Source organism: Psittacula echo, assembly GCF_963264785.1.
Source record: "Psittacula echo genome assembly, chromosome: 7".
NCBI classification, from domain to species: Eukaryota; Metazoa; Chordata; class Aves; order Psittaciformes; family Psittacidae; genus Psittacula; species Psittacula echo.
In genome coordinates this window covers 23731160-23850639 of record NC_137740.1, presented here as the reverse complement: position 1 = coordinate 23850639, position 119480 = coordinate 23731160, and the positions used below count along the sequence as shown (strand labels likewise).

At 49.0% G+C, this 119480-nt stretch overlaps 1 protein-coding gene across 1 annotated transcript; it reads left to right on the top strand.

Moving 5' to 3' along the window:
* Positions 1-25403: 25403 nt before the first annotated feature.
* On the top strand, positions 25404-111735 carry PAPPA2 (pappalysin 2; the record flags this gene model as incomplete). The annotated part of the gene is made up of 22 exons (XM_080623043.1): positions 25404-25896; positions 30909-31971; positions 50305-50450; positions 56391-56684; positions 57433-57625; positions 59127-59248; positions 60460-60952; positions 61477-61605; positions 62299-62390; positions 62662-62855; positions 64054-64191; positions 67550-67685; positions 67916-68135; positions 78582-78753; positions 81131-81308; positions 83406-83619; positions 90283-90451; positions 91163-91295; positions 92441-92550; positions 95249-95320; positions 109561-109659; positions 111661-111735. The coding sequence occupies 22 exons, from the start codon at positions 25404-25406 to the stop codon at positions 111733-111735; spliced, it is 4935 nt and encodes a 1644-aa protein (XP_080479169.1).
* Between the last annotated feature and the right edge of the window lie 7745 nt (positions 111736-119480).

The following is a 119480-nucleotide window of genomic DNA, read 5'->3' as shown; positions in this document are numbered from 1 at the left end:
TGAGACTTCTGGGTTTCCAAGGGAAGAACAAAGCTGTGTTCACGGTAGCCTGTTTGCATGCTTCACACATACTGGCTGATCCTTGGAAAGTTTTGCTATTCCTTGATGGCATTACTGACTGTGTGCCAGAGAGGAAAGAATGACACAAGTAAAAGTCGTTAAAGATCAGATACATCCCCACTTATCCCTACGTGTAACTGGCCTTCACAACAACACCTATACCCACAGGTCTGGCGGTGAGTGTGGCATCCAGCACCTTCAGCACCAAAGGACCAACTCCCTAATACCTGAGATTTAGGAAATCATTATGAGGTTTTGGAGGTCCTCTAAATGAAGACCTTCTCTTCAGTGCCCTGATGCATACTGAACAGCTTCTGGATTATGAAGGTATTTCTTTCCTGGGGATACCTTGTGTTATTAATTCCAAGATCAGTGTATGCAGCCTAAGGGAAGATTAGAGGCTACTTCCTGCAGATACCTATGCATTACACTGGCATAAAAGGCATGGATAAAGTCTTCCAGTTTTAAAGTTCACCGCAGCTGAAGCAGTGGTAAGTCAGTTACCTTCCAGTCCCTGTTAGCACGAAATGAGCTCTAAGAATTAATTTGCTACAGTCCAAGTATTGACACTGCTTTTATTAGACTCAATGGCAGGGGTACAAGAATGAAACATGATAGATCAGCTGTAAGAGGTTTTGCTCTGTCTCCTCCAGCCAGCAGTGTGCCAGATGCTTGCACTGCCTTGGGGCTGGAATCCTGCATTGAAGCACAACTCATGATGGGTTTGGGCCAGAGGGGAGAGTCCTGGTGTGGGAACACCTGCATCCTCATGTAGCACGCTATTCCTAGGGTCCTGTTCAGGTTTAAACCTGCCCCCAGAGGATTGCTTGTGTTTCCTCGCTTTATCTGGGTATTACCTTTGTATCCTCTCTTAAAGGAGGTATTATGTTTGTCTGCCTTCAAAGATGTATGGAGTACAGCAAGGCAAGCACCTCCTGACCAGCCAATAAACATGACCTGTTCCTGACTGACATGAAACTTAGGCTGAAGACAAATCAGTTACTCTGTGATAAGCTATCTCCAACTATAGCCATTTATGATTGTGTTATACAAAGAAACTGATATTTCTGAGGGACATTTTGGAAGACTGGTTGTAGCAGTCTGTTGTCATTCTTCTCTATTTTCCAGCCTTCGAAGCCAGTTGCTAACTATATCCCAAGCACTGAAGTACCAGGTCTGATCCTGTGCAAAGAAGGACGATGCACTACCCTTGTCGTTAAAGGAAGGAGTAGCAAGTACTGTCTACAGATGAATGAACCTTAATAGCAGTATACATTCTGCTCTTCTGGGTACATAAATTCTACTTAATTATAAGTCCTGAGTTTGTGACTTTTATGAGTGCAGCTCCTTTTCCTGTGCAGCAGGCAGTTGCAGCTGTGATGCCCAGTTGTAGCACAAACGCAGAAATCATTAATGATGCTCTGCATGGATCACCATGCAAGGAGACTGAGACTTCTTCCACACAGAGTGACACCAGATGTTTGAGGGAAGTGACAGTCACCTCCCAGGCTCAGTTCCTGACTGATGATGACTCATTAGGAAAATTACTTCTGCTTCCATTTCTGAGCTCGTTGCTGCCACCTAATTTCCACTGGGTCCGTTAGTCTGTTCGAGAGCATAGCACTCCTACTAGGAACTGCTACCCTGGCCTGGGAATTGCTGCTCCAGAGGTCATTAGAGAGCTTTATTAATAATCATTGCATTAACCTCCCAGCTAGCTGGTGGCAGAAATGCCATTTCTCCCATTTTATAGCTGAGAAAAATTAAGCATAGACAGATTCATCACTTGGTTACAAAGTCAATGGGACCTCTTAACGCTCCATAAATCTCAAAATCAGGCTGTCAGCAACTTCTCCTAAAGGTTACCTGCAGGAGAGTTATCCAGGAGACCCAGTTCCTACCCATCAGGTACACTCTCTGCCCAGTTAACTGTGAGAAACCTGCCCACATCTCTCTGAATTTCCGTTCCAGCAGTCAGACACAGAGATGTGGGGATTTGGAGGGCACTCAGGCAGGAGAAGATTGCACAGCACTTCTTGCCCTCAGCAGACATTGTCTCTGGAGGGCAGTGGCACCTGTCTGGTGCCTGCACAGGGGAGAGCCCTTGAGGAAGGGGCACGATGCATTTAATGACTGTATTTTGGCAGAAGAGTAAAAAATAATTTCTCTTATAGGAACTCAGGTACATGTCTGGTCATCACCTGAAACTTGACTGTGAAAGAATATTTGGTTTTTACAATACACAGTTTAGGTTAGCTCAGGCTGTTTGAGATATGAGTATAGCAGGAACTTCAGGGGACTGGTTGGTTAGTTGTTTTTTCAATGTATTTTCTAGTTCAATATCATAGAAGCAAGTAGTGTTAGGAGGGGGATGCTTAGCAACATATAGTAAAGATTATATAGAGTTATTTAGTAGAAAAAGGTTTTTTTTCAATGCTTTATAACACCTTTGTCTCTTGCAAAGTTGCCTTAGGCTAACTCCAAGTTGGTGTAGAAATTTTGAGCAAAAATGGTTTAACCATTTTCAGAAATGAAGAATCAACAAAATAAAATGTTAACATTTACTGCTGTGTTTGAAAAGCTCTGATACTTTAAAGAAAAAATAAAAGGGGTATCTGGCAGAAGTGTAATTTTTACACCGCAAATTGCACCATTCAGGTGTTCTGAAGAGGCATCTGACTTAATTGAACTAAAATGAGGTTAAAATCATTTGATGATTCATCTGTAATACTGAAATACTGTCTTCAAAGTTCCCAGGCACTACGGAGACCGTAAGAGAAATGTGCATGCAACTGCCATTTCAATGTGCTGAAGCAAACCTACAGAACAGCCTGACTTCATTTCTCGCCTACAGAAGCAGGAATACCTGATTCACTGCTCAGAATTATGAAATCCCCTTGCAGAGGGAAAGAAAAGATGCCATCTTGTTATTAAACGCCACACTGTAATGCACATGCCTAGGGGTAGAGCGAAGGTTCCCTTATGGCATGTGCTTTCGCTCTGAGTCTTTGGCGTTGTATTCAAAGAGTGGGCTTTCTAGGCAAATATTAACTAAACCCTCCACTTGGTGCAAGCAGGGCTAGTGATGGTTTCTCTCTCACACAGGCTTGGCCCAGCCTGTTTGTGCAGCTCCAGGTCCATCTCAGGATGCTGCAGCTTTGCCAAAGCTCACCAGTCCTCATGCAGTACAGTGGTGAGTCTCAGTGTTCCTTACCCAGCATCCCTGCTCCCACTAACACCTCCAAATCTGGCCAAACCCTGCTATTGCTCCCACTCTCAGGTAATATATCTTCCCTAAACACAACCATGATCAAATTCATTCCTTGTATAACTGTCCTAATACTTTTTAATGAGGATGAATTTGGCATCTCTGTCTGAAGTGATTTCTTTCCCACAAAATGATTGATACTGATTTAGTTTATGTTCCCTTATACTATGGGACAGGACTATTTAGTGGCTTGCAATTGTTTTTTTGAGCATTAGCATGTTCTGCTGTCCCCCATGAACTCCCTCCACTATGTTATGGATGGCAAAAGTCATCTGTGTTTAGTGTTGCCACCTGTTAAGATTTCTGCATGGCTTGCAAGAGCTGATGTTTTCCTGTAGCCGCAGCTGCCTAGATCTGGTGTTTGTATGAGCCATGTTGCTCTGCAGCATTTTTAGGGAAGGGTATGCCTGGCCCTTGTGGTTATAGGGGCAGACCGGAAGAAGTGAGCTGTAACATTTCAAAAAGTCAGGAAGTGAAACACATACGGAGAAATCTATTTCAAATCTCAGTATTTCCAAGCCCATCAAATGACCATATTAGGGTTGACCAGCCTGAATATTCACCAGTCCACTTTAATTCATTGGGGTGATTCTTCTGATGCAGATCAATGGGGTTTGAAAAATTTACCCTTCTATGGAAGGCAGCTACCAATGAGGGCATTTCAGGGTATGATCCACTGAACTATTGATGGGTTCCAGCCCAGGAAATTTCACACTGCCCTGTTGCCTCTGGCAGACACAAATTCTGCTTGCATGAGGTGAGCACATCTAGCCAATGTGCTGTTCTTCATTGCCCAAATCAAACCTATGCTGGGCACAAGGAAATGTCTGGTGCATCTCTAGCTTCAAGTGCAACAGAAAATGACATCTCTGCTGGTTATCTGATGAGAAAAATTATCCTAAGGCTTTCTGGAGTTGTGAAATCGAAGTTGTTCTCTGACCCAACCCAAAGATATATATTTACTTTATATTATTTTATAATATATATTTATATTATATATATTTACCTGCATTTGAGCTATGGGCACGCACCACTCTCACCCTTTGCTCTTTGCTTTGCCCAGCTGGAGCAGTCTCTGCTCTCCTATGCCCTCTCTGTTACCTGCAGCCTAGGATGATCCACAGTGATACTGTCTTGTCGCTCACAGGCCAGACAGCTATCATACAGATTTGTCATGGTTAAAAAAGACAGAGTTGTGCCTATTCTCATCTCTCTCTTCACACATGGACAGAGAAATATAATGTCCAGGATGAATTTCTAGGGACTATGCACAAAACCCAGCACTCAAAAAAATGTCAGCTGCTGGATTTGGGTAAGCTAGTAGATGGCTATGGCTGGCAGAAGTTGCTTGTTTATGTTCCCTGGCTCCTTTTCCAAACTAGGACCCTAAAAAAGGTGGTCTGTGGTGTTGTTGCCCCCTTTGGGCTGCTGCATCAGCATCCCTGCACTACCTTGCTTGCCTTCTGCCGGTCCCTGTTTTCCTAGCCCTGCCTGAGGTAGGGCAGGACTTGGGCCAACATGGCCAAGGGACTGCATGGAGAAGCTGCCCTCACTGGGACAATCTTCAGCCCAAGGCGCTGAGTATGCCTTCGTAGCAACAGCACTCTGAAATGCTTTATTAGCATCAGTGGGATCAGCCGGGTAGTGAGGAACGCCCCCGGGGAGTTTTGGGAAGAGACCTGCTTCTTCTCACTACCAGAGCTTACCATCAGAGGGCAAGCTCAGACCGGGCGAAGATGCTCCATACCTAGTTATTGCAGCCTGCTGCTTCTCAGACTCATCTCTGCCAGGGCTGCTGCAGCCAGGTAATGACAAAGGAAAGGGAGGCCGTTTACAACCCCTCTCGCAGGGAACAGATCCAGCTTCCCATCTCTGCCTGCTGCCAGGAGTGGCTCTGCTCCCTGGTTCCCGACAGCAAGTCTCACTTTGCAAGACCATCCCAACCTGCAGCAAGTGGCAAGGATGATGCTGTGAGCCGTAAGTCAGATCAGTTTAATAGAGAAGATTCCCAGAAAGCAGCAGGTTTGTGCTTTAGCATCCCAAATACAATATAACCTTCCCCACCCTCTCCTCCTCCAGCAGAAGCTGTATTTATGGCTAAGAACAGACACACATGGAAAAATTGCACTGACTGGTGCTTGCTTTCTATCCAGCATTTATCCAGCTGCTCTTCAGAGCCACCACTGAGTGTGGCTGCACACCCCCAGCAAAGCCAGCGGCATTAAGGTAACCTCTGTGAGAGTGGTGCCTCTCAAATGCTTCACATGCATCCTAGAGGAGCAGAGAAAACTGCTTTATACTGCAGAGCTCTGACCTCTCTCAGGAGCCCCATGTGCTGGCATGTGGTCCCTGCTGCCAGCCCAAGACCCTCTGTGCTTCCCAGGGCATTTGGTGAGGATTTACATCTTGCCAGCCTCCCTCTTTGCCTCTTCCAATGAATCTCAGCCTTAATCCACACCCCCCTCATTGCCCAGAATCTTCCTTTAAAAAGCCTGAGGCTGGAGAGCTTTTCAGAAGGGAATAATGAACCAGACGCTTTCCCGGTGTCTCTCTTTGTTTTACATCCGTGGGTCTCCCCTGAGGACAGAGAGCCCTTTGTACTACATGGGGTCCCCTTACAAAAGGGGGCTTGTGAACAGAGCATCCTCCCATTGGGTACCACATCAAACTGATTTTTTTGCTTCCACCTGCCCTCCTAGGCGTAGCTAGTATAAAAGCGCTTTCTGCATGCAGGGGACTGAGCCAATAGCTTTAACCTTGAAGATGCATGATGCATGTATGTAAGATTGCTCAGTGCCATCCTGATGCCCACTCTCTGCCTAGCTGAAGAGTAAACAAAGGGTTAACCTGGTTGTCATCTTCTCTCCTACCCAGTTGATATTTGGAGTGAAGCCACATTTCATTCTCTAGATGGCCAATAATTGAATAAACTCTGCATCTCGAGTGAATTTAAAACCAGGACAGGAGCTCTCCCCACCAGAAGTCAATACGTTTTCTTTAGCAGAGACTTTTGTCTGGAGTTAATGCTGCCTCTGCCCCTTCCAGAGGATGAAGGCATGCTTGTGAGCTGTTGACTTTACTTGATATGGGGCTTTGAATTTAGATCTCTATGTGCGTAAAAAAGATTCCTATTTCTGTTCTCTGCAAAGGGTGAAATCTGGCACTATATCCTCAAATGGCCTTAGAACTGATAAGTCTTAAGTAAGCTGCTGTGGTTTAGTGGTTTAGTGTTGTCCAGGATCCTTGCCCAGGTAACACAGCAAAAGAAAGGCAGATGTCTGCACACACTGCTCAGGTGCCTGGCCCTACTTGGATCATGGCATGGATGAGAGAAAGCTATGTGCTTTAGCTAACTGACATCATGCTGATTAAATATTGAGTACTTCTCATGTACCCTTGCAATAAATCACTCAGTTTCAGGTGGAAAATTCTCTCACTGTCACTTAATATATGGTACGCCATGAAAGCTGTCTCCTGTAAAGTTGAGACTGGTGATCTATTGAGCTGTTTAAAATGTATAAAATGTATTTGCTTTGGTCCTTCTTTGTATTCACTTTTCACAGATATTCAAACAAATGCCTTTGAGTCTGGGAACCAGCAGCTTTTTGGCACGTGTTCATTTTGCGAACAGGGGCATTCACACCAGAAATGCAGTTCTAGGATTTCATAGCCACGTGATGGGTAGACAGAGATGCGCCATGCAATCTGTGCCTCATCAGAAATACCTGGCACAGCTCATGTTTCAAACTTCACTCAGCAAAATAATTGCATGGAGCTGTTTACTGTCAGTCTGCTGACTGGGTGTTATTAATAGGAGAGACGGAGCGAATAATTAGGACTAATGATTAAATTAGAGAAAGTTGTCATCTATTCATGAATAGTTTGGAGAGAGAGGCGGTGTTTAACAATTAAACTGATAGTGAGAAATGATTCATTCCTCTTTGCAAACATGCTCTACATTATGCCAATACATAAACATTCACACCTGGCCCATTGTTGAGACTTCAGCCCCATTTTTGCACTCAAGCTGGCATGATGCGATTGCTAGAGGTGCTGGAGATCCCCTCCTCACTCAGCTTTCCTACCAGGCTTTGGAGCTGAGCATCTTTGGGAAAGCAGGGGCATTTATCTAAAATCTAAGTTGTGGTCTGAAGATCATTGAATGATTTGGGTTGGAAGGGACTGTTAACGATCCCCTAGTCCAACCCCGCTGCCATGGGCAGGGACATCTTTCATGGTTGCTTGAAGCACCATCCAACCTGACCTTGACCACTTCCAGGTATGGGGCATTCACGGCTTCTCTGGGCAACCTGTTCCACTGTCTCACCACCCCCTTTGTAAGAAATTTCTTCCTTATATTTACCCTATTTCAGTTTAAAGCTGTTACTCCTTGTCCTATCACTACAGACCCTGGTAAAATATCTGATTTTTTCTTACAAGTTCCCTCAAGATCTTCAAAGGCCTCAATAAGGTCTCCCTGGAGCATCCTCTTTTCCAGGCTGGACAACCTGAACTCTCTCAGCCTTTCTTCAGAGGAGAGATGTTCCAGCCCTTGGGTTGTTTTGGTGACTCTCTAATAGGTCTATGTCTGTTTTGCACTGGGGATCCCAGAGCTGGACTCAGGTGGGGTCTCAGGATAGCAGAGTAGAGGGGAGCATCACCTCCCTGGACCTGCTGGACATAGTGCTCGTGGTGCCCCCAGGACATCATTGGCTTTCTGGTCTCTGAGCACACATTGCTGGCTCATGTGGAAGTTGTCACGCACCAGTATCCCCAAGTCCTTCTCTGAAGAGCTGCTGTCAACCAATGCATCTGAATTTGGGCTCCTGTTTTGGATTCTGACAAGAAGAATGGTGGAAGAAAATGTTTTCAGCTGCCTCAGAAATGCTGAAAACTTACTGTGTGAGTACGGAGAAACTACTCAGCATGGGGAGACCAGGGGGCTGAGACAGTTTCACCAAGACCAGAGAAGACTGAGAAGAGACTACAGAAATGGGTCGAAATACATTAAAAACTGCCAGAGATGGCATAAACTGTGCCTTGAGAAAAAAGCAAGGAGTGATTGGTTTAAACTGCAGCAAAAAGAGGAAGAACTGAAGGAACCTCCTTCTGTCAGGAAAAAAGTAGTGAAGCAGTAGAAGATGTTGTGGGGAGTCCCTGTTGCTGGCAGGAGGATCCAAACCTTGGAAGCAGCTATGAGGGAAATACCAGATAACGTTTGCTCCCTCAGTTGAGAAGTCCTGCTGGTTCCTTTCCCACTGCTGTCTCAAGGTGCTTTGTCCTCCTTCATGCAGCAACTTTGGAGGGCACCGTTTGGAAGTAGATCCTGGATACTGGGGTGTTTGAACTGTGGGGGAGACTTACAAAGGTACAGGTAGGCACTGAGCAGTAGGATTCACTGTAGCTAGCATTAGCCATCCAAAAGCTGTTGTCCAAGATCCCTGGATGACCAAAGAACTGAAGAATAACTGACTGAGAGTGATTCGTCCTATTTAAGCCAGTTGCCTCAAAGACCTGGCATAAATCAACATGTGGACTGAACTCTTGCTTGCAGAGAGGGAGCCTAGATAATTTGCTTGCTTTGGACAAACCAAGCAAACCAAACAACCTTAAAGATATCTGATGTGAGGTGAACTCAACCTTAGCATTACAAGTGTTTTCCATGGAATCACCCAGGTGAGGTCAGGTACCCAGGGATCTGCTGAACCTGTAAGAATTCTCTCTAGACTGCACCAGACTGGCTGATGTCAATACACCAACCCGCATGCACACTTCCTTCTCCTCAACCACCCTCTGTCCACAAACACATTTTGTGTTGAGCCTGGTTCTCCCAAGGGCTGGGGAACTGCTGAAAAAGGTCATCCCCAAAAAGTTCATTTCAAACATTTAAATCCGTCTGTTTCCAGGCAGGAACCATGCTCAAGGTGCTTGCTGTCCCAAGAACTGTTGAGCCAACTAATTTTCTGGTGGGAAAGCCTGCCAGCGTGTTGAATGCTGAGGGAATTCTGTGGAACATTTTCAGAAAGCAAATGATTGATTCATCATTGTCAGTGGTGTAGAGCTGATTCCAGGAATTATGTGTGTTCCAAGTTGGAGCCTATTGAAGCCAGGGAAGAGGCATCCTTGAATTCGGGTCACCAGTCAGCGTAGGGAAACACACGGAGGCCCTGGTACAGGAAAGCTTGATTTCCAGTGCATGCTCAAGACTAACTGACCTCCACTAACGTCAATGGAGATAAAATTAAACATGAGGTCAAGATTTTGGATAAGAATGGTTTATAGCCTGAAGGCTTATGTGGATGAGAAGGTCAGGCCAATGAGCTGGGGCATTCAATATTGAGGAATCTAATCAAGGAGCTCCTGCGTAAGCCACCGCGTGAATCAGGGAATAATTTGGGATAACAGACACATCTGAGTAATTTGTGACCTACTGGCAGATGATTCATGCAGACAGGCAACATCCATCAGCGATGTTATTTCTCGCAGAGATGTTCTTGGGATGGTTATGGGTCTGTGGGTGACTCTACCTGGGGAGCAGGGGTTCATTGAGGGAGAAGCTGGGAACAGCTGTGATCAAGGGGACATTCTGGCATGCATTGCTGCATGGGTGCAGAGGTCCTTCAGCCACCAGTGGTCCAAAAGCCATGGTGCAATGGGTGCTTTGAGAAAAGGGGGACCTTCAGTTTTTCAAGCTGTCCTTGAGAAGAAAAGGATCAAGGCAAGGTGTGGGGAGCATTGTTGTAGGCTCTGTATCCCATCCCTGCTGTGCCACACATCCTCTATGTAACCTTGTTTTGACCTGGTTTAGAACCTATTTTCCTGCCTGAAACATCAGTGCACGTCTCTGCTTTCAGCTCTCAACATGGTCTCTGAGATCCATCAACTATATTCTGGTGTTCACCAAGAGTTATCATGAAATAGTCAACACCACAAATACACAGAAAGCGTAGCTTGAAGCTCTAAAACTTGGAGTCAACACGCAAGACTCAGAATCTGGAGAAAACCAAGCTTCATAATCTCTGCCCATCACAAAACAACTAGTTTTCCAATAGCTAAATACCTACCTCCAGTGCCGTGTTGCTATGGGATAAAATGCCTACCTCACCTCTCTTGTCTGGACATATACTGATGCTACGGCTCTATAGCTGTATCTATAGTAGGTTTGTGGCTTGGCATGCTGTATCTGAGATATTACATCAGACAGGGGAAAGTCTGAGCCTGACACCATGAAGTTCCTGCTTGACAGTGAATTTGCAGTGCCTTTTGGGAACTTCTTCTGTGTGCACTGTACCTCCACTCATCTTGACGGGTGGGGTGACACCAGGCAGTGCCTGGGGCCCCAGGAGCATGAGGTCTCTGTGCCCCTTGGGAGAGTGGTCCAGCTTGTCCACCTGTCTTGAAGACACAAACAGGAGAGGGAGGCCCCAGGCAATTGGCAGATGGGGTAGGGAGTGAGTGTTAGGGGATGACACGGCTGAGATGCACCTGGAGCACCAGCAGAGAGGTGAAGGACAAGGAGTGCTGCCTGAGATCTCATCAGGAGATCTGCACTGGCTCCAAATGCACAGGAAAATCTGCTCCAAAACAGTCATCTGTGGGACTGGTGATTTGCCAGAAAGTCTTAAAAAAAATCAAAAACAAAACAAAAAATTCCAAGTACAGCTGGAACCAGAATCCGTAAAGGTTCAACAGGGAGAAAGAGTATCTTGAATGCGTTTGCATGGTCAGGCCTGGAGATGCTAGAATAAGGCAAAAACAAAGAAATCGCCCTTTTTTTGCCATGGAAAGTGCAGAAAAGGGAAGCAGTATGTCAGGTCCCTGCTGGAATTTGACTGGGACCTCACTAACACAAGGCCCTTACAGGTATGAATGGACTAGCAGGCATCCTGCTTGCCCCCTGCTTCTTCAGGATGCACCAGCTCAGTCCCCAGGCTAGGGTGCTGGCACCTGATGAGCACCCAGCCGCCCTTCCTGAAATGGGATGGAGCATCTTGCTTCTCCCCGGAGGGCTCCCACCTAGCCTTGAAAATGGGGAGCAGCTCAGAGCAGTATGGAGCTCCCCATCCTCACCACAACACATGAACGCGGACCCAATTTTTGTGCATCGTTTGTACCATCGTTGGTGCTTTGGATGCTGCTGTGTGGGGACTGTGCTCTGCCCCTGCTAGCTGGCATCTGCCCACACAACCCAGCATGGCAGATAGCCATCAAGCAGCTTCCATTTAGCTTTAAGAGTGCCTATAAAAAGAGCTTGACAAGATCAAATGCTAATAGAGAGGTTTTCTGAAGGTTGAAACTGATCAGCTCGAGGGCATTCGTGACAGGGAGATGCCAGAAGAAACCAAATAATCAGTGCATTGTGTAGTAAATCATTTGATTTTAAATACTCTCCTGGAAAGTATGCTATGAGGAGCTAAAAAAGCCCTGCTAAGTGCTTGGGAAGCTGTTGCTCTTCTAAACCCACACTTTGATGCAACACATCTAAGAGCATTGCCATTCAAAGCTACAGATGACTAGTGGGTCACTGTGGGGTACTTTCTTCCCTAAATTTGTCTGAACCATATGAAACTTCAGCACCCATGGCATCCTGCCCACAGCATCCATGGATGGTGTGGGAAGCCACCTTGTGCTGCTCATGTCTTTTGTCGATCTCCATTCTGTGTTCAGAGCCACAGCAAGCAGCCCCCTGACTCCTCAATGACTGGAGGAGCTTTGATAACATCCTGTAATATTGGCCCTCTGCACAATGGGCAGCAAGGTCTTACCAGCAGAGCTACCACCCAGCTGCAACACAAAGCAGTGCCCATGTCTTGGCATGGGGTAGTTGTGTCAGTGTTGGCTTTTGTGGGTAAGCTCAAGTGCAGTTCCACACAAAATATGACCTGTGGGAACTGGTTCACGGGTTGGTCCTTGGTTTCTCTGAAACAGGAAGGAGAATGACAGTATTGCTGTTCCAGGACAGGGATTGAGAGTTGTAGCAACAGCAGGGCAAGCTGAGAGCACTGAAATGGCTCATTAGGGCCTCTTGGCATCTGTGTCCTTACTCTGGACGAGGATGAATGTCCACATGAAAAGCACCCATATCATTGGAGCCACAGGGCTTTACCCTTCATGAGCATCTGGGCTCAACTCTTCCAATTTCCAGTCCATGCTGATGGACAAAGGCTCCATTTCCACCATTTTGTTTTTTGTTTATAGGATTGATGCCAAGCCAAAAATGGCCTGAGTCCTGCTAGCATTGCACTATGGCAGAGCTAGGCAGCCTGTTACTCAGCATGTCTATGAGTGGGAGAGCAGGATCACACAACAACAGTTACGCGAGTCTTCGATCAGAATTGACTCCTAACCAGCCATGTCTGAGATGGGTATGGGTCTGGTCCCAAAAAAAGCCCTGCAGACATACTTTAGGAAGATCTGATTCTGATCATCCACCCAAGCTTCACCAGGCAGCTTAGGGGTCAGAAATGCTCAGCTGTCCCGTGTATAGGCTCCATCCTTGTGCTCCCACTCCTCTCCCCGTTTTTCTTCTCCTCTACTCTCTCCCCACTAATGCATCCAGCACATAAAAGTGAGGTTTCTGAAAAGATCTCTGAACCCAAAGAGACAATACGGAGATGGAAGGAGAGGGAAAGAGAAAGAAAAAGGCTTTTTGAATATTGAATTAAGGCTGTCTCCGGTATTATCGGATTCCCATAAGAAGGCAGCCAGTGAGCCCACTGTTTTAGTGTCCTATGAATATTTCATTGTTTGCCTTAAGCTCAGTCAAAATAGTTTCACTGCACAAAAGCACCTCTTTGGCTTGTGGTCTTCTCTACAAGCACATGGTGATTGCCTCGTGCTCACAGTGGCGATGAAGTCACGCTGGCTTGTGGACAGAGTCATCTGATGCTACAGCAAACTGAATTTATCAAACCTGGGTGATCTTTTGACACAATCTAGCCAGGAATTTCCAGCAGACAACTGGTCACAGCTCAAAGTGTGTTGGTGGTTTGCTGAGTCGGACTGCATGTGCAGGGCAGTGGTATTGGCAGCAGTGATGCTCAGAACCAGTGTCTCTGTCCAACCAGGTCAAAAGTGGAGGTGTGTGGTTGAGGAGGTCATCTCTCCTCACTCGACCTACCAGGTTGGCCACAGAACTGGGATACAAATGGAGCATCCTGGTACCCAGTTGAGCACTGGTTTTGAGGTCTGGGCCTGCTTGATTCCCCAAATTTTTTATTCTTACCTGGAACATCTCCAGATAATCCAAACCATGGATTGCTCAGGCTGGAAATCTTTCAAAAACAGTCTCTTTCAAGAAAATGTTGTGACTTGTGCTTTCAGATAGTCTGTAAACCCCATTCACCAATGGTGTGGAGAGCATTGCTTGCCCACTCTGCACAGATGAGTTCAGAGGTCTCCTAACCACAGCACTTAACACCTCTCCTTGCTCTACCAGATGCCATTGCACAGATCTGGAGTGACTCAAGTCCAGAGGGGATTTGCTATTTCCATTGTTTTCTTCTCCTCTTTTTTTGTCTTTCTCTTTTTTAATTTCTTTATTTTTTTTTTTTTTTTTTTTTCCCGGTCTGGCAATCCTCTTCAAAAGCAAAGAGGGTAAATTAATGTGAATTAATTATAGGATAGATGGCACTGCTTGTTACTGAGGTTACCCAATACTTCCCATTACAGGGCTGTGTTTCCCATTGTTTGGAACAATACCAAAATGTGGACATTTAGGCAGAAATTGACTCCCAGGGATTTAACATTAACTTCTCTGGAATATTTCAGCCAGCAGCACCATGGTGATGCACACGGTGGGCAGATCCAATGCCATCCTCCCGAAATCTTCGCCATGTTTCTTGCATGACAGAGCCTTGGTAGTCTCCCATTCATGGCAGTGGGAGTGAGCAGTCCCTGTATAGCCCAGGATGCAGGCAAAGAGTGGGGCAAGGAGCAAGGACTTGTTTCTCCTTGCTGGGCATCTGCCTGCTGCAGACAAGGAGCTTGTAGGCACCTTCAGCCTGGCACAACTGCTTGTCCCTGATGAAAGATTAGAAGAGAGGTGGCAAAATACTTTATGAGCTAATTTCTCATGGTCATAGATCATAGAATGGTTTGGGTTGGAAGGGACCTTAAAAGATCACCTAGTCCCAAGCCCCTGCCATGGGGAGTGATATCATCCACTAGATCAGGATACTCAAGCCCCCACCCAACCTGCCCTTGAGCACTTCCATGGTGCTTCACTTGTTTTCTAGAAGGTGAGGAACCTCTCTCCCCCAGGAGACAGGAGGGTTGCAGCCTGCTATCGCCTGCAACACCCCTGAGATCTGATTGCAGAAGGTGCTGCCCCTCTGCCACGTCCCAGGCAGACACCTGGAGACCCTGGGTGCAGCCGCCACTCTTCATGCTCATGCAACACAGGAGCAGCAAGGTCTTTTCATCACAAATGAGGAGATGCTGCCCCAAGACCACAATCCTTGTCTCCTTTTGCAGTTTAACAAGGAGAAACAAGAAGGTGTCTGAGTTAAACAGGCTCTTTGTGTGCGGATGGCGCAGAGTCCACATGTTGCACAGTGAGCTGGCGGCAGATCCAGTCCCAATTACAACTGTGGATCTCTTCGGTGCCTGCCTCAGGCCTGCTCATCCTAGGCTTCAATTTTCTCAGAGGTGGTGGCAGGCGGCTCCGGTTGACGTCAATGCAATTGCGTTAGTCCTACTGAAACCAGGGCCATGCTGTCTGCCCCGGCAGAGCCCACTCAGAGCACGGCGGCTCGTGGAGTTGTTTGGCATACATTAGGTTGGGTGAGATGGATTGCTCGGCTCCTAACTAGGACAGATAGATAAGGATAATGGATGGATGGTCAAAGAGCAACCGTGCTTTAGGCAGATGAATAAAACACTTTGTTCATACACAAACAGGAGATGCCAGCAGGACTCAGCTTTCAAAGCAGGGTGCATCTGATTCAAGCCCTACGATTGTGTTTAGGGATCTAAAAGCCATCTGAAATGGACTTAGTTAATTGAGGAAATCCCACTATTAGTGCTCTTGCGACAGAGCCAGTGTCGCCCAGCACGTGGGCCTTGGCTGAGAGTCACAGTTCCTCTGATCCCTTGGGAATCTCCATCCTGAGATTCCGGGTCCCCATGCCACCTTTCCTTTGGAAGAAGAGATGCCCAGGAAAAGGAGAGTGGCAGCATCCTCCTGCTGAGAGGGGCTGGCTGAAGACCTGCCTTCCCATTTTCTACTTGTCTGCACTGACCACAGACTATCAGTTAAAAATGGTTGCATCCTAGGAGAAGGGAGGGTTTCAAAAAAAAGCCTTCAAGAGGCTTTGCAGTGCATGTAGTGCCCTTAGTTTCAAAGGATGCTCAGCTCTGGCATCTCCAGCATCTGGAGATGGAGTGATGAGGCCACCATTGGGGATGCGTCTCTAGCCTGGCCTTCTCATGCTGCAGAGCACTGCATTTATTCACAGCAGCCTGTGTGCTCAGCAGGATGGCATCCACCAGGTTCTCAGCCTGTGACATGGAGACATCTTTCTCACCCAGAGAGGTGGACAGTGTGTGTCTGGTTTCAGTGATTTTGGCACAGGAGTTGTGGTGGTTCCCATGGGTGTCTCATCCTGTCAGGATCCATGGAAATGCCACAGCAGCTGCGGATCATAGAGAACAAGACCTCAAATCTGTGCAGGGACAGGGCAAGCTCTCAGTGCCCACCCAGGGCAAGGGGCAGCCCATGATGTATTTCAACAGGAGCACCTGATGTGTTGTCTCTGCAAAGGCTGTGCTCACCCAAAGCAGCTGGCCACGGTGTCTCTGCAAACGTCCTCTCATGCCCCACACTGGGCTTGGGCAAATTCTTGGTGCCCATAAACACCTCATACATCCATGCCCTCTCTGCATATGCCCAGGTGAATATGGCTTCATCAGAAACTCCTTCTGAGCCGTCACCCCCAAATAACCACACTGGTGGGTCTGTTTCATGGTGCTGGGCTACCATGGCTGCTCCCCCGTGACAAACCACAAGAGCCAGCAATTAGGTGCTATCTCAATTAGGCCTCACTCACACCACCAGCTACCAGCTTGTCCTTGGCAGCCCAGCTCCAGAGATGCTTCTTGCCTTCCTTCAAGGGCTCAAGTAAACCCTGAAAGACACTGGGAGCCAGCCAATGGTATCTGTTTCCTCATCCATCCTTTAATTTCCCTCCAGCAATGGAGAAAGCCAGGGCAATGGTTTGGCCATCCCCTCCCAGAGCAGCCAGGGTCCTGGATGTAATTCTGCTCCCTTACCAAAAGCTGATCCAACCCCTTTGCACCAACCACCCCCCTCCTTCACTGCCTTAATAACCCTCTGATAAATCTCAGAAGGAACCAGAAATGTGGGAATGGCAGATGGGGAACAGAGCATGAATATTAATTAGCAACGAGTTCCAAACAGAGGACTTTAATTACATTAAGAGCAGAGGCTCAGAGGCAGTGACTTACTTCCTGCTGTAAATCTGTTGACAGGTCATTTGCCACAGTGGTGTCAGTCTCCTTAATGAATGAATATATACATTTGCAGTGCTGGTGTATGGGGGGAAATAGGGTCTTGCTTCCGAAAATGCAAAGGCAAGCTGCTGTGCCAGCGAGAGGGCTTCACCCGTGGGGCGGATTCACGGAAATAATTATTAGTATAATTACCTGGTAATAACACTCCCGTTCTGGGAGCCAGGAGCTCTGCTCGTGGGGCTGGAAACCTCCCGAGCGTGAGCCAGACCTGCCGCTTTGTTATATGTGGTCTGGTCACTGGGGGGAGACAAGAACCGCAGCACCTTCGCCGGGGATCGGGTGGGTGCCAGGGTCGCCGCCACGGTGGCGCGGCTCGGTGTGTGCCATGTGCCTGCACCGCTGCCTGCCTTGGGCACAGGCACCTGAGGATTTCCCTCGCTGCGGGATTTCACCAGCCCCCACGGGGCTCATGGTGGCCTCATGGTGAGGTGGGACATACCTCAGCCTCCAGGTTGCTGGTGGTGCTTTGGCAACTGGGCAGGAGAAATCAGTGCTGCTAGGGCAGAGGGCTAGCAAAAATCCACCCCATCTAGCCACGAGCCTGTCTCAGCCCATGGGCAGCAGTTTCCCCAGCACAGTTCAACCACCTTCCCCGGGAACAAGGCAACTGACACGGGGCACTTTCTGTACCAGCAAATGGGTCTTTCTGTTTTAATCTCAAACTGGAATGGGACAGCAATGCTGCCAAATGGCCCCTTATGGGAACAACTCTATCTATACTATGGGATTTTGCTGGATGTGTTTGGCCTGAGGTTTTCTGCACTGCCAACCACCTTGAACTAAGAGGGTCACATGAGTGCCGATATGCTGATATCCTAGCAAGGTGAAGCTTTAACTTTGTCCTCCTTCATCCCATCCAGCACGTTCCTCCTCAGTCCCCTATAGTGCTGGAGAGCTGTGCTCTGGCTAGGGGCAGCATCCACCATAGATTCTTCTGGTGAGTGTGATGGGCAACAGGTGTTGCTCAAGGGACAGCTGCATTCTTGGAGCTCCTGAACATTGGCCCAGTGCTCCCAGTCCTGCGGTGGGGAGCAGTGTGGAACATGGTGAGTTTTCAGGATCTCCAGGACCTGGGTGAAGACAAGAAGGGAAAAGACCACTCTGGGTGATGCTGGCGGAGCTGTAGCGTTTGGCGCAGTGGTGTGGGCTGCAGGAAAGAGATAATGCTGGGTGCACACACTGAGCTGCAAGGGACTTGAGCAAGAGGTTTAGGAGCTGGAGGCTTGCATGGGGAGAGCATGCTAGCAAATATCCTCTCATCTGCATGTTCACCTGGAACAACCTCATCTGGAGGGTCTGTACCCATCCAAAGTGATGTTACTGATTCTGCTGCTTCACCCTGGACCAGGACTCCCACTCTTCTCTTGTGCTTCTCGCCAGCACAGTGAGGCTGGCAGAAGCTGGAAGTGCTGCTGGCCAGCTCTGACAGCAGCACAGGAATGAGCTCAGAGATGGCCCTGCTTAACTCTCGGCACAGCAGGGATCACTCGCCCATCTGCAGCTCCAAACAAAGCCACAGAAATAGCTAGGGAAAAACTTGACCTAGAGATGAAGCCTAGCATAGCTAATTAGGTTTGTCTGAGCCAAGATAAAGACTACAAGAGCAGGCTACAAATATGCAGTGGGTTTTAGCAGGAGGACACTGACTTGGAAGCGTGGTTCTTGCCATCAAGGGCTTGTCCTGTCAAATGCCTTCATGCCCATGCCTTTCCCTTCTCTGCTCAATAGCGATGGTGAGTGTGAGCACCCTGTATTGAGATTGTCTTGAAGTGTCACCAGGGTTGGAATCAGGTGGGAAATGCCACAAACATCTCAGAAGCGAAGCTGCCAAACCTCCTCAGAAGATGTGCCTGTCCTTTTGGATGGGCCAAGGAAGTGGGCCATTGCTAGAGACACTGAAGGCTAAAGGCTCAGGAGCATGAAGCCAAAGATTCTAGTCCTTACATAAGCTTCAGCTAACTGGCATAGAAAGTACAATGAGGCAGAATACACATCCCAGTGTCAGTCCTCCAGGAAATGGAGGTACCCATTCTGGTTGCAAAGGCTGGGGGAACCAACTCTCTTGGTGCCTCCAGCTCCCACTACTTCCGTAGGCTCACAGGTACCAGGATGCCACTAGTGTGGACACCCAGGGCTGCTGGCACCTCCAACAACAGGGGTGCAAACTCAAACTCATTACAGAGTCATATGGGCAGTGTTTAGCAACCAAACTAGAAAGCAACTGGAAACTTGGTGGATAATATATGGTGCCAGGGTTCATGTCTTGATCTCCTTCCTGGTCCAGTGATAACCAAAAAGAGTCTTTTCACCAGCCTGCGATAGCCACCTTTTCCTCTTGCTTGAGAAGAGCATGTGTGTGTGTGCGTACTTATCGTTTCTTTGAACTATTCACCAGGGTTCCAGCCTGCCCTGAGGTGGGACACGGACGAACTGGGTGGTGCAGGTCCATGGCACAGACTCAGGCTGGAGGCTGCAAGCTGCCTGTTGGCACGTGGCTTCCTCCACCTCACTGCCCTGCCTGTGGCTCTTCTGGCAAGTCTCTGCTAACAGTGAGTGGGGAGGGCAGAGGTGTTTCCTTGTTATGGTGAACTTATCCAACTCCCAAATACTTAAAGCCCTGCTAGCCATCTTCCAGGAGTGGAGTCTGGCTCTTTCATGCTTCTCTTTATTGCTCATTGCCAAGTTACAAAGCAGGTTCTTCCCACTGGCCCAGGAGCAGGATAGAAGGCGTCACCATGACGGTGTGTTTTGGACTAGCAAATTGCTTTACCTTAAAGACAGAGGCAGCAAAGTTAAAAGATGCATTCCCTTTGCCTCCACCCCAGCCAATGTGCTCATTCAATCTTGCTCCATTTCTTCTTGCAGCACCTGCTCCCTGGCTCAGGTCAGATGGAGAGATGTTAAAACATCTTCAGGCATTTGAGCTGCTGAGCTTTGCATCTGCAAGCTGCCATACCAGGGTGGCACGACCCCTTTCCCCCTCCCCTTGTCCTTCAGATACCAGTTCACTCTGTGTCTTATCAACTGGCTCTAGTAGATGGCTTTTTTGTCTGGGTGACACATGGGAAGTGTATATAAACGCAAGAGGCAGAGCGGAGGCTATCTGGAGATGGCGAGGCATGTTTGTACAAGTAATTGCTCTGACACTCCTGCAAGGAAAGTCATGCTCAGCTGGGTAAGAGATGCTATCATGTGAGCAGCACTTCCAAGGAGGGCTAGCAAACATGTTCACATGGACACGGAGACAGTGAATATGCAGCAAGGTCATGTAATTATTCCACCTGGATTTATTGCTGGAGCTGCCATGAGTATGGTGCTCTCCTGGAGCTCCTGCCAGCAGACCTTGGCTCTGCTGGGGTGGAATTTTGGAAGCCTGAGACAGTCCCTGCTGTGTTTGCACCAATATGCTCCTCCCATGGGTGCCTGTGGAGCTCACCTCCTCCTCCAGGATCCTGCCTCTGCTGCTGCCACAGGAGCCGTGCAGCATTGTGCCTCTCCCATCCTGTCTCTTTGGCACACTTCCCACACAGCAGAATATGGAGATGCACTTGAACAATCCAGATTTAATAGGGCTGAAACTCCCCAAAGACAGTGGTGGAGCGGAAGTGAGAGGCTGATTCCCTTTCTCACCCTGCTTTTTCATGTACGTTTTTCCTTGGTGGCTGCTGGAGGAGCTACATTACGTAAAAGCAGGCAAGTTCCTGCCTTTTGTGAGCGGTTGGAATAATTTTCAGTATCTGAGACATCCCATCTGGCAAAGGTCGTGCTCTGTTCTCTAGATGGTCTTAATTTGGCATCTGCAAGTTCTTGGTGAAGTGCAAAACTCCAGGATGCAGAAAGACCCCTGGAGGCTATTGTGAAGGGAACAATGTCTTCCCTATGTAGAGATGTAAGCGTGCTGCTGAGCATCTGCATCATCCTCACTTCCTAACTGGAAGTAAATAGGTTTTACTGGAGGCTTGCTACAGCTTGGGGTTTCAGTGTGACATCCAAGGCTGCTCCAAAATAGCTGCACCTGATGGTGATACACCAAACCAGCTTCAAAGTGCCTTCAAAGCCCAAGTAAGTACCTGGCTGACTGGCTTCCTCCATGGGCTTTTACCATCTCTGCAGCCATGGGAGTGCCACCCACTGTCTGCAGGCTGCATGGTTCAGAGCAAAGGTGAAGGAGACAGATGCGGGGTGTGAGGATGTGGAGCAGCCATATCCTTAGCTGGATGTTCTTTGCTATCATTTAAAGTTCATTCCTTGGCTCTGTTGCCAAAGGAGTTGTGGTTGTACACACGGCTTGTTGAATTCTTGAGGTGGGTATAGATGAATTCAGCAGAGGGGCTTGGAGAACCTGCTGTCACCAAACTCATGTGACTGAACAGCATGGGGAAACCGTACTAGGTGTGGGTTGTGGGGAGCCCAGCATTACTATCAGACCTTGGAGAATCCAGGTGAGAGAGGCTGTGGGAGGGCCCCTTGGTTGTCTTTTGTCCCTTACAAGATGTACCCAAATACAAGGCACAAACATGCAAGAGATGGAAAGCTTTGCTTCTGGATTTTCAGTGTTGGCTGAGGACTGCTGCCAGCACTGGTACCAGCAGTGGCCTCACACCACGGCTTATCTCCAGACCTACCAGAAGCAGGAAACTCAGCAAGTTCCCAAGCAAACCTCTGGCACGGGAGGCCAGCATCTCTGACCTCTGGGGGTCCTGAGCGTTTGAACAGACTCCTAATCTGCTTGGGAAAAGCAGGCAAACTCAGGAGGGAGAGGAGGGAGGGCTGGGGCTGTGCCCTGAGCAGGGTCGGCTTTGATTGCTGAGGCTTGCTGTCTCAGGCTCACAGGATTTGCTGCTGGGCCATGAACAAAAAAGCTGGATTCTTCTGGAGCCTTAATTCCCATGTCAAGATCACCAGAGGTTTCCTGAGGAGGAGTGGAGGGCGAGGAAGGCTTTTGCTGATGGCTTTTGACAGCCATGGGGAACAGCACAGCTCTGCCTCTGCTCCAGCTAAAATGCTGCTCTTCACCTTCTCCTGGCGTGGGCTGACCCTGCACTGGGAACCCCACCCCTGTTCTGGGGTCACCCCAATGCCCTGCCTCAGCATCTCACTTTGATGGGGTTTCCCCCCTTCCACCTGCCTCCTTCCAGAGACTCCTGACTAGGGGCTTGACATGGGCCCCCTGCCCAGCGCTGGCAGTCTGCCTGATTCAGTCCTTACCCCAGATAACTCAGACCGGAGACACCTGCAACTCAGAGGGTCCAAACAGTGGGGACATACCAGGAAGGACAATGCATGGGGAAGGAACAAGGAACATTCAGCCAAACCTACCTACCCTCTGCCACTACTTTGTCTTAGTTTTTCCTATCCAATGTCCTTTATCTTCCTCCTGAGCTTCAACAGATTTGAACTGCAGCTAGATCCTGCCTGGGATGATCCCTGGAAGATGCAGGGCCATTTCATTCCTCAGCCAAGGAAGCCTGGCTCTGAGCTGGGACCTCTTAACAGATGCTCATCTGCCTTCCCTGAGAGACAGAAAACATGTTGAGGGTGCATTGCCACCATGCTGACATCCTCAAGTCCATCACCTTATGTCCAGGGCCGGTCTTCACTTTACATGCAGCAAAATCATCAAATTGGTCAAGCTAATTGCCCCATTTTTTTATTATTTTTTTTTTTTTAAACAAAGAAGAACTATCCAGACCACAGGAATTTACTCTGTAGCCCGCAGTGGTGCTGGGATGACAGCAGCATCCTGGTGTCTCTGCTCTCCAGATGCTGACCCAGTCTGGTGAGGTTCCCCCATGCCCTGCTCTCCCCAGCCTCACTAACCTCCTCTGGGCCTCACCTTAGCAGCAGCTGCAAGGGGAACGTGCCTGCATGTGGATGGAGAGGATGCTGGAGCCAGTGCTGGGTAATGATTCATGCACTCAGCTGCCTGCTGTGGTGGTTCCTTAAATCCAACCAGGCTTGGGCACAGGGAGCCGGAGGCTTGAAGTGGCAGGGAGCCTTCTTCGGCTCTTGCCCATCTTCCCTCCAAAAAGGAGGTTCCTTGGTGGACTTCGCAGTTCATGCAGTGTACCAGCCCAAAAGACAGCAGAGCTATTTGTTTGTGGGTGTCATTTGTCAAGTGAGTGGCTTAGTCCAGGCCAGAGCCTATATATAGAGGCCTCACTTGGGTGCATTTTTGGAGGGTTTTATTGCTCCAATGATGGATTCATCCCAGCCAGGCTGTCCCAGAGGAGGCAGCACTACTGAGCCTCATTGATGGCAGCGCACACTGCTGAGGGTCTTGTGGTCTTGCTGCTTTGGAGTACCCAGTCTGATGACGGCGTAGGGCAAAGTGTTGTGTGGCAAGATTATTAATAACAGCTTAATGAGGTCACTACCATTCAAAATAAGCCTTCCCTTGGGATCCTCTCTTATCAGGCCCTAGTAGACAGGGCTATCAGGAGCTCAGTTCATTCCTGAATGAACACGCATAATGCTTGCTGGCGTTGGCCCCAAGATAATACTCTTGTTGGGCCACCTCACTGGTGCCAAGTGCCAAGCAGGGTTATCTCTATATCTCCGCTGCCAGCGGATGGGCACTAGTGTGTTCGGTGCAGGCAGGAGAGCCACAGACCTCATCTCACCAACCCACCATGAGGGATAGGTGTTCATGTTGTCCTTGGACATGGTTCATGCCCCAAAGGTCCTTGGGAGGGGCTTGAGCTCCTTTGCATGAGCCATTCCTACTCTGTCTGGCCTTGTTCACCCTCTGCATCTTCCTCTCTGCACACCTCCAGCCCAGCCTCACCATGCCCTTACCTCTCCAGATGCTTACACCTACCTTTCTCCTTCCAGTGGGGCTGGTGAAGCACTGTGCTCACCCCTCTTAACCCTCAAGTTTCTTCCAGCACTATCTTTCTCTATCTCCCCCAACTAAAGCACCAGCCCCCCCCCCCCCTTTCCATCACCCTCCCACCTCGAGAAGACAAAAAACCCCCAACCCCAATCCCATGCAGCCAGCTCCTGCTGTTTGTTCTTAAATCCCTTCCCTCCTGCCTCACTGGTTTGAAAGCCTGTACCCTGGAAGGGGCCTCCCAGCTTTCGCTGGCAACCCTGCTTCAGACTGACCGCCACAGATAGTGTTTGAGAGTGAAAAAAGAAGTATATATAAAATAATAATAATAATGAAAAGAAAAAAATCTCTTCTTGCTGAATGTCCTTGATGAAGTTTTTCCAGTTTCCCACGCCCCATGCTGGTGCAATGGCATCTTGGGAACCAAGAGGAAACTTTGGGGGCTTGTTTTCTCACCCATATGCTTGGAGCAGCCCTCCCGTGGCAGCACCGGTGCCATACCCTCTGGCAGGATGGTAGGTGAGGTGCATCTGACACCAATGCCTGCTCCCTTGTTGCATCAAGAGGGTTTTTTGGGGGGCTTTGAACGTGGCTCTTTCCATCTTCCCCAGACAAGGCACCTCCATCCCACCTTTCCACAAGTCTCAGGCAGACAGGACTGTTGTTTAGGAAAGGAAAAAAAATAAAGGAGTGAAAAAGCAGCAAGATCTTTGGCTGAGGTTGGTCCCTCCACACACACCGAGCCCAAGAACACTTCTCCCCTCGCTGAGGGAGGGCTGAGGAGGGGTATCCCCTCCTCTCACCTTCCTTTGCTCCTCCCTGGGTGATGGAGGTGGAGGATGGAGGTGAGGTGTTCAGGCAGGTATCACACCGCGAGCTACAATAGGAGAAAACACAGGCACGTTTCAATTTTAGAAAGACAAAAACCAAACCGAAACAAAAAACCAACCAAAGAACACAAAAACCAACAACAATTAAGAAAAAAAAAAAAAAAAAAAAAAAGAAGAAGAAGAAGGAAAGGAAAAGAAAATAAAAGAAACCAAGTGCTGGAGTGCCAAGCAGGGGAATGAGAGCGGCAGCGAGCGGGCTATGGGGAAGGCTGCTGGGGCAAGCCAAGAGCAGCACAAGCTGCAACCGCTGATAACGGCAGGGACCAGGCAGGTGCTACCGGTGCTACCCCGAAGTCCCGGAGGCGGGGAGGAGATGCGGAGGGGACCCAACGCATCTCCTCTCCGTCAGCATCCTGAGCAGCGCCCGGGAGGGCGGAGGGAAGGGAGGGCGATGCTCCGCTAGGGGTTTATTAGATTGGACATAATCATCTTTAAATAAGGCAGCCCCCCCCTCCACACCCCTCGGTGGGGTGGGGGGGGAGCAGAGCGCCTCGGGGCTTTCTAGATAAGGGCGTCTAACGCATCCCCCGCTCCCGCAGGCAGAGCCGGGCAGCGCAGAGAGCCGCTCAGGGGCCGCCGTGCCCCGGGAACCCCGGCTGCAGACAGAAGGGGGGTCCCCGCCGCGGTGCTCTCGCCTTCCTTCTCCTCCTCCTCTTCCTCCTCCTCCTCTCGCAGGAGCAGAGGGGAGGAGAGCGGTGCCGGGGAAAAGTTGGGGGCAGCGGCTCCGGGGGAGGATGCCCCGGCGCTGCCGCCCGCCACCCCCCTGAGCGCCCCCCTCCCCCGGGGCCGCCCCCCCACACACACTTTGTGCCCTAGGAAGATGCTGCGCTGCGGGGCCCCCCTGGCCGCGCTGCTGCTGGCGGCGCTCAGCCTGGCCCGCGGGTATCCCCGGCCCCCCGACCCCCCGCCGGCCTCCGGCTGCGGGATGGAGGCGCCGAGCCGCCGTGCCGCCCCCCCGCATCACCCTTACAGGCTGTACCCGCAGGGTCCCAGCGCGCACGGGGTGCTCGGCTCTGCCGCCCCGCCGGGATCCGGGCGACCGCGGGGCCGGAGACCGCGGGGAGCCGAGGCAGGCGGAGAGGAGCCGGGGGGCGAGACGGACGGCCAGGTCCGGAGGGAGAGGCAGTGGGGCCGGGGGCCGCAGGTGCCGAGCCCCCTCCGGGAGCGGCCGCTGCCCGCGCTGTACTTCTCCGGCGGCCGGGAGCAGCTGGCGGCGCGGCCAGAGGCGCTGCCCGACATCCCGCGGGAGGAGTTCACCCTGGAGGTGTGGGTGAAGGCGGAGGGCGGACAGAGCAACCCGGCCATTATCGCAGGTAAACCCCGTCCCGCAGGCGGGCAGGCAGGGAAGGATGGGGACCCGACACTCCCTTCTCCCAGCTTCCCCTTGGGGGGCTCGCCCGCGTTCTCCGCTTTGGCAGGTGACACCCCGCGCTCCCACCCATGTCCTCAGCACCCTAGGCGTGAAATATTCCTCTTTCCCTTGAGACCAAACCCTAAAACATCCCCTCCCCTAGCTTTCCCCCCCGCCCCGTCTTTCCAGCCCGGCCCCCCCTCGGCTCGTATCTAGTTTTTCCCACTCCTAGCGCCGGAAACTGGAAGGTCCCTTTGGGGGACACGTTCCGCTAGACCCTCCCCTGCACACCCCCCTTCCTTCCCGGGGGCCGCGCACACTCGGGGAGCTGTCCGGGGCTCCCCGCTCCCCGCCCGGCCCGGCCGGGCTCCCGGCTGGTCCCCGGGGCTGACGGCCGCACGGTGGCAGCCGCGCCGCACGCACGGCCCCGGTCCCGGCGTCCCCCGACCCCGAGGGCTCTGCGGGGCGGCTGCCGGGGCAGAGGACGGCCTCTGGTGCTTTCCTACCGGGAATTACCCGTTCACCCCGCCGAGCTAAGAAACAATCAAATGATGAACAGGTCTTACGAGGAGTCGCTGAGGGAGCTGGGGTTGTTTAGCCTGGAGAAAAGGAGACTCAAGGGGGGACCTTATTCACTCTCTACAACTACCTGAAAGGAGGCTGTAGCGAGGTGGGTGTCAGTCTGTCCTCCCAGACAACAATAGGACAAGAGGAAACGGCCTGAAGTTGTGCCAGGGGAGGTTTAGGTTGGATATTAGGAAAAATTTCTTCACCAAAAGGGTTGTCAAGAGTTGGAACGGGCTTCCCAGGGAAGTAGTTGAGTCACGATCCCTGGAGTTACTTAAAAGAGGTGTAGATGTAGTGCTTAGGGACACAGTTTAGGGTGGACTTGGCAGTGCTAGGGTTACAGTTGAACTTGATGAACTTAAAGGTCTTTTCCAACCTAAATGATTCTGTGAGGAGACAAAGAGGACTGGCACCTGGGCACGGAGTGGGACAGATATCATCTCCTGCATTGCTGCTTCATGTAGCCTTGGAGTATGGATGTTTGTGGCAGGGCAGCACAGCGATGTCAGGCAGGGCTGGGAATGGGTGGCAGCGCCAGGATGTACCACTCCCATGGGATGTCTGGGGTCTCCACAGTGGGGGCTGTCGGGTTTCTCTGCTGCCCCAGCCAAGCTGACTGGCTGGGGGAATCCTCTCTCTACCCTAACTCTCCCTCCACTGGCAATTGCTTCTCTGAACCTCCCTCTGCTTTGCTTGCTGCCCAGCCCATTTCATTAATTTATCTCCCTGGCTTGTAGGGGAGATAGCTGAGTCTTTGCTGTGGAGGAGGTAGGAGTGACAGGCTAGAGGATGGGTGGCAGAGGGGAAAAGCAGCTGTGTATAAGGAATCTATCCAGTGTTCACCTCTCTGTCTGCCTTCCCACCAGGGTCTTTGCTGCCTCCCCAATGGCAGGCAGTAGCTTTGAATGCAGAGAGCACACTTCCCAGCCATTGCATTGGCAGCACAGCTGTTTACATCTGGAGGTCTGGCCTGCAGGTGTTGGGCTTTACTTTTCCCAGCTAGCCAGTGGATTTTTGTCATTTGGGGTTTGTTTTTAATCTTCTTTTTTTTTTGATTTCCTTGCAGAGGGTGGGATGGTTGTTAGCGCTGATAGCACCTCCCGTGAGCACTGGCACTCGGGTAATATTGCCTGTCCTCTGTGCTCCAGGGTTTGAGTCAGGCCCAGGCACATCCTGCTGTCTGAGTCACTGTCCGCTTCCCACCAGCTCCCTGCAACCAGGACTGCAGGGCCCCAGGTGTGGGTAGCAAAGGGGAACAGACCATTGCTGATGGCATTTCACATGAGCAGGTGATGCAGACAGCTGTCAGCCCTTCAGCAGGTGCCGAGCCTGCCTCTGATCTGCTGCTCCTGCTCTGTCAGTAGAGGGGACTGAGCCATGGAGTGGTTCAAAGCTGTGGAGGAGCTGGAGATGCTCCAGGTGTTCATGTGTGAGAAAGGGTGGGAGGAAAGAAGGGCAAAGCTGAGCATCTTCCAGCATCACTGCCTGGGAAATAAGGCCAAGCTGAGCAGCTCTATTTGGGCAAAGTAAGCTGTCCTGTTGCCTCATGTGACTGCTGCCTGGATTGAAGGGTCAGGAGTTGAGGCTTTGTTCTTGTAGATGTCACATTTCACCTTAGGGCCACCCTGGATATGGCTGTTCATCCCTTTTAGCTCCTCTTGTGGGGGGGGATTTCTGCTGGGGAGCAACCCTAGTGCCCTGCCATGGCCAGTGCCCAATGGGAGATGTTGCTTTGAGTGTGGCCCTCACAAAGTTGCACACTTCATCTCTTTGGAGGTTTTTTCTCCACCAGGCACTTTTCCTGGTAGATACCTTTCTCTCAATTAGTTTTGTTTTTTTTTTTTTTTTTGCACTGTTGCCAGCTCTTGTTTTAAACCAAAATCTGTCACCCTAAGCACGGATGGACATCACAAACCAGGTTAGAGCTTCACTTTCCCACTTGACGGATCAGAGGCAGGGCTGCACTCACAGGTGCTGAGGAGATCACTTTGCACCTCCTCTGCAAACAGCTCTTTCCCTTGCTGGTGGGTTGCCCCAAGACAAAATACTAAGTTCTTTGGCAAACTGCAGGGCCTTTCAACTAGGGCCCTGGTGCTTTCTTGTGGAGGCCCTAGGAAGATGCCAGGACCTGGTGCTGGATAGCTCTGCTTATAGTTCTGCAGTGGCTCCTGGCTGTGGGATGTGCTGCTCTGCTTGCATGTTCCTTCACTGCTGCTGTGCCAGAGATGATATCCATGGCCATATCTAGGAAGCGCCAGCTGCTGGTGTAGTGGCTTTCCAGCCCCTCTTGTAAAGCTGACCTTGGTCTTACTTTCATCCCTTTGATGAAATCTCCAGATCTGGTTTTAGGCTCCTTTAAGGTTCTTTTGGCAGGTTTTTGAATTTGCCAGACATTTCCAGGCTTGGCTTGGCTCCAGCATGGGTTTGCGAGGATGCTAATTCGCACTCACCGCAGAGACTGTTACTACCCTTGACATTGTTTGCCCTATTTTTTTCCTTAGTGTTTAATAAAATTTGGCACACTCTGAATTATTTCAAGGTGAAATGTGTGAGTTCTAAGAGAGGAGGTATCAAGCCCTGTTTCTCAGTGAGGACCAATACTAGAAGATGGCTTTCAAGTATGCAGGTCTAAGCCCCTTTCAGCCAGCACCCAGCCCAAAAATACCCCCTAGTTCTGCCTTCTCACGCCTGCAAGGCTCCTCTGCCTGCCTCCTGCTTTTTGTCTCTCCCTGTCCCAGCTTCCCCTGGTCTTTCTGCTTCCCTTTCACAATCCACAAGAAAACAAGAGTTGGCCAAAGCCCATCCACCCACAGAGGCTTGTGCGTGGCTGCCTTTGTAGTGAGTGGTGGCAGGGATCTGTGCCCAGGGTGGTTACGGCTGTGGGATGTCTGAGAGGCCACCGCCCATCTTGCCCTGGGTGAAAGGGACAGATGGAGGGAGGGGTGCTTCTTCCTCGGTTGCAGCAGGACTGGACTGACCTTGGCCAGCCACGTTTGTCAGGGCTGGCAGGGGAATGTGGGGTCGTGGTAACCTGGCTTCAGTCACATCCCCTGGATGAAAGCCAGGAGATCCTGCTCTTTCTGGAGATCCTGCTGCTCTAACCCTCTGCCTTTCTCTGCTGTCCTCTTTGCAGTCACAGGGACAGGTACAGTTTCCCCAGTGTGTCATGCTGAGCACCCACAGGGACAGGCAGGGCAGTAGGACAGGGCAGGAGTGCCTCGTTTTGGCCTGTGATGCCCTGACTCCATGGAGATGGGCAGGCAGTGCATGCAATGGCAGTGGCACAGTAAGGGGCAGGAGAACCCACGCAGCACGGAAGAGTCAGCTGGAGCATCATTAATACAGCAGCAGGAATACAAAAAAGAAAGGGCTTCTGGGCACGGCAATAGGTTTCGGCAGCATCAGGCACAGTTGCAGCTGGACGTGATTTGTTGGGCTGGTGAAAGGGAGATCTGGAGGCTCTCAGAAGGTGCCACTGGTGGGGTGCAAAGTGTGTCTTCAAGCTCTTTTGCCCCAGCTGATGATCTGCATGAACATCCTTGTTGTGGTGATTTAGGAGCCCAGAAGCATTTATTTTGAGCGTGGGTGCATTTGCCCTTGCTAGTATTTAAGTGCCGTATGGCCACTGATTTCCAAGGGCATTCAGTGCCTGCAGGCCGCTGGTTCTTGACTGTGGGCACTCAGGAGCCTAAGTTTCAGGGAATGTCAGCAAAGCTCTAGTTCTTGCCCAGCCTAAAACACAGGTGTGCAACACACGTGGGCACACAGGGAGAGGCTGAGCCCAAAGCTGTTCCCCAGGATGGATTTATGCTTTGGAAGCCTTATGGGCTGAGGAGTGCACCCACCCAGCTGGAGGCAGTGCATCCCTCTCCTACCCTCACCTGTCTGCACTGGATGTGTGACTTGGAGGAAAACTGGAATGTAAAGCAGAGCCGTAAATCTCCCTGGAAGCTGTTGGGGAAGTATTCCTGAAGGAGGCTGTTTTGCTTTGGGTTGCTGTGCTCTAATTCTTAAAAGCTTTGGCCCGCAGATAAAAAGCTTAGTCTCTAATCCTGTTCCAGGAGTGCTCCTATGGAGAGCAGCGCAGAAACACCTGGCTCTTCGGCCTCTCCTTGCATTCACGCTCTTCTTCCCCTCTCCATCCCGCCTCTCCAGTTATGCTGTCTCTCCTGGCCTCTTCATCTTTTCATCCAATGATTCCGAGGGTGCCCTAGGTACAGCACCCATTGCCCTCCCTCTGGACACCTTCATTTACCTGTGGCAGTGGCAGCAGAAGGCTCCCTACAGCCCTGCCAAGAGCTATCTCACTGCCAAGGACCTGGCTTATGCTCTGGGGAGGAGCAGTGATGCTCTCCAGTGCTCACCAGCTCTCCTCTCTCTTCATCCCCATCCCTGTCCCCACTGCAGGTGTCTTCGACAACTGCTCACATACAGCCAGCGATAAGGGCTGGGCGCTGGGCATCCGCGCCCTGCAGCTCGGCGGCAAGAAGGACGCCCGCTTCTTCTTCTCCCTCCGCACGGACCGGGCAGCCACTGCCACCGAGGTGACTGCGTACCACCAATACCGCCCCGAGGCATGGACTCACCTGGCTGCCAGCTATGATGGATGGTGGATGACTCTCTATGTGGATGGGGCACGGGTGGGCCGTGCTGGCGGGCAGGGGGGACCCCTGCACAGCGCGTTCATGGCCTCCTGCCGCACACTGCTGCTGGGTGGGGATGCCTGGGGGACTGCACACGCTTTCCGGGGACACCTGGCTGGGCTAGCCTTGTGGCAGGGTGCCCTGTCCCAACCCCATCTCCAGCATCCCTTCCTAGAGGGGGCAGCCAGGGGGGCAGCAGGGCTGGCTCTGGCTGCTGGCTTCGCCACCCCAGAGGAGAGCTGGGCACCTTTTCGGGAGGGTGCCTTCCCCCAGCAATGGGTGCTGCCATCCCCACCATTGCCTGTCCTGCAGCCGCTTGGCCCCCCTGCCTGCGGGCAGACAGCCTGCGACAACGTGGAGCTGGTCTCCCACTACAACCGGCACTGGCCGCTGCGCAGCGGGAAGGTGGTGCGGTATCGGGTGGTGAACCTGGCAGAGGATGATGGTGGGCGGCCAACAGTCAGCCAGGAGCAGGTTTGGCGGCAACACCGGGCGCTGAGTGAAGCTTTCCGACCCTACAACATCTCCTGGCAGCTCAGCTTGCTGGAGGTACGCAACTCCTCCCTGCGCCGCCGCGCCGTCCTCCTGGGCTGCGAGCCCAGCAAGGTGGGCAACGAGCGCTGTGACCCTGAGTGCGAGCACCCCCTGACTGGCTATGATGGTGGGGACTGCCGCCGGCCCGGCCGCTGCTTCTCCTGGAAGCGCCGTGATGGCATCTGCCACATGGAGTGCAACAACATGTTGGATGACTTTGATGATGGCGACTGCTGCGACCCACAGGCCACCGATGTAGCCAGGACATGCTTCGACCCTGATTCACCCCAGCGGTAGGTGCGGGGTTTATGGGGAGGTGGCACATCAAGGGATGGGGTGCACCCTTTCCCTGACAACCACTCTGCACCTGGATGTTGCTTCCAACTGGTGATTTTCCAGTGTGGGAAGGCAGAAGGGTGTTTTCCTGTGAGACAGGTGTGCTTGCCATTGAAGGCCAGTAGGTCCTACGGCATGGCATGGCACCCCTCTGTGATGCCCTGCCATTAAGTGTTTTTCCCCCCTAAAATGAGTGGGTGTGATGGGATGCCCCCCTCCCCGGTGGTATTCCCAGTGCAGAGCTGCCAGTCTCCTGGGACACACCAGCAGGACTGAGGGTGGGCAGAGCAGCCCTGTGCAGAGTGCTGCTTTTCCTGACCTCGCTGCATGGGATGCAGCAGGGAGGGGCACCAATGCCCCTTGCTTTCCTTCCATGGATGTGTCCGACAGTCTGATTTCTTAATCTGTATCCCAAATGCCTTTGCAAGAGTGCTGGGGTAGGGAGAAAGAGGTGACATCACGAGGTGTGTGTGGCAGGGTTTGGTAAGGTAGTGGGGTGGTGTGAATGAGCCTCCCTGAATCTCGCTGTGGGAAATGATGCCTGTGGGTATATGGTCTTGGCTGGGCACTGGCAGGGGCTGATCAAACCCTGCATCTCAAAACCAAATGTGGTTGAGGAGCAAATCACCTTCTTCAGGCAAAGGCACAGGGTGGCTGCTTGGTGCCAGAGGAGGATATGTGCCTTTACTGTATGTCGCAGGTGCAAAATCCACATTGCTTCTTGGAACATCAATGCACAGCATTAAGGGACCCTTGCTCCCTTGGTGCACCCTTGGTGGAAGCAGCAGCTGGAGCAGGATGGAGAGGGGGGAATCCCCTGTGTGATGGGAGACCCTGGAGTGGTGGGGACAGTGTCCTTAGCACAGTTGGTGGCTTGCACACACCTGCCGTCCTCCCTGGAGCTTCTGAAGTGCCGGCAGCCCTGCTGATGCCTTCCAGTGCTCGGGGCTCTGCCAAATGTGCTTTCTGGCTGGGGACAGGGAAAAAAGTCATGGCTTCTGCGCTTTTTTTTATTATTATTTTTTTAAGCTGTTTCTGTCTCAGTGTCAGGGAAAGTTGTTGATTCCCTGCTGCTGGCTCCTGGCGACAGGCAGAGATGCCCACAGGAGCAGGAGCAGTGCAGTGCAGATGGCAGCATCTGGGGACAAAAGCTGCAGGGGAGGGGCTTAGGGACACGTTGCTTCTCTGATCTCCTTCTTTCCCCTTCATTGTTTTTTCCCTGGTCTGCATGAGAAGGTAGGCTGTAACCATAAATACTTTTTCCCAAGCCTGCTGCTTCTCTCTGCAGCTTCCCAGGTCAGACACAGCGGGAGGAGGGAGGCAGATGTCCCTGCTGAGGCAGAGGTGATGGGAGAAGAGCAGTACTTCCCTTCCTCCCTTCCTGAGCCTTTCTCACACATCTTTCAGTCATCTGAGAAAACAGGGGAGGAGAATGGGGAGCCTTTCTTCCAATGCATCACTATAGCCATGGAGCCTCAAACCGTGCCTCTGCCCAAGCACTCCCCAAGAAGATGTTCTTCCACCTCTGGAAGTCTCACCATTGCTGTCCTGTGCCTGCTTGTACCCTTGTTTCCCATCCCTGTGAGCGACTACCAGTGCTTTCCTGGGCACAGGGGAGATGAACAGCACTCCTGCCGGCACAACAGCTCTCCGCTCATCATGGCCATGAGCACTGAATGCCACTCGGCTTTTGTTTCAGCAGGGCAAAGGCTCAGTCCTTGCCCTCTGTGTGCAGTTAATGTTTTCATCCTCAGACAAGAAAGGCTCCACCTTAAATTAAAAAAGGCCAAATTTTTGCTGGTATGAATCAGGGCTTCCATTTGTCAGGATTTTCCCCTGAAAGTTGGGAAAGAAAACAAAACAAAAGAAAACAAAAACCTTGCTTTTGTGGGAAAGGGATGGGAAAATGGGAGCACTAGGGAAATAACAAATCTTTTGCAATTTTCTTTCTGCAGACCTCATTGGCCTGCGCAGAAGACAAAACTGATTGTAGGCTAAGCTCTGGAAAGCAAAACCTGGTGCACCCAGCATTTGGGAAATATGGGGGCATGAGCTGAATCCTCCTGCTGCTGAGCTCTTGTGAGCTGTCTTTGGCTGGCTTCTTCAGAGATATTGGTGGACACCCACCCTTCCTGGGCTCGTCCCTGCTGAGTGTACCCTGGCTCCTGGGGAAGAATATACCTGTCTGTGGGAAAACCACTAGAAATTGGTAGTGTGGGTTTGAGAAAAAAGGAGGTGAGCTTGATCTCACACGAAGACATGGCCAGGTCAATGTTATTCGCCCAAGGTTGGTAGATGAATCTCAAGATACACAAGAAGGTGACTTTAGCCCAAGGGGTTTTGTTTGGACAGAGCTCCAGCTGAGTGAGTTCCTCTGGATTTGCTCATAAGGTATTATACTTAAATGAGCATTTATGAGCAGTGGGGCAGCTGGGGAACTTACAGGAGGAGTTTTAGGGTGGAAGCCAAAATGGGAGAAATAATGTGAAATAAAATTTAACAGACTGTGGAAAGGCAGCACGATATGAGCCAGGTGCTTTGATGTGAACAGCCGCAGTCGGCCTGTAACTGCAGGAGAGCAAGCAAGCGAGCTGGATGCTGCTCCACTGAGATGCCCAGGCTTTTTCATACCTGCTGGAGAACCATATGCCAGAGCCCAGGAGGGAGCTGTGGCTGTGGGAGAGCTGGGGGATAGGGAAACCCTGCTCTCTAAATCTCCTCCCAGATCAAGGTGGCAAGACAAAAATCTTGGGATCTTTTTTTATGGAGTAAGTAAGTTCTGCTGTATTTCATTTCAGGGCTCTCACAAAAAGGGGCCTGGATGTGAATGTTTCTTAGTTAGCTAAAAATAATCCAAATGAGACAGTCAGACAGAGACACTGGACAATTTTTTACTAGCATTGTAGACAGATTTAGTCTATTTTGTTGAATGGTCTCAATACCTTGTCTTGACTGGCATGACCTTAAGCACTCACGAAAAGTTTTTACCATCTTAGCACATCCCTCATTTAAAATCTCCTTTCCTCAGACTGCAGCTTAGAGACAGAAAAATCAGAAGGAGAAGCCTTAGGAACAGTGGTAGCTCTAGGACTTCTTAGCAGGTGCACATCTCAGTACACTTCCAGGCCCACACTTCATGCTAGTAGCATATACCCTAGCAATGCTTAACAGGGGAGGAAAATGGGGTTTGGAAAGAAGGATTATAAAGCTCTGATGGGGTGGACCCTGCTGTAGCTGAGGTAGGAGCTGCTCCCAGCTCTAGGGTGGGGGATGATGCTGAAACGATGGCAGTGTTACTGTGCACACCACTAGATCATGAAGCCATCTTGCCAAGTCCTTCCTTCACCTGGTCTAGTACCTCATGGGACAGGATAAGTCCCACTGAGCTCTGAGCCAGCCTCTGTGTAAAAACCATCAGTGGGAGTATGTGCTTGTGGCTGGAGGAAGACTAGAGCTCAGGTGAAGAGCTGAGTGTAGACGTCCTTGCAGGGCAGTACAACAGGAGCTATAGGAAGAAAGTTAGAGACTCCTCATATGCCCTGACCCATCACATGAAGAAAAAGGAGACAGGCAGTGGCAGGAGAGCTGCCTGCTGTCATCCTTCACCCTGATTTAAAGCATTTTCCAGGAGTTGCTGGCAGTGCAATGCTAGGGTCTGGAGTAAAATTTGCCTTGATTTGCTGCAGACATGCATCTTCTTGCAGTGCCTTGAATGCAGTTGTTAATTGGTGCTCTTAGAGGGAAAGAAACAACAGCTCATTAACAGCAATTAACACTCAGTGAGGTTTCCCCTCGGGCAGTTAGTCACTGAGAGTCTGGTGTGTGACACAGTTAATGTGAAAAGAAATACTGGAGGGGAGTCTGGAGAGCAAAGTGGATAAGGGCAGAGCTGCTGGGCCTTTCATCTGACTGCCCAAAGCAACGGCAGAAATAACCAAAGTGACAAAAGGAGGTGAAAAATGATGAGGCATCTCCAGTCTCCTGGTGGCCTCCATTGAGATGACCACAGCTGTGATGTTAAAGTGTACCTGATTAACAGGACGCTTGATGGGCTTTAATGCAAGCTTAGCTGGCCTCCCTAAGGGAAGGGTGCTTAATTGGGTTGAGGATGCTTGGGAGCCTCCTGCTGTTTAAGTGCTGTCTTCAAAAGCTTGTCCAGATTAACCTTAACTGAGTGTCTGTCATGGCCATTCCTTTTTCCCAAAGGGATGAATGAATTACTCTGAACGAACTACTCTGGCACTTAAGCAGCCCACTGTCAGGAAATGTTGAGCTGGATGTGGCTGGACAGGTAGCATAAAAGATGTCAAATTGGAAGCAGGTAAGGTATGGATGGTATGTTGGGGCAACAAATGATGGGGCCAGACAATAATACTAGCGAGATGGTAAAACAACATTCAAATCAGCTGCTCAATTTCCCTCTACCTTTCCTTGCTAGAGGAGACCTTAGCAGATCTTTCTCACGGTGAAAGGGAGCAGGTATATGCAATATTATTTCAAAATTAGAAGCCTCTGTTGAATTTTGGAAGGTTCCTCTCTGCCCATCTCTCCAACCTGTCTAGATTTTTCTGAATGACACAGCACAGCACGCAGGGGCATCAACCACTTCTCTCAGTTTTGTATTATCAGCAAACTTGCTGAGGAGACACTCCATCCCTTCATCAAAGTCGTTGATGGATAAGTTCAATTATACTGGACCCTTGGGGTACACCACTAGTTACAGGTCTCCAACTACACTCTGTACCACTGACCACAACCCCCTGGGACCTGCTATTCAGCCAGTTCTTAATCCTCCTCACTGTCCACTTCTTCAGCCCATGCTTCCCGAGCTTGCCTATGAGGATATCATGGGAGACAGTGTTGAAAGCCTTGCTGAAGTCCAGGTAGACAACATCCACTGCTCTTCCCTTCCCTTCCCTTATCTATCCAGCTAGTTGTCTCATTGTAGAAGGTAATCGAGTAGATTGAGCATGACTTCCCCTGGGTAAATCCATGCTGACAACTCCTGATCACCTTCTCGACTTCCACATGCTTAGAGATGGCTTCCAGGATGAGCCATTCTATCACCTTTCCAGGGACTGAGGTGAGGCTGACCAGCCTATAATTTCCAGAGTCCTCCTTCTTGCCCTTTTTGAAGACTGGGTTGACATTTACTTTTTTCCAGTGCTCAGGCACCTCTCCTGACTGCTATGACCTTCCAACAACATTCCAGTCATGCGAGTTGTACCACCATGTCTCTGTAGCTGCAATGAGATCAAAGCACCGTGACTGCACATAGGCCTGGTGTTTCCAAAGGACAGTGCCTCAAGTGCTGGGCTCAGGTCTTGGGGATTGGAAGTGTGATGGTGAGGAGATGGATGCTTTGGGGTCATCAAAGGTGACAGTGATGGGTTCACTGCCTTCTGAGCTTATTGCTTCTCCTCTCTAGTAGACCTGCTGGGACTGGGGAGGTACAGTAATAAACAGGGCTTTTTGCTGGAGCTTGATGGTTTCTTGGTAGGTGCTTTAAAGTTTCATGAGTGTGGTTGGATTTGAGATCATAAAAAATGTATTCTTTCCTTGTAGGAAAACCCACTCCCTCTGAGTTTTCCCACTGATTACTGATTTCAAAACTTGGCAAGGATAGAAGGGATCGTCCTTGGTAGAGCCCATTATATCAGATGGGCAGGTTGCCTATCAAGCTGCTTACTCGTGATGGGACTTGGAGGCTATATCCATATGAATGTGCTTCTGGGTGACTCAGCTTGCAGGTGAAGATCCCAGATTTGCTTTTGACCTTCTCGAAGTACATTGGAGAGTATTTGGCATGTCACTACCCCTTAGGAAGTATTTGGTGCATTGTGCCAAACGTGAGCCCAGCAGTGGGATTTTTCTCCCAAGAAGGGGAACTCAGGGTGGTGAGATAATGCATGCAGTGTGGGATTGGTTGGTGTGACTTAGTGGGCTCTGCAGTGCGTTTACATTTGTGCTACTGGGGAACTCAGTAGTCAGTCTCTGGTTGCTGCCTCTGCTGTCCTGTCAAGATATCTTTTGTTTGCTTAGTCTTCCTATTTTAATTTATTGTTCCTTGTTTGCTGTGAAGGCTGCTCCTTTTCTTCCATGTGAAGCAGTTGTCTGCCCTTGTGTCTTTTGTATCTTCCGAACTTTATTATAAATGAGGCTATGAGTTGAGCATGCCAAAGACTTCTTTGGAGCTTTTGGTCTCACAAAGATGTCTGAGAGGGAGATTATAACTTCAGCAGCATGAGCTGGTAGATAAAAGGAAATATCCATATCACAGTGGATCCTAGTGGGACCAGACATCTGTTGTGTTATCCTGGGAAGCAGAGGAGCAGGGCTGGAAGAGGAACATGAAAGTGTAGAGGTGTCCAGGTCCGAGGGCTGGTTCCCAGCCCCTGACTTTGGTGCTAGACAAAGCAGCTTGCTCTGTATAGCAAGCTACAGCATACAGCTGATGCACTTAAATCTTCTGTATGTTTAGGGGTGCAGTAATGCACAACTTTGCTGCCCTAGGTAGAAGGTTTGAGGGCTAATTTCCAATAAGCCTCTGCTGGAGGATAAGTCTCACTCACTCCTGCAAGCCTTCCTGAGCTGGGAGCTGCCAAGCAGCATGTGCCTCGAGGAAGCTGCCAGGTCTCCCCAAGGATGACTCTGTGGGAGAGGGGGAACATGATCCTTATGTGAACGGGGGGAGAGCACTCCTGCCCAGCGGCTGTAGGCAGCCTGGGTGCTTTCGGGGAAAACAGCTGTCCCAGATGTGAGCTATTGTTCTAGCAAACACCACTGTCTCGGGGGCTCACTTGAAGGGGGCTGATTGTATCGGGATGGCAATTGTGAGGGAACAGCGTGTGTCCAATGGCTGGAGGGGTGGGGGGTGTCACTCTTTGTCCTGATGTTCAGCTCTCCCCAGGGCTCCTCCTCATTTGACTGTACCCTTGCCCACAAGTGGCGGACACCAGCTGAGACCCTGGCCATGCTAGAGAGACCTCAGGAACTGAAATGGCAGAGTGGCAGGGAGCTCAGCAGCCATCCTGTGGAACATCATCAGCTTGGCATTGATGGGGTCTCTGGGATGAATTAATCAGCATTTGGGTTGGCAGGCTGAGCTGTGGCCATTGCAGTCGTTAAGCGAACACCCTGCTTTTAGTTTTCCTTGGCCCAGCTGCCTCTGTTATTTAGGAAATCAAATTGCCCCTTTGCAGAGAGGCAAGAAGGAATGGCTCTGGCAGAGCCCAAACCCACCGAAATGGCATGAGGCAGAGGACTTTGCTGGGAGGCTTTGAGGAGGGCGAGGATGCTGAGCTTTTGTGACTGCAGCCTGCCAAGGGCTGTGCTGGGGACCAGAGGCAGCCTCTGATATTTTTTGTTGTTTGTGGTTAACATATGATTGTTACATTACAAAACTTCCCCAATAAATCATCTTGCGTCCTTTTTATATCCACAAGGAAGGCATTTTTAGAATGCTGGCTTGTGTGCGCCGCGCTCTGGCTGGGACACACAATCTCCTGGACCTAAAAATAAGTTGGAGGCTTGGTACTTGTTTTTTGGGTTTTTTTTTATGAAAATAATAATAATAAAAAGACAGGAGGAGATGTTTGGGTTGAAAAGATTTAGTTTCCTCTTTTTCTCTGTCTCAGTCCCTCTCTTGATCCGTATCGAGGCTAGTAGTTTTTGCTCTTTAGTGAGAAGTTTAGGGTGAATGTAGCAAAGCTTTGGATCTTTTAGCAAGATGACATTAGCATGATGGTAAAGAGTGTCTGAGAGGGATTTATTGACCACAGGGCTATGTGGTTCCCCTTGCAGAGGAACTGGGAGCTATTAGCTTAATGCCTCTGGGAGCGTCCTCCCTGCTCAGCAAATTCAGCCACTGTTGTCAGTCCTGTCAAAGGGTTGTCCTTCTGCCAGTGCCCAGGAGCTTTCAGCCTGACCAGATGAGACCAGCCAGAGACTGGAAAGGTGGCACCCTCATCTTCTGCCACCCTTTCACTGACTTCTGCTGCAAGGCAATTGCCCCTCTAAAGGATGGCCATGCACATTGCAGCCTGCTGTGGGCTCATCTGGGCATCATCAAAAATCTTTCCCTCGCCTTGCAGTGTTCATTTCCTTTTCTGCTGCCCTACTAGTCAGGCAGACTGGGTGAAGAAGGGACTGACTTTTGCTTGCCACCTAATGGTCACCAGAACAGTTTTTGGAGATGATCTCAAGCTAGGGGCTCTGCCTCCACCATCCATGCAGAAGCTAGCTTATGGCCTCCCCCTCTGCACTATCTGTGACTTCTTTCAGGAGGGAGTGAGCTGTTTCTTGATACATTTTATTCCATGCGTCCTTCCAGCCTCAACTAGTCCTAGCACAGAGCTCCACATATACTCTGTCTCCTGAGACCAGGCACAGAAGATGGTGTTGAGTCTGATGTGACTCATTTTGGCTGAGACAGGCTTTAGGCACATCCTTGCTGGCACTGTAGGATCATCTTCACCATGATCATTCAGTTCACAGCTCTCCCTCAGGACGAATCTGGTGAAAAGCCAGACACTTGCTTTCCATTCAAGAGCAATGGGATGTAGGTTTGCAAACACCTGCCTGTGCTGCGGACAGGGGTAATCTTCTGCCAGAGAAACTGAGGCACGGAAGTCTCAGACATCTTGCCATCCTTGAGTCATGCAGCAGTGAGGTACTGCTGCTGATGCTGGGGCTCTGGCCTCCTGCTTCCTAGCCCCTGGACGGGAAAGAGGCATTTAATGAAAAGAGGTGAAGCGGCTTGGTCCTGGCTAAACGCAAGACAAAAATCTATGCTCTTTTTTAAGCAGTTCCCCTTTGTCTGGCTTGCTTTACTGAGCCACCTGGTGCTGAGACTCTGCTCAGCCACATGAGGCCCATACAATGCTGAGGGAGAACAGGAGTGTTGTACCTACCTGTGTTTTACCCCTTCTGCCTTCCTCCAGCAGACTGTGAACTGTGGTACAAAAATTAGCAGTGGAATTCAGGACACCGACTTGGTTGCGGAGACCTTAAGACCTTCCTGAACCTGGAATGTTGCTTTGTATTTTTGATGCAGGCAAAATGTAAGAGAAAGCTGATTTACAGGTCTGGTCTTGTGGGTTAGGTGGGATAGGGCTTATCTGTGCAACCTTAGATAGGCAAAATGTGCTGTAAAACTTGGTCCTGGCCAGGAATGTTTTTTATTTTCCATTGAAGCAAACAATCCAGGCAGAAAGTAAACCATACCTGGCCTTGTTTAGCTTGGAGCCTACTCTAGAATAACTTGCCACCATTGAGTTCTGCCTCACAAAACCACAAGGGGCTGCAAACATTTCCCCTGGCGCTTCTCACTCAGCCTCTCTCACATATGTTCTGTGTAACACCAGTGTCTCGCCAGCCAGCATCAACATTGTCAAAGGAAGACGAGCACTTACCCTGCGTGGTGGATAGCGAGTCTCTCCAAAGTGTGTTGGTGTGCACTGGAGCTGGGATGTTGCTTGCACTGGGCTTTGGAGCCTGGCCACCCAGAGTGATGCGGAGCTCCTCTCCTTCCCCAAGCTGCTGCTTCACTGCCTTTCTCCCTGACAGGGCTCCTTTCCTTCCCCTAAATGGCTCAAAACTGGATCTTTAGCTCTGTTTCTTCTGAATTCTTCTGATGAACTCCCCCAGGCACCACTGTTTCCCTGTTTTCAGGGATGATGTCTCATGATGAAAGCTCCCATGTTCTCCTTACAGCCCCCGTAGAGGTGCAGTAGCTTCCTGACTTGCTAGGTACACTGTTAGCTCTCGCAGATGGCCAGGCACGTGCTCTAGGGGAATCATGATGTGTTTTCAGAGACTACCGTGGTGGTCTGAACATCCTTCATGCCTGCCATGAGGCAGGGGGTCAGTGCTGGGAGCACATGGAAAGCCAAACCCAGCAGGGTCCTATCACGCAGGCATGCACAAGCCCTGGGGTTTGCACCCAGAGTCTGCACTTGGCCAGCAGCGTTGCTTCTTCCTTGCATGCTCTTGGGGTTCAGGGGGTGGAGGTGAGTGTTGCTGCAAGCAGGTGGGATACTGTGTTATGGATGTACTTAGGATGGCAGTAGGAGACACCTTACTGGGATGGAAGCAGGCGGTGACCTGCAATATTTGTCTCCTTTGCTTATTCCACTGATGAGGAGAGGCAATGGGCCATGGCTCTGAACTCTCCAATTTCTTCTTTGTGCAGTTTTTGAAGGGGAAGGTAGAAGGGAGCAGGAGAACAAGATGTCCCTTTGAAATCTGGGAGTTTTCAGGTCCTTGTTTTTTTCTCTGTCTTATTCTATGGGGGTGATGTATACCCAGTCTAGCTGTCCTGCACATCCATGGCTGGGATCTCCTCTTTGCAATGGCTGAACCCACAGGCTGGTTTCAAACAGATTAAAATCTTGGGCAACTGTGTTCCTGCAGGCTCATGAAAAAGGCAGCCAGGAGAGGGGAGCTGCCCCCATGATGGGCAAAGATGGGGAACAACTGCAGCCTGTGCTGAGCCTTTGTAGACCTTGGAGAGCTGCTGGGGTTGCTAACCCTAAATGCGTGCTTTGGTTGGCTGCATGTGTGAGTCAGTGCTTGCAGGCACCATGAAATAAATATCAGGGTTTACTCTGTTCGTTGCTTCCAGAATGGCATTCATTTGTAGTTCATTCCTGTTGAAGATTTTGGCATGTGTTAACCCCAGATAAACCAAGATTCCTGCCTCAGAATTTCACTCTATGATTGTTAGCTGAGAGCCTGTGAGTTCAGTTTAAACCCAGGATACTGAGGCACAGCTCCCAAGAAGCACTCCCTGGGAGCACTGTGGCTGCATCACCAATGGAAGATGAGAGATGGTCCATGTCTCCTCTGCTCCTGGGAGCATTCTGAAAGCTGGACTCTGCACTGCCACGTAGTCTAATGAAGGACATCCCTGTACCTTGATGGGGTCTTAGATGGGTCGCATGTTTTAAGATGATCTCACCCGTGAGGAAATGATAAGCCTCTCTGAGGAAGAGATGGCCATGATTCACTCTGATAGAAATAAAAAGGACAAACAAGCAAATGGAAACTCCCTATTGACCAGGTCCGTGCAACTTAAAAGGGTTTTTACTACCTATTCCAGTATGCGTTTGAAAATCATATGCATTTACTCTTACATACTACAATCAGACAGTTTTTAAGCCATTAAGGCCATTGGGTCAATAACCAACATTTTCAAAGATCTATTAAATACCCATTTCCTTGGAAATAGAGCTTTTACAATTGATCATGGCTACTGACTCCCATTAAAATAACCCCCAAATGCTATCAACTCCCCCAAGATGTAGAGCACTAGAAAGCAGATAGCCAGGACAAATTTATCCCAGGGGAAAGTTGATGGCCCATTATGCTTAAGCAACACAAGAATTGTCACATAAGCCAGGAAGTTTATGGGACTTGCATGGATTTGTCTTCCCTGAGGGCATAAAAAGAAAGGTTCATGGGGTGAATCAGTAGTACTAGCACAAGCTCAAAGCTGGCTTCCTGTGGGAAGCATTTGGCTTATTTTGTATTAACTTTCAAGTGTGTACAGGCTTTGGCAGAACCAAGATGCTTTAGGGCTGAAGTGCTGTAAGAAATGCTGAATTTGTGAGCCTATTTTTGGTGGCACGAGGTTTTCCATGTTAACTTATACAGGCGCGTTACACCTCTAAGGTTGTATGGAGGAAGCTGCTGGGAAGATTAAGAGGTCCTTGTTTCCCTGCCCTGGGAAGGAAGCCCTTTTGGGCAGCTGGTGTTGTGTTGGACCCTAAAGCAGTCTGTGGAGGTGTGAATGTGGTGGGACTGTAGGCGATCTCTGCAGGTAGCCGCTGCGTGAGAATCAGCTCAAGAGATGGAACTCATAGGACTGTTGTCCTCTTTGGCATCTTGATACTCAGCCACTCATGCAAATTTTATACTGCCTCTTGAGTGGTGCTGCCAGTGATGGCTGCTTCCTAGGTGGTTCTTCTACTCAAGCCACCATTGCCTCAGGGGTGGGTTTTTCCAGGCATATCCAAGCCGTGTGTGATGCCCTCATCCCTTGTGTACCCAGATTCTCTTTGGCTGGAGCCCAACACACAGTGAAGCTGGTGAGGGACTCTTGAGGACTACAGAGGGTATTATTCTAGCAGTGTTTTACCTTCTGTGATCCCAGGGGAATGCCTGGCTGCTCCTCAGCCTTCCCTTCACTTCTTGCATGTGTTTTGTGTCTGGCTGTGTTACCATGCCTGTCCAGATGAGAGTCATTTGGATGTTGCTACCTTGTCAAGTTGTCAAGATGCTGGTAATGATGTTTGTTGCATACCAGCGTAGTGCTGTACTGGAGTCGGAGTTCCTAGACCGTGGTCATGGGGATGCAAGTAGTCTTAACAAGTGCAGAAAGACTTTAGCTTTTGTCTAAAATAACATCACCCCCCAACTGCATTAACACCAGAAATTTCAGGGAAGGTGAGAGTTCACAAATTCTAGCAAGGAAGATTCATGTATGCAAGCAGAAAGCCTGAGTCTGGAGGATTATCTCTTTAGACAACCCCCCTCTACAGAGTCACCGTGGAGGGGAGTCCTTTGGTAGGGTGAACTGGAAGGTGTCCACTTTGACTTACTGTCTGGAGAAGCATCTCTTCACTGATGATACAAAGAGTTTGGAGAGTTTGCTCTCCAAAAAATATCCATGCCACTTGATTCAGCATCTGTCTTCCTGGGCTTGTGTCTGCTGCCTCAGAAGCAAGGCTGCTGCATGTTGTGTTAACCCTTTGCAGCCTTGGGTGAATGTGTTGTCCACACACCAAAAACATTATTGGCAGGCTGGTGCTCGTTCCTGGGAAGTCTTAGGGATTCCTTGTTTGTCAAGAAGAGGTTTGGGTAAAAGGGGAGCCTTCCTGCATGGGGGGAGTAGAAAGATGAATTGTCGTGGTTAAAGGACATGAAAGCAGAACCAGGAATCCCTTGTGACTTCATTAGACTGTATGGTTAGCTGGAGCTGGCTTGGTCTCAAGTATTTTCCAGCTGTCCATGGAGGGCACTTGGACAGCTTCCACTCACCCCCACTCCCACTTCCCCTCTGAAATGTCTACAGGGAAAAGACTCCTATTTTTGAATTGCAATGGAATTCCTGTGGCATTACACACTGCATCCTTTGCAGTACCCAGAGAATTAATTTTGATTTATGGTACTGCATGGGGTACATGGTGGCCTTGCTTTTCATTTGCAAGTGCCATCTTTTGCATTTCAGTAGTAATGGCCACTTTCATGGCCCCAGGATGAATATGGCTGTCACTAAAATGTGCCACTCTTGCTCCTCTTCTCCCTCCTTAAACCACATCAGGCTTGTGTTACAGCTTGATTGTCCATTCTGCTGGCCCATAGATTAGCAGATCCTCTCTATCCCACCTGCCCACCAGCAGTGGTCCTGTTGTTGAGGCAGATATTGCTGACTGGAAAAGCAGCAACAGCTGTGTCTCTCCAGAGTATGTCAAGTCTTCTTTGGCCAAGGTAGCCCAGAGCCTGACCTGCAACCATGAGTAGAAAGATGCTCTCTCCCCCATGAGTTAAGACAAAATTGCAGAGGGAAAAGCATGAGAAAGGATTGTGAGGGTTTTCCAGGGAGGCCTGAAATCATGGATGTAGCATGATTTTTCAGCTGCTTGAAAAGGAGCTTTGGGTTTTTAGACCTTAGTGTGGTAAGGTCTACTGCAGTAATAGTTTTTCCATGCACAGCTTACAGTCATTTGGTGATTTTCCCCTTTGATTTGATGGGGTGACAGAGAGAAGATGGAGTAGGACTCCAAGATGGCAGAGGACAGGAAACAATAGACACAATTTGGAAAGTGAGAAATTTGGTTTAGACGATACAAATTTTCTATTTTTGACCATGAGTGTGGTTAAATACTAGAATAGGTTGTTAAGAGAGATTGGAAAACCTCTCTCCTTGTATCTGTTCAGGCTGGATATTGCCTTGAGCAATGTTATTTAGTTAGACCTATTTTGAACAGGGGGTCAGAGTAGATGACTTGTGGAAATCCTCCTTATCCACAGATATGAGTCATTGATTCCACTATTCTATGCTGACAGTCACTGAAGCTGCTGAACTTCATCTCCTTTCCTTTTTTCTACAGCATGAAATGTCACACAATGACAGCACATTATTTTGTCCGACACAGAGCCATGTGCTCCTGACCTAGCATGAGGACCACACAAGCGTCAGTGTGGCTCCACTGTGCTGCTTCTTCTACCTTGCCTTCTGCCAACCATGAGTCTCACACGTAAAACAATATGCAGTGTTGTGCCTAAGTCTGCCTCAGTCAGATTGTCAGCTAGTGTCATTCAGAAGAATTTTAAGTCAGCAGCATCCTGGGTGAGCAGCTGTCATGAGGGAGGCCATCATATCTGATCTCATTCCCTCAAATACCATCATTTCACATGGTGTACATGCCCATTTCTAATAATGGCAGTCCATAGCCCTACTGTCCCTAATCTCTCTCTACTGTTGAATATGCTGTTCTTGAAAGCTCCACTCTCCCAGGGATGCAAATATTTCCCAGGTCAAGGTGGTATTGCCATGCAGCTACCTGCTCACAATGAGTTTTGGATGCTATTGGAAGAACTTCCGCTTTGAATCTGGCAAACCTGATGACCTGATGGCCCTTCTTTGTCTCTCTTCTATCCTGTGCTCTATCCTTTGGGTTTGGTAGAGCTGATAGCTGTATCTTCATGTGTCCTGTCTCTCCTTGTGTTTCTGTGTCGGATTGCAGTGCCCACCCTGTTGTAAATACCATCTAGTTTGGAATACTCTGGTCTTGTAGGCATTGGAAAGCTATTTGGGGAGCAGAGGAGAGTGCTGCCATTTAAGCTGTTTGTGGAGTCCAAAGGCTGCTCTGCCTTCCCCCTGGGGAAAATAACAGAAGCTCTACAGAAGAGGGAGAGCATAACCTTGGCAGTAAGCAACAGGCGAAGACGCCAGTTGCGTGTTCCTTGTCTAAGCTAAGGATGCCAGTGGGAAATGTGGATTGAGGAGAATTGGAGTTTCCCATTCTAGAGCTGTTTTGGCCTTGCTTGTGACTTTGGGGACACCAGCAGGATATTTATGCTTTCCATGCCATAGCGGGTGAAACTGGGGTCCTTTCCTGTTCTTGTCCATCCAACTCATCTGAGCATGTCAGTTCTGGAACTGCTCCCTCTTCCCTTGACATAGCCTTGAACCTTCCAGATCTCTCAATGGAGGAAATTAGAGTTATTTATAATTAAGGGTTGACAAAAAATGTTGCTAGCGTCAAGGGAATGGCAGGCGACAGCCAGAAAAACATCATGTCTCCAGAAGAGGGGCGTCGGGAATATCCCTCTGAATAGGGCTGACGTTAGCTCTCGGAATTTGGATAGCCTAGAAGGACTCAGGGCTATTTTTCCAAGATATCATAGGTCAGGAATCAATGATATTTTTAAGTTTGTGTCCCCCAAGCAGCTCTGGTGCATGAAGGAGATTTCCCCCCACCCCCCCTTCTCCCTCCTTATGCTCTATTTCTATGAAATTTTTGCTTCTCTTCCTTCTGCGTCATGCCACAAATATGTTCTTCAGGTTTGTTTATTCTTCTCCCTATCTATTCCTCCCGGCCTGCTCCCGTCTTGGTTGGATTGAAGGGATGGCGTCAGCGTGGCGCGTGTCTGGGATGCTCAGGCGAGACATCACAGAGAAGAGATCATGTTCTCCTAATTTGTTGTTTCCGGTTGGGAGAGTTTTCTCTCCGCAAGCTGATGTGGCTGGGGAAAGTGTTCTGGGAATGCTGCTTTGTGGTGGGAGATCTCAGGGCTTGGTGAAGACAAGCTGGTCATCTCATCTTGCCATTAAATGCTGCCATATCATCCAGCCAAGATTTTCTAAAGTAACTGGGATTTCAGAGCTGCTTTGTTCACTGGGAAGGTGGGTGAGATGTCTCCAGCTCAGGATGGCCTATTGGGGCTGACCAGTAGAGCAGAGACAGTCAGCAGATCCTGATTATCTGAAATCTCCCAAGTCAGCAATGGCTTCTGAAAGTCTCGGCTGTTTCATATCTAGAGAAATGGCCTTGGGTTACTGAGCTCGGCTCCACATGCCATCCTCCTGTAGTCTACTTCTGGAGTTTTGTTCCTCTATTTTTAATCTTTTTCCTCCTTCTTTTCCATTTGCTGTAGCAACCTCTCTCTTTCTAAACACATCGGTTGGTATAATAACTTGACTACGTATCCTGCCATCTCAAACACTCTATTCGCACATCTCACTTCACATCTCAGATGAGAATATGCCATTTTTCCCCTTAGCCCATGCTCAGTTTTTTGTCTTTCCTTCTATAATTCAATGTGTTCAGGAATGCACTAATGGACATCACTTTTACAGAAGCTCCTTGTTCAAATGTAGCTGGTGTACCTTCACTGCAAATCCAGCGTAAAGAAATGATTGCATTGTGCAGCTTAAAGATGCCAATTGCTCCTGGAAGCATGGGAACAAATGAAATGCTTTCCACCACCTTAATGTTGCTGTTGGCCTTATGCTGCAGGTTTAGTCATTCTTATGACATATTTCCACAATGGTGCATTTCCATCATCATTCCACAGTGATGTATTTGAAGCCTTTCCATGAGTTTTTTTCCTTCTTAGAATCTCTTCAGTTAATGGCTTCACAAACCACAGGTCAGGGTCCTCAGATTCTGAAGACTTAAAGACAATGTCTTCTAAGGCTACCTGTCCTAATCATGTCTCAGTCCATGAAGTTAATGGCACTGATGGTGGAAATGCTAGTACTTGATTTAAAAGAGTATCTGTCATTTGCAGCACAACTCAAGGCTCTACTGCTATTATGATTGGAATTATTGTTCTCATTAAGTTAGATCCTGATTATTTTACACAGCTGAGGACATGAACTCCCTAAAGATCAACACTGGGATTGTTGATGTACGGTTGAATGCAATATAGACATCTGAACTGTGCAGAAAGAGCCATGCAAAGGGCAGAATGAAACTTAAATTTCCTTACTGCTGGGTTACATTTTTTCCTCCGAGTGCTGAGAGACATGCCACACTGTGAGGATCATTTTTTGGACACCCAGACACCCATGGGTGTTACTGCTCTGCTGCAACATCTGTTGCCTACATACCTCTCCCAGCCGTTACCTTCCTGTGCCCTTTAGAAATGGATGTCTTGGATATCCTCATTCCAGTATTTTTTTACTGCTCCTGCAACTCTTTATTTTCAGCTCTGAAGATGGGAGGAGAGACAGCCAGCAGTGTTGTCAGATGGCTTTCTCCACTAAACATGCCCTTTGATGGATCTGTCTTCAGTGATGTCCTCCTCTCCCCGTTAAGCTTATTTTGGGAGCTTCTGTACTTCCCTGCCCTGGCTCCTGCAGACATCCCAGACCTCCTCTCAGAAAGGATTCAGATGATGTGCAGAGAGACAGATACATGTGAAGAAGGCCCTGCTGTTGGCTCAGTGCTGGCTAGACCCAGGCAGCATTTTTGTCCAAGGTCTGTTTTGAACAGAGGTGGAAGAGAAATCTGTTTGAGCAAATTCTGAGATTCCTTTTGCTCATGCTCTTCCTTATGCAATATACAGGGATGGGGGTGAGGTAGCTCTGCAGGGTCCCCTTGTTCTTACCATGCACTGCCACCTCCAGCATACTCATCCTGGGGAAGAGGATAGAGTAGAGGGAATCAGGCTAGAGAAGCTGGAGAAGAGACTTCTTGGCACTAGATGGCAAACACTTTATTTTTCCAAGAATAAGGTTTGCCTATTCCTGCCCTGACCTGTATCAGGGACAATCCCTGAAAACCCTTGTTGGAACCAGCTGGAGTTGTTGATTCCTTTCTGTTTCCTCATACCTTGAGAAAAACTTACTTCCCCTCCCACCCTTCAAATTACACTTTTTCTTTCTCCTTGTAGGACTGGCCTCTGCATTTCTTTTCTTATCCCATTGTTTCTCCTCCCATTTTGTGTCCTGTTACCTATTCTCTGGGGTCTCTTCTGTCCCTGTTGTTGGAAAACCTTCTCTAAGAGTAGAATTCATCAACAAATCTACTGTAATTAGCAAAACTTCTTCATTTTTGCATGACTTCCTCCCACCCAGATCCCTCACTCATGGGACATCCTGTAGAAACCTGCTGAATTTTGCCATGCTTTTCCAAATGTGGTTGGTTTCTGAGAGTTGAGGATGAGGTCCCCAGGTCTACTGCACCCTTTTCAGGTTATCTGCAGGTGGCTCCTGCTTTTCCTGTTTTGGACCATTGAGATCTATGTTGACTGTCTCCTCTCCCTTGTCCTTGCAGGGCATACATGAGTGTGAAGGAGCTGAAGGAGGCACTGCATTTGAACAGCACCCACTTCCTCAACGTTTACTTCGCCAGTTCAGTGAGGGAAGAGTTGGCTGGTGCTGCCACTTGGCCATGGGATAAAGAGGCCCTTAGTCACCTGGGTAAGTGAGCTGTCCCACTCATGGGATCTCAGGGTTGTTGGCTTTTTTCCCTCTTGGTTGACTTGGCAAAAGAGGCAGCCATGATTTGGCTGAACATTGAGGATACTTAACAAAAAAGTCATGATAACAGGCTTTTGGTGTAGCAACAGTTGCTGCCATAAGAAAAGTCGTTGCCTGTTCCCTGTGTCCATGTGGATAAAGTGGTGGGTTACACCCTGACAAACGGCTTCCAGATTGTTATGAGAAACTTTTGATGTTGAAGGCAGTGAGACAGTGAGATAGAGACCTTGGGTAGAACTACAGGTTCACTATCAGTGCAGGCTCTGGATTGGGGTTTGGACTCATAATTTGACTTCTCTGGGACCTTCCATATTTGACTTCTGGGACCTTCCAAGTCTGTCTTCCAGGGTTCTGGAAATGGTGAAGTTCCCTTTGCACCATGTTATGACAAACAGATAAACCAGAAGTGTTGGTGTTTTCAGAGCTGAGACTCCAGATATGAACAACTCGAAAACTGGCCAGGCAGTGAGTGGTGGCAGCTTCTGAATCCAGCGGCAAATGTGAGGATGACTATGAAATTAAACCATGTTTTTATAACTTGGCTTACTGCTTGCTGGAGGCAAGGTTCTTGACTTCAGTGAATTCAAGGCAGACCCTCAAGGGCATCAGCCCTGGCAGGCTACACAACAGTTGAAAGGGCAACGACTTCACTTGAATGTAAATGTATTGTGTGTTTTCTCCTATTTCTGCTGTTTCTTTTTCCTGCTTCTCCCTCCACCTCTTCAATGTCAGAGTTTTCTGGCAAAGCCCTTTATACTTTGCAGTCAAAACATCTGAAGTGTTTCTCAGTAAGTAACTGGAAATAATTACTTCTGCCACCTGCACAAAAGACCTAGACCTTCTGCTTTTAAAAGTGCGTGATGGTCAAACTTTCAAAGTTTTAAAGACCTGTTTCAAAGTTCTTCTTTGCCAGTTTCCCTCAGCAAGTTTCAGAACTGTTTTTTCAATAGCATATTGCTGCAGTTGCTTGTTGAGGAAGGCAGATCTCCATGAAATTTATTCCTTCAGCTACCAGAAATCATTTCCAAGGCTCATCTTGACAATCACCTTACTACAGCCAGTGCTTCATCCATGCATTTTCTTTTCAGGCCCTTTCCAAAGGTTTGCAAGCAGTTATACGGAGGGGTAATCAGGATGACTGGTTTCATCAAAAGCTTGCATTTAGGTCCAGTCTCAGTCTTTGTGCCCAATAAGGGACACAAGAGGTGGCACCGTTTGGAAATGTTGGATCAGGGTTTTACCATAGAGTTCAGGGGAGAAGGGGTGTTGTCTTGGTTCTGATGCCAGAGCTGTGAAGTATGAAGCTGGATGTGAACTTCTTTGAGGCTCTGGCAGACTGAAGATATTTGTTCAAGACTGTCCTTGGTTTTAGATTTATAGAACTTGGAAGGGTGGGTGGTGGACTCTGTTCTCTCTAAACAGTAGTGTCCACCCAACTGTTTTGTACCATGCACAATGTATATAATTTTCCAGTACAGAAGAAACTTGGGTCTGAGCAGGTCATGAATATATGGCTTTTGACAAAACCTCTCAACAGAGGCTACTGGAGAATCTGAGGAGATGTGAAGGTAAAGCAGTGAGGAAAGAGCAAGAAAGACCTTGGGAGAAGTGAATAGTAGTTTGAGGAAAATATCCTGAGCTCTAAGGACCTGCAGTGACTAGGGTGGAGACAGATCTTTACATGGGAAGGGTCTGTCTCTCCAAGAAGACAGACTCCTTCACTCGTGCTGACTCTTGCTAATATGTTGTCTGTCCTGATCTTAAAATATTAAGATCAGCACATAGACTCTGCTCTCCTCATGCCACTATTTAGTCCCATGGAGCAGAAATGCCAAGCTGATTTTTCCCTATGCGCGTACAGACCCTCTCATCTAAAAGCTCAATAAGCATAGTGTTTCCAAACTCTTCTCCACAAATTCTTCTCTAGATGTTTTTCTAACCTGCCATCTGGACTTTGAACACCTTCAAAACCATTCTTTGTTGACCTCTGAGTGTGTCTTTCAAGAGGGTCCTCCTCATCTTCCTGTTGATGTCTTCACCTTTTGGAAGTGTTCAGTGAACTTTGTTTTTCATCCACTTCTCTTCACCTATGCTTGTTTTGGGCTACCAGAAATTAAGTGACCATTCTTATGCTGATGATTTACAGATCTATTGCTCTCCTCCAGATTACTCTCCTGAGTAAATTTGAATTTCAGGCAGCTCTTCTGAAAGTTTAGGGCTGGTTTCCCATTTTAGACCAGTAGTAATACCAACCAACAGCAACTACATTTATTGAAGTACAAGAGATAATATACTGAGTTGAAGAGGGTAAACTGGTCTATGATACTTCTGTAGGCAGGATTTCAGCTGCTGTGGAGCTCCTACACAGGGACGACTTGCAGCCAGAGGTAGAAGGTCTCAGGTCTGTTTGCATCACTCCCTCTAACCATACCGTCTGTCTCAGTCTTTCCACCATAATCACTCTCAAAATCAAAGTTCTTACTTGGAGTCTGGAATGAATTTTCTGAGAACTTAGAAGTAAATCTTTTTAACTACAAAACACAAGGAGTAGAAGAACTTGTGTCCTATAAAAAACTTACCTTTCCACAGTGGAAAGCCTTGCCTCAAAAACCCTGTAATAATGCAAACGCTTTAAACTTCATGTGTAGCTGCATGTGAACTGTATTTGCTTAAACATGGTTGAAAGGCAAGGGAATTGTGAATATTTGATGTTATAAATACTTTCTGTAGTTATATAAGCTGAGGCCAGCTCATATATCTGGCTGAGGTCAGTGGATCCTGAAGGAGGGCCAGCCGTTCCATCAAAGGTACCTTAAGCAATCGCCATCTTCCTGTCTGACTAACTGTCATGTGTTTGTTCCATTAATTGCTGTGACTCAGTGTTTGGGGAAGACTGGCCCTGCGATACAGGTTCAGCTCTGTGGTTTGCTGTTTAAAGGTCTCCTATGCTTGCTTGAGCATGCGTCCTCTGTAACAGCCCTAACCTAGGAACAAGTTAGCTTCTTGAGGGCTAGATTGAACTAAAGTCCTTCAGCATTGCCATTGATCATGGCTAGAAGCTGGGCAATGTGCTGGGACTGAGAGCTTCCAAGGGATGTGAATGAAGGTGAAGTGCAGTCCACACCAGTGCTAATCATTCACTGTACTGATGGATTGGGCATCTCTTGGTTTTTGTGCAGAGCCTTGGGGACGTTACCAGCTGTAGCGGGTAGGTCTGGTCTGGAAGGGGAAGAAGAGGCCAGACCTGAAGCTTTCAAGCTGCCTGGACTTGTTTGAGTGGGCAAGACTCTGGCTCACCTGCCTTGGAGTGCTGGACCTCCTTGATGTCAAAGGGGCATGACATAGAATTTTTTGCTTGGTTGTGTAAATGCCGACCTTGGAAGTCTCCTTGGGCTGGTTCTCAGGCAAGAGAGGGAGAGTTTGCTTAAAGCCAAATTTAGCCCATCTCCCAGGGCAGGAGGAGGCAGAGGTGAGGAGAAAAGCCTGATCTGTAGAGGAGGGAGAGGGCAGACTGGTCGTCTTGGGATGTTACAAACACATCTTGTCTTTACAGCCAGGATCCTGCAGAGGGGAAACACAACTTCCTGGTCTAAAGCTGCGAGCTCTCCCAGCTCATCAGGGAGATGTGGGGACAGGGAATGGAGCGACAGAGATGTTCTGGAAGGAAGGCAGAGTTCTCATGCTGTTTCTAATCCTGCCATCTAATTAGCTGTAAAAAAAAGTATTACAAACATGATTGTCCTTGTGGAGTGTGTGGGAGGAATGGGATAGGGAAGGCCAGCAGAGAGGAGGGACAGGGTATCCCAGCCTTGGCATCACTCCCCTGTGACAGTTTTCTCCCTCCCTGTTCTGGAATCCCATTTATTCCCCTGCATGGGAAGAACTTTGGGTTTCTGCTGGGAGGAAGGCTTCTTGGTCACAGGGCCTCCTGTACCCCTTGTGCTCAGACCTGTTCCTTGTGGTCAGTGCCACAGGATGTGTGCGGGGTTTTCACATCTCATTTATTTGTTTATGAACACTGTTTTCTTTCTGCATGAGCATTCCTCCTCTCAGATCTTTAGGCAGGCACCCCTTGTGTTTGGCTGCAGACATGCCTTTTCTTTCTGTTCTCTTACACCCTGTTTTGATTAAAATGAGGAGCAGCCTTTTTTTATGTGCCCACTGGGTTCTCCATCAATGGGATGCCCTTTGCTATCTAGTGTTTACCACTGTGGTAATTGAGAGGCTTGCAAAAACCTAATGATTGACAGGATACAACATGAAGGTCCCAAATGGATTTTTCAACCTCTGTACCTCTTTGTGGCTCATCTCCAGTCAAATGAAGGGTCAAGAGCTGGCTGATGGGATGTGAGGTCCTCTGCTCTGGTGTTTTACAACTGAGGAGAAAGGGAATGCAGCTACTTTGTGACCCATCTTTAGCCTCAAGCCAAGCTGCCCTGAGCATAACATCCACACTGTGGGGATGAAGAACAATGAACACTAATTTTTAGCTAGAAAACAGTGCTACTTGACAGGTCAGTGGTGTTTCTCAGCCCTTCTATGAGCCACACACAGAGGATGCTTCATAGAAGATGCCACTCTTTTTTTTCCTTCACCCTTCTGCAATTCTGTTGGGCCTGAGAGAATTTCTGAGGGCATCTCTGAAGACCCCTTTCTAGTCCCAACCCATTATTCACTCAGCATGGTTCCACCACAGCAGTCACAGACCTGCCAGGGAGACTGTGATCTGAAGAAAGCCCTCTCTTGGAAGGAATGCCCTGTACTTGAGGACATGAGGTAGTCCAGTGTTGCACAGAGATGATTCAGGAGCAGATTTCAAGCAGTCTATGCTGCGGCTGGAGACAGGATCACATGGTGGCCCTCTGCCAATTTCAACTGTGCTGGCAGGGGCAGCAATCAGCAGCAGAGATGCAGTAGCAGTGTGGCTCTGCTGTGAGGTAGCTGGCTCAGTAAATCCTCCAGGGTCCTGCAAAGGAGGGAGCAAGCTGTGCCAGAGCCAGCTATTCACTGCACTGCCTTCCAAACTGTCTGGGTTAAAACAGCTTCCTATGTCACGGAGTTACTGTTTGGAGAGAGCCTGGGCACATGCTGGAGTCTGCTTTTTGCTCACACGCAAGCCCCTATGAAGGGGAGGAAGGGCTCTTCAGACGCTAAATTTTGGGATATCCCACTCTAAAATACATAGTGAATTTGAGTCAGGTTTGTGGCAGAAGCTTATTGGATTGCAACAGCACCTCATGAGAGTTTTAATTTACTCCTTAAAGTCTGGTTTGGAGGTTGAAGCAATAGATCATTGATGTTTTCAGTAGGGGCCAGGAGCAGGGCATTTGACTCTGCATGTGGACTTGTGCTGAAGGTGGCTTCTAGTTGGCACAGCCAAGTGTGTTGGGACTTTGCTAGGCACCTTATTGCTCTCCCCTGCCATGGGAGCTGGCATGCTTTAGCCACTGTCTAGGCTAGGGAAGGTCTTCTGTCCTCTGGTTCAAAAGAGTATCTCTGTAAACTCACAGCATATCTTGGTTTGGTGCCCTGGTTCCAAACCTCATTTGAAGCTGTAAGTGTGAACCAAAGCAAACTCTGAATTATGAACATGTGAAAACACACAGAGGGAAACACAAGCTGAAATGATTGAAGATGTTGGGGGAAGTGGTGTGATCAGAAGGGGAAGAAAAGCCACCCACCCCATTCTACTCCAAGAGGGCAAAGGAGCCCTCTTCCCATCCTTCAAAAGGGTGAATATGTCCATCTTCAGGTCTCCATCTAGCACCTGATTTGTGACCTGGAAGCACAATGAGAGGAGTTTTATATAGCATAGATGAGTAATATCAGCTCCCCACTGTCTCTTTCTGTGGTTGATGTTCTCTGTACTTCCAATTCTAGGTGGAGTTGTCCTCAACCCTGCTTATTATGGTATGCATGGCCACACGAACACCATGATCCACGAAGTGGGACATATCCTGGGACTGTACCATGTCTTCAAGGGAGTGAGTGAGCGGGAATCTTGTGATGATCCCTGCAGAGAGACAACTCCATCCATGGAAACGGGAGACCTCTGTGCTGACACCGCTCCCACCCCAAAGAGTAAACTCTGTCGGGATCCAGACCCCACCAATGACACCTGTGGCCAGACACATTTCATGGGAACACCCTTCAATAACTACATGAGTTACACAGGTAACGAGTAATCTTTGTCAGAAATTGTAAAGGGTCACCTTCCCTAGAAACTTGGGTTTCTCTCCCTTTTGCCTCCAATAATAGTCCCTTCTCTCCTTCTCTAACTCATGTGGTCCCTCCTGGTGCATTGGGATGTGGCAGGCTGCAGCCTGTGCTTGCAGTAGCTTCTTAGTCCCTTTCTTGCTGCAGGCTGTTTCCATCCCGCCCTCCCTGTCAGTCTGTCACTGGACATGAATTAAGGCAGTTCTTGTCTGCACAGTGGTGTGCCATTGTTCTCCAGTCTTGAAGCAACTTTACTATTATTTCTTTATTATTGTTATTACTACTATTACTATTATAATTTTTGACCTTTGAGTGGAGTCCTTTTGGCTTGGTTTCCAATGGCATGTCGTGGAGGGCCGGCCTTCCTCCTGGCAGCCCAGGAGGACCAAAGCCTGAAGAGCAATTCTGTCACCTCCTGCCAACCCACTGGGAGTCCCATGAAGATGGTGGCACTGTCCAAGCTCTAGAACTGGCGTGAGCTGCTGTTGAGTAAGCGCAAGGATGTGGAGCTGCTGAGGCAGTGCCATCTTGTGGCTTTGCGGGCACACGACATCAGAGAGTCCTGGCAGGAAAGCCACCACACACTCATGTCTCCCAGGTCTCCCTAGGGATTCCCAAACCAGGGTTTGGTGATCAGGAAATGTGCACATTGCCGTGCATCGCTGGCCCATCCCTGCCACCTCCAGCCTGGCCTCTCTTCCCCCAGATGACGACTGTACCAACACCTTCACCCCCAACCAAGTGGCCCGGATGCATTGCTACCTGGACCTGGTGTACCAGCGCTGGGGCCAGAGTAAGAAGCCTGCACCCATCCCGATGCCTCCCATGGTCACGGGGCAGACACAGGACTCCCTCAGCATCTACTGGCTGCCTCCCATCAGTGGTGTCATCCACGAGAGGTAAGGGATCTGCTGTTGCAATGATGGGATTGCACAGGAGCCTGCTAGAGGGGACAAGAGATCCTCTATGGTGCAGACCCCACATCCCCTTTTCCCCCTGGCTGTCTCCAGCAGAGCCGTCAGGCACAAGAGCTGGGCTGCTGCAGTGGCCCCACTGGCACATGGGCTCTCCCACAAGCTTTCTGCTGTCAGGGCGCTGGGAGGGAAAGCAGAAGAGCATTGGAGGCAGTGCCAATTCTTAAACCCCAGAGTGCAATCATGGAATGAAAAATGAGCTTCATTTAGCACTTATTGTATAAAATAGCTATTTACCAGGAGGAAATGCAGCCTTGTGGTTAAGGCAGGGAGCTTGAACCGCAAGAGCTGGGTTTCGTTCCCAGCACTGTCACGGACTCGCAGTGTAACTAACTGGGGGTAAGTCAGGAAACTTTTCAAGCCAGGGAAATGATGCTAAGGACCCAGAGTTTTCTGGCTGGTGAGCAGTGCACAGCCCAAAGTGCCGGGTGGCTGTCTTCCTTCTCCCTAATACCAGCAAGTCATCAAGACCTAGATACACCACCAATGCCTCTATTCAGCAGCCACTCTTACTAAAGCATCTTGGTTTCCACCAGGTTTTAGGTCTATGTTTTTATTATGGGACCATAAGCACATGTTAAAGAGCTCTTGAACTTGCTTTAAAGTTGCCTCACAAAGCTGTCTCTTGCAATTTAAACTGCTGTTTGAGGGTAGCTGGGACACTTAGATCAGCATTTGCTGCCTTTTCAAAGAGCTCGTGCTCTCCACAATGTGCCTTTCAGCCAGGAATGGCAAGGGCACGTGCCTGTCACACCCCTAGACATGAGAACCTCTGAGTGCTGACTGGCCTCAAGTCATCCAAACAGACTGCTTTGGTGGGGAATGGAGTGGTTCGGGAGCAGGAAAATACGGATCTAGAAGGCAGGTGCTGGGACTCCAGATCCATTCCCTGTTCTTTCTCATAGCCGTCTCAGAAGCTGCTCCATGGTGGGGGCCCTGAGATGAACTGGTCAAGGAAAGTGGCTGAAGCTTATCACAAAAAAGTGCCTTTTTCTTTCCTGGAGAACACAGTATGACACCCCACCCCCCCTTAATTGACATTATCATTACCATTTTGTGTTACAGTAGTGATGAAAACCAAAACCTTACTCTGGGGTTTAGCAGAGATAGACCCAAGTGCACCTAACTACCTAGGCATTGCCCTAAAAAGTGTGAAATCTGTTAGCTCTGCTTCATGGGGAAGAACAGGTGACTCAATGGCTCATCTGTAGAGCATGTAGAAGAGGAGGGATTAAAACCAGCTTGGTCCACAGTCACAGTCTTGTCTTTGAAGAAGCTTATTTCAAGCAGGATGATATGCCCAGATGCTTCCTGGGAACTTAGCTTTGCTTTTCTAACTTCCTATCTGATCCTGTCTGGACAAAGGTGGATGGAGAAGTAACTAGTCACGATTAGGCATGCCAACACTTTTGTCCCTTGTCTGCAGGGAGCAGGACATGCTCTGCGACGACTGTGCAGAGGATGGCACCTTCCGTCAGTATGTGCACGAGGCCTCTTCCCCTCGCGTCTGTGATTCCTCTGGCTACTGGACCCCAGAAGAAGCAGAAGGTAAATGTCCCTGCTCTTTCCCTGGCCATGAATCCCTTGAACAGAGATGAGATCTTGTTGGGAAATACAAATAAGCTTTTTTTCTTTTAGAAAGTTGTCTCCTTTTTGGGGAGGCTCTTTAGTGCAGAAAGGGCTTCTAGGTGCCCAGGAAATACCTGGTAAGTGCCAGCTGGCTTTGGACAAACAAACTGACACCCTGCTATTAACCCCAATCATTGCCCAGAAAGTTGTTAGAGATTCTTGTTAAAGGAAGGGGCATTTCATTGAAATAAAAGTCTTACAACATTGATCTTGGGACCTCATTCAAAACCTCAAGGGTATTCACAGGCTTTATTGCAGTCTTGTCCAAAGGGGGCAACGGCAGCTCCTTGCTCAGTCCCACTGAGTCTGTGCCAAGTCCTGGGCAATCTGGGCTGGATGCAATTCCTCCCTGCCAAGGTGAACAGCAGGAGGTTAGCACTTCTTTTGTTCTGAAACTCGGATGTTGGTTTAGAGACCCACCTTGTGGGCATGTTGGTGACTTCCAGGATCACGCAGCTGCCACAGGAGTTGTTGGGCTTTTCATGCTGCCTCAGCTCCTCCAAGGGCAAAGCTAGAGGAGGTAGAAGACCAGGTGAAAGTATCTCATGAGCTGTACATAGTGCACAGTTGAAGGGCTTGCTTCCAGAGCTGCTTCTCTGGCTTGCTGTGGACCTGGTCCCTCCCTGCCTGTGACCTCTTCAAGCATGTGCATGCGAAAAGCTTTGGTCACTGCTCTGTTTAGCCTATGTCCAAACCCATGGAGCCCTAGGGACTTGGCATCCAGATGCCATTGGTGAGCCTCTTGTGCCCAAGAGACTACAGAGAAAGCTTCATGTCTCGCAGCTCTGTCCAGACTGTCTCTAGAGCTTGGCACTGTGACCAGCTACAGCATGGATACCATTGTCCCTGGTTTAGAATGCTGTGAGACAGCAGATCTGCCAAGCCTTATGCTTGTATGCATACCCAGCAGCTGGGAGACTAGTGGCGTTTATTGCTTTTTATGATCTTAGGGCAGATGCCACCAGCTCTGGCATATGCCTATGAGTGCAAAACTTCATGGGTGTGCAGCTGTAGTACAGAGACGCTTAAGGACCTATGGGATGCTGCAGAGAGTATTGCCTCTTTGTGTCCCCTGTAAAGTTAGCTGTCCCCTGGTTCTCATCAGTTGCCTTCTCATCCCTCCTGCCCAGGGCCTCCAGATGTGGATCAGCCCTGTGAGCCCAGCCTGCAGGCCTGGAGTCCAGAGCTCCACCTCTACCACATGAACATGACTGTGCCATGCCCCCAGCCAGACGGCTGCATCCTGGAGCTGCGCTTCCTGCACCCTGTCTACCCTGATTCCCTCACCCTCTGGACCACGTACCTCTCCACGGGCTCTCCCAAGTCGCTATCTGACATTGAAATCCTGACAGAGCATGGGGAGTCCATCCATTTGGGCCCCCTGGACACCTTCTGTGACGTTCCCTTTACCGTGAAGCTCAACATCCCTAAAAAGATGTCTGGAGTCAAAATCTACACCTTTGATGAGAGGATGGAGATAGACACAGCCCTGCTGACATCCATGCCCCACAGCTCTCTCTGCTCTGCCTGCAAGCTGATCCAGTACCGAGTCCTCCGTGACCCCCCATTTGCAAGCGGATCCCCTGCCACCCCACCACAGGCACACCGTTTGTTCATTGACACGTGAGTGACAAGGTTGCTCTGTTGTGACAGTTTTGATGACCTCCTCCAGTCCTGCCTTTGAATCCATGGATGGTGTTGCTTGTGTTTTGTTCCTTCCCTCCCCACCTTGGGAATTACGACATTCAATGCCACAAGTGGATTCTCTGTTCAGCACTGAGGAAGCTTGTTGCACACCCACCATGCTAGCATAACCTTTGCCCGTGAGCCCAGGCTAACTAGAAGGAGCTTATTAACCCAGAAACGTTTTCTCCATCAACACAACTGGGAAAATTATTGTTCAAGTTAATGCCACTTCTCTCCTGCTCAGACCCTAGGGAAATAAGTAGCAGGGCCCTCTGCATGACCTGGCAGAGACCCTCTTCCCACAGTCTCTGCCTCTGACTGTTTAGAGTACAAAGACACATGTCAGACTGCGATACTGCATGGGCACACATACGATTTCTATAGCTGTGGTGAACAAGTCTGTTGCAAATGTATGGGCTGTTCCCTCCTGCTCTTTCATCAAGTCCTCTCTGTTCTTGCAGGGAAGTCATGCCTGGGAAGGTGTACCAATACCAGGTACAGGCAATCTCTGGGACAACATCAGGAGAAGCCTCCCCACCGCTTGTCCATGTCCATGGAGCACCCTACTGTGGGGATGGGAAGGTGACCACGTAAGTCAAGAAACTCAAGCTGTCAGCTGAGCTTCTGTAAGCTGTCATGTCATCCTGCCCCAAGGATGTACATTGGGGTTTTTTTTCTTTTTCTCCTTGCGGCTTGGGATATGTAACTGTGCACAAAGGAATAGGTATGAATCAAGGCATTTCTGCCAGCTTTTCCTGTTGGGTCTATTTTCTGCAGTGTGGGGACAGAACCTTTTTAAGGAAACTGCCTGGGCATTTTTTCTTCATGAGATGCCATAAATGTCAGCTGGGGGCTGGTTCTTGACTCCTCTTGGGCTAACCTTCTCTCCCTTCTCCAGCTTTCACTGAAACACCAGCCCCATCTCAGAACCTCCTGCCCATTCCAACACTTGTTTTCTCTAGCAGCAAGTCTTCCTGATACTTGGTTCTCTTCTTCCTCTGTTGCATATAGCTTCATTTTCTCCCATAGTTCTTGTCTCAGGTCTTATCAGAAAGTCACAGTACAGTCACACCTTCTGCCGTATGCTGTGTTTTCAACCTTTTTATCCCCTGGCAAGATACAGTGTTTTCTCTCCTCTACCTTACTCCACATGTAGTTATTCCTCTTCTCCCTGCTTCTGTGGAAATGGAACCAAGATATGGGGTCCTCACTCATAATTGGGCAGACGCACAGGAGTGCTTAGTCAAGGGCATTGTTAACATGTTTGGCTGTTGTCCTTTTAGGAGCCTGGAGGAGGAATGCGATGATGGGGACTTGCTAGATGGAGATGGCTGTTCCAGGAAGTGTAAAAAAGAAAAAGGTTTCAACTGTGTTGGTGAGTCCAAGTGGATTGTGACCTCCTTTTGAGGCAGGAGTCAAAACTGTACATTATTCACACTCCTCCATTATTCACACTGCTCCTCAGAGCAGGGAGTGATACGCCTTCTTACAACAAAACGTGGATTTCCAGCTGGAGTGATCCACGGATGTTGTCAGGTCCTTGTGGTGGGAAATCCCAGGGCCAAACAGCCAGCATGCCTCCTGGAAGGAGGATGTGGAAATGTATGTGCCTGGAGCCAGGTTTGTAAACAGCTCATTCCTTGCAGGGGAACCAAGCCTGTGCTACGTGCATGATGGGGACGGTGTGTGTGAGCCGTTTGAGAAGACAAGCAGTGTCCTGGACTGTGGACCCTACACGCCCGATGGCTATGTGGATCTGTGGGCAACAAAAGCCTATGCCTCTCATCACGACGCAAAGTCCTGCCCTGCATCCTTGGTCACTGGAGAGCCTGTTGTGAAGGTGAGTGAAGGCATGGACCCCAAACTGAGTTGTCTAGCAAAGCCCATACAGTAAAGCTGGGGAGGTCACTGCTGCAAGAGTGCACTGTGGCAAAACCAAAACCTTCAGAGCACCTCTGGAAGCGTTCATTGATTGCTCTATTCTCATGCAGGGGAAAGTATGTCCTGGGACCTGTGCATTTCTCACACCTCTCTTTCAGTAGTCCCTAAGCCTGGGAACTGCAGTACATGGAAGCATGTTTCCTCAAGGCTGGGAGCACCCCTCAACCATGCAGTTTGCAAAACAGTGACCACCCCCATCCCACCAGCTAAACATACAACCTTGAGCATGTTGGTTTAAAAAACATCCCACAAGTTTAATACCTTATAAGGTCAGGGCCTGAAAGGATAAAATCACGCATTCATCAGCATCTGTACTGCTCTCAAACTCTCTGATCTGAAGCCAAGGAAAAATTGTGGGAGAATTCCCATCTTTCATATGGGCTTTGGAGCTGGGCCTGGAGGTCTAAGACAGGAATTCGCCTGATCAGTGTTAACAAGATGTGTGTATGTTCTTTCCTTGCAAACTGAAGAAGGGTAAGAAATTTGTAAAGAAGTCATATTTAGCCTGTTATGCATGTGTTTCTATTGATCTAAGAAACATTCTTCTTGAGACCTACATGATTAAGTTGCCCAGATATACATGTCTGATGAGATGCCTTGGACTCAGGTGTCTGCTTCTCTAGAATGGTACACATCTCTCCTGGTTTGTTTTTTTTCCTGCCAGGCATATGTGGATATTTGGGATACCACCAGGCATTGAGTGGAACAGAAAACTGGTATTCAGGCAAATGAATCACACCTTTGGATCTCATCAGCCCAGCCAAAATCAGGACGCTGTGGTCTTACCTATTATCTCACAGCTTGGCTCATTATTCCTGACTCAGCCAAACAGACGCCATAGGGTGCTTAAATGGCATATTTACAGCACCTCAAAATGGCAAAGGTCTCCTGTGCAGGTGTGGGTGGCAAGATGTAACTCCTGCTTAGGAACCTGCATCCTTATTGTCATCTAAACATTTTTGCTAGGCAAAACAAGTTGCTAGAAAAGAAGCTGAGATCTTTCTCAACATTTATTGAGTCTTGAGGTTTTGTAGGTGCTGTTTCTTTCTTTCACTTTCCTTGCTTCTTTCTGGGTTGAAATAAATCTCTCCTTTCAGGTATGTAAATCACACCTTCACAGTGTGCCTAAGGACCTTTCCCTGGCTGCTTGGTTCCCTTGCGCTCCCAGCCAAGACAATGCCCAGGATCCAGATGAGGAGAGAGTGTCCTTGGGCAATGAAGGAGTTTGGCTCAAGGTAAGTAAGGATGAAGGATTTGCTTACCTCAGCATTTTGGTGATAAAGGCCCATCCTTTTCTGTCCTGTAGGAGCTACAGCAGTCTTAAAAACTGCTCAGATAGGACTTGCTATTCTACCGAACTCTTCAAAAAGCCCAAATGCCTGTGGCTGGGTCTTACATCATTGCCCCATTCCCACTGTGAACAGCAAACCCATCCTGGGGCAGACTGCCAGGAGAAGGGCTGTGCCTGAAACCAGAAGCCCACAGAAATGTGTTGAGGCTGAGAAACAACTTGCTCCTAACTATCCTTTATAGTCAAGCAGTGCCATTACACCCACAGAGAGCAGACACAAGCTGTGTTTAAAGTCCTAGTTGTCTTCATTCCCCATGACTGATGAACAAACAGAGTAGCTGGATATACTCTGCCATCCTGAGGGGTCCTGAGCACTTCAGTTTGCTGCTGAGCACCCTGAGCCCACAGGAACCAGCTGTGGCATGCAGGTCCTTCTGCCCTCACCAGTGACACCAGACCAAAGGAGGCACTTCCATGCCAAAGATGCTGGTCCTGCATCCCAGTGGGGGCTCAGGGGCTGCCTCCACAGCTGGGGGCTGCCTCTGGGAGGGCACCTGGAGGGTTGAACCTCTCTGTCCTGGCAGGCAGAGGAGCAGGACAGAGCGCTGAGGGTGAGGCCAATGTGATTTTTACAGCATTGATTTTCTGACCACAGACACGGTTTAGAGGTTTCGTGGCTGTTTCCTGGTGTTACTGGAAAGCTGGGCTCTAGTGTGCTGCTTCTTCTGCAGTGTGAGGGGTACCTTGCCCTGCTCTGCTTGAGGCTGTCTAGAGACGACGTATTCCCAAGAGGTTCAGATGACTTGGTGAATTGTCAAACATGAGTCAATAAACATGGCTATTGCCTCTGAGCTCCTCTGTCTCTCCACAGAACTTCCTTTAACTGTTCTTCTTTTTTCCCTTTCTTCCTTGTCTGTGTGCTCACAACCTACTTTCTGGCTTCAGTCTCTGGCCATGAAAAATGCAGATCCTTTCCTCCTTTGCTAGTGAGAAAGCAGCAATCTCCCCCTTTGCCCTACCTAGATGAAAGCTTGCTTTCCACTTCTCACCAGGGGTTAAAGCGTGTTCCAGTTTTATTGGAGCTTGCGGTCAGTTCTCTTCCTCTATGGATGTTTATATTAAAGACTTTCATTACTGTTTCTCCATGCTCTCTCTAGGAGTGCTATTATTTTCCACCCATAAAATTATTTATGGACTAGTAATAAATATGCCCTTTTTCTTTTTTCCTTGTTTTTAATACAGTTTGCCTGATTGGTAACATATTGGGTTAGGAAAGACAGCTTCTTGTTGACAATTTGCTTAGCGCACCCGCCTGCCCTGACAGGAATGGTGCTGTTCATGCACATGCATACCCACGTGCGCATGGTGTTTCGTGGCTACCAACTCCTATGGCCATTTAAAAGCTGTTGCGCCTGCATCACCCTGTTAGAGCCACACGACGAAACTCACTGGGTGGTAGGAATTGCTTCCTACAGCATTTCTCAAGAGGTGGCACCAATAACAAAGGAAAGGCTAGGTCATGCTGTAAGTAGGTTGGGGGGCAAGAGGTGTGTGTGTCTGTGCCACCTAACAAAGCATCTACCGTGCACCTTGGGTCTGCAGATGGGAATCATTATGATTTGCAGCTCTCCAGCCATGCTTTGTTCTCAGTTTCCAACACATCCGGTGAGGAAAGAAATCAAAATCACTTGTAAGCAAGTCAGGATGCATAGCATGCAGGAAATGAAAAAGAAAGGGGGAGAGGGAGGGATTAAAATTAAGATAGCCAGCTGTGGCCAAGCACACCGTATGTATTAAAACCAAAAAAGAATTGGGACATTCAGTGCAAATCAGCTGATGTTGGTCTAACTTGGGGCCAGTGTCTTTCAACACCAAGTAGGTGCACTGTAGGAAGGGAAAGACTAAACCCTCCACCTTAAGCTGTGTAGTCCAGGGAAAGCCTCACCTGACTTCAACCATCTCTCCTCCCCTGCAGAACCTGCTTGGAGGAGCAGGCAGCAGGTGCCTGGGTTAAAATCGGTTGACTCCTTGGAGCTTTCTTCTTGCAGTCCTGTCCTGAGGGGCTCCTTGGAGCAGGCTGTGAGCACTGCTGGCTCTTCTCTTCTTGCTTTCCTTTCCTCCCTTTGGCTTTCCTGTTTCTCCCTCCCACCCCTACATTTCTCACCAAAGGAGACAGTGGGGATGTACCAAATAAAAATGTTTGCGCTGCCTGGCCCACACCTTGCAGCAAGCCCTGGCCAAGGGGAGCATGTAGGCAGCAGTGGGGGCTCGCTCTGGGATGTCTGCTATCGAGCACCTCCCTGCAGGGTGGGAGCCCTGGGCTGAAGCCCAGTGTTTTTTCCTGCTCCCATGCATAAGCAATGCCTGGCATGGTATGAACCACCCTGAGGCTGGGCTGCCATCACAAATTGGGTGGCTGTCCCCTCCGCTCCCACGGTCTGCTCCTTGGGCTATGCCTGGCCAGCTGGGACTTGTCCTCCTCCAAAATACACCTTTGCCTTGAATTTCTGGGCTTCCTCCACACCGGCATTTAACAAAAACACTCCATAGGGTGGATCTTGATCAAAACACATCTTGGCACAGGGTGGGGGGATACCAGGGTGGGGGAGAAAAACATTTCTATCTTCTTACTTCCAAAGAACATCTGTCGTGCTGTGATTGATGCCACGAGATTCTCGGTTGCTTCCCATAGCCTTCGGGGCTATAGACAAGTGGGGAGCTGTCGGCTGTCCTAGCAGGCAGGGCTTCTTCCCACAAATCTTTCCATGTGCTGGATGATGGACAGTTTGCAGTCACTCTGGGTACTGAGGGTGTTCTTTGTTGGTTTTGTTGTTTGGGTTTGTTGTTTTTTTTTTTTGTGGTAATATTCTGGTGGCAGGGCCAGTAGCTCTGAATACCTTGCTTGCCTGACCGGCACTCCACGGGGTGAGAGTCAGAGCCTGGTGGAGGGAGGGCTGAAAAAGGGTAATCCAGGTCTTTGTCAGGTGTTGCTCAATTTTAAGAGCAGCAAATGTGGAAGCTGGGAAGATACCATAAATTTATGGCAAGGGGACTGATACTTGTGGGGAAGACTGGTGAAAAGTAAAAGGGGAATTAGGAGGGAAAGGAGTGTGTTCCTGCACCCTTCTTTCTCTTCTCTCTCTTCCCACACATTTGCTGCCTTGCACATCTGTAGTCTCTGACCTCCTAACCCTGTGCCTGCTTTCTCACCACGTTCCCTCTTTGTCTCCTTGTATATATGCAATCAGAAAGGCTGTATTTTATATGCATGCTCTCAGGGTCTCTCTCACCCTCCTGCCTAGGTGTGCTTTGAGAGACCCGCAGTGCCCACCTCCCTCCTGATCTTCCTGGCCTCCTCTGGCACCATCCCAAGCAACCAGCGCAAGCCGAGGGTCGCTGTCCAGCTGAGTGACATAGATGGGCTGAACCACTCTTTGGGTGAGCAACCTACAGGCTGTGGTACCAGCAGGGACACCAGGAGCTCGCACCCCTGCTCTCTGGATCTCTCACTGGATTGGGTGCCGCTGTCCCCTATTCCCGCTTGCGGCATCTTCTGCTTCCCAAGCTGGTCTGTTGGGATGTGTGGGAAAGCAGAAGAGAGAAACCAAAAGCAGAGAAAATATCCCAGAAGTTGAGCTAGTGTATTCTTTCTTTGCCTTGTCTTGCAGGGATGTATGAGCTGTCATGCCAGCACAACCCCCTCATCATTAACATGAGCCATGGCCAGGAGGACCCATCCCACTGGGCTGTTTCAGTGCTGCTCAACTTCTCCTCCCCACTTGTGGGCATTGCAGCTGTGGCCTTGCGGACCTCAACTCAGCCTGGCTCCTCTGACCCCGCTGCCTGCCTCCTGCAACATGAGGAGGGACATGGCCATCAGTGCTGCAGGTATGGTCTCCTCAGAGTACTTTGCAACACACACCCAGAGTACCTCTCTCTTCTGGGGCTTTATGCTTGAGTTATGGAGTTTTTATCTACTTGCTGAATGTTTCATGACTGTTCTCCAGTGGTTTTTGAGGTGCTGTTGGAACACCCAGTATAATGGCTGGATTTGCTTATCTCGCTGTGGGGAGCAAGAAAATAGATTTTGTGTGTGGCCTGTGCATCTGCACAAAACTGCATTAAAGGGCTGTTCCCTGCTGAGAAAACCAGACTCCTTCTGCTGAGGAGTTACTGCTGAGGGTTGCTGCTGAAGCTGAAATGTTGGCTGCTTCTGCATATGCTTTACAAGCTCCATCTCCATCCATTCCAGTCTTCCCCATGCTGCAGGAGGTGGGGGTGAGGCTCTCCTCCTTCTCCTTTTCCTCCTCCTACTCCTCCTCTCTGTGCTGACTCTCCCTCTACCAGGCTTCTAAACAAGTCTCATGCTGCACTGTTATAATGTGGTGATAACAATAATAGTAGCAACGGTGCTCTAATTTATTGATGTCTGGTGCTCCCAGGCGTCTGCCTGTCTTCATAAAGGAGTAAATGAGAGGCAGCATTTGCAGAACGGGTGCTGCTCTCCAAGTGGGTCATGCTGGCAAAAGGACTGGGAAGGACTGTAGTCCAAAATAGACTAAATAAACAAGGCAGAAAGAGCATGCCAAGCAGAGGCATGGACCCAAGGAGGAATGAAAGGATGGTGCTCAGCTCTGTCCTACAGGGGTAGTGGGGCTGACGACAGCCAGACCTGCCAAGTCTGGCTCTGGTTTCAGATCTCAGGCTCCCTGAAGTTGCACGAGTGCTGATCCAGGGCTCTGGTTCAGCTAGTTACTCAAACTGCACCACTGGGAATACTGATATTGGGTCCAAGCTTTGCTGGAGCTGTAGGGGTGTTAAGAGTGAAGGGCTTTCACTAGGGTCATTGCATCACTGCGACTGTCATTTTTCTTCTGTCAATGGCCCTGGATGGACAAAGATCCCCAGTAATGAATGAGCGTACGTGTGTTTGTCTAAAAGCTTGTGGGATCATGGTACAATTGATTTATGTAGAGTTCTGGAAGCCATGAATATCCTGCAGTTGCTTTTTTACTTTCCTTCTTTTTTTTTCCTTTCTATTTTGTTTTAAGTGCATGTGTGATTTATACAGAAACATTAGTCTTAGTGAGTCAGCATATAAATATTATTCTCAGCCTTACATTAGAGGATCAGCGTCCACCTGAAATGCAGTCCGTTTCCTCCTGGTAGATGTTACAGCTATGTACACACATGCTTCTAAGAACCCAGCCAACTGATGTGGTTTTCAATTACATTTTCTCATCCTTTAAAACAATTTTACACTCTCATTGCCTGAGATCTTACCCCTCCACTCAGAAGTGACTGCAAGGAGGAATAGACTAACCGAACACAGCTGAGCATTGCCTATGGGTGGGGAGAAGCTCATAAGGGGACAAATAGAGAGGAAAACAGATGCTTTTCTCTTTAAAGTCTCATTATAGCTGAAGCACAAGCCAGTTCCCATATCACCAAAGCACACAGAGCTGCATGCTGTCCCCTTTGTGTGGGCTCAGCAGGATCCTCGTGTCTTCTCCTTTTGCTGCTGTTGTGTGGGCTCCCCATTGCCTTGGTTTAGCTGCAGTATTGCAGGTTACACACGTGCCCTTAACAAGCACTCAGGGTGTTTTCAGAGTTTTCAGAGTAGGAAATGCTATTTATAGTTTTGCTTTTCTGGACAAAAGGCTTGAATATTTAAAGAGGGGTTAGGCTTACAGCCTCCAGTAGCCTCACAAATAATAAAGGATCTGACTTCAGTCAGAAAACATCCAAGTATACCCCTTATCATATTTTTAAATCTATTTCATCTCCAAAAGTAATGTACAGTAGTATTTTTATTTTTAAGAGCTAATAATCCATTTCATAAAAGGCAGGTGGAGTCTGGGGAAAAAATCTCCTATAAAAATTCAAGAATATAAAATCTTAAGAGGTTTAAAAACATTCATCTGTAAAAGATCACAGGAGATCTGTACTATTCCTGTAAAGAATTGAATTGACCGTTCGCATGCACCCACAACCATGTATTCATATACACAGTATGTGAATGTGAGTGCTTTCCTAAAATAACCCAAGAAAGGGACAGTAACAAAAGCAACAAAGAAATGAGGTTTCCTGACTTTGTCTAGAAATGGTCATTGCCAAAATAATAAATATATGACAGCAACATCTTCCATCTCGAAGGATCTCAGAGTGCTTTTCAGGCTGGGAAAAAAACAGATCATGTTTTTGCTGATGAAATGCAGCCTTCTCCAGGCCAGGATGCAGCAGGCATTTGATGATAAAAAAGTACATCCTTGTTTTGAAAAAAGAGTTGTCTTCTGCTTTTGGACACACTTGAGGCTGTGAAGGTTGGAGGAGCACTTGCAGACCAAAGCAGTGTAGGTGTCCCTCTGTTGCACCTTGCTACCAGCACCAGTTACCCCTTTCTACTGTCTCTGCCAGCAGCTCAGGGCTCTTCTTTGCTTTCTGTACCTTATGAGGGTAAGCAGAAATCAGTTTTAATGAGTTTCCACCCAGGAAACTCAAACTCTGCAGCTTTCATCCTTTGTATTTTAATACTGTGTTACAGTCTCTCCTATTTTGCTTGGTACCGGCTATATGCTGAACCAGGGGAACATTTTTCATTTCCTCCATTATGTTTATTTTTAGCTTGGTTTTATTTTTAGTGTGTTTGATTTTATGTTAGCATATGCTGGGAAATGCCTTGGCGAGTTAACAGCAAAGGTGTTACAAAATGCTATCTGCATTGTGTTTTATTTCCTGTGTGAGTGCCCTTCTCTGCTCCCCCAAAGTGGATTTGATGCATCAAGGGGAGTGTGGTTTGGATTCCTTTTATATGGAAAGTTGATGTCAGAGAGAGAAAATCAGATGTAGAAAGGGGTTGTTTACATATTTTCAATTGCTAAGCTTTATTCAGCTTAGCCCCATTTCCCAGGCAGGTTTTGTTTGGTTTCTTTTCTGCCGGGTGCCAAATTTATGCAGGGCCAGTTTATGAACTGCATCTGTGCTGGTGTTAAAATTTGCGGGGACTCTGGTGTTTGACTTCCTTCCCTTTGGTCTAGGGTGCCCATGGTCAGGGACCATGCACAAAGCAGATGGACCCTTTTGTTGGTATCCCAAGGTCACCCTGATGGGCTGAGATGCCATTCAGGTTAAAATGTACCCCCGTCACCACTCTCCTCCCAGCCAGTGTCTGCTCAGGCTCTGCTTGCATGCACAGTGGAGCCAGCATTGAGAGTTGTCTTCTGTGAGGACAGCACATATTGCTTGGACATCTGTTCTCTGCCTCTCCCAGGCAAATGGAGCCTCTTGGGTGCAGCATGAGGCCCATCAGAGCAGGTTGTGTCTGTACTGCACCATGCACATCCTGTCTCCTTGGCTTGGAGGAAAGCACTTCTCAAGAACTGAACCTAGGATCCTGATCACCACCCTTCCTGGAGCATGGGCTCCCCACAGCCTCTGCCATGGAGACCTCTCAAGTACCTCTCCTCCGACACCAAAGCCTGTTGACCTCTGGCACTTCGCTTGTAGGTCCCTGACCAGGTGGTGGGCAGTGGTGGCCATGGCTCTACTGCAGGACTTGATCAGTTGCTTCAACTGGTGGCTTCACTGTCCAGCTGGAAGGTGACAAAGGAAAACCTTGGAGGTGTAGGGGCCATTGTCATAGGCTGCCCTATTCTATTTGCTCTCTGCAGCGTAGTCAGCTTCTTGAGTTTAATACTTTGTATATGGGGTTTTATTAGGATGCTCAAAGCATTTTCAGCTTTTCCCTGAGACTAGCCAGGCTCACCTAGGAAAAAATATTTCCCAACACAGAAGATTTTCACCTATTTGATTTGGTGTCAATCACAGTAGCTGAACAGCTTAGAAACAGGGTGCTTGGTGTCACCTCATGGAAAGGGCCACTGGTCTAATAAATTTGTTCCAAGCATGGCCCGCCCCGATACACTGAGGGAAGGAGAATTACAACACAGAGAAGACGTGAGGTGCAGGGCATGTTTCTTTCCTAACCTTGGAACAACTTCTTGTGAAACCCTGAAGCTTGATCTTGATTCCTTATTCTCTTACTACTATGAACATTACATGAATCTCAAAAGTCTTTTCTCCTTCCTGTGTTGAGTGAAGAAGGGAGCAAGTGCTGGGAGACCCTGAGGTTTGCTTGCAGAGCCCTTGATGTACTGCTGCAGCCAGCCTGCCATGTTTTGCCCTGCCTTCCCTACTGTCATATACAGGCACTAGCATTTTTCACAGAAACTAGATTAAATATGTCCTTCTGAAGGCTCTCTTACCTCATGGTATAGGCTGCAGGAAGGTGACGAGTCCACCACCTCACCTACTGAGCTATTCTTACATTCAGTAACCCTCTCTGCTGAGAAGTTGCCTCTGATTTTGAGATGAAAGTTGTTGGTTTCACTCCATTCTTTTAAGAAATGTCTAAATGCTTCCTGCCAGCAGATGACTTTTCTGTGTATATGTCTGTACAGAGAGGTCAGATCCTCTCACCATCTCCTCTCTGTCACAACAAATATTTTTTCCTCCTTAAATCTTGTAAACGTAAGTCTTGCAGTCCAGCTATGGCTTCTGCTTGCAGCCCCCTTTTGAAATCCCTTGACTCTTTTGATGTCTTTCTTGGTGGCAGATGTGGATCAGAAATGAATTCCTCTGAGCATGATATGAGGTGGCAGAAATGAGGTACAGTGTGTTGTTGTGGGAATTGGATATGAATAAAAGTGTTTGTTGAGGTAGGTGAGTATGTACTCTTGAGGAATACTGGCAGGTAAATCCTATTTGCATCCTGGCCTTACGATGGGCAGATGGGATACCTGTGTTCAGGAAGGAGTCACCAGCTCCTCTCAGGAGTGATGAAGGACCTGTCCATCCTGCTCAGGTTGGGAAGCTGACTAGACCAACCTTGGCGTGCCATTCAGCCTCACTTTCTGTGCTTCTGTAAGTCTATTTTGGTGTTACAAACAACAAAAAAACAAGGAAGGGAGCTATCTGGAAATATATTAAGATTGATCTGCTCTTGCTTCTTTTTCTTCCTTCACCATTATGGCTGCAGAGGGGCCATTTGACAACCTACTGGTGCCTTTTCCCTCTCTGTGAAGTAGATGACAGTGGATGACTCAAGGATGTTGGTTTTTTGCCAAGTTTCTTTGGGAGTCACGTACAGAAGCAAACATCTTTTCTTGAGATGGCAACCTCAATGAAGATCATAATCAAGAAGTATCACCAACGTTGGGTCTGTACACGTAGCCTGCTCCCACAAGGATGGTTGCCATCAGATTTACTGGAAAAGTGAGACCTTTCCCCTCCGTGAGAAACATGCCTGAAGGGAGAAATTCCCAAGTATTTCCAAAACACCTTTTCTCATTTCCTAGCTATTCTCTTTTGCTAGACCACATTGGGGTAAACATCTTTTATCTCACTGATGTTCAGTGCTACAGTCCAGACTCCACCAGAGTACACGCAGTGACTACTTTTAACTTCAGGAGATTTGGCTGAAGCTTTTACCTTTCCATCAACATCTCCTATAACACCCTCTCCCCAGAAATCTGTACCGTAAGATGAACTTAGAATAATTTTTCCCTGTTAAAGTCAGAGCCTGATGATAAGGGCTGTTTTAGCAGCAATCTTTTGGTTGAAAGCTTGTGTAGATAGTACAGCAATTTTTGGATGATTTATTAGACTTTAGGCAGCTCCACTGTATTTGGCTTGGCTTAGCTTGACTTGGGTAAATCCATCAGTATTTTCTGTGTTCCACGGAATAATTGCTGTAAAATGTGAAATTGCAGCTTTTCAGGATTTGGGTTTTGTCACAACAAAACAGTATCTCCCTACCAATGTTGCCACCACTGCTGCTATTGCTGTCAGCTGCCTCCTGCTTTTATTCTAGAAAGATGAAGGATCCCAAAGGAAAAGTTTTGGCCCTGTTTATAGAATTGGTCCCATTTCAGAACAAACCTCTTATCATTCCAAAGCAGAATTTCACAAATTTCACATCTGAAACTTTCTTTGATGTATGAGTTGTGGGAGTTGGTGAGCCCAGAAAATCATTCAGGCTGCTGCTGACGTGGAATAAGTTAGGAAAAAAACTTGGTATTTTGTAAAAATTATGTTGACAAATCATTAGTTTGAGCTTCAAAAGCTGCTGGGATAAAAATGGAAATATTTCTGGATGTTTCATGCAGAAAAAAAAAATAATTTAAAAAAAAATTGGCTTATCCCACATCTTATATGGCCTGAATCAGAAATGGGCAAAAGTTAGAAGTTTGCAGCTGTGATAAAGGAATTTCATTTATCATCAAAAAGAGAAAGAGCTCCTTCATGCTGAGATCAGAACTGGGCTAGCTGCGCCATTTCCTCGTCCAGCCTTCATTAGGGTGATTCCAGCAGCTGGGAGCAGTGATTTATTCCATCACTTTACCCAAACCCTGGTAAGACATGTGGATCATGATGAGGACTTGCCACATGGCTTGCTTTTTCTTGCTGTTCTGCACTGTGCACCATCAGGCTCAAGGGTGTCCTGGCCCAGAGTGGTGCATTGATAGTCGTGATGATGCTGATAATAAAGCAAGCCATCAAGGCAAAGTACGTACATAGAGGTGATATATATATATATATATATATTTTTAAGCTTATTGGTATATTTGAGAAATACATTGGGAAAATAAGCTTTCAGTGTTTGAGCCCCTCTTCAGGTCTGGAATAATAGCACCAGACTTCAAAGCTACATGTAGGATGGGAATAGCTTCTCAGAACTTGAGTTAATAGGTTGCAGATCATTTTCAAAATAAAACCTAGTGGGTATTTGTGGGATAGGGGTGTTGTTAGTCACAAAGAAAATGGCAATAAGTTAGTCATCTTTTGGGCCAAAGAGAAAGCTAATTATTTGTAAAATACATCTACGTACACATAAAGAATACATGAATGAGTATATACATCTGGTGTATATTAAAGGAATTATTTTGATATTATCACCTATGATTATCAATCCCTTATGTATAACTAATTTATTTAACATTTTTCAGATATAATAATACAGTAACAAATTTGCTGATCTCTTGATCTACTTTATACCAGCATTGTCAGTTGTGTTTCCAGCCTGGTGGAAAAACAAAATGTGCCCAGCAGTGCTGAAAAGAATCTGTGCTTCATTTCTTGTTATTTAATGACAATGCTGTCCCAACTGACAAGGCTGCGCTAGTCAATGTCCTGTCACTCCACCAGTTCCAGCACAGCTGCCCCAACCAAGCACTTGGCCTAGCTGGATGTGTCCAGAAGTGTAACCACCCCACCTTGAACCAGTGCCACAATGAGTGCTTCGTAACTCAACACAGCATCACGAGCAGATGAAGTTAGGTGTCTTGGGGTCCCAGTGTGGGCACCCAGCTGCCCTGTAGCCTACAGCTGCTTAGTGAACCCACCGCTCATCTCCTAACCCTGTTACCCAACATGTGGTCTATGATTTGGTTAGATAACCTCCATGTGCCCGGATGCACTCATGCGTAAGGACTTCCTTGTGGTGGTGTGTTGATGTAGCACCAACTGCCGTAGTATGGATGCTGTGAACCAGCTGCATCTCCCTACATGCCCATGGCTGGTAAGGAAGGGGATGGGATGCAAGAGCAAGGCTGGAAAGAAGAGCAGCTCAGCTGCTTTCACACATACTTGTGCAGAGACATGGGAGGAGGTTTGGGACAGTGGCTTTGTCATGGGGAGGTGGAGTTGGGGAAGGGAGCATGTGTATGCCTGGGGTACAGACAGGGAGCAAAGCAACTGCCTGGAGAAGGTGACTGCAGGAGGGGAGGGGAGAGGGCTACAATTGGTACCAGATGCCCTCAGAAGCTAATGACCTGACAAACGCTGTGCTCATAAAACAAATTCTTTAAAAAGGAAGCAAATGGAAATATAAGCTAGTGAAAGAATTTGCAGCAGCTGCCCTGAAACCATTTCTCACTTCATAAACAGGTCTGCATTGAAAAAACAGCCCCTTTCTTCTTGTTCTCCTTTGTGGTCCCCTCCCGTGCCCACCGGCTCTTTCAAGACTGTGGCCTGCAGGTTTCCACCATGCCTTTGGCTGGGTAGACTTGTCCAGAGTCAACAGCACATTGCGTTCCCTTAACGTCTGTGTCGGCACTGAGGGTTTGGGTTTTTTTGGTGTCATTTGTGGGATTTCTAGCTGTGCATCCTTGGCTGAAGAGGTTGAGCGAATGCAAGAGGCAAAGGCTGCCTGTCCCACCTCTGTGTGAAGTGCAGTGCACAACAACTGTCAGCATCCCCGTGCAAAGAAGGGAGCAGAGGGGAGGTGTTTGGTTGCAGCTCCTTCCCTTCTCTCCCCAGTTATTAGCTGAAGGTGCAGCACCTCTCCCTCTGCTTCAGGAAGGTTGATGTCAGTTTTTGCACCTATACCACTTGGTGAAAGATAACATCAGATAACCAGAGTGTTCTTCCTGTGGCAGCTGTTGTGTCAATCCTATGACTTGGCCTCGTTCCACCCCGGGTAATTAATCTACTGGCTGTATTTCACTGATGGCGACCATAGTCCTCTGTCCAGCCCTCCTCTTTGCTATAGGATAATTTGTGATGCTTAATCAGTACCTAATGAATGGCTGTTGGTGGGAAGCTGCCGCAGTGAGGAGGGGACTGTTTATTTTGAGGTGATGGTTGACACACTGCAAGGTTTCATGGGACCTCATGTAACTTCAGGTGGTGCTTAGTGGAGGGTAATTCCTCCTTTTAGCTGTGTCTCACTTCGGTGACCATGGCTGAGTCTGTAGAGCTGGACAGGTGTGTGTTGAGATGGTCTTGATCTTAAAGAGTCTGGCATCAACATGCACAGGCTTGAAATGCTCTATGGGCCTGTGGGAAGAGCAGAGGTGCTGAGGACCAGCCAACACCAAGGTGTCCTTATCCCGTGATGTTCAGAAACAAGGTATTGATGTTCCCAGGGCTGCACTGTCTCCACAAATGAAATTCTGTGTTTTGTCTCTCTCCTATACCAGATTCCTGCCTTAAAAAGTTTATATAGATAAATACTGACAATATCCTGATGACATTTCTCAAAAGCAGAGTGGGAAGGTGTCAAGAGTGGGATGGAGGAGCCAGCTGCAGCAAGTGCAGCTTCTCCCTTCCACCACAGGCTGTGTAGCTGTGTGGACATGAAGCTCGGGCAACTCTGCTGCCAGGTCTGAGGAGGGGCATTATGCAGTTTGAAGAACATCTCATGGCTGGTTCCCTAAGATCTGCAGAGGTTTCTTCTCCAGCTAAACCTTTCCTTGCAGTTGGAGAATCCTCTGTGGATTCTCTGATGTCCAATACAGGGTTTGACATACTCATCACCCTTCTGTCAACTTTAAAAAGGCCTCTTCATCCTTTCTTCCTGACCATCTGTTGCTGCAAATCTTACCTTTATTTTGCACTAAGGCTGACTGAAATTGAGGTGCAGATTCAAACATTCAAAAGGAAGGAGAAACACCCAGTGTTACTGTCTAGGCTTTGTTGCCTTTGAAAAACACAGACCTCTTGCTGTTCACTGTGAGATATATGCATAAGCAGAGTATTATGGGAAGACATGTGTGAGTGGCTGCAATCGTGTGAGGTGTACTCCTTGTGGCACTGCAAAGTGCAGTTTCAGGAGGTCTCTTGCCACAAATTCTGTGGTGTCTACTGTGATTCGAGCATGTTGGAGATAAGAAATTGTCATGTGGTAGATAACACCTTGCTTTTGAAGAAGCCGCAGCCCGCTTGGGATGATGCTACAATAACAGCTGTGTATAGCTTTACCCCCTATGCTTTCAGGAGTGCTGCTTGATAGGACCATCTGATGTCAATTTTCCTACTTTGATCATGGGAGAATTGTGGCCTTGTTGCATACGCCCATCTGCCTGCCCCCTCCCTGTCACCTCCCTTGTCTTGCTGTCTTGGCACACCTACTCTGAGCACCACCAGTTCCTTTGGTGCCAGGCTGTATGCAGGCTCTGTGCAATGCAGAGGGCATACCCTAGTGCAGAAAAGCTGGAGTAACCCCACCAGACAGCACAGAATTTGAATGGAGCATTGTTTGGCTATGCCTCCTTTCGTCAGCTTGGAAGGACATGATGGAATGTGGGAAGGTATGGACTAGGATTGGGCTGAGCTCCAGCCAATACAAAGCTGGGAAAAAGTACCCTCCTGGCATCATCGTTAGGAGACTTCAAGCCTGAAAGAAGCTGTGGCTGAGGGACACCTGTGCATCTCTGTAGGCACCTGTGACCTGCTGAGCATCCCATGTAGGTGTCACCTGGAGACAGCCCCTCCTAGCTAAAGAAGTCCTGGGACCCACTGTTTGATCCCTTCCCTCTTCTCTTTCCTCTATAGCTGTGTTCATGGTGCCTGTGCAGGATCTGGAAGCTGCATGCGGCCGCTGCTTGCTCATGCTGCCACCTTCAACTGTACCTCCAATGGACCGAGGCACATGGCATGCACCGTTGCCTGCGAAAAGGGCTTCATCCTCCGCTCCAGCAATGGGAAGAGCCTGGGCTCCACACAGGTAAGCAGACCTCAGGGTGGGGGTGACCTCACAGCCTGTGCTAGGACCAAGTGCTAGTCAAGAAACATTTAACCATGCTGAGGTGGTTGGAGTGACCCCAGGACACCTTGTTCCTCCAGCCCTGACCTCCTTGCTGCATTTCCAGCAAACCTCAGCCCAGTGGAGGCTCTAGTACTGTACCTCTGTGCTGGTGGCTGGTGGTCCTGCTTTGGCAACACCTCTCCTTCCCTCCCTGCAGTCCTTCTAGCTCTCCCAGCCCAGTGCTGCCACACTCTGCCAGACCACTGCTCTGCCAGGCTAAATGCCGCTGCAGGTGATGTCCCAAGCTAGGGTGTTGCACTCACACAGAAGGAGAGGTAGACATTTCTGTTCTCCACACGGGTGTTGCTGGGAGGGTTAACATCCCAGGGATGTCTTCTCTCTTAATGCTGAAGTTAGTGGCTCAGGAAAAAATGAAGTCATTGCAGAGCAACTATATTTAGAGGCAGCTGACAGCACAGAGAGCTTTTCTTGCTTTATGTTACATTGCAGTAGCGCTGCCCACACCAGCAGGGCAGTCCAGAGGTCACCATGAAAGAGTTTGTCCTGCTCCTCATAGGGCTGGGGAATGCCTCGTAAAAGCCAGAGGTCAGCATGGCTCTTAGGCGTTGACAGAGGAGACCTGGGACTGATGTGCCCTTGGGCGCCAAGCTGCCTCAGGTGTGGGTGCAGACCTTGACAGAGTTGTGGGCACAGTGTGTCCTATCCTTAGTCTGTTCCTGAAGGGGGAACAGGAGTCTGTGGGGCTGAGCTGGTTTCCACGCTAACCTGAGCAAGAGCATGAGTTTGCAGAGAGCGGAGACTGATGGGGGCAAGTTAGGCCATGTCAGCAGGGTGGACCTTTCTTCACTGGGAAGAGGAGAGCTGCAAGTGCTTGTGGCGCCTGTCAGGCAGGTTTCCCATGCTGCATCCATTGGTGTTTGCTGCAGGAGAGGTGGGTGTGGGAAAGGGCAATGGGGCAGCTGGGGATGCACCGTTCAGCTCCTCATCACCAGGGAGGTTATTAATTATGTGGCCGCATGGCTCTGTGGGCCAAGGCGTGCCTAGGGAAAACAAAATGTTCCCATTCTCTGAAATGAAACCACAGAAAATAAATCTGCCTCGAGTGACAGTTTTCCTGCATTTGGCAGCAAGATGGGAAACTTCTGGACAGAGCTTCACCATGTGGCTGTCACAGCAGATGGCAGCTTGCAAGTGCCCTGCCCTGAGCCCTCCAGTGATGTTACTGGTTTGGCCGTGTGACCCTACTCATGTTGAAGTGTTTTAGGAAAATGCACACAGCTCTCCTCTGAGCTATCCTCTCCACCTAGTTCAGATACACCATGATTCTGCTGCATGCCCAAGAGTATCAGCCTCAAATTTAGTGGTGTCCTTCAGAGCCACCATATCCAGGTTCAATCAAAACGTGTTGGCTGTGAGGACAGGTCACACATTTGACTGTAGAGCCGCATGGCTGTACTCAGCCAGTGAAGGAACATCAGGAAAATCTCTCTTTTGTCTGCAGCCCTGCCTGAGGACTGCTGGGCTGGGGTTACTAGTGTGGGAGAAGGAAATCGTAGAACAGTTGGGGTTGGAAGGGACCTTTACAAGGTCATCTAGTCCAAATCTGCCATGGCTAGGGACTCCTTTCACTAAACCAGGTTGGTCATGGCACACCGACATCCACCACTCTGCTTTGATGAAGTCTGTGGCACATGTTGATCATGTTTAGTGATGGGACCACAGGGTGTTAGGTTCTCATGCAGTCCCCCAGCTGTGTAAGAGGGGCCATGTAATTAGGATTCGTAAATGAGGCTATCTGAACTTCTGATTTCAGTGGGGTCTATGGACTGAGGCATGAGAGAATCAGTGCGTTTGGGAAAAACAATAAACAGGAGAGCTGCCCATCAACAGATGAAGTAAGACTTGATCTTCTAGGGGAGAAAATCGCAGAGCACAGAGCTGGGAATAACTTGTAGCTCAGGAAGCTGTAGTGTATCTTGAAGGGATTTTCTATTTTCTTTAGTGTGCTCTGGCACCACTCACACAGTGTGCATGCAGCTAGCATTTCTGAAGGCAAGCAGTTACAGACCAAGCACTAGAAGGTCTCTTGTGCAGGTGGCTTGCATGTTGCCCCAAGGGCCATTCACTGCTTTCACACCCCGAATGTCACCCTGTGAACAGGTAAGGGCTTTGTGACTCAGTGTCCAGAGTGGGGAGAAAGGGCACATTTTGGGAGGAAAAATGGGGGAAAGCTCTCCTTTTCCTTGAACCCGAGTCAGCCCTTTCTGCTGAGGTGGTAAACCAGTAGATTAAAGCTCACTCTCAGGGGTCTGACGGAGCCTTGCTTTCTCCGCAGCAGGAGGTGATGCTGATGTGCAGCTCGGGACGGTGGGACAGATCTGTAACTTGTGATCCTGTTGACTGCGGTGTTCCTGACCAGTCCCTTGTGTACTACGCTGAGTTCTCCTGCCCCAAGGGGACCACTTATCTGCAGAGATGCTCCTTCTCCTGCATTCACCCAGCCAAGCTCCAAGGTACAGTCTGGAGTGCTGAGAGATTTAGCCACCATTTTTGGTGCCACCTTTCTGTGCCTGTCTCAAATTGTACAAACAGAGCATTACTGCTTTGAATTTCCCAATTATCCTGGCTGCTGCCAGCGAGGTGGGCTTCTGAGACACTTCTCGAAATGGTGAGCATCCAAACCCCCTGAGTGGAGACACCATAGCATGGGGATAATTCCCTCTGACTCCCATCCCTCAGCTGGCAGGCCTTATCCACCTGGGTGTAGGGATGTCTTCTTCAGGTATCTGGTGAGGTCTGTCAGCTTCCAGTATTATAGGGACAAGGGAGCCAATAAGCATGCAGGCAGCCAGCGCAGACAGACAGGGGACTTCAGAGAGCCAAAAATGGCTCAGTGCCTGGTGGCTGTGGGAAAGCCTGTGGTTCAGGAGGCCAGGGGCTGTATAAAGCCATAAAGACTGATGCCCGCAGCTGCAGAACACTCTGGGAGATGTTCACCACCCAGACACACAGCAGTCCCCCCCAGACATGCCATGGCCTAGCTTTCATTCTGCCGACTCCATTGGTAGCCGCAGGAATGTTTTGAAGCCAAGTCGGAGAAAAAGAGCTACTGTTCCTCTCTATACAAGGCTGAGCTGGATGGGATTTGGGGGGTAATTGCCTTGACAGCTTCAAGCATTGAGACTTTATGTGAATTTTCACCAGCGCCTTTGCTCTGAACAATCACATACAACAAATCATTTTAATGAGTGTCCTATTTTATGGAGACATTTATAGCTGAAATGTATGAAAATAATTTACTTTTTTTTGTTTTATTTAAGTTCAATCTAAGGAGCAAAAGCTGCAGGGAATTAAGGTCTTCTTTCATGTCAGGGGGATGCTGGTAGATCCCCAGTGTGAACTGATCCAAGGGGTAGCAAGCGAACAATGACCTGACAGCCCAAATTCTGCACAAAATGATGCCCGTTGCCTTGCATGGGTCAGCTGAGGGCAGGGCTTTAATCTGATCTTTCACTCACAGCTGCCTCTTGCTGCTGCCGAAGTCAACAGGAGGTTTGCCATAGGCTGTCTTGGTGGGAAGGCGTCCCCTCGGTGGAGCACCCTGGGTGACTTCCAGCAGCTGACATAATGGCTGGTGGTGCTTGGCCAAGGCTGCTGAGCCATCGGGTAAACTCTTAGAGGTCCAGCCGACTCGGCTGAGCTGTTGAGGCAGAGACGTGCTTGATGCTTGTTCTCCCCAAAGGCTCACGTCCTTACGGGCAGGCTCTCAAGGCTAATAAATGCTAAGAATAGGCAAGGAAAGGATGACACAGCTGCATGGTGCTTGAAGGCGGAGGATGACCCTCAGCAGCACTGGCCCACCAGGAACACAAGCGGTGAGTGGAGGTATGGTCTTGCCCCTGGCCCAAGAGCAGTTGTAGGCAGAGCAGTGAGCTCAAAAAAAGGTGTTTGATGGAAGCATGGAGCAGTCTGGCTGCACCGGGAACCTGCTGATCTAAACCTCTCAGAGGAGTCCCATTCACTTCAGTCCAGCTTTTCTTCTTGCTCAGTAGTTCCCAGTGAACCATGTGGGTGATGCAGTCCTGGACACTTACCACAGGCACTCAGAGCTGTACAGTTTCAGCCACCCACTAGCTCGATCTACCAAATGCTCTTTTTTCGAGGGACAACAGAGAGCTGGACTGTAATACTGAACCCAGACCTTTACCAATGGATGCTTTGAATTTCCAGTCACACCAGTTAAGGCTCCCACACCTGTCTTCCTGGTGCTTCCCATCTTTCACTACACATGCAGCACAGGGTACGACAGCTTGTAAGGGTAGGTAAAGGCAAGCTGTAGAAAGCACCTGGGGAGAAGGAAGGTGGGCTGAACAGAATATGACAGATAGGTGTCATACACAAAAGCCCCAGCACAGTGAAGGCTATCCTGAGGCATCACCAGAGAGGGGAATTTTAAGGGAAAATTTTGGGTCTTCATATCTGTTGCCTGCCTTGGCATCAGTATCCACTCTAACAAGAGGACTTTTGCTGGTTGGTCTGAGCTTCCCTCAGCAGGACTCCATCCCTGGGTGAGCTGTAACCCCAACATGCTGCTTCTCTTTTGGAGTCAGGAACAAACCAGTGGCTGACCTGCCTGGAGGATGGTCTCTGGTCACTCCCTGAAGCCTACTGCAAGCTGGAGTGTGATGCGCCTCCTGCGGTGGTCAACGCCAAGCTCCTGGTCCCACGGTGCTTGCAGGGGAACCATGACGTGGGCTCAGTCTGTCGCTACAAGTGCAAGCCTGGATACCATGTGGCTGAGAATGCAGCAGGAAAGCCTAAGAAGTAAGTCTGTGGCAGGTCTGTTATCACTGTTTCCTTCCTCCTCTTCTCCCAGTGTGAACAAGGAGAGGTTATAGTGTGCTGGCAGTCTTGAGGAGTTGGTGTGATAGGTACATGGAAGAGCAGCTTGCTCCGGTCATGCAGATTTTATGAAATACAAGAGGTATTCACCCTGGTTTAGGTGAAAGCAGGTGGAAGCAAGATGTAAACTGCTGTTGCGCATGTGCACTCTAAGTGCCTTAACCTAAAGCATGCAAATTTTCCCATGCACCTTGGTGAAAATCAAGCATGTACAGAAATGTTTTCAGACTCTCAGGTAATTGGATGTAATAGATGATGAAGATTCCTGGAGCTGCTGTCTTTCCTAAAAGCGATAAAGCATAGATCAAGGCACTGGTTGTAGGAATGAATGACTGCTTTTTGTCAGGGTTAGCATTTTACCCCCTACACATCTTGGCTAAATTTAATCTCAAGCATTGGCATTTCAATTGAAGAAGATTTTTCCCAATGCTTCAGGGAAGAATTCCTGGTGATTCACTAACCCTGCACTCAGCCAATGTCATGGCGCTGGGGGTAAAGTAGCATTTTGTCTGCGATGTCTCCAGCTGAAGTCCCCATTGGGTATGGTCACTAAAGATTTCCTGGCATTGACCAGGTCCTCCCCAGAGTCTTGATGGTAGCCCAGATCAGGTAATTATGTGCTAATTGTTTAATGCCCCCTTCCAGTTTTAATTGGATGCAGACTTCGTCTCTACTTCGCTCTGGGGTAGGGTTGTTGTGCTCTGGGAAGCAGTTGCCAAATTTCTTGCCTTGTAATGAAGGAAGTGGTTTCTGTAAACAGCTCTTCACAGTGTTAGGAGCATTTCTTGGGCCAAAGGGAGCTGAGCAAATTATAGTTATAGCTACAATCACATGGACTGCTTTGCAAACTGCAAAGCAGCTTGTGTGCCTGTGGCATTCCAGGCACTGGATGTGTGATCAGATCAATGCAGCTTGCAATGTTAGGCCATCTCAGTCATGCCACAGCAACTGCTGGTAAAAAGGATGCCCTCTGGGAGTTCCCAGGGCTCCTCTGATGTGTGTGCAACTTCCCTATCTATGGGTCTGAACAGCTCGTGAGACAAGTCAAGGAAAACCATGTGACATGGTTTACATTTTCATAGCAATGCATGTTGACATAGCATTTTCAAATTTGCTATTATTATTGCTAATAATTTGTCTAACATCTTGGCAGAGTAATGATCCTGTTATGGTAAGCAAAAACACAATAGAAAATGTACCGCTTTCTTATCATGCAGGTTAACTATGTGAGTGGCCTGATTCAAAGCAAAAGCCTTTTGTTGAAAGTGTAAATGTCAGTGTACAGCCTTATACAGAGCTCTGCATATATACTCAGCATAAGTACAAACCCCTTGGCACGTGCAGGGAGTAGTAGCTACTAGCCGGTAAGCAGGCCAGTCAATTTCTGGGTTGCTGGAAATCCTTCTGAATTTTCAGGCCTGCCAGGCAGCGGATGGGACCTGCTCAAGTAAGAGGTTGCTTTCTTTGTTCAGGCCAGTTTTGGAGAAAGGAAATTGTTGAAGGTGATGGAGAGCTCTGGAAGGAGCCAGCACAGGTGAGGTGCACATGCTGGATATGCTGGTGTGCAAGCAGGATCTCTGCTGATGATTTGGACATCACGTTTAGGGGTCTTCTGAAGTCTTTCTGGGTTCTTTCTGGGTCCAGCAAACTGAGTTCTTGATCTATTGTTTCCCTGCTGTCCATCAACCCAGCAAGCACCAGCCTTACTAAAGGATTTAGTGCTGTACAGGTGTTGATGGGCATAAGAAAGCAAGACTCTATGTGTACTATATATTGCACAAATGATCCATGGATACTAGACAGTGGATACTGTCAGGCATGATCCACGGCTAACACTGAAGACTGCATGCCAGCTAACTAGCTTAACCTTGGAAATAAATTCAGGCTCCCTTTGAATTATTCTAGCTCTAGTGATCCTACCTTTTTAGAGGGGAATGATGGAGGGAGTATATTCTAAGAATCTTGATCATTGCCTTCGAGGGCTGCTTGTAGGCACCTTCCTCAGGGTTAGCTCTGGATCTTCTATAGACAGGGACAGTTAAGCTGTAGTATGAGCAAGCAGAAATTAAATCCAGCCAGGGCTCAGGATCACCACTTGACTAGCTGCCTTCTTGATCAGCCTTCTGCAGTCTTTCTCTCCCATGCACCTCATAAAACACCATGGCTATTACAGCTGGACTGAGGGCCCAAGTCCTGGGGCTTTTGGTCCTCACTGGTAGGGCTACAGTGCCCATCTTATGCAGGCCTAACCCATGGCTGGGATCCGGCTGTCTCTGTCCAAGCTGAGATGCTCTTGGACAGAGATGTTTGTGTGATTCCCTCACTTCTGTTTTGTTAGTTGAATTTTATTGCAGGGGCAGTAAGGATGCTTTAAGAGGCTCCTGCGATCTTAGTTGAAATTCATTTCCCATAGCATAAGTTCAAGAGAAAGGAGATGAAATCCGTTGTCTTGGAGAAGATGCATTTATCTATTAACTTGGATGAGGGAAGGCCCTTCAGAAATCACTGCTTGTCAACAAGAGATCCTTGAGGAAATGTTGATTGTGTAATCAAGATCTTGTCAGAGATTTGCTGCTTTTCTGCTGGCAGGATCATCTGACTGACAATGCTGACATGAAGGTTAAAGCTTCTTTGACTCTTCCTAAAGGAAATCTGATTTCAGCCTGGTTTCCAGCTGCCAAGCTATTTCACATCTAACCCTGAAACAATGGCAAAACTTAACATATGCATTTGTGCTCTGTTTCTGGGTAGCATCTCTCCAGTGACAGCACCAACCAACCCACCTGGATCATACAGAGAAATGAACTGTCAAGAAACAATGTTTGGCATTGTCCAAATCTGCAGCATTGAAAAGATCTGGCCTGAAAGTCAGGGGTCCGATACTTTGTGCAAATTAAGCATCACCCTCTCAGTGATCCTTGCTGTTGCTTCCGCCATGAAGGACCATCTGAAGCAGCTCACTAACACTAACAGACATATCTAGGACATCCTTTAGAGGAGCACTCTAATGCTGAGAGGATGCTTTCAGTTAGGGGACCAAAAAGGTCAGACCCTGCAGAGTGGTTGTTTCACTTGCCCAATGTAGGATGATTCCCTGGAGAGATCTGGAGATCTCAAAGCTACCTTTGTGAGGGGTTGAGCCCCTTCTGCTAGCAAAGAATGAAGCAAAAAGAACTGGCACCCAGGTCTTTTCAGGCAACTTTGAAAGTCTCAGCCTGCATTTTGACCAGAGATCAAGGCAGCACAGGACTCTGATGAACTTCCATGGAGATATCAGCCCCTCTGACTCCTCTCCCCATTTGAAGATTACAGAGATCAGGAAAGAGTGAGAGGACGCAGGATAACATGGAGGAGAAAATGGACTAGGAGGAGTTAGCAACCAGAGGCTAGAAATCTGTGAGAAAGAAGACAGTGGCCAAAGCAGGACAGCCTAACCCAGGGCCATTGGAGTTCAGCAGGGCACCAGGCCTCTATACATTTGTGGTGGGTACAAAGGTGTGGGGTGCTCACTGCTCCTGCCCACATCTGGCCCCTTTCAGATAAACACCAGCACAGCTGAAAGAGCCAAATGGCCAGGTAAAGAAAACACAGGCTGTCAAGTGGACTCCTGTGTTACTTCCACTAGAAGTTCTCTGTTAAAGATTTACAGCCCAGGTTGCCCAGGCTGTTTGGAGCACAGCAGCAGAGGTCCTACAAGCTTTCTTTTCTTTTGTATTGCTTTCTTTCAGTTTACTGCCAGATCTCCCTCCTTCCCCCACTATTCATTTTGAAGCTGTGAGTCTCCTGCCATGGGAGATGAGGCTTTAGGCTCATTTATCACCATTCCTGTACAGAGGACCTGGTACCTGCAAACTGGCTGACCCATTACGTGGCTGGATGCCAGTCAGGCTCCTGCATGCTCAGCTTCTGGAGCCAGGTGAGCACTCATGCCTTCACATCAGATGCAGCCGTGGCTGGCCTCGGACGTCTCCCCTGTCTCCTCTATCCATCAGGCATTCACTTGCCTGGTTGGAGAGGAAAGCTTTGACTCTGATTTTCCTGGCTTCCTTGTTAATCCTTGAGAAATGCTGCTAACCCAGATCAGAAGAAGTTGGGGGGGGGTCTGGCAATTTCAAGCTGCTATGAGGTTGTGTTTATATACATATATATATATATAAAAACAATATAAAAACCAATATATATAAAAATATATATATAATATAAAAATAAAATAAAAACATAAATAAAAAAACCAAAAATATAAAAATAAAATATAAAAACAATACAAAAAACATACATATATATATGTTTTATATATATAAATAACATATATATATATATGTATGTTTTTTAAACGACTCTCTCTTCCCTTCTCCATGCCTTAATATAAACTGCTCACTTCGTACATGCGGCAGTGGTCCACACGCCACCTTCTTCCCTGGGGTCAGCCCAGGTTAGCCTTGTTTGAAGTTCCCCAACATGGATGCTGGTGGTGGGATGAGCCCCTAAAGCAAGGCAGTTTCTTCCCCCAGGTGTAGGGGAGTGCAGGTCTGAGGAGAGGTGGGAGGGGCACTGGCCCCTGCTGGGGTCACTCCAGCACCACATCAAGACAGGGAGCCCTGGTGAAGATGATGGAGCTGCAAACCACAGCGTGCACCTGTGCAAACTGCATCTCCCACAGTATGTCCTGCCTGTGCTCAGCTTCTCCACCCAGGTTTTCATGTGGCTCCCAGGCAAAGGGCCTCTCATGTGATTTGGAGGAGCAACAGGGAGGTGCAGTGGCTGCATCAATTATAGCGTGGTGGCCAGTGGGGGAGTGAGAAGTAGTGTGTGGCTGGGATGCTCCTGGATTGTAAGGGAGTTTGCTCAGTGCTTGAGGTATCGCTATTGCAGTGAGGCTTTGCACTGTCAATTTGCTACTATTGGCATCAGCTTAAGCCCCATTGATTTACCCCTTGCAAGTTGTACAGCAGGATCACACCCTGAATGCCAGGCAATTCAAGAAGGGGAAAATGCTGCAGGAGTACCCGGACGCTCAACACAGATCTACCCTTGGCATGTGCCTTCACTTGCCTTTAAAGGTGGGCAAAGCAAAGCATTCAGACATGGGAGGATGCAAGGTGTGATGGGGACATCTTCAAAACACAATGACCATTATCCCAATGGAAAGGGCAAGCAATTATGAAAGTTAAATTGGGGGTGGGCTAAAACCACAGATGCCCACAATGGGATGCAGGGCTCCTCCTCTCCACCCTTCCGAAACAGTACATAGCTGCAGTTCCCTTCAGTCGACTCAAGGCTACTGCTCTAGGGGTGATTGCAGCACCACTGCACTGTCAGGTGCTTGTACCGTGGGCACACATGGCATGGTCTGGTGGGAAGATTTGTGCAGAGCTCTGTGCCGGGGGACCTGTCACATCCCTTTCCTTGCCTGCCTCCACATCACCCACTGGAGCCTGAATTCACCACAGCAGGAACCCCACTGTCCACCACATATAGTCTTCAGGAAAAACAGATCCCTGGTTTCTGAAGGGAGAAGGGGAACCTCCATGAGCTGCAAATACTTAAAAAGATGAGAATGTTTCAAAAATTTCTCGAATTTCCCTTTTAGGGGTTCCCAGCAGACGTATGATGGGGATGGCCACCAGTTCCTGCTCCAGGTCTGGTGGTGGTGTGAAGATGTGGTCCCCTCACCACCCTGGCCTGCACGACCAACACTGTGTGTTGGGGGACAGTCGGCTGGGCCTATGCAATGTTTTTGCTGCTCAGAACAAAGGGCAATTTAGTGTCTCCTATAGGAGTTTCTCTAACCCAGTTAAACCCCCTCCACATACCTGTGGTATGCTATAAACTTCAGAACTTGGCACCTGGAGCCCTGCCTTCTGGCACTGGTGGTGGGAGAGGGCAGGGGCAAGCAGCTGGAGCAGGCTGTCTAGCAAAGAAGGATGGGGTAGGGGGAAAAGTGTCATTAAAGACAGAACAATTAACACTGGCTCAGGTAAAGCCCATCAGCACTGTCAAAACCTGTGTGTCAAAGTTTGGGGTTGTGGTGACATGTCTTCTTCTGGGAGAGCAATCCCATCCAGCCTGATGCCTCATGGCGTTTTGATGCCTCGATATAAAAGATGTGGTGTCTGTTGCTGCCAGGGAGAGGAGACTAAAAACCTGCTGGGCTCTGCTCCTGCACTCTTTCTTCCTTTCTTTTTCATAATTTTCTTGGCAAGTAGCTTGCGCCTGGGCTGTTTTAGCAGCAGAGGATGGTACTGGTCTGCTGGGAAATGACAGACCCTCGTCAAGAGCAGGATTGACAGAACTGGATGGATTACGAAGAGGAGCTTCTGGATTAGCGGGGTGCATGCCAGCAGGATTGACAGTTGGAGGCTTGCTCCATCCATGCATAGCAAAGTATGCAGCTACTGGGTGTAAGACAAAGCAGCCCAGGACCCACAGAGGGTGTGGAGCAGATAGATGGTTTAGAGGCACCACAAGAGACAAGGAGCAGTGGGAAAGTGAGCAAGGATAAAGCATCCTAAATCATTGCAATCTCCCCAGCAAGGAGAAAAGGTCCTGGCTGAGTGTGGGCTTATCCTGTCTGTGTTTCTCCAGGAAGTTCCTGAAGGTCCAGTGCCTGGAGAGCGGGCAGTGGGAAGAGGGGCGCTGCATCCCTGTGGTGTGTGAGCCACCCCCTCCTGTTTTCGAGGGCATGTACAACTGCACCCAGGGCTTTGAGCTGGACAGCCAGTGCGTCCTCAACTGCGAGCCACAGGAACAACAGGTGAGTGACTTAGGGAGAGGGCAGAGATTGGCCAAGTGCTGTGCTGCAGAACACCTGAAAAAGCAGGGTTCCCTATGCCCCGCTGTGCAGAGAAACCCCATGGTAGCTTCGCCATCCATTGTACCTTCAAACAGCAGTTGCCCTGCAAACCCAAAGCTTTTCTTGCTGGATACCAGCCACAGCACAGAGTGCACCACCACTTGGGGATGATATCTGCTCTCTGGTGAATCTTCCAAAAACCAGTGGTCTTAAACAAGCCTGCTTCTCTTGAGCGAAAAGGGTTGGGAAGCAAAAGTAGAGGATTTCCAGCAGGTCTGGGGAGCTGCTGCAAATGCATTCACCTGGGATGATGGGCAACCTTGCTGCAGCAGGCTTGCTAAACAGGGGGCTTACCTGGGGATGGAGGCTGCTGCCTGCCTGGCTCTGCCACCCATACTTCTCATCCAACCTGCTGGAATGGTCTTGTCAGAAGTGCAGTTGATTCCCTCTGGTGGGATCCAGCAGCAGCTGGAAAACAATTTGCTTTCTTGTCAGTAATGCAAAGCACAGGTAGGCTGGACCAGATTGCTGCAATCCAGCTGCCCTGAAGAACTTCCCTCTGGGCTTCACTGGCACTTGCATTTAATTCCCCTCAGAGCTGGGCAGTGGCCAGGCAGCATGAGCCCTGATGCTGCCGGTAGTAAAGCTAACTGCTCTCCCTCTGTTTTGCAGGTTCCTATCTTCTGTACCAAGGAGGGCTTATGGACAGAGGAGTTCAAACTGTGCGAGAGCTTACGTGGCACCTGCCCACCACCCCCAGAGCTGAATTTTGTGGAATACAAGTGTGAGCAGGGGCATGGCATAGGTGAGGGCTGACAAAAGCTAAACCAAAACCCAAACTTCATGTTGACTCAGCCCTCCCACAGAGCTGATGGTCACAATGACTCTTCTTCTCGTACCAATCCCCACGAGATCCATGAAAAATATCCTGTTTTCTTTTCCATCCTCTTTCTAAACACAGAGCCAGGGTTGGCTTTAGTCTTATGTGTGAGCTGGTTGTAATCATGGGCAAGACTCAAAGCTAAAGCTGGCTCCAGTATAAGCTTCTCTCCTTTTCAGAAGGAGCAGGCACTTGTCTCTAGGGTAAACCCAGCCCTTTGCAGTAACTTTCCTAATCTCTAGCCTTCTGTCCCCCTCGAGGTCTCTCTGCTTGCTACTGCTGCTGACATTTGCAGGGTTAATGTGGCAGCTCCTAGATAAAAGTCGCACCAGTTGTGTGTAACAGGGCACTTTCGCCAGATGAGGGACCACATCATCCATTTCTTTCTCCAGGACTTGGTCTCTTTGTGCTTTCAGGAAAAGCTGCAGTGCTCAGTCTGGCATCCCGCTGGACAGGACGCTTCAGCAGAGCCAGTGTCATCCTGAAGCAAACGCACCACTTCTCCGGGTCTGATCAAAACAGGCTGAGGCGAGTCCCAGGGCAGGGCCTACTAAGGTTCAGCTTTGGTCCAGCCTACTAAGGTTCAGCCTCACCTGATGGGAGGCTGGGCTTAGGGCTGGGATCCACCTAGTTTTCCAATGTGGTTTTTGCAGCTTGTTTTATCTTCCCGGGTCATAGGAAGGCAGTGGGAATCCAGTGTGGTAAAAAGCTTTGAAAGAGGCTTCTTAACATTTCAATAAACATTCCATAGCACCCAGGACAGACTTATTTTCATGCTGGATCCCATGTCCTGCCATCAGGGCCTGAATCTGTCTGTTAGGGTGTCTTCAATTTTCCCCTCATGGGAGAAGGGAACTGGCCACAACTCCTGTATATTCTTGCATAATTCAGGATTTGGAGGAGGAATTGTCACCCCAGGTTGAGAGGAAAAGGTTCTCCTCTATGTCCACCTCTACCCTGCAGTGGAGTAGTGTATGTGGTAAGGAGCCTACACATACGGGTTTAGTGTCTCTCAGAAAAACATCATTGCCTTGTTTCTGAAGTCCTCAAGGCTTTCTGTCCTTCTGCAGGTGCTGTGTGCGTACCCTCCTGTATCATACCTCCCAGCGACCCTGTCATACTGCCCGAGAACATAACTGCGGAGACAATGGATCATCGTCTGCAGCCCACCAGAGTCCAGGTAACCAGGAAGGTGGTGTTTGCTGGCAGCATAGAGGGGAGCCCCTCTCCTCTCTATCTGATGGTTTTTATCTGAAATTTCTGCCTTGTGTGAAGAAGGGTAAGGTTTGGAAAGACAAGCAGCAAAAGTGAGCTCTGAGTTTGCTGGGTCCAAGGAGCTGCGCAGGCTGCATGCTCTGGAAGTATCTGCTGCTCCCCATAACCAGGTTCTAGTGCCAGGGTCCTCCTCCCTCTCACCATTTCTTTCTCCTCTTCCGTCCCCTGCAAATGCTACTGCACAGTCTCCTGCTGTTATGTACCAAAGTTCAGCATAAGTTATCAGCTCCCAAGCCAGCTTTCAAGGAGTTGCAGGATACCACAATGAATGAAGTTAAGTGCAGGAATCTGACTGATTTTTCAGGACATGCTGCATGTCTAAACATGCTAAGCTGCTGTGTGCAGGGATAGCAAAGTCTGTCCCTGCATTGTGTGAGCCTGGGTCCCCAGTTACCTGGTAGCAAAGACGGAACCCCAGGCAAGCATCTCCCTGCCAGGGAGGAGGCAGGGCACTCTCAGCTGAAAGGTGTCTCTGGCTGCCAGGACCTGCTGGCCAGCCGGTTGCCTCTGGTGCTGGAGCTGGGGAGCCTTTCCCTCCCCATCTCTTAGTCATTTTGTAGGCAAACCAGCTCAAATAGCTCAAATAGTTTGGATCCTCCTGGCACAAATTTCCCAAAAAGCAGCTCTGCTGGGGTAATATTTCTTAAAATAAAATGAGATGCATAAAGAAGGAGGTGGAACAAAGAAAAGCAAACAATCTTCCCAGGAGCCAGCGCTCCCATCCAAACGCTTTCCCCTCCTCCTGGGAACCCGCAGGAGGCCCAGCATCATGCCTGTGGATACTACTGTACATTGCTTTGAATCAGACCCACGACGAATCGCTGCCAGGGGGGTGAGGACGCCTGGGGTGTGTGGGATGGTTAAGCACGAGCCTTGGAAGGAGTCCTCGCCTTTGAGGGATCAGATGGCTTGGCCTGTCAAGACAGCGGTGTTCGGCTTCCCTTTCGCCATGGCTGCAGGCTTTCATGCAAGGAAGGCATTTTGTAGAGAGGAGGAGGAGAGAAAGAAGGTGTTATTTTAAGAACCAGTTCTCCCCCATGCCAGGAGCCCTCTCCCTGCACTGTCTTGTTTTCTTCTCTGCCCTGGCTCCTGCCTCTGCTCCCCGCTTAGCTCCTCCAAGCCTCCAAAAACTTGCTATTCCAGGGAGCTGCCAAGCTTCCAAGGTGATGGAGAGGATGGGATGAACCACACAGGGAGCTGCAGAGGCCACTCGTGGAGGGCATGGTCCTGTTCTCTTTTCAGCTCTGATTCATTGAATCCTGCAGCTGAGCAGGTTTGTCCCTCTGCCCTTATTTCCCAGCCTGGAATATGAGTATACTAGTATGAGTATGCTAAAATGCCATTCAAGTTGCACAACAACCACATACAAAACACCCCAGTAGGATTAGGTTGCAAACATCCTCTGGACTGATTGGGAGCTGGCTAGCTCAGTCAGCAACCCCAGCCTTTGCCACATCTGAAAGTGGCTCCCTCCAGGTCTGCCTTCCGTACACTGGCTGAGGGTTGCCAGGACCTCATCCTGCACTAGCTCCATCACTGTCTCAACTGAACATGCAGCAGAAGGACCTGCAGCAGGCTTCCACATCATCTCCCACATCTGGGTATAGAGCAAGCAAAGCTGCCCTATCCCCAAATGTTATTCCAGCCAAGGATGCTGGAACCCTTCTGCCTGCTGCTGCACATTTCAAATGGGAGGCTAGGAGAAAACACATGTGCCCCTCTGTGCAACTCCTGTGCTGTGAAGGGCATCCTAGGACACTTTCACAGGCTAGCCGTTGTTTTATGGAGCCTCAGATTTCAAAGTCTGCCTGAGCTTTAACAAGGAGGAAATTGCATGTGTGGTGGGGCTTTTCTTCCCCCTGTATAATGAGCGCTCCCCACAAACCCCTGCTCAATGCGCAGGATGGTGAATTCCAGCGCAATGAAACTGAGCCCTTCACATCTTGCTTTTGTGTCCATTTGGCTGCAGCAGCTGAGTTCATGTCTCGTAAATACCAGTAATAACCTCAGCCCTGCAAGTGAATGTGAGTCTGGTGTATCTGCTTCAGGCCAGGTTCAGGGAGGTGAGTCCTCGTGGGACCCGATCTCAGAGCCTGAGCAGGGGTCAGCGAGCAATTGATACAGACACTGAGTGATGACTAGCTGAATCTGCATCCTATATGATTGAGAAGCTGGTGAATCCAGCATCATGCAAAGGGGTGATGGCAGACATCAACCTGCCATGACCTTGAGTGGCTTCCTGCAAGCAGCAGCTTCTGGTCAAGTCACATACTATGAGCTAGCCAAGCTCACTTCTCTGGTGGTCCCTATCACCTCTCTTTGTTCTCTCACAGTTGTGCATCTATATACATCTACATATACATGCGTGTCTGTCTAATGCGTGCCCCTAACAATGTATCCTGGTTTGTGGGTGAATGAAACAGGCTGCAAAGGGCTTCCTTGCAGGGCAGAGGTGCATGGAGAGGGTCCTGGAGGTGCCACTGCTGTTCTGCACCGCAATGAGCAATGCAGTGTTGTGAGAAACCCTCTGCCTCTAGAAAGCACTGGTGGCTGTTGGTCTTCCTCTGCCACCTCCCCTAACCACTCTTTTTTTCCCTCCTCAGCATATTGTGTGCACAGGAAGGCTGCGGTGGTATCCAGACCCCTCTGTCATTCACTGCATCCAGTCATGTGAGGTAAGTCCTGCCTACAACGTGAGCTGCCTGCTCCTTGCAGTAGAATTTGTGGCAATATGAAGACTTGCTCCAGCACGAACCCGAATGGCTTTGACTTCATATTTGCTCCATATGAGCTGCACCAGGGCTTGTTGGCTGACCAGAGAGGCCAGAGCAAGCATCTCTGGTCTCCTGCAGCCAGGGTAGACGCTGGGGAACGAAAGCTTCAGAATAACCTATTTCCTTCTTAGCCTGTAGCTTTTTGGCCAGGCTGGGAAGAATGTTCTAGCAAAAGGATTTCACTGGCAAGGGGTATCCCCAAAAAGCCTGTGCTGACTCCAAGCCTGAATATTTCCTTAACCAGAACCGCAGTTCTAGAGTAACACGGATCCAGAAAAGCCCTGTGTGACTCACACGTCCAACCAAAACAACTAGGATTTCCAGCCTCGTACATGCAAAACAAACTGCTCCTGAAGAATCTGCAGACAAAGAATTCCTTGCAGAAATTGGTTAGCCACTCATTTCGCTTTGAATAATGACCAGGCAGGAGAAAATCATAGGCAGCCTGGAGTCAATTCACAAAGGAAATTAAAAATAGGCAGTCTTTGTCAAGCACTAGTTATTATGATTGAGAGTAAAAGGGAAAAAGGAGGGTATTTTGGAATGCTCTCTGCTAAAAATTCAGGATTTTTACCAAAAAGGAAAATGTAAATGAAGTTTGCACACTAAAAATAGATTTGAGTTTTGCTGATAATTTTTTAAATGGCCTCATTTTAATGCAAATCATTGCTTTTGCTCACTGATTCTGCCTAGCTCAGCTCTTTGTCAACTGAAGGGTTGGGGAAAGTGTGATGTTGCAAAGGGCACGTCCCCAGGAAGGAAATGTTATGAACAGCAGAAGGTGCAGCAGTTAGTTCCCAAAGTCAATGGCTGTGTTGTGTGTGTCTACTACAAAGCATGGGCTGCAAGCATAGGGGAATGAGATACTGTGTGCTAGTGAGGTGTTTGATAGTAGAGAGCTTAGCAATGAATCCTGTGGCATTTTGGGAGCTCCAGGTCTTTCTAAATCCCATCTTTTAGCTCAGCTGTGGGGCAACATGTTAGAAGTAGAATGGACTTACACGAAAAAGGAGTCTAGATGGTTGTGGTGATCCTCTCTGTGCTCTCCTCCTAGCAAGGGAGTAACTGCTCTTTGTGCTTTTTGGGTCCTTCCGAAATAGAAACAGATGGGACGTGAGGTGCTTCATCTTCTCTTCCTGTGCAGCTCAGGTGACAGAAAGTGGACACAGGCATGAGGATGCTCCCTTAGGCTCAAGTACACCAGACCAACCCCAGCCTTTCCTCCTCGTGTACCTCACCTTGGGTCTGTGTCTTCAGCAACAGATCCCATAGGAGATGGTGAAAACTGCCAGCTTATTTGTGTGTGTGTGTGTGTGTGTGTGTGTGAGAGAGAGAGAGAGAGAGAAAGAGAGAGAGATAGTGACCAACTACCTGAAGTCCCAGCATGTCATAGGAACAGTCACTATTTCTTCATTGGCCACCCAAACATGTTTATGGCCAACATGACCTCTTTCTGCTCCTGGATGCTTGTCATCCCCTTTTACTCTTGGAAAGCAAACCTAGACAGCATTCTTAGCATAAAAGAGGTTAAGCAAGCAAAAATCGTGCAGTGTCCTACCAAAAGGTGGAGAGTCCATGCTCTTCATCAAGTCTTGAAGACTTTTTAATGTGTTTTCTGCTTTCAATTAATCTTTCATCAGCAATGACTAAGCAGTACATACTCTTCCAGCTGAGGTCTCAGCAAAGCCCTGCACAGTTTCCTTGTACTGGAGATGCCTCTTTTGATAGGACCCAGGATTATATCTGTTATTTCTGCAGTTGCATCAGTCTGGCAGCTCCAAGATATCCTGAGGTCAGCAAGTACACCGAGATCAGATCTTTCTCTACCTCCTTTGTTTCCAACTGATGAGCTGCAAGCTAACAGCAGATGTTTTACCCTAAGTACAAGAGCTTGCCCTTCAATTTTGTACAAGTGAATGTCATCCTGTTTCTCTCTAGTCCTTCAGGTCATCAAACTATTTTTCAGATATCCTGATCTTCTCTGTGGAACAATGCCTTCTTCTTCATTAGCAGTTTCATCAGTGCAGGCCTATTTTTAAGGTCACAGTCACTCACTGTAATACTAATGGAAGATTCATCCTCGGACAGTTTCTTTCACCCTGATGCTCTCCTTTTTGATACAGCTCACAGCTGCCTCTTTCCTGTTCTCCTCCTCACTTCTCACATACACGTCTTTGATTATTCATTTCATTGGGTTTTCTTCTATGGTGCTGCAGGTTGTTAAGGTTGGATTGATAAGGCAGGTCTTCCTAGATAACTTTTTTTCACATGTGTTTTATAATAATCATTGTCTTGCCATAAAGAGTAACTCTTACCAAACGTGTCTCATTCAAAGTACTTCTTTGGGAGCTGCTGCTTGGCACTGGGAAGAAGGGAGGTGTTATCAGTGTCCCATCCACCCTCCCTGTACATGTTTGACCACAGAAAATGCCCTGAATGTTGTTTTCACCTCATCTCTCTGGCTTCCATCCTCATTCCTATACCTCTCCTGTCCCCATCCTTGTGACAAAAACACTGCAGTTCTTAGAGGCTGTTTAACTTGGAACTCAATCTCTTGCAGGATGTGAGGACATCAGACAACAAGATTTGTGTAGAGATGGAATATAACCTGTAACCTGTCTGTGGTGCATGGTGCCCCCTCCATCTCCTTTTCCTGTTCCTCCCTTCATTTACCTGCACAAACAATGTCCTGCAGGGACAGAACACAGCCTTTGCTGGGTCTGATGTGCTTCAGCTTGACTTGCTATGTCCATGGGACTTCTTAGTCCCACATTCCCCCTCATTTCACAGTAATCCTTTACTGGAGAAAACCTCGTTTAGGATCCCAGCCTATCCTCTCTACTGGGCAGTAAAGTGCTGTTCCAGTAGGCTGCCCCAGGTCACCTCAGGTGCGAGTCACCCTTAGAGATGCCATTGCCTCTCCATTGAGTGCCAAGAGTGTGTTGGTTGAGGAAGCTTTCTCATCTGGATGCTTCCAGTTGGGGAACAACCCTATGTAAGAGAAATCCAGGCCACCTGGCTGCTTGTACTGTCTCTCCCTGGTGGAGTCACCTCAGGCTGGGGCATGGGAGCAATAGCCAAGACCCAACTTTCCCAGTTCCAGCTGGAGCCCTGCCTCACGTTGGAAAGTTCAGGTCACCACGCAATGGCATTGGAGGGATTCTCGCTCATCTTTATTGTATGCTGGCAGCAGATCAGCCTGCCTGCTCATCCCTTGCTCCTCTCCCCACTTTCCTTCTCTTTCCATTAATCTGGTCATCCATCTCCTTCCTGGTCTCCCACTGTGCCTTGCCAAGTTCCCCATTGCCAGAGCAGGGAAGCACGTATTTCGGTAAGGGACCCTTCCAGGAGCCCATCAGGAATACGAGTTAGTGCTGAGCGCACTTTGCCTCTCGAGAGCCAGTGGAACATCTCATCCCCTGCCATCAGTAGAAAAACAGATGGCAGCACTGTGGGAAGGAGCTTGGGGCTGGGTGGAGAGGGGAAGAGAGAAACCCCCCTCCCTGGCTTGGTTTGGGAGGAGGTACTCATGGTCCTGGTGTTCTCATCTGCTGTGTGTGCTTGGGAGGTATTTGCAAAATCTGGGGCAGGTTCTCTTAAGCCATCACAAGGTAACCGCCTCTTAGCTATCCTCCTCCTGTGCCAAAGAGCAAGTGAGGCTGTTGTCTTCAAAAGAGGACACAGCATGTACAGAGACCCAGGTGGCTTCCTTGGACTATTCCCACCATGTTCCAAAATAGTCTATGCATGAGTGTGTCTGCTATAGCACATCTCCTAGTTTGTGCAGCTCACTGCTCTGCATCCCCCTGTCTCCCACCACAGGGGTTCCTGTGGTTCACATTGTGGGTGTGGTTTAGGTGGAAAAGTTCAGGTATGTTGTCATCAATTTTAGTGTTACTCACAGGACGGAGTAACTATCACTCTGCTGTTCAAATACACTTGGAGGAAGGCAGGCTGCTCTTGCAGTGGTCAGAATGGATGTGGGCAGGCTTTGCTGGGGAGCAAATACATTTTGCAACATGATGACCTCATCTCCACCTCTAGCTCTGTTTCATTATTGCATGAATATGCAAAGGGTTTATTGCAAGGGATTGAAGGCAGCATGCTTTGGAGAGATCACCGGGAGGCAGAGCTTCATACTGGTATGGCTGGAGCTGAACAAGAGCTACTATGCCTGTGGTCTGCCTCCACGTATAGCTATTTCCTTCCTGATGTGACTCAGTGCCTTCTCCGGTTGAGGTTGGCTTTGCTGTGCTTTGCTCTGAACAGCCTTGCCTGTGTGCTGAGGGAATGTGCAGAGACTTTGGCTTGAGGTCTTATCCTCATGTCCTGGGTGAGGATGGGTCATACCAGAAAGCTGTTGTGAGCATGAGCTTCTGGGAATTTCTCAGGTCTTCCCCACATGAGGACAAGGTCTCGCTGCCCTTATGTGTGCTGCTGGTCATGTTATCACAATTGTAAAACACTAATCCTGTTACACAAAACCCTGTTTTGTGGTTTTCCTGAGGTTTTTTTTTTTTTTTACAATGGAAATGATGAGATAGGGATTGAAGTGTGTTTGTGGTTGCAAGACGTTCTTGAATCTCTCAACCTAATAGGTAGGCAAGGACCCTGATGGGTCCTTCGCTCTTCCCAGCAGCATGCACAAAACGTTTGCTCGGCTTGTGTCCAGCATTTGTCAGACAGAATTAACCCTTTTGAAGGCACATGTAATAGGGGGCATGGGAAGTCTCATCCAAATTCAGGGTCCTGCTGTGCTGTGACAGGAGACAGGGTGCAACTTGCTCCCTGTGCAAATCACTGCATCTGGGGTCCAGCTGCAGGCAGCTGCCTCTGCTCCTCACCATTAATGGGGCTAGGGCACCTTGATTGTCCCTCCTCCCAGACCTGGGGGTGCTTTTGTACCATGACAAAGCTCAGGACAGGAAACCAGGCAGAAACATGGTGGGATGCTCCACTCTGGGAAAGAGATCTTTTGCTCTCCTGCGGCTTAAGGCAATGGGGACTACAGGCACCCCAGCTTCTCCAAGGAGGCTGTCTAGAGCAACTAGGTATTACAGCATGGCCAGAATTCATTCACTCTCTTGTGATGCTCACATCATCATTTTCTCATCTCTTGTCCCTGTGAGAGCATTCCACGTCCATGACATCTTTATCCATCTTGCACCCTTCCTCCGTCTGCTGTCTGGCTTTGAAAATGCAGACAGGATCCTACTGGATGTGACTGCTGCTCTTGTAAGCAGGCAAGAGGCAGTCCACATGATTGCTGTTCCTTCAGGAGTCTCACCAATGCCAAAGTTTAAAACCACTGTGATTCAGGGGACCAAACAGGACTGGGTTTGTTTCCGAACAGGACTGCCCTAGATTCTGGCACATTCCAATTTTGGATAGTACATGTTGGCCTACACATCTCAAGGGGATGCAGCACAGTTGGAAAAAACAATCAAAATTATTAAGGGGATGCCACAGCTGCCCTTCAAGGAGACCCTAAACCAGCTTCGGAGAGCAGAAGGTGGCTGGAGGTTTGCCAAGTCACAGAGGTGCTAGGTAGAATGGACACAGAATTGGGGAGCACTCACTGGGACTGGCAAGGGATTTATTCCAGAGGTGAAGGAAGTGCCTTGGACACAGTGACTACTGTGCACTGTCTGTCTGCCACATGAGGCTGCAGGGGTGAGTAGTAGTTTTAAGTTACAAATCAGTGGACATCAGGGCCACAAACAGATACCGAAAGGACGAGGCAGCGCTATACCTTCCACCATGCTTAATGCAGCAAGTGCAAACGGTGGGGAAGTATGAGAAGCATGGGCTGCAGGCGGTGGTCACTTCTGGATCAGACCTGGCCTCTGACTGGTGAAGGCAAAGCCCTTCATGCTGGATAGGTAGAAGGCAAGACCTCGCTACATACCTACTGAGTACATTTTCATGCTGCTCTTGGCATGAGCAGCGCAGGCTGCTTAGCTTGGGTTGTAGCCTTCCAGAGGATGAGCCTAAATAGATTTATTTCTCTTCCAAAAATCTCAGCTGAGGCATACTTCTCCTAAACCATGAGAAGACCTTTGTCCCCTGCACACACTTAGAGTGTGATTATAGACGCTTGATTTTCTTAAAAGACAAAGCAGAGGGAAATAGAATGATCACACATTAGCATGGTGCAAGGACAGGGGACAGACGCAGCTCTCTTGCCTGCAGGGACGGGCTTAAAGAGCCCTGAAAGATGGGGGCCTTTTGGTATGAGTAGCATCCAGGCACATCAACAGTGGTGGTGGAGGCCCGAAGGGGTGGAGGCAGCCTCAGCTCCCCCAGGGCCTCATTGTACAGGCTGGTCTGCACTTGGGATGCCCTGGCTGCTTCTCTGCCCTTTTCAGCTCAGGTGCCATCCTCCATCCCTATCCATGTCCCGCTTTACTCTCTCCTGGCGGTCTCAGACATGCAGCTGGTGACACAGAGGGAGTGTCAAGCCACTGAAAGCTGAAATAAAAACCTATGAGTTGCTTCTGATAATAAACAAACATCCCCAAACATTGCCCAGCCAACTGTTCTTCCAACACGAATATTCATTCCCCTTCAGCTCCTTCATCCCTTGTACATTGTTTTTCTTTCTGTTTAAGATCTGTAACAAGAACTTGGCAGAAACCAGATACAAGTGGGTCAGGAGGCCCTTGTGGTTTTCAGGGCTTGTTTTCCATAACCCATTCTATCCTGCAACATATTTTGCACAAATGGCTTGGCAGGAGATCTAATCCATGCAGCAGGCGAGCTGCTGAGGGCAGGATTGCAGGCTGGTGCTTATGGCATGGGAAGTCCTGGCTTCTCTCCTGCATGCAGCAGCATCCCTGTGAACAGTGAGCACTGGGACCCATCTCCAGGAATTGCCGTGCTTGCCAGGAGCACTACTGACACATGACAACTTCCTCTGCTCCTCTTCACTTGTTCTTTCCTGCTTCTGTTTCTCTGCTCCTGTTAGCACTGAGATCAGGGTGTAAAAAGGACAAGGCTAAGCATCCCACTGTGAATAAATCATGGACACAGATGCTTCTATGAAAGCAAAGGCCTCCGTTGCTGTGGTATTCATCTACACCAGCTTTCCAGCCCTTTCTTCAATTTTGCTTCCATGGACTGTGGCAAAGCCCTTCACAGATTATTGTCTGCTGCGACATGGGGTCCCTGAGAAGCAAGGCACAGAGAAGGACAGGGATAAAGAGATGCATCCCCATTCAGTAGCCCTAAGGGCCACATACTTCTGCAGCAGAAGTGTGTCCAAGCCAAATCTTGGCTTGGGACACAGGAGCACTTTCACATACAAGGAAGGCAAGGACCTGCTCTCCCGATATGGTCATCTACAGCATCATTCAGGCTGGAGACCAAGAAGGAATCTAACCTCTCTGCTCTCCATCCCCCTTCAGACACTGATCTTGTCCAAACTCAATCCAGACTGATTCAAACAAGGCCCAGATGTTTGCACGAAACCCATGTCCAAGGAACTCCCTTTGTCTAAGGAACACCTAGACCTGCATGCCGAGACTGTTGGGAGCTGGGCTTTTGCTTGCCTTGGGCATGGCAGTACAAGTGGTGGCACACAGGCTGAAACCAGACAGCAGGATGTTGCTTTCTCGTCCATCACCTGTTCCTTGAAGCATTCCTTTGAGTACATGGAGTACTTTCTCAAGCAGCAGAGCTCAGTTTTCTTAGTGAGGCCTGGGGAGGAGGATGTTGGAGCTGGAGCAGACGTTCCTGAAGACCTGAGATGTGATGAAAGCAGTCTGCAGGCTGAGCTGACAAGCAAGCCGCTTGGGGCCACCAGCAAGCTCAGAAACAATTGGCATTTCTTCATTTTGCTTTCTGGCTGTGTCTGAGCTGACAGGGCAGGCCCATGATGTCCCCAGACAAGCCATCCTGCAGGCATGTGACTCCAAGGGATGGTTGCTTTGGTCCAAAAGGAGCAGAGGGACAGTTCAGGGGACAGAACCTGGAAGACACAGAAATAGTGGATGAAGTGTGAAGTCTGTAGTAATTTGTGTCTCTTTTCCTTTCTTCAGGCCACTTTGTCCCTGGCGCCTCTTGCCAAATTTCTGGAGCTCTTCTCTGAGTGATGCTCACCCTGCCTCCCTGGCTGCGATGGGCCAGGTAGAGCTTGCTGGCTGCTCTGACTGGCTCAGGCAGTGAGGCATCCCAAAAAGCTTTCTGAGCAGAAGCCAGCCCTGTCCCCTCTCTGTTCCTCTTTGTGTTTTTCAGAGCTGATTTCCTCTTTGCTGCTGGAGAGCCTCAGGAAGGAGAGAGGGAAAGTGAATGTGCTTGGGGTGTCGAGGGGGGGAGAAAAAATAATGAAATAAAAGACACACTGCAATGGAGAATGGGCCAAGAAAAATATTTAATCCAAACAATGAACACTGTCATTTCCTCCCACAGTCTGCATTCCCAGTCAACTTCCCTGGGCAAGCAGGGGAAGCCAAGAATGGCCGGGCTCTCTGCCTCACCAGCATAAGTGTGTGTGTGTGCAAGGAAAGGGATGTGTCCTGGGGACACTGTGCTATAGCATCGCTTTAACTAGCTCCTGCCACATCTGTGGCTGAAGGGACTGACACCAGCCCCAGTTTTCTGCAGGGAAACAGTGATTTGGAACAATGTTGGAGGTATGTGAACAGGGATGGGAAGGGGAATTTCCAGGGACCCAAGCTGGGGTGGTGGATGCATAGGGGCTTTAAGTGAACCAGACTTCTAACAAGGCTTTGGGTACTCTTCCAGTCTTCCCAGGGACCTCCCAGAGCTTTCTGAAATACCCTGGCTAGTGACTGAGGTTGGAAGGAAGAAAAGGCATCTGGCAGGGAGAAGCTGCCCTCTGCCTATCCCTGTCCAAGGACTGCTGCAGCCTCTCAGTGCTTTCCCCATGCACCTATGCATTCTCCCCCCTGCCACATGCAATGGCTTGCCTCTGGGATGTGGCTTCTCTTGCATGTCTTAGACTCCTGAAACTGCAGTGATCTCCAACTGTGGGACAACTCCAAGTTCAGTCCCACTGTTCAGTGAGCCCCGCATTGGGCTGACATCCCTCTATCACCAAATGGGCCGAGGTTTCCAGCTGCGTGTGGAAGCCTGGCAATGCTACTTCTTCATTTCTGGTGCTGAGCACACACTGATGACTTTGCTCCTGAAAAGCTTGCAAGGCTCCTGGAAGACCATGTGCACAGAGAAGGGAGACATTTCCTCAGCAGCGGCTTATTGCCCAGCCCTGTTCCCATCTTTCCTGCCTTACTATCTCTCTCCTGTCTCCTCCAGCTGATCTTTCAACCACTAATGGCTCATCCATCACAAGAGCGGAATTAACAGCAGTGAAGCTGATGCACAAGGGCGTGCATCTGATAGTAGTGGCAGCTTTCCCAGGGCTGGTCCCCCTAAGTCTTCCTGCCAAAGTGATGGTTCCCCTGTTCTTCTGGAGCTGCTTTGAAAGCAACAGCCAAGGACAAAGACAACTGCACCTCCTTAGCTGCAGGGTTGCTTGTGGTCATCTCAGCCTGCAAAGGGTTCAACGTCAATGCTGATACCCAAAGGGAAGGATGAAAGAACAGCAAAATCTGTGCTGACTTAGAAGCAGCATAAAAGCAAACTGTACCTTCCTTGGATGGGATCAGCACAATCACAAGGCTCAGGACCTGCACAGCCTCATGAAGGCTGGGGGAAAACATTTTGCTTATTAAGGTTGGACTTGATCTCCTGAAACTGGGATCTGGGCTTTCTCTAGCTATGGACAGACTGAAACCACAAGCACTTTCCATCCCAGCAGCAGTGCAGTAGAGTCTTACAGCTCTTCAGTTACACAATTGGCCAGGTGCATACTGGTTTTTCTTTATTCCACCTTCCTCCAAAGCATCTGGAATGCCAAAAGCAAGGTACTGGGCCTTCAGATCTGCTCAACCAGAACAAAACCCGCATTCCTGGGACATAGTGTTCACCAAATGCCTGTGACACAGCACTAAAATATGTATGATACTGATGGAATCAGTGGTTTATTCTTCATGCTTCGTCTTTGCCTCATTCTGTTGCACCCTTTGACGCTCTTTCACAGTGAATCAACCTACGTACAGGGTGGTTTTGAAGAAGAGCATCTGGAGCCTGCGTGCCTTGCTGATGGCATTGGGGCTTCCTGCTGTGCGTACGGCAGCCCTGGGGAAGGAACCAGCTAGCTTGGCCCCAGCCCCAGGGACTCTGCAGGGATGGTGCGAAAACACTGTGTGCAGATGCTGTTCCCTGCATGGCATCTCCCATCAGTCCCACGAGAAACCTCACTGCCAAGCCCTCTGAGATGCTTCTGCCTGAGATGCAGCAGTATATAACTAGTCCTCTCTCATATCCCTCCTTTGCCTGAAATATTTTTCCCTCTTTTTTTTCTTTTCTTTAATTTTTTCTCTTTTCACTTGTGCCTATTCCCAGCTTTGAGAGCCTGTGTTTTTTTAGCCTATTTAGATTGCCAAGCTCTTGATTCGTGGTTGCTATTTTTATGCCGGCAGTGCAGGGCTCAGGCCCGGCAGCGCCAGATGCTGCACCTCCACGTGCTGACACACGCCCTGCTGAAGCTCCTGTCTGAATAAACAAGGAAGATGAAAGGTGCGAGTGAGGAGATTCGCTGACCCAGCCCAGCTCCCTGGCTGCCTCGGTGGCACGCCGCCTAGCTGAGCAGCTCCCTGTCACTTAACACAGTGTGGAGCAGTTGCAGCAGTCACCTTATTCATTATTTCCCAGTTTATACAAGCCATTTCAACCAGCCCTTTTCTCCCCTGCACTGGAGGATGCATATTTTGGAGACAGAATCCTAGCTGGCGATTTCCCTTGATCACATCCATTGCCTTCACATGGCATGGTTGGACCTTGGTGTTTTCTTTTTTCCTGCCAACATCTTAAAACATTGGGTGTTTCTGCAAGTCACCAACAGGGGAAACCTGACTTCTCCCACCACTGGCATTGCTTTCTCTAGAGCCACACTGCTCAGAGAGTCTGTATGGGTTTTCCTCTTTGCATTGCCCACGTCCTCCCTTGGCATGACTCTTGCAAGAACAATAGGACTGCTGCAAGTGCAAAGGCACCTGTGCCCTCAGGGGTAACCCACTGGCACCTTACTTTGCTCTTGCTGGTTGCAAAGATGAAGCCAGGTGGAGATTCTTGATGAGGTGAAGCAGCGGGACTCACTGCGTTCTGCAGGCACCGGGTGAGGAGCAGGGACAGCAGTTCCGGAACCCTGTGCCTGGCTCTCTTGAGCCTTGAGTCCAATTAGTCATTTTTTATTTTCCCCTCATATGTTTTTCCAATGTAATTTGGAGCATGAGTTGTTAAGTTTCCCCAACAAGTGTTGCCATAGGAGCCTGTATTTGTTTAGGGTGGGGTACGGGCTCCGGCGGGTTGAGAGGAGGGGGCAATTAGCCCTAATAGGTGTAGAGAGAAACTGAGAGCCTCTCCTTCCCCATTCTGTCCCTGTCTCTCCCCCCCGCACCTTGTACACAAGATCTGGAAATCGTTTCAGACCTGTGCAGCCGGGATGGGCAAACCTCCCCGTAATTGTATGGAAACTACCGAAGCGGTGGGTGTTGTTTTGCCAGTGAGTCATGACATATGGAGCAAAGCTCAAGGAAAAACTCTACCATGTGGAAGGCTGCAAAAGCAACTCACACCCAGAAGAGCTCTTTCCTGCCAGAAGCCCTGGCTGGGCCCTGCCTGCATCCCTGCACTGGACAGTCTCAGCATCCCTGCCCCGGTCCTTTCGGTGCTCAAAGCTGCTTCATGGCTTAGAGACCTTCTTTGATCACTATCATTTAAGACCCACTGATGTTTTTCAATGGAAGAGGAGTGTTAACCCTATTGCCTTGGTGAAATTGTACCCTGGTCTCCTCTGGACATGGTTTGTGACAGCAAAAATAGGAGCCACATCGCTTCTTATTTTTGAGTGAGCTACCTAACATGGCTGTGCCTCAATTTCCCAGCTGTAGGAATGTGCACTCTTTCTTCTTCTCTCATGAGACCTCCCAGGCAAATGCAATCTCTCTGTGGCTTCCTGGATTTGGCCCAGGGGCTGTGGTACTGATAGTACAGACAGACTCAGTGGTTTGCCATAATCCCTGCTGCTAATTCCTAAAGTGTCATTAGGCTGCATTCAGCTAATTTCTGTTCCTTGTGAGTCACAGTGACAAAAAGCCACATTAGTTCCCTGGGTTTGGCATGGGTTTTTTTCCTGTGAGTTATTGGCATTATCTCCAGTCCCACATGTTGGCTTTGGTGCAGTGGATGCAGGGCTATCACTGTGCGGTGACATTTTTCAGCTGGCTGTCATTTGGTTTAGGGGTGCTACAGCCAAGCGTCCACCAAAGGCTGGATCTGCATATTTTCTGAAGCCTAACTGTCATCTGGGGCTACCAGATTCAGTGAAATGGGTTGGCTGATTTCATGAGGAAAAGGGTGGCCAGGTTTCCACCAAGAGCCCTTTCTGATGACAGCAGCAATCTTGGAGGTTGGCCATGATTGCTAGGCCAGTAGCTACCATCACAGAGCCTGAACAGGAGAAACATTTCTTTACTAATCACTCAGTTAATGAATGGCCTCTCCATTCCACTAGCACATTTGGTTGTTGCTTGGCAGTGGTAATGTGTATCTGTGATAAACCTCGGCTGTGAATCGTTCCTGACAGTTCATTGCAAGTGCTTCACATGCACATTGTTTGGTTGCACCAGTTGTACAGCAGTTTCTCAGCCCTAGTTGGCTGCTACTCAGCCCCACTTGCTTGTTTCTCTTTTCTCATGACTCATGTAACTAAACAACAATAAAATGGATTTCTGAATGGCTGCTTGCGCCATTTAACGTTTCTGAACAGAAAGCTATTCCTCTGCAATAGCTTTCTGTTTCCATGTTAAAACTGAAAGTAAAGCAAGCTTGTAGTGATGGAGCATTGATCTGAGCTGCACCAAGGCAAGCTGGGCTCTGCAAATCCTTAGTTGTTGAGGGAGACCGGGCAGTAACCCACAGGAGAGCAGCTAAAGGCACTGTGCTGTTCCATTCAAAAAGGACCCACCATTATTCTGGCAATGCAGAATCCTCCACCGCTCAACCATATAATTTCCTTGCAAAGAGTGAGGTTTGGGCCACAAAGAAGAGAAACGAGGAGGAAGCTGGAAGGTGGCCACATTACCAATATTTCTGGTTATCAGTAGGTTAATGCCCTCTCTACTCAATCCAGAGTTGGATTATGCCTGTAGGGAGCTAGGGCTTAATAAAGATCCTTCTGTTTGTCACAGCTGGCCACCAAATAAGTAGCCTTGTTAGTCCAACATGGCAAGCGGGGCTTGACAGGACTACAGTCTCCAGTGGAGAGTCTAGAGGAATTTGGGGACATGTTCCTCGGGGTCAGAACCAGAGCAAGAGCATTCTGGAAAAGGCAGAGTCCTTGCAACCAGCACTTGCCAATGCTTGGCTTAGCTTGAGTGCAAGCACTTCTGTGAGACTCCTGACCTTGTTGAACCTTTCGTGTACTCCAAGGGAGATAAAGCACCTGCCTTCCTGAGACTAATCCTCTAGTAGGATGTTCTATTGATCCTCAGAACAGCCTTTCCATACTTAGCTGTCCAAGCCAGGTCACCAAGCTCAACTTCAGAGCAAAGCTCTTTGGGAGGAAGGGTGTTGCAGAGAAGAGTTAGTCAGGTTCTTACAGAGACTTGTCCAGCTGCAAACATACAGAGATATGGATTACGGTGGAGACACAGTGAGAGTGGATAACCAGATGAGGTGGTGAACTGACTTCTAGTTGGGTGGCAATGGACTCTGTGAAGAAGCACTGAGATGAGAATGGGGACTTGTGGTATTCAGGTTGTGGCCCTCTCTATGATGTGGATTTTCTTTCTCACTTTCTGACACAGTTCCCTGATCCTTGAGCTACAGCTACTGCCCTCTGAGCACCCACTACTCCATACACATCAGTTAGGATATAAGTCTTCTGGCACCCTTTGGCTTTGAAGAGGAGATTGTGTGTGGTGGAACTGGGCCTTGGCACTTATCAGAGGTGCACCAGTGGCCTTGCTGGCCTGACACCTGGGGTCTCTACTTTTGGGGGTAACCTTGTGCTTTTGAACGACCCTTTAAGCAAAGACTCATTTCTCTGCCTTAAGCCTTTCCAAGCAGATGGCTGGTGCGACACCATCAACAACCGGGCGTACTGCCAGTATGATGGGGGTGACTGCTGCTCCTCCACACTGTCCTCCAGGAAGGTAAGTGAGCATCCTTTGCGGTGCTGGCCAGGATTTAGGAGTAAGTGGTGACTGCTAGCTATGCTCTTTGGCTTTGCTGGCCTTGGAACCAAGCCTGCAATGCAGTTCTCCCACAAATGGAGAATAAACCCATGGTTTTAAACCAAAGCCAGCTGAAGCTGATAGACATCATCCCACCGATTAGCAGTGGGGTTTGGCCTCAGGCCAGTGGGACTGAAAGCTCAGCCTGTCTCCCACTGAGGTTCACAGGATTCCCTCTTGTTTTGGGAAACAAGACCCAATGAAATTACTTCCATTGGATATAGTGCTAGCCATGGTGAGACAGAAGTCACCTTGTCATATAATTTAGGGGATTTTTGGTATGGTCCATTGCCATCCACTATGGACCGTCTTTCTCTCCCAATTCTGCTGGGGAAGGAAGGAGAGAGGAATAGCACAGAGGGAGCAACTTGGCTTTGGGGTTGCACAAATCCTTCTTTGTCTCCCATCACAACCTCCCCTCCCACCAACCTGCTATCCAGCACTCACAGCCCATCCTTCCTAAGCATATCCAACAGCAAAACAAATCATACGGCATGAGATAATTTCTCACTGCAAAAATATGTGAATTTGGATCTTCTCAATCTTTGTTGTGGAGCTTGAATCATTTTTCCTTTCATCATGCATACACACAGAAAAGTTAAAATAAAATCCTGGGAAGATCCAGTTGAGATAGGAGAGAAAAGGCTCTACACCCATGTGATGAGTGAACCCCTCCAGCAATATCATGACATCTCAGAGCAAGGCATGGCTCTCAGGAGGTCTGAGACATCAGCATCTCTGGCCAAAATAAAGGACAGGTTCACAGTGAAAGGTGAGGGGATTCAGTCCCATAGTTCTAAGATACCCAGCCCCAGCTCACATCCCCCACAGGTCCCAGATCTCCTGTGGCACAAGCCTACAGCACACCTCTGATAAGGTAGATGCAGGAATATGGGGTTTAATCACCAAAAAACCACTTCAGCCTCTTGCTGGTCTAGACTGTGAAAAATCAAGTGTGCTTCGACAGTAGCAAACCTCCTGGCTCTGAGCCTGGTGTGTATAAAACCTTTGGAGGAAACTGTTTTCTCAGCTCCCGTGACCCATGACTGGGCAACTGTCAACCAGGAGCCAGACTCTCTGCTGGCTCCCTCCTACCTTATTCTGCTGCCACCAGCTAAGGTGACATGAGATTGCTTGGCCACATAGAGTTGTTGTAGAGAAAGCAATGTGCAGTGAGCCGCTCTGCCTGCATGGGATGTCTCAAAGCAGCACAGCTTGTGAGCGGCCCTAGACGGACCCACTGCCGGCTCCACTAAAGGCTGTTCCAGCTCACACAGCCTCTGGCCTGCCTGGGTTTTCTTAATCCGTAATGAACAAGAACTGTATGCATCTACCCTGGCTCCTGTATTGTGTCATGTGGAGGTCGGTCTTTGCAGCTGGCAGCTTGGTTGAGTTCCTTCAAGAGCTACAGAAGATAATGCTATGCTCTACCTTCATGCTTTGCTGAGCTTGGAAGAGCCAGGAGTAGCTTGAAGGACAGATCCATGGGCTCAGACATGGACAAGGGGGTCTTTCTAACAGGGAGAAAAGTAAAACTGAAATCTAGAGGTGCCTTACCACTGCCAGCCTTAACCCAAATGTCTCACACCCACCATGGGAGACTTCTCCCCAGGGCTTGACTATGGGGGGGCACACAACTCAAGCCAACCCTTGGTTGCAAAATTTGAAACACAAGTTAACAAAGAGGAAAATGCTAAGAGTAAAACTCAGCTGGGGACAGCTTGTATCCAAGCCCCTTTCTTAGTGAGCATGGAGCCTGGCAGTCTCCACAAAGTCTCCACAATGTCAACAACATCAGGGCGCAGCCCAGAGTGTCTGTCTATCCTTACTGGAGATGGTGGAGAGGGCTTCAAGGGCATAGGGGTGCCAGGAGCCAGGGATCTCGAAGCAGAGGCTCACATCTCCCTTTGATCTCCCCAGGTGATCCCGTTTGCTGCTGACTGTGACCAGGATGAGTGCACATGCCGTGACCCAGCAGCCGAGGAGAACCAGTAGCGGCACCATGAAGGGCCTCTCTCAGTCAGGCGAGCACCGGAGGAGCGAAGGGCCCCTGATGGGGTGTGATGGGGCAGGAGGTGTAAGCAAGAGCTGGGCAGCGGGATGGCAACTGTGCACAGAGAGAATGGGTCGAGGCCACTGAGCAGCCAGCGGGCTGCGGCAACAGAGGGCAGATGTGTGGCGGTCCTCTACCCATCACTGCTCCTTCCCGAACCCAGCTGGGACACGGGGCCTGGTGCACACTGAGGAGCTCAGCCAGAGGTCCAGCACCGCCTCAGCCATGCGCTGGGCTTGGCTTCACACAGAGAGCTCAGGCACTGCCACGGATGTTTGTCCTGGTCCGGTGTCTGTGTGTCTGTCTTTGCTCTGGATTTTGTCACTATTCACCCTCTCTGCTGTACAGGCTTCTTTTAGCAAGGTCGAGGTAGTTGTGATCTCTCTGCAAATATTTAAACTTAATTATATATATATATACATATATATAATATATATAAATATATATTATATTTTCTTTGCTCTTGATGAAGCTGAGAAAGGATAGCCTTTGTCACACACCCATGCTGCTGTGAAGTACAAATCATCGGGAAAAGCGGAGGTCAGGGTGGGAGGAGCAGGGAATTTCCCTTTCCTTGCTAAGAGGGAGCTGGAAGGAGGACAGAGAGAGAAGCCAAACACCCAGGCCACACCAGGAAAGAACTCCTCAGGCAGATAGCATGGAGACCGTGATCTCAAGGTGCTCTCAGCATCTTGCAGGCACCAAGCTTTGCCCTTGGGATTTGCCTGGCTCCAGCTGGGGTTAACGCTAATGTTTTTGTGCTGCAAAGAGGCAGAGAAAAGGGGCAGAAAGAGGAGAGCACAGAAGGGAGCACAGAGTAGGCACACGGGCCCCGTGTGCAGCTGCAAGCTGGCCCAGGAGACCCGAAGGTGCCCCTGTGTCCCTTCACGGGCCGTGCCGGTGGCGGCAGGCTCCGAGCCAGGGTTTGTGCAGAGCCGGAGAGTGGAGAGAGGGTGACACGGTGTGGAGAGACCGGGGATTGTCAAGGCACCCTTCGGCGTCCGCTAGCTCCCCCGACCCTTTTTTCCCGGCATCTCCTAAAACTATGTTTTGACAGAGGACAAAAGTAGGGGCAGAGGTGCCTGGACATCGCACAACCATCCAGGCAGGAGGTGCCTTGTCCTTCTCCAGTCCTTTTCCTGATTGCAAGTGTCCCCATCGCCCCACTGCAGGTCACCTCCTGCTGCCCTGGTCTAGGCAGCCACGTGGTGGGGGAAAGACACGATGGGCCCCATCTCCTCTGGCAGCAGGGACACACTGCCATTTCTGTTCCCATCACGCACAAGTGAAACGCCCGGGGGTTTTCACCCAAATGCAGTTTGGCAGAGGGCTGCACTTTTTTAACCGACACACACTTTTCAGTCAAAAACCCCCAACAAACCCAACAAAACCCCTCAAACAACCCAAGGAAATTAAAAAATTAATCCCTTTGAGACTCTTCTAGCTCCATTGTCCCCAGGAGGTGCAGCTCAGGCTGCCCACCCTGCTCCACCAGTGCAGGGAAGGGGGTACCCAGGGGCCCTGGTGCAGTAGGAGCAGGGGTATGGTAGCCTGCAGCAGCTGGGGAGAGTGGGGATGTGGGATGAGGGTGACACACAAAAGACAAATTTCAAGTCCCAGCATCCTGCCATGCCAAACCCTTCCCTGCCTGATGTCAGTGTTAGCCGCATGCTTATGTGTTTAGATGCCAAAATTTTACCTGTTTGGCTACCAGTGGGTACAGGGAAGGGACCGTGCCCCGTAGACAGGGGAACTTGGGCAAGGCCGAAGGTGCTGGCTTGGCTGATAGATGTTTGTGCTTCTCATGAATGGATAGCTTCTACGTACTGAAATATTGTTCTTCTATAGCGACACTGAGCGTTTTTTGTCCCTTTTAGGGTTTTATTCACAATGGAGGCTGCTGCTATTTTTTTTTTTTTTTGTATTTGATAATTATTTTTTAAAAAAATCTATGAAAAATAAATAATCTTCTCATCCTCCACCTCTTTTGCCTCTTTGCTTCACCTGAAGGGGGGCCAGGCTGGGGGAGGGAGGTGATTCAGCTGCTCCTAGCACCCTTGGTCCCACATGCCCTCCTCTGCTTAAGGAACCCATCTCCTGTTGCTTCAGTGCACTGCCAGCACAAAGCGTGATGGGGACCGGGGCAAGCTGATGCCATAGTACCAGCCGAACCCATGGACATCTCCAAACCCCACAAACATCCCATGCCATCAAAGCAGGGGACATCCACAGGGCCCTCCTGCGTTAGGACTTTGCTTCAAAGATGCCCACAGCTGGCTTGCTCTGCACACTCAGCCAAATCAGTGTTTCTGGTGCTCAGGGATTTGTAGCATTGGATGAAGCAACCTGACCCACGGAGCCTGCTGTAGCCACAGCTCTGTGTATCCTTGGCCATACCTGAGCATCCCCTCTGGACCAGAGGCACCTGGAGCATCTGAGCCAGGCCTGAAAGTCCCACCACTCCCCACACTGGAAGGCTATCATGCCAGTGGCATGAGGAGGGACAGCAGGAGGCTGGGATTTGGCATCTCATCCTAGGAGCTTTTCTCTGTTGAGGTTCCCAGTGGCCCCAGCTGGCCAGGTCTCCCATGGTGCCAGCCATGGAACCAAGTAGTTACAATGGTCTGTAGTGGCCACAGCTGGTGGCTGCACCTACAATGGGACCAGCTTGCCCTGTGGTCACTTCCTCAGGCCCATGGGGTGGCTTACTTGGAAGAAATACTGCTGTTTATAGACTTCGGGGAAAGGGGATTACAGGGTTTTAATTATTGCCACTGTTCAGGTGTTTTGGTGTCCATGTTATGGGGTTTGGGGTTTTTTTCCTTTCCTTTTTTAAGACTGAGCAAACAGACTGTTTCAACTGAGCAAATAAGATGGCCCTGAAAAAAAAAGTCATGCTGATCTCCAAGAGCAAGCAAACACAAATGGTAGCTAAAAACATCTAGTTTGCATTTCTGATGGACCAGTACTGGAGACATTTCAAGCCTCTTCCCCCATCAGACAGGGGCAAGATGGTCCCTCAAGGAGCCCCTTTGCTGTTTTGCAAAGTGGCTTTTCAGTGTCTTTGAAAAGCCAAATCTGTGCTAGGAGCTATTTCTCTTCTCCATGCACCTTGCTTCAAGTGGTGGAGAAGGTGAGTCACAGGTGAGCAAGTGCAGAGATTGAAAAAGACTGAAAAACACAGGCCCTTGCAGTGGGTCAGGGGCTGCTGGACCCTAGGGGGCAATGCTAAGGCTATGGAAAGCTCTGAAATCCAAACATTCCTCCTGCAGGGCTGACGTGAGCACATTAAGGACCCCAGAGAGAAGCAATGGGCTGAGGAAATGGAACAAAAAGCCCCTAACACAGGGTGCGCAGTGCTGCATGGGCAGGCAGAAAGCTTCTGAGGACAAGTAGCTGCCTCCGCAGACCTCGAGGTGGCTGGGCACATTACACAGCCTGCTTCCCTCACCACAGCCAGGGTGCCCTTCCCATCACTGGCAATTGGAGCCATATGTGCACAGCTCTGATTGAAACAAGCTGAAGTGCTTTGCTTTTGTGTTGCTGCTGGAAACAAGTGGGGTCCTGGCAAGCCCTTAGTCCTTCTAGCTGCCTCTACTGGAGCCACTGGGGACTCCAGCCACAGAGGCATGCAGGCAGGACTGCAGGCAGGGCTGCCTCTAGTGCTGGTCCTTGCACCACATCCAGAAGGTGGGGCTCTGGAATGGATATGCCCAAAATCAAAGGGTGTATTCCTATGGGGACAATCAACTCCTTGTTATCTTTGATTTTCATTGTCCTGTCTTTAAACTCAGCTCCCTCTTCTTTCAGCCATCTCTGGTGGCTATGTGTCTCACTTCGCTCCACACTGGCCTTGCCTTTACTTCTGGTCTTTGCACAAACTCTCTCACTGGTCCCAGGAGGAACATCTTCTCCTGGTGACATTGGATGTCCCTTCTGGTGCAAAACTCCCCAAACCATGCACTTCCACCAGGGCCAGATTTGCTCCCATGAAGGACAGCACACTGCGGGACTCTGAGGGAGCTGGGTCTCTATAGTTTGGAGGAGACTGAGGGGTGACCTTATTAGTGTATATAAATATATAAACAAGGAGTGTCACGAAGATGGAGCCAGGCTCTTCTCAGTGGCAAACAATGATAGGACAAGGGGTAATGGGTACAAACTGGAACACAAGAGGTTCCACTTAAACTTGAGAAGAAACTTCTTCTCAGTGAGGGTGACAGAACACTGGAACAGGCTGCCCAGGGGGGTTGTGGAGTCTCCTTCTCTGGAGACATTCAAAACCTGCCTGGACACATTCCTGTGTAACCTCATCTAGGTGTTCCTGCTCCAGCAGGGGGATTGGACTAGATGATCTTTTGAGGTCCCTTCCAATCTCTAACATACTGTGATACTGTGACTCCACAGCCCTGAGCAACAAGGACCCCCACTGCACATCTTGCATTTAAAACAAAAAGAGCATCTGTCTGTGGCAGTAGCCAAGAGAAGAATTGTTTCCCTCTTCCATCCTCTCCCTTCTGCCAAACACCCAGCCTCAAGGCAAGAGATGCCAACTCCTGTGTCCCCAAGACAATGAGCACATGTGGTCGAGTAGGGTGTCTCTTCCAGCAGCAGAAACTGGATATGAAAAGCTTTAACAGTTGTTGTGATGGAGGAGTCATTAAGAAACAGGGCAGCCACCAAGATTGCGGGGACACAGTGCCTTGTGTGTGGGCTCCAGCAGTGCCATGTCGTTCATGCATGTGTTGAAATGCAGTGACCCCTTCTGGTACCTGCTTTCTGAGGGTGAATAGGGACTGCTGGTCAACATCAACCCTTCCAACACACAGACTACCAAACCCTTCCTAAAAAGCTGGCATAGTGTTGGTGATGCACCCTCACAGTCCACCCTTTTTGGGGTGACTTTCTTCAAACCCCCATTGCTTGCAAGCAGATGACCCCTGAGGAGATTTTGCTCTGATGAAAGTGCAAAGACCCAGCCATGCTGAGACCTTACACATGACATTCCTACTGGGGACAGTCAACTCCTTGTTATCTCTGATTTCCCTTGTCCTGTCTTTAAAGCCCGCTTCTTTTATACAGCAGCTCAGGCTTGCAACCTCATGCCTTTCTGCCACGCATCCCCTCTTTTTCTCCTCCTCCTTCTCATCCTTATGTCTCATTCCACAGCCATGGGTTATTGTGCAATGAGCCGGTGGCAGCCACAGCATTTAACTGCATGGAAAATAGCAGAAGGAAAGTATTGGATATATTTTTATCTTATTTTCCTGCAATTTAACAGTGGGAAGAGAAAGAAAAAAAAATGTTCCATGAGATTTAATGAAGTCTGGTTTCCTATGGATTTGTGTGCATAGTCCCTAAATTCCCCCTCTCCTGTGTCCTCCCAGGCATCCTGTCTGCCTGCCCACAGTAATCCCTGGCCCTCCACAGGTCTCATACACATCTGGCAGAGTGCGTGGCAGTACACATTGAGCTTGGCCAAGGGACCAGCCTCTACAAGTCCTGATGGCCTAAACATTATACACAACACTGCACTGTAAGCTACTTTAAAGGCATCCTTTGCAGCTCTTACATCGTTCAGGCACTGATTTTCACATCATTTGTAGAATACTAGTATTCGTAATACTGCTGGTCCTCTCTCAAAAGTCTGCCAGATGGACCAGAAAACTCTCAAGGGGTGGCTGACTCCCAGAAAGCACCATCCCATCCACCTTATATACTGGAAAAACAGGCTAAAAGGAGCATTTTTGGACTCTGCGTCCAAATTCCCAGTATCTGTGGAGGTTTGCAAAGCAAAGACTGAGAGCCCCTTGCCACGGATGTGTAAATGTAGCCTTTCCCCCAAAACCAGAGGTCCCTGCAGGTATCTGGACCTTCCTGTGCCCAGCAAGAGCAGGTAGGCAAGGCGAGGTGCAGGACATAGCTCCGGCTGTGTGTACTGAATAGGCTAACCCAGTGGGCAGACACGGTAATGCTAAACTTGTGTAAAAATGCACCCAAGTTCAAAGGCTGGGAGTGTTTCATCCACTACCAAAAGATGACATCAACTGGACCAAAACTATAAACAAACACTCCAGTTTGCCAGAGCCATGGATAACTAACAGCTCCGTTTAATAGTCGGTTAAATTATCATCTGGAGTTTTACATAGTGTTACAATGGGTTTTTTTCATTGCTGTTGTTTAAAACCTTTTTTTCTTCTTTTTTTTTTTTTTTTTTTTAAAGTGATCTGGAAGAGTTTTGTGTTCCTTGCCACATGGCTATGTCACCCTAAAGCACCCTACTTTCAATCTACAGTAGTAAAACATCACATCAGAGTTTTAATAGAACATCAAGGAACATGAATTGTACCCATCTTTGTAAAGAAAAGGACGGAACCATCTTTATATGTTAAATAACTCCACGACAAGTAAAAGGTAGTAATGCTATTACAGGGGTACGGGTGCAGCAAAGAAAAGATAACGACCCAGAGGTTCATCTCAGGTGAAGGATAGCACATTAATTCAGAAATAAAACAAGAAGAGAGAGCAGAGGGGCCAGGGAGGTTGCAGAAATGGATAGAAAACAGTGTCTTCTCCAGCTTTTGAGTCTCCCAGGACTCATGGGAAGAACCAGGAGTCCGAGAGAGAAAATAATGTACAGACCAAACAGTAGAACCCTGCAGCAGACATAGATGGTGTCAGCTCTGCAAGGAAGGGCACGCTGTGGGGTTTGCCCATGGCTGCTTTGGGTGAGCAAGCCCCATACAACACATCTAACCAAAGTCAGGTCTGCAGCCATGGTGCAACCCCCTTCTCAGATCTGCTCACATGGCAGGCTGCTGGCATTTGTCTGAGATGGGCTTATGTGTTAGTTGGGGGATTCCGGCAAGAAAATCCAAGTTTGGGCAAGATTCTGACTTGCAAAGCCTTCACAAAGCCAGGGCCATTGTGAAGATGGCCCCTCAGATGTGCCACACCACCAGGACCTGGCAGCACAGCGGGTGCAGGAGTGCAGCAGTGTCAATCAGGTGGAGCACAGCCTCACACGCAGACTGCATGATACGTCACGGGATAGGGATGATGCCAGTCGCTGTCCAACTGTGCAAGGATGCTGCCGAAGGACCTTGGATGGGTGGCTTTCCCCTTGTCCTCTAGGATGGTCCATCTCCCAGCCATGGGGACGCTGGGGCAGAGGGAGTCTGGCCCAGCAGGCTGATGATACTGCAGGGTTTTGGTTGACTATGCAAGGACTTTGAAATGTGAGAGCAGAAGTGGAACAGAAATATCTGAATAGCCCCAGTGCAGATCATGGGGCTGGACAAAAGGGTGACCTAGGCAGGTGTGAATGCATGGGGTGTCCAGGGTTTTTCTGGCAGCACTGCAGCAAGTGGCTGGCAGGCTGCCCTGCTCCCATCCCTGCTGCTGCACCTAGTGAGCAATAAAAGAGAAAAGTCTACTACCCAAAGGAAAACAGTCTGCATTTCATATAAAGGCCATGTAAGCGGTATTACTTGGCGAGCAACCAACTTGAGTCTGGGCCAGAGCAACCTTCATCCAAGCACCCCTCTGAGGCGTTGAGCAGAGATGCCCTTAACCCATCTCTGGTCAGCTGCCCAGCTGGAAGTTAAAAGTTGTCACAACATCTGCTGGGAGAAGCAAAAAGATAAACCAAAGTGTCTTGGAGACTGAAAGGAGAAGGAGCAATGGC